Below are 144,179 nucleotides of genomic sequence, written 5' to 3'. Positions count from 1 at the left end.
GTGTCATGAAGTATCGCGCGCCCGACTTTCTGCGACCCGACCCGACGATTCGGGCGCCCGACAATCGGGCGGCCCGCACATCCCTATTTACGACTAAATGACCCTTTTTTACCTCGAGAACTATGGGTCATCCCTGTTGTAGTAATGTTTCGGCTTTTATTCAAATTTTAATATATGTAGTGTTTAGTGACCGAATCTCAAAGTATTTTTCGATCTCTTATAAATTGTTGATTTTACAGACATTTCAAAAAACGTGTCGCCCTTTTTCCATTAAATTCTAAGACTAGAACTCCCAAATCGACAATATGACCTTCCAATAACGAATAAAATTTTTTTTATCTTTTATTCGTTATTTGAAATTTTTATTTAAACATATATATTGCAGACAGTACCTTGCAGACTGCAAAGCCGACAACATAAAATTCTGGTTTTGAAGTATATTTTATGAAACCCTAATTGTCAAGTAAATAATCACCACGTTCTCGTGGTTTTCATTGAGAAATGACACCTTTCTTGTAGAACATATTCAAGTCACATACAAACTCACATCTATACATAATCAATCAGAATTCTCCATTCTTCTGAAGGGTTCATTTTGAAGGGGAAATTTCAGGGAATGTGACCACATTTTTTCCAACATGTGAATCACTGGCTCATCATCGAAAAAAAAACGTAAAAAAAATTTGTTTACACTTTCCTACACTATAAAGTTACTTGTCATGGTCGAAAACATTATTTTACAACAGCCGTATCCTTTCTAAATTAAACAAAAAGGAGTGTAGCTGAAGTGGAGAAACAGTTCCGGTGATAATAATTCGCAAGCGAAGCCCGTTCATCGACAATGTACGCAGAAATTGCAAACTTCGCCTGTAATTTCTAAAAATAGTCCTCAAGCTGCAAAAAAGAAATTATTGCTAAACCTCTTCTACTGTCACATGGACAACAACATATTTCATTCTAGTTAGTTACTGGAATATAACGGATATTTCGAAGCAACCTGGCGTTACGAGACGCGTAGCGACACGTACAAGGGTCAGAAACCTTTCCAAATTGCCGCTTCAATGTTGCAACGAGCAGTTCATAAATGATCAATTGTCTTTGCCAAACGTTCAATACATGTCTGTACAGAGCCCAAATTTCGAATTTCCACCTCATCGGGGACTAATTAACAATATTCGGCAGCATGCCGCCGGTCGCGAGGCGTACGAAACAAGCCTGACGTTACGAGCCGCGTGGCGGCAAGTGCAAGGGTCAGAAACCTTTTCATATTATCGCTTCAATATTGCAATGAGCAGTTTATAAATGGTCAATTATGATTCCCAAAGGTTCAATACATGTCTGTACAGAGCCCAAATTTCGAATTTCCACCTCATCGGGGAGTAATTAACAATATTCGGCAGCATGATGCCGGTCGCGAGGCGTACGAAACAAGCCTGACGTTACGAGCCGCGTAGCGGCAAGTGCAAGGGTCAGAAACCTTTTCAAACTATCGCTTCAATATTGCAATGAGCAGTTTATAAATGGTCGATTGTGATTCCCAAAGGTTCAATACATGTCTGTACAGAGCCCAAATTTCGAATTTCTACCTCATCGGGGAGTAATTAACAATATTCGGCAGCATGCCGCCGGTCGCGAGGCGTACGAAACAAGCCTGACGTTACGAGCCGCGTAGCGGCAAGTGCAAGGGTCAGAAACCTTTTCAAACTATCGCTTCAATATAGCAACGAGCAGTTTATAAATGGTCAATTGTGATTCCCAAAGGTTCAATACATGTCTGTACAGAGCCCAAATTTCGAATTTCCACCTCATCGGGGAGTAATTAACAATATTCGGCAGCATACATATCGTACATACGTAAACCTGTACTATCGATCTGCATTATCGACCGTATTCTATCGCAACGTACAGTGTTTGCCGCGGAGAGACCGTGGCGCTAGTAACCTGAACCGCAAAATTGTGCCTTTTTTTCTAGTCATTTTACGTCTTAAATAAGTAAGTAATCAATTAAAAATGCATACCACCGTGTTTGTACATGTCTTCGCTATGTCTGTATAGAGCCCTTTTTTCGATACGAACACTAAATCTCGCGAAATTAAGAGAATCTCTCAGCGGCAGCCATCTTGTGACGTCATACTTGCTTCAGAATTCGAATTTTCTGCCGAATATTGTTAATTACTCTGCGATGAGGTAGAAATTCGAAATTTGGGCTCTATACAGACATAAATTGGACTTTTAGGAAACACAAGTGACCACTTTTAAACTGCTCATTGCAATATTGAAGCGATAGTTTGAAAATGTTTTGACCCATGCATAAGCATATGGATTTCAAACCCTGCCGGCCCCCTTAAGACTCTATAACAATAAAAAGTGGGAACTTAGTAAACTCCACTCTAAACAGTTCTGTATTTATTTAATTTTATGTTTTGTAAAGGCTTTTTTATTGATAAGTACTTGTTTAGAAAGTATACAATAATTTTCTAGTCACAGAGGCTACATTTTTTACCATTTATTAGATAAACTCAAAGTGTCTTATGAAATACACTAATTTTACTGTGCACTAGTTTCTATTATGTGACATACGTAGTATGTCACAATAAAAAAATGGTTCAGGTAAATGTTATTCAGTTTGATGAGAGTTATCACAATAATGTAAATTGATACCGCTTTCCATTTAAAAAACTTTAAGAGTCAAAATAATTTGTTGTGTATTAAGAGATTAGCCTCTGTGGACTAATTAATTTAATAGAAAGATGCAACGAATACCACCATTAGATTCTCAGTAAACAACTTGTAACTCTTTATTTTGCAAACTCTGCATATTTAATTAATATTGGGTTATTCGGAAAGTAATTTCGTTTTTCGGGTAAATATTTGAGAAAACCCTATTTCGCAAACAAATAGTTATTGAGATACAAGCTGAAAAAGTTTTGCAGAATTTGACTTTGTGGTGTTATACGTATAGACAAAAATAATCAAGATAAAATGTTCCACATTCTTTTTCAGCGTATATCTCAATAACTACTTGTTTGCGACATATAATTCCTTTCAAACTTTTTCTCTTCTCGATGAGTAGGATATGTTGATGTAAACAAATTTTTAACAACAACGTTCTTTGTTATAACTAATTTTACGGCAAGTTTCTATATCATCGATAATATCATAAAGAAAAGAATAAACGAAACCAAACCAAAACCGAATATCATTCATTCATGTTCATGTTCTTTCATTTTTATGTTCTTCACAAGCATTTGTTTAGTCAGCGACCATCATTTGTTATTTTACATGGACGCAATTTTACGCACGCAACGCGTAGCTAACAAATATCACAATATACTGTTTGAATCAATTATTCAAGGTAATTATCGTATTTCTATATTCAATTCTATAAAATGTGTAATCTTAACTTTACCATGTCGTTAATGTTTTACCACTTTTTTTTACATTTGTTTAATTGTGGCTGTTCAAAATTCATTGTATAGACGATAATATTTTGTTTTCTGAAACTACGTATATTGTTAATAGATGGAAAAAATCGCAGGGAAAGCGAAAGGGACTTTTATTTATGTACACAACGATTATTCTTACAATAAAGATAATCGCAGTGAAAACATTTATCGGTGCAACACTCGACGAACTACACGATGTTGTGGGGCTGCAATGACTCTTAGCGATGGTTGTGTTACTTTATTAAAACCCCACAACCATTCTAAATTGTTTCATACAATCCAGCGGGAGAAAATGAAGAGTGATATGCTTCAACTATGTCGGGAGACATTAATCCCATTAAAAAAGATATTCGATGACATCTGTAGAGAGTAATTATTGTCCCATATTTTTGAAAGAAACTTTGAACAATATGAAATAGATTAAAAATATATTAACAAACTAAAAAAATTTTTTTGTCTAGGTATCCTATTGCTGCAAGCACATTATCGTATAACAGTATAAAAGCTGTACTTTTCCGAGAAAGACAAAAAAGCTACCCACAAGTTGCACCTAATTTAATCGCGATAAGTGACTGCATTGAGATTCATTCTTTCATGGATAACATTACTAAAATAGTAATAAAGGATGAAGAGGGTAAAGCAGCAATTTTATTCACTACTGGCACACTTTTGAAGGTTCTTGATACCTCCCACTGTATCTATGCTGATGGTACTTTTTCCGTAAGTAGTATGCAAGTTACAAAGTAAAGTAAAATATATAGGGTGTAACAGAACATATGAGAATGAACTCAGGAACTGTGATTATACTATACCTAAAAACAGTGAAAAATATTCATATAAATGAATGTTCTTTCTGTCTTTAGTTGTGAGATAAAACGAATTTTCTGTTTTAATTTTGTGATGCAAAAAATGTCTCTTTGAGAATGATCCACATAAGGATCGAAACATCGAGAAACATGTTTAATTAATTACACATTTGCTGTTTTTCTATAAATGATCGAACCTTGCGCCGAAATCATAAAATTTATTATATACTTATGAGATATATCGGTTTACTGCAGTGTACGGACAGAGTTTGCTCTTTTTACAAAATTCGTTACATCTCTTAAACAAAGATAGATCAAGCATATGTTTATATGAATTTTTTCATTGTTTAAGATGTACAATCAGCTTCTGAAGTGGATTGCACATATTCTGTTACACCTTGTACAATTTATGTGTGTATAGACACATAAGACAATACACACAACATTATATCAGCGTGTAAAGTGTGTATACATATTATTATTAATATATAAGGTATTTCTATGATTTTGTCCACTTTAATATCGTTGTTGTTTTTGCAAATTCAAAAAGTTTATTAGACTGAAGTAGCTTGGAAAAAGATTTGCAAAATTTGCAAAAGTTTGAAAATTCATGATAATTTAAAGGAGGCTATCAAGAAATACTTCATATGACTTCTATCACTCTCAAGACGAAGAAAATATTTCTATAGAGGTTTACTTTATTAATTATGTTCTAAGTCAAGAATTTTTCGAGCGACTGCTGACTATAGATGTAGTGTCCTCACTTCCAGCACGGTATTTCATTACCGTGAACTGTTGCCACTTGGACAGGCAAGGACCGTTTCTTGTAAAATAACAAAGACATTGGTAAGACAAGAAAATATTAAATTTATTAGTTTCGTTCAAATTATTATGAATTGTTTGGTCATTTCAAGATCAACATACGTGTTTAAAATCCATTTTTATTAGCTACAATAGTAAAAATGTGTCGCTGTTATAAAAAAATTGTCGATGAACTTTGAAACATGAAAAAAATTTTCTTGACAGAAAAACATGAAAATGAAAACAACTATTTTTTTCTACATTTTTTAATCTGTAAAAGTAATGAAGACATTAAAATGGATAAGATAAACGAAATACCTGGTATTCATTGTAATATGTAGTACAGACATAATACTGAATGTATACATTATGTATGAACGGATTATATAATAAGTGGACTGTTTTTAATTTCTCAGAAGGAACATAAAATGTTAAAAAAAATGTTCTTCCGAAAGGTGTTTGATATGAAGGGGGACATAATGTGATACATGTGATGTGTGTGTGTATTCTTTTACGTACATATATTATATCTCTTATATATATTATATTTTATTTCTATTCAATTTTATACAATTTGTATTTTATTTCCATTCAAGATTTTACCTTCTAAACCACCAATTGCACAACTTTATATTATTCACATTGTATACATGGATACTGTAAGTATAATATGCATTATTAAAGTATGTTATTTTAGTTTTTATACTATAATTGTATAATGTGTATAGGCAATATTAGGAAAATTGTATTTTGACTATAAAGGGTAACGAAAGAATTTATTCCTGAATCACGAGTAACGATATTATTTGAAGAAAAATTATTTATTAGTAACGAATAAATCTGTATCGTAATAAATAAATTCTATCTTTTGTCATTCGAAATTTTTACGTTTGTTTTAAATATCCCATTGTAACATTATTTATTTTGTTATTTTACTACAAGCATAAAAGTGAATACAATTTTTATTCGTTCCCTTTAATACATGTTAACTGCCCTATGATCAGGGTAAAAATGCACATCGTATTGATAGTAATACCAAATTTTAGAGCTTGTATTATACTTATTAAAGTTTTGCTTTCGAAGGGAGTGGGTACAATATTTATATTGTGCGAAACATTAACAAAAGCTATGTATATAGCAATATGGAGGAAGATAAAAGAATTAGCTCCAATGCTTCATAAGAATTTGAAGTTTACGATGACTGACTATGAAACTGCAGCAATGATTGCATTGGAGCAGCAGTTTCCATCGAGCAGTGTAAAAGGCTGCTGGTTCCACTATAATCAGGTTTATATAATTTTATAGGGAATAAAGTTTCTGTCCATAAAAAGATATAATTTTAAACTAATTGTACGTTTTATAGGCTTTATTACGAAAATGGCGCCATTTAGGTCTCACAGATGCACCAACTAAAGTATTGTCAATGGCAATGACTTTAGCTTTAGCTCCTGCAGACCTCTTTGAAAAAGGTTTCACTGAAATTGAAAGAGAAGCAGCTTTTTTTACCGCTGAGCATGCTGCAATTAAAATTTTTATCGAATACATACGATCCACGTGGTTGCCAAAAGCAGAAAAAGTTTCAGTATATGATTGTCCTATGAGAACAAACAATACCACCGAGTCTTACAATAATGTTGTTTCATTGAAGCTAGGAAGAGGAAAAAAAAACATATGGATATTTTTGGGTAATTCTTTCATTAATTTTATTTCGTTTATGCATTTTTATTTGTGTATAAAACAAAATTTTATAAAACGATTTCTCATCCAAGCTAAATTAACTGTAAACTTTACAGAAACTCTAAAGCAACTAATAATAGATGAAGAAATTAAAATAAGAAGACTCAATGAAGGACAATGTGTACGTCGTAAAAGCAACAAGAAAAGTGTAATAAGAGATAATAAGATTGGAACACTACAAAAACATCTTGCTAGTGGAAGGTTTGATTTTGTCCTAAATGTTATGCTTAGGTTCCTTAAACTATGTCTAATTGTTTTCTTTATAATGCTTTATAAAATACATAGATTAAAAAATACAATTACACATAAAAGATATTTACTTATTGTTTTTTAGATTAACTTTGAAAGAGTTTTTATTATCGTTTCATAAGGGTCATAAGATATTAATGTATGGAGATTATGAAGGTAAAGTATGAAAATTGGTGTAGAAAAAAATAGGGATTGTTCTAATCGCGCATTGTTTTCATCGCACATTAGTTTTTCCCAAAACCGCAATGACCTCAGTCAAAATAAGCTTCCATCCACCTTTACTTTGAACTGTTAACACATTGGGTTCCATGGAAATCACCGACACAGATTTTTCCGACACGGTTTTCACCGACAACATTTCACCGACTCCAGATTTGGCCGACAACGTCTTTAACCGACAACGATTTTGACCGACATCGAATTTGACCGACAACAACTTGAGACGACCACAGTACACGACCCTAACCCTAACCCTAACCCTTTTTTTTAGTGGGTAGTCTCCGAGGGTTCCGCCCTCGGGGAGAATCCCACATAACCCCGGCTTCCCCCAGGGAGTCGGGGTATGTATAAAACATTTCCTCACGATAAAAAAAAAAGGGTTAGGGTTAGGGTTAGGGTCGTGTACTGTGGTCGTCTCAAGTTGTTGTCGGTCAAATACGTTGTCGGCCAAATTCGATGTCGGTCAAAATCATTGTCGGTTAAAGACGTTGTCGGCCAAAGCTATTGTCGGTCAAATCTGGAGTCGGTGAAATGTTGTCGGTGAAAACCATGTCGGAAAAATCTGTGTCGATGATTTCCATGGGACCCTAACACATTCACGACTGGCGGTTATCGAGTGAGACTTTTAGCTGTGTACCGCCTATAGCTGAATACCGTAAGGTCGGCTGAACGTAGGTCTACGACTACGCTATCGGTATTTAGCTACAGAATTTGAAATGTCGTAGGACTACGTTACCTGTCTCGAATGTGTTAATAATTTAAGCACGCGGGACTGGTTAAAACGATGTGTAATGAGGATTCTCATAAAAAAATCATTTAATCTCTTTAAGAGATGTTTAAATCTCTGATGTTGATGTTTTAATCTCTTTTATTGATTTACTGAGGTTGCAAAATTTCAACATTTTACTTATACCTAGACATCATCTAATTAATAATGCATTAATATTAAATTAATAATCACTTTAATAAAATATATAAAATATTTTCCTTATTTATAGCGGATCATGTTTGCACTACTCCAGAACCGATTTCTGTTATAGAAAATGAAATTACTGATCAAAATCAAAGTAAGTTAATACTTAAGGCGGTAGACTCGTTTCCAGAATTGCAAGGGTGCAGGATGCGCGTTCTCATTTCTCGATAATACAAAGATGGGATTTTTCAGCAGTGAAAAGTGCTAGATAAAAGATTAATCAAGGCCGCGATCGCCCTCGATAGTCCTATTTTTACGTTTATGAGGCGTAATTTGCATTATTCGGCAAGCATGTACCTATGAAAATAGCTATATGCGCAGTTGTATGCTTCTGAATAATGCAAATTGTCTACTGAAAACAAATTTTTTGTATTGCAATCCTGGAAAAACGACTTTACTTGATTAGAGACATATTTAAGACGTCTCAGTGCTGTCTGGGTACAGTAGAGAGACAACATTTAACCAAACTATAATAACAACCGGTAAATCTACAATCTTAATAATTATTTAAATAATTCCAGGCGCATATAAAAAATGTACGAAGAAAAGAATCAACGAAGAATTGGAGGACAAAAGTAAAATTTATATGGACTACATTTAGTATTGCTAGAGAAGAACTCATTTCTTACTAAATTGTTTTTTACAGATAATCTGAACGTACGTGGACATACACAATTGCTGGGCAAAAAGGCTAAATTTACAAACTTAAATACGCCACTTGTAATATTGGAAAAACTCAATATTTGAGTTTTTAACACAATTTTTGGCGATTGGCCTTTTTGGGTGTACGGTACGGCTATCACTAGACAGCGGATGCGATAATTATTTACTAAGAGATCTTCAATATTTACAACGAGATTCTAATTGACTTTCACAGATGGGTCATACCACGCGAAAACGGACACATTTTGGAGTTTATAGATATTTGTACAGAAATTATATCTATAATACGGTTCCATTAACTGTTGTATATGTATCTCGTTACATTGTATCTCGCGGTGTCTTTAGGTATCGAATCAAAGACAGAGCCGCGCTTCTTTTTGGTCCGCCGACGTGTCCCATTCAGATGTTTTATTTTTCTCCAACGTATCGACGAGCTGCCGAAGTCGTTCAGTAAAAGCCTAGCCTTAGTAGAGGAAACATCGATCAAATATCGTTCATGATCATATCTGTGTTTTTTTTTTATTCTTTCTAAATAAGTAAATACCTTGCTTCCCAAAACCAACAGGTTATGGGCCCAGGCACATAGTTAAAGTAATTTTAAAGTTACTTTAAACTAATTTGAACTAATTTTAAAGTTATTTTAAGTTTTAAAGTGAACGGGAAAGAGACTTGTGATACTGTGAAAACAAGTGCAAAAGTATTGCATATAGAAACAAAAAGGGATAATGAGAGGATAAAGAGAGATAAAAAATTTAAGACAAGTTTTAAAAGAAATGAAAATAATCATCAACGTCGTTTTTTTAAAAATAAAGGATTTAACAAAAACTATTATAAAAAATGTGATTATTGTGGCAGAAGAAACCACGAAAAGAAAGACTGCTACTATTACAAAAGGAATTCTACGGCTGAAGAGCGGCCGCGAACAATTCAAACCGTTCAAGTGCAAGGAGAGCGTGAAAGCTTCGCGTTTATGACAGGAGTTCAAATAAAAAATAATAAAAGATCAAATGATTCTGCTGAAATAGATTTTATATTGGACTCAGGTGCTACAGATCACTTGGTTAATGAAATGGATTTTTTCGTGACTTTATCAACATTGAAGAAGCCCATTCATGTGTCAATTGCAAAGAAAGGAGAAGTTATCACGGCAACGAAGATTGGTTCGATTAAAATAACGACAAATCTAGGAGTTACCGGAGTTCTGGAGAATGTATTATACGTACCCGATGTCCCAAACAACCTACTTTCCGTTCGCCGAATCCAGGAAGCCGGAATGAGAGTCATTTTTAGCGAAACTGGCAAAGTTACAGTAACGAAAGGTGGTAAGACCATACTCACTGGTAAGTCAGCACAAAATTTAATATGTGTAACATTTACTATTGATAAAACTATGTGTGATAAAACATATGCAAATAATATCGTAGTACCAAACACATACAAATTGTGGCATGAACGTTTGGGTCATATTGAGAGTTCTAAATTCGTTAAAATGAAACAGAATGATTTAATCGTTGGTAAGAAATTAATAGACAGAATTAATCCTACACAGGATTTATGTGAAGCTTGTGTGTACGGAAAACAAGCGCGTCTGCCTTTCTCAAAAGGAAGGGACAGGAGTCACATAACTAGACCTCTGTTTACTGTCCACTCTGATGTATGTGGACCAATTAAACCAAAAACAATCGACGAAAAAAGTTATTTTGTTACATTCATTGACGAATTTACACATTACACGGTCGTTTATCTCATCGCGTTTAAATCTGAAGTGTTCAAAGTTTTTCAAGACTTTGTAGCCAAATCTGAATCACACTTCAGTTTACAAATCGCAAATTTGAATTGCGATAATGGGACAGAATACTTATCAAATGAATTCAAAGCTTTTTGTGTGCAAAAGGGTATTCAATATCAATTGACAGTTCCGTATACGCCTCAGCAAAATCCCATAGCAGAACGAATGAACAGAACTCTATTAGAAAAAGTTCGCGCCATGATTCATGGTGCTGTTTTATACAAAGAGCTATGGGGAGAGGCAATATTAACAGCAGCCCACTTAATTAATATTTCTCCAAGTAAAGCCATCGCGGAGAATAAAACTCCTTTTGAACTATGGCATAATAGGAAACCAAAATTAAATCGTTTAAGAATTTTTGGTAGCACCGTCTACGTGCACGACAAAAATAGAGAAAGTAAATTTGATAAGAAATCGTTTAAAGGGATATTTATAGGCTATGAGAAAAACGGGTATAAAATATTAAACGCGAATACAGGAAAATTCATGATAGCCCGTGATGTCATTTTTGATGAGATTAATTTTAAAAATTCAAGACCTTTTGTACACACAAATAACTTTGAAGAAGAAAGTATCGTAGCAATAAAATCACAAGAAGCTGATGAAGAAAAAGAAATCAGCAAAAGTCAAAGGAGCGAAACAATAGTGTCTGATAAAAGGAATATCGAAAACACTAATGCTCAAATTGACTCTAATGAAAGTGGTTCGCGAAGAAGTGCAAGAATTAAAGTCAAACCTCATATAAATTATAATGAGGAGCATGATTATCATGCTTATGCACTCGCAACAAATTGTGAAGTTCCCAAAGCGTATAGTGAGATAAAAGACCGTGATGATAAGATTCAGTGGGAGAAAGCGATAAAAGATGAAATCGACTCCCTAATATATAACAATACGTGGAACCTAGTTCCCCGTCCAAATAATAAAAATATAGTTGATTGCAAATGGGTTTTTAGCATTAAAATGGATGAAAACGGAAATCCATGCAAATTTAAAGCGAGATTGGTTGCAAGAGGTTTTAGTCAACAATATTTATTAGACTATAATGAGACCTTTGCGCCTGTAGCTCGCATTGCAACTTTTCGAATGCTTTTGGCCTTTGCAAATCAGTATAATTTATTAATTCACCAAATGGACGTTAAGACAGCCTTTTTGAATGGTCTACTGAAAGAGGAGATTTATATGCGTGTACCAGAAGGTATTCAAGCGCAAGAAAATCAAGTATGCAGGTTGAATAAAGCATTATATGGCTTAAAACAATCGGCCAGATGCTGGTTTCAACTTTTTGAAGTCACTCTCAAAAACCATGGCTTTCAAAACTCTTCTGTAGATCGCTGTTTATATTTCCTCGATAGGAATCATATTTGTAAAAATATATATGTCATTTTGTACGTTGACGATCTCTTAATAGTTACATACGATAGAAGCACATTAAAAAACTTTAAAGATTATTTAAAAAGAAAGTTTTCAATGACAGATATGAACGAAATGAGATTATTCCTAGGAATAAACGTTGAAAGAAAAGACGATATAATCACTCTAGATCAAAGCGTCTATTTACAGAATGTTTTGCAAAAGTACAAAATGAGTGGGTGTAATAGTGAACCTTATTGGCTGCTTAATGTATGCTATGCTATGCACGCGACTTGATTTATGTTTCGCTGTGAACTTGCTCAGCAGATATCAAAATAAAAATAATAAGGAACTCTGGCAGAATCTAAAAAGGGTCTTAAGATATGTGAAAGGATCGTTAAGATACCGTTTAATTTATAAAAGAAATGATTTCAAAACTATATTGACTGGTTATGTAGACTCTGATTGGGCAGGTGAACAACTAGGGGATATTTTCACAAAACCAATACCAACAGTGAAGTTCAATTATATGCGCAAGCAGATCGGACTGGAGGAGCCCGAGTGATAAGAAATTGTTAAACGATAATAATGGTTTGATTGAGTTTTTTTTGGGTTTTCCTCAATCCATTGCAACGAATGTTGAACCATTTGTATATTGTCCAAGAATAATAATAATAAAAGGGAAATGAACGATGTTCTCTCTATAAGTATTTAAAGATTAATTTCTGAGTGGGAGTATAGATATTTGTACAGAAATTATATCTATAATACGGTTCCATTAACTGTTGTATATGTATCTCGTTACATTGTATCTCGCGGTGTCTTTAGGTATCGAATCAAAGACAGAGCCGCGCTTCTTTTTGGTCCGCCGACGTGTCCCATTCAGATGTTTTATTTTTCTCCAACGTATCGACGAGCTGCCGAAGTCGTTCAGTAAAAGCCTAGCCTTAGTAGAGGAAACATCGATCAAATATCGTTCATGATCATATCTGTGTTTTTTTTTTATTCTTTCTAAATAAGTAAATACCTTGCTTCCCAAAACCAACAGAGTTAAATTTCGGATTTTGTTCAAATTTAAATATGGTGACTTTTTGATATATTAAAAATTGTTGATTATAGAGACATATAAGAAAACGTGTTACCCTTTTCTCATTGAATCATAAGTCTAGAATTATCATAGCGATGAAAATGAGTCTAAACATGACATCATTTGGACTATCTTCAATAAGCTTATAATTTTTATCGTAACATTACGTATCAATAAAAATTGTTCGATTACACTCGAGTTTGAACTCATTTTCATCAGGAAAAGTACCTCAATTCACTCGTAATAATTTTATGAAGGTATATTGAAAAATCTAAAAGTTTAAACTTTCAATCGTGCGTGATTCTCCATCTGCTTACATTGTATGTATGCCGTTTTTTCAGTCGCTGGCTCTTCGACTTTCAGAGTTCGACGCTCGGTAACGCGTTTATTGGAGTTAGCAAAAGTTCTGTGGTTGTCAGGAAAAACGTAGCATGTCAAAATTTCTAAAAATTTGGGTTTATGCTGAGCTTTAGAGTATAGGATTTACGTATTTATCAGAAAAAGGGTCATGAAAACAAATTCGAAAGGAATTAGTGATCAAAATTTTAATCGGCAATATCTCGAAAGTGAAAGTATGTGTAACTATGTGAAAGTATATTACACTATTCTTTTAGTCTCTTATCACAGACGAGGTATCTCGACGGCACGGCGCACAGTGGTGCCAAATGGCCAAAAAGCGGCAAAAAATCTGTAAAAACGAAACTATCCAACGAATTTGTTTGAAAATTTGTGGAGAGATTGTCACAGGTACAACGCTTATTTGGCAAAAAAATTTTTGTAAAAAGTTGTTAACATTAAGTAATATGGGCTTATCGAAAATCTCTGTTTTCTGCCCATTTTTTATTTATGGAAACATACAACAAATCCTTTAATAGATTTTGGTCTGAAATTAATTGTTTTGGCAAAGTGCAATATTGATCTAATTTTGTGCAAAAAATCATGAGATCCTTCGAGACTCTTTCGCCACAATTTAAGTTTAAATATCAACTTTCAGAATTTCCAAGAGTGAATCGTGCGGAAGTTACGATTGTTTGATGTTCCAGGTGAAATTTTTTAGGAATATTTCTAATTAATAAAGAAAAATGTGAAGTGCATATGATTTGTTAATTTTTTATGTATAAAAAAATATTTAATGTAGGATCTCGGGAAAAACGAGGGCACCGCCGCCGGGAATCGAACCCGCGACCTCACTGGTGGTAGCCGATCAACTAACGCGCTCACCCACGGAACCCTCCCGTTCTTCCCGATCTCCTACATACTTTTTGGTCTGGGGGTCCTGATCCCACACTCGGCCATCCTGCAACGACATTCGCCCTCGAATGTCCGTCACAGCGTCGTCTCATCGTCTTTTTTGTGCTGTGGCCATACACAGAGCCACCAAACACAACTCGTCGTAACAACTTAGAAACTCACAGCGCCACCTCGTGCGGCGATCGGTGTTCCAATTATGTAGGAATAAAGCCGGCTGACTGGTTATGCAGATATTTATTGGCAATATATTTCACAATCACGACTTAAATTCTAAAACTTTACCGATTCGACTATTATTTTTTCGACACAAAAGAAACCCGACTATACGATTTTCACCATCTATTTTCAATCGTTAACTAACTCCGATACCCGTCTGTCCCGTTTTTATATAGCGTTCGTCTTATTTATTTTATTTGTTTACTTCCCGGGGCAACGGCCGCTTGTCCTAGCGTTTTTCGAGCGAACGTCAAAACATCGCATCCCTTGCGCTGTTTTTCCGTTCGCTCAGGTGATTCGCGCCGCGAAGGTTGCGGGGCAACGCCTGATACCTTTAAACATTTGGCGGCTCTCGCGTCCCCGCCGCTCACCCTTCATTCATCCACACACACACATCCATTCATTCATCTCACATTAATAACAATTTTTTTTATCTTACATAAATTATTTTTATAGCGTTCATTGTAGCACTACCAAAAAACTTTGTTTATTTAACATAAAAAATTGTTATTAAATATTTTTTTATATGTATGAATGCCACATTTTTATTATTATCTGATATGTATCCCTTAAAAATTTCACCTGAAACATCAAATAGTCGTCCGTGCGATTCATTCTTGGAAATTCCGAAAGTAGATATTTAAACTTAAATTGCGGCGAAAGTATCTCGAAGTATCTCGTGATTTTTTGCACAAAATTAGATCAATATTGCACTTTGCCAAAACAATTAATTTCAGACCGAAATCTACTAAAGAATTTGTTGTATGCTTTCATAAATAAAAAATGGCCAGAAAATAGAGATTTTCGATTACCCCATATTACTTAATGTTAACAACTTTTTACAAAAATTTTTTTGCCAAATAACCGTTGTATCTGTGGCAATCACTCCACAAATTTTCAAACAAATTCGTTGGATAGTTTCGATTTTAGATTTTTTGCCGCTTTTTGGCCATTTGGCACCACTGTGCAGCGCGGTGCTCTTGTGAACCATATTTTTCAAGCTTCGCGCTATTTCCTTTAGTACATTTGTCCCGCGACACTCAGTTTACTTATTTTTGAGCTTATTTTTCGAATTTTACTTTGTGCATTAATTATAATATTCTTTTAAGTTTGTTTAGGATAGTGAGGTGCAGAGCAGTGCAGCAGCAAGTGTAACAAAACGTACAAAATAAGTGGATAAAGATATTATCATTATGTATTAGTTATATGTATGTATTATGTATTAGTTATAATTATCTGTTACATGTATAATTATGTATTATTATGTTTTTAAATAAAATATTGTTAAAATAATGTACTGTTGCAAAACATATTATATCCTTTTAGTATAAGTGTAATTCTAAATTTAAAGTAATCGTACTGAACAGTAGGTATCTGTGTATGCGTATGTGAGTAGAATCGTATAGCTATATATATAGGTTTTAGTTGAGGGAACGAGGGAACCAATCTAGATGACACTGCTAAAGTGCACATGTAGGTTTACGGTCTGGGGGATTTCCCGACTGCGGCCTACTACCGCCGGGAAACCGGAAACTGGATGGAAGGCACTGTTGCGTGTTGTAGTACAGAGAACTTTATTATGTCTTATCTCGACGAAGGTTATTACAAGAGAGAGATTGTGTAATCTCGGCGGCGGCAAATCCGCCTTGGGTCGTCGGACACGTAGAGTCGAGAGCGGCGACTCGCTCTTGCCGCTTGCACGCGGCTGATGCCGGCGATGCTAGCGCTGCGGCAAGGTACGGCGGCATACGTAGCCCCTACACACTCCCCCCCCCCCAAGGAAAAGCGGCAGCGAACAACAGATAAGAACTTTCGCTCTAAGGCTACATAGAATTACAAACGACTCTTATAAACTACGACTTACATGCTACGCGTATATTTACAAAACCTTAACCTAATGTACGGAGTCCGCAAAAGTGACTCTTTTACGCGAGTAGGTGCGCACAGGCACGCTCGGCAGCGACGGGGCACCGATCGATACTGGGACTGCAAGTCCCTCGCAAACGCTATGCGCGGGTTTCAACAGCTCTACGGAGACGTTGCGCGGTAAACCGTTGACCTCGATTGAATACACTTGTTCGGAAATACGCTGAAGCACCCGATGGGGTCCCGTGTAAGGCCGTTCCAACGGTCTACGCACGGATTTAACAAGCATAAATACATGCGAACATGATCCGAGATCTTTGTATACAAAGGTTTTAACGCTACGCTTGTGCGCTACGGGCACAGGCTTGACGGCACGCATATACTGTCGGAATTCCTCGAGGAATGGCTGCGGATCAGGGCTAAAATTATCTAATAGGAAAAATTCGCCCGGCAGACGCAACGAGGTTCCGTAAACGTAATCGGCAGGAGAAGCGTTAGTATCGAGACGGATATGGGTACGCAACCCTAACAGTACAATAGGTAAGACGCGCGACCATTGCTGATTGGCGTGACACATAATTGCTGCCTTCAAGACGCGGTGCCAGCGCTCAACCATGCCGTTAGACGCGGGGTGATACGCGGTGGTTCTCTTTCTCCGGCAGCCAACGAGCGCCAGGAGGGCTGAGAAAAGCTGTGACTCGAATTGCGGACCTTGATCACTCGTCAAAAATGCAGGAGCGCCGAAACGTGACACCCAATGCTCAAAAAAGGCGCGGCCGACCGTCTGAGCGGACGTCTCCTTCAGGGGAACGGCCTCAGCCCAGCGAGAGAATCTGTCGATCATGGTAAGGCAGTATTGAAAGCCTTCGCTGACCGGCAGCGGACCGACAAGGTCGATGTGTACGTGAGTAAAACGTCCGTCGGGCGCGACGAACTGGGACGGAGTCAGCTTGACGTGTCGAGAAATTTTGGATTGCTGGCAATCAACACACGCCTTACACTGGCGAGCTATGTCGCGGTGCATGTCGGGCCAGACATATCGCTGTCGTATGAGTCGGTCAGTGACTTTCGCGCTCGGATGTGCGGGAGAATGAAAGAGCTTGAACAACCGCTCGCGCATGGAGGCGGGGATATACGGACGGATGCACTCCTCGGATACGCTGCAATACACAGGAGAGTGATCTGTGCCCCACGTGAGCCTCTTAAGGGCGAGAGAGTGGTCTGGCGATGCAAGAATTTCCCTGAGCTCGGGGTCGTTTTCCTGCTCGCGAGAGAGCTCATTCAAATCGAATTGCGTCGGCAGACGGATTGCCTCGGTACGCGAGAGCGAATCGGCAACGACGTTTTCATTTCCGGGCAAGAAGAGAATCTTCGACGTAAATTGCGCTATATAGCACAACTGCCGAGTCTGCCGAGGAGACGCACGCTCAGAGTTCTGCGCAAAGGCGTAGATGAGCGGTTTGTGGTCGGTGTAGATAATGAATTCGCGACCTTCTAGGAAGTGGCGAAAGTGGCGCACAGCTTCGTAAGCTGCGGTAAGCTCACGGTCGTATGTGCTGTATTTGCACTGAGCCGGGGAAAACTTTCGCGAGAAAAAGGCGAGCGGTCTCCAACTATCGCCACACAGCTGCTCGAGAACTGCACCCATGGCCACGTCGGAAGCGTCTGAGACAAGGCGCACGGTGGCCGATTCGCAGGGGTGCGTTATAAGGGCAGCGTTCGCAAGATCATCCTTGCATTTAACGAAAGCCGCTTCGGCTTCGGGCGTCCATACGATGGGTCGCTTATCACGTTTACGCGCGTCCTGCATGTACGCGTTCAACGGAGCTTGAGTGGCGGCAGCGTGAGGAATACAGCGCCGGTAAAAATTTACCATTCCTAGAAAACGACGCAGGTCGTCGATCGTGCGCGGTTTGGGGAAACGACTAATAGCCTCGACCTTCTCTGGAGTGGGTTTAAACCCCTCAGAGTTAACTAGGTGTCCCAAAAAAACTAACTCGGATACGCCGAAACGGCATTTTCACGCGCAGATGAAAGTCACGTAAACGCTCTAGGACGATCGCCAGATGGGTCTCATGCTCTTCCGGAGAGGAAGAGGCGATGAGGATGTCATCGAGAAACGTGAAAACGAAATCGAGATCGCCGAGAGCACGGTTTATATATCTCTGAAAAGTTTGCCCCGCGTTGCGGAGGCCAAAGGTCATTGCACAGTATTCAAAAAGGCCGAAAGGAGTGATGACGGCAGTTTTTTGAATATCTTCGGCAGCTACGGGTATCTGATGATACGCTTTGTACAGGTCTAGCGCCGTGAAAATGGTCTTGCCGTGAAGGTTAGCCGGGAAGTCGTGCAGGTGAGGCACGGGGTAACGATCGGGTATCGTCACGCTATTCAAACGGCGGTAATCTCCGCATACCCGCCATTCACCGGACTTCTTTTTGACTAAGTGGATCGGACTAGCCCAAGGGCTGCTAGAAGGCCTGCAAATTCCTGCCTCGATCAGGTGTTTAAACTCGGCCTTCGCGGCCTTGAGTTTTTCAGGCGATAGACGCCGAGCACGCTCCGCGACGGGGGGACCGGTGGTGGAAATGTGATGATACACACCGCGCGACTCGAGAGGAGTCGGTTGCTCGAGTCCGATGACTTGCGGGAAACGAGCTAATATACTAGAGTACTTGAACGACGGTCCAAGGACGTTCACGCATGAAGAGGGAGAGCTCGCGATACCGGCCAAAACAAACAAACCGGTAGCAGAATCTATCAGGCGACGCCTCTTCAAATCTACCGTGAGACCATGATGCGTAAGCAGGTCGGCTCCTATGATGGGATACGGGACTGCTGCTACGCAAAAATTCCACTCGATCGGGCGACGCAATCCGAAATCGAGGGCAACGCGAATATCGCCATACGTATCGATACGGGTGTCGTTCGCGGCAAACAATTTAAACGCGCTGGGACGCGCACGCGACGCAGCTGAAACCGGCAGCAAAGACAAATCCGAACCTGTGTCTACGAGAAAGGTACGGCCTGACTTACGGTCGCGTATGTGGAGACGTTTCGAGGACGCATAACACTCTCCAACAGTCTCCGAGGAGGAGGGTGGCCTCAGTTTTCCGACGCTCTAGGAGGACTGGGCCACGCGCACGGCTTAATGCAACGAAACGCGCGTTCGCCAAAGGGTCTAGGGGGATAAGACAGGTCTAGCGGCCCCGGCGGGAATTTTATTGGTATTGTGTGGAAAACCATCATTTTAGGTTGAAAAACAATCCCCTAAAATTTTAAGTCGCTAACCCTTCATTTAAGGGTGATATGAGGGTAAACACCCTCAACTTTAACATTTTTTTCCTCGGTTGTTAATTAAGATATTGAGATGAAATAAAAACGAAAATATTCGAACTTACTTCCTTCATATCATATATTTTTTTCATAATTGTAATTAAATTATTAAGACTAGAAAAAAATTATTTAATTTTTAATTTTTTTTAGGCGTGGGGGTGGCAAGCAACCCTTCGAGTGACCACTTCCAAAAAATTCAAGAACAATGTTCTGTTACCTATCTAATACGTACAAAAGTTTCAAGATCGTCGGATTGGTGGAACATAGTTAAATATTGAAAAACAAATGAAATTACGCCATTATAATAGTATAATGTGTAGTGCACCGTTTCTTACGACTAATTATTAATTAATAATTCTTATCAGGAGATTATGTCCCTCCTTGATCAATTATTCGCATCGTATTATATTCTATTCCTGTCTTCCCGAATTTGCAATATAAATAGACATTATGTAGGTGTAAAAGAAAAGTTTAGGAATCATAATATAGATTTATTCAATCTTCGTCACTATTTTCCTCAATTACTGGTACAGTATGTGTCGTATCAAATATATTGGTTAATATCTCCGCTGGTTTTACAATTTTCGATTTAAATCGCCCATGAGATAAATAGTAAATAATGGTAGCGACATGGGGGCAGCAACCTACTGTTCTGTTGCCATTAGCACAGTCGCATGTATATCGTGTAATTCCGGTATAACTAATCGCATGTGGTACATATTCAATGTAGCATTGATAACTTTTGCGATTAATATGCTTCGAATGAACTTTCACCCTTATAATATTTTTAGTTTCCTTTAAATATTCCATATTTAAAATATCATCATTCCTCATTAACTCCGCTAGATAGCATACCGACTGGGTTAATTGAGGTACCTGTACATAATATTACATAAGTAGCATATAGTTTTATATGTGATAATGTTATACATATGCAAGAAAGTATGTTACCTGTGAATAAGATTTTCAAATCTTTCTCAGTCATTTCTGGAAAATCCATTACAACGTTGGCAGTCATTCGTGTAAATGGTTTTCTACGGCGATTTAATTTTTTTCCTTCTACTAGTTCCTGAAGCGTTTGTTTTTATCCGTTGATTCTTCATATAATCAATAATTAAATCTATTTCTGGATCTGTATCTAATCTTTTACCAAATTCATCGTGTAGAAAGGATGCTATTCGACACAATGATTTAAGACATGGTAGAAGTTTATTGTCTATTTTGTGGTGTAATAAACGATATTTCTGTGCAATATCGCCATGGACAGCTTCAACAATCCATCTTATTTTTGTTACGAAGCGTGATGAATTTGCTTCTGCTGTTATCAATTGTGCTCGATTTCCTTTACAAGCTGGCATTAAAACATTATATCCTCTATTTTTCATATGCTCGACAACATCTCGAAAACCACGGTCCACAACGCAAAAATCATTGGGTTGTAAAAGTGAACTTATTCCGTTAGGATCTACTAATAAGATTTTCATGATTGACGCATCATTCATGGTACCATTAAATGGTCCTGCCGTGTCAATAATATATCGATTTGTTGTGCAAATTGTAAACGGTTTACATAATGATGTTTTCTTCTGTCCAGAATATGATTTCCTTCGATATACATTATTTTTACTTTTCTCGTGTCTAACATATGTTCCATCAAAAATGACTACTAATTCAGAATCTTTTATTTCAAAAAGTTTCCTTGGTGCGTACGCTGTTTCATTTAAAATGAGATCGGCTCTGGATTTTGTATTTATTCCGAAGTGATTTCCCAAAACATCCTTTTCAAATGCGTTAATTATTTGATGGAAATATCCTGACACTTGTTGTTCATGTTGCAGACCGAATATATTTTTAATAATTACTTTAGAACTGCCACTTCTAAGTTTAAATAAAAATATAATTAATGCTTGTTTCACAGTCGAGCGCGATGCAGCGGGTGTTTGTGATTTTGGGTTCAAGACCGAGCGAGTGTTGGGGACTTTTAAGTGGAAGTCGCAGAGAAACCGAATGAGTGTAAGGCCTCGTACAGACCTGAACATTTCGACGAACATTGCGCCGAACAGCGAACGAAACAAAGTCGACATTCATTTCGACGCGATTTTGCGTTTCGGACGCTGTTCGGCGCGATGTTCGGCGCGATGTTCGGCGCAATGTTCGTCGAAATGTTCAGGTCTGTACAAGCCTTAAGAGTGCCACGCTGAGAATCGTAGCCAGAGTATCTTAGAATCAATAATAAATACATATTATCATTAATCAAATGTACCACCAATAGTACTATCCCTACTTTATAATACCGTAATTTCATTTGTTTTTCAATATTTAACTATGTTCCACCAATCCGACGATCTTGAAACTTTTGTACGTATTAGATAGGTAACAGAACATTGTTCTTGAATTTTTTGGAAGTGGTCACTCGAAGGGTTGCTTGCCACCCCCACGCCTAAAAAAAATTAAAAATTAAATAATTTTTTTCTAGTCTTAATAATTTAATTACAATTATGAAAAAAATATATGATATGAAGGAAGTAAGTTCGAATATTTTCGATTTTATTTCATCTCAATATCTTAATTAACAACCGAGAAAAAAAATGTTAAAGTTGAGGGTGTTTACCCTCATATCACCCTTAAATGAAGGGTTAGCGACTTAAAATTTTAGGGGATTGTTTTTCAACCTAAAATGATGGTTTTCCACAAAATACCAATAAAATTCCCGCCGGGGCCGCTAGACCTGTCTTATCCCCCTAGACCCTTTTGATACTTTAGACACATTCTGCATAGAAGGTATATAATCATAGACTATGTAATCACACAGCACAACACAAGATGATAAACAACAGTTTGAATTCATTCTGTGCGCAATCTATCGTGAGTACAATTTTACATGTGCGTAACTCAGCGTGTGCGTCTTAACCATGTGGGCAATCCTTGCGTGTGCGAAAACCCACTGTGTCCAATGTTACTGTGTCCAAAAAAACCGTGTGTCCAATAATACCGTGTCCAAAAGAACCGTGTGCCATGCCGTCGTGCGCAATCGTCTGTGCGCAAAAGAGCCATCCCCGACTTTATCGGGCCGCAACCAATCCATTCTCGAATGTGTGTGCGTCAGGCCCGCCGCAAGCTCGGTTAGTTTTACCCGAAGGTACGGACCTGGTGCCGGCTTCGGGCCTAACCAGCTGTTAGCAGGCGGTGTCCTCGGACTGGCCAAGCTTCGAATTACCGGTCAGCGACGCTACTGCTTTGGGTACTCTCAGGACCCGTCTTGAAACACGGACCAAGGAGTCTAACATGTGCGCGAGTCATTGGGACATGTAAACCTAAAGGCGCAATGAAAGTGAAGGTCGTACCTTTGCGTCGACCAAGGGAGGTTGGGCCGCGTTACGATGCGGCCTCGCACTCCCGGGGTGTCTCGTTCTCATTGCGAGGAGAGGCGCACCCAGAGCGTACACGTTGGGACCCGAAAGATGGTGAACTATGCCTGGTCAGGACGAAGTCAGGGGAAACCCTGATGGAGGTCCGTAGCGATTCTGACGTGCAAATCGATCGTCGGAACTGGGTATAGGGGCGAAAGACTAATCGAACCATCTAGTAGCTGGTTCCCTCCGAAGTTTCCCTCAGGATAGCTGGCACTCGCTCGTTCTCTTTGGTGAACGTGTGCGAGTCTCATCTGGTAAAGCGAATGATTAGAGGCCTTGGGGCCGAAACGACCTCAACCTATTCTCAAACCTTAAATGGGTGAGATCTCTGGCTTGCTTGGATCAATGAAGCCACGAGATATTATTTGGATCAGAGTGCCAAGTGGGCCAATTTTGGTAAGCAGAACTGGCGCTGTGGGATGAACCAAACGCAGAGTTAAGGCGCCTAAGTCGACGCTTATGGGATACCATGAAAGGCGTTGGTTGCTTAAGACAGCAGGACGGTGGCCATGGAAGTCGGAATCCGCTAAGGAGTGTGTAACAACTCACCTGCCGAAGCAACTAGCCCTGAAAATGGATGGCGCTGAAGCGTCGCGCCTATACTCCGCCGTCAGCGGCAAGTGGGGTTGGACGTTTGCGCTGTTGCGTAAACGTCCTCCATGAAGCTCTGACGAGTAGGAGGGTCGCGGCGGTGTGCGCAGAAGGGTCTGGGCGTGAGCCTGCCTGGAGCCGCCGTCGGTGCAGATCTTGGTGGTAGTAGCAAATACTCCAGCGAGGCCCTGGAGGACTGACGTGGAGAAGGGTTTCGTGTGAACAGCCGTTGCACACGAGTCAGTCGATCCTAAGCCCTAAGAGAAATCCTATGTAGATGAGGTGTCCTAAGAGCAAATGTACAAACATAAAACACACACCCATCGGCCGAAAGGGAATCCGGTTTCTATTCCGGAACCCGGCAGCGGAACCGCATACCATTCGGGCCCTCGTAAGAGTGTTCGTCGGGGTAACCCAAAATGACCTGGAGACGCCGTCGGGAGATCCGGGGAGAGTTTTCTTTTCTGTATAAGCGTTCGAGTTCCCTGGAAACCTCTAGCAGGGAGATAGGGTTTGGAACGCGAAGAGCACCGCAGTTGCGGCGGTGTCCGGATCTTCCCCTCGGACCTTGAAAATCCAGGAGAGGGCCACGTGGAGGTGTCGCGCCGGTTCGTACCCATATCCGCAGCAGGTCTCCAAGGTAAAGAGCCTCTAGTCGATAGATTAATGTAGGTAAGGGAAGTCGGCAAATTCGATCCGTAACTTCGGAATAAGGATTGGCTCTGAGGAGCGGGGCGTGTCGGGCTTGGTCGGGAAGCGGGTCTGGCTGACGTGCCGGGCCTGGGCGAGGTGAACACATTGATGGGAATCCGAGCTCGGTCCCGTGCCTTGGCCTCCCGCGGATCTTCCTTGCTGCGAGGCTTCCGTCTTGAACGGTCGTCCTCTTCGGCCGCCATTCAACGCTCAGCTCAGAACTGGCACGGACTAGGGGAATCCGACTGTCTAATTAAAACAAAGCATTGCGATGGCCCCCACGGGTGTTGACGCAATGTGATTTCTGCCCAGTGCTCTGAATGTCAACGTGAAGAAATTCAAAAAAGCGCGGGTAAACGGCGGGAGTAACTATGACTCTCTTAACTATGACTCTCTATGGCTCTCGCTTTTGAGAGCCATAGTTGCATGGGACGGTGATGCGCAAAATAGACCTCCTAGTAGGTCCATTAGCCTCTCCCGTTCAAGCCTTCCCCACCTCCTCGTGGTGCCCGCTGGTATTTAAGCTAACGGGGTTCAGGCGATTCAGGCACCTGGGCTGACCACCCGGGTGCTGAGGTGATACCGGCCAGCAATGACAGTGGAGAAGCCTCGGATGGGGGAACCGCATCTGGCTCCGCGCGTTCCCTCAGGCCAAGACGGCCTCGACAGGGAGCCACTGGTGACAACCTGGCTACATCCCCGGTTATGATTTTGGTTTTGACCCCCTTCCAAGCACGTTCCTGCAAAGTGTGCGCCCAAGGTGGAAGGGGAAATATATACTTCCTACGGCTAGCCGATGAGCTCCGTCACTATGAAGAGGCGCACCAGCGGAGCTCTCTAACATTCCGCTGTCGAGATTGCAACGAGGAATTTGACAGGCGACACGCCGCGGATTGCCATCGGCCCAGATGCCCAGGTGTTCCGCCTGCTGAAGAGGGTCAGCAGTGCGCGCACTGCAAACTAAGATTCTCCACACGAATAGGAATGAGTCAACACTTAAGGCATCGCCATCCAGCCGCGAGTAACGAAGCGCGAAGGCTCGCAGCTGAAGTCCCGACAAGCTCGTATAATGCTCGGTCAAATAAAATCGGGACGGCCGAAGAAGAGCACATGCTGGCTGAACTGGAGGAAAAATTCAAGCACAAAAGATTCATAGCCAAGGCCATATCGGAAGTTTTAACATCTAAAACTACAAAACAAATCCGGGACAAAAGGACCGACATTCGCCGCAAGATGGAAAGACAGCGGATCCGTCTTGCGACCCAGCACACTAGTCCAATACCAGCCGAAGACGTAGATGCTCAAGATGGCAGCGAATCAGACAATGAAGAGTGGGCTGACCCTGCTGACCGTCCCCCTACTCCATCACCCGCTAATGAGGCCTTGGCGGGCGAGCGGGACGACTCCCCTGCTACAGCGGAAGAAAATGGCGATTTTGATAGATGGACACAAAGTGTCATTGACGAGGCCTTAGCGGGTGAAATTGACGAGGGCTGCTCACAGGAAGATAGTGAATTCCGGACCCAGATAGACGATCTCCTGCGTGCTGCAAGGACAACACTTGCGAATATAACACAAGTCGATATCGATAAAACTTACGACCTTATGATCTCGTCCCTACCGGCAGGTAACCGGAAACGAGGACGTGCGAAGCGGCGAGGAAAAGGGAAGAGGGCTTACCGGCGATACCTCTTCGCTAAAACCCAGGATCTATACCATAAGAATCCAGGCCTTCTCGCAAAATTTGTGCGTAATGGTACTGACCACTGGGTTTAAGGGGAACTCCCCCTACAAGTCGAAGACATCAAACAGATGTACGAGAACTTTTGGAATACGAAGCCGGTCGTAGAGATGCCTGACCTGGGCTAGGCGGAAAGAAATCTATCCCTTAGTGACCTCATTGCGCCGATCTCGAACCGGGACGTGAGAGGCCGGATCGCCAAGACCAAGAAGGGCACTGCCCCTGGACTAGACGGGATTAAGAAAGATCAGCTGCTTTCCAGAAGGACAGTTGTATCTCTCCGGAAGCTCTTTAACCTATTATTGATAACGGGATTACAGCCTTCTTCCTGGAAGAAGAACCGTACCATATTGATCCCTAAGGAGGGCAAAGATAGCAGCCTTTGCGAGAACTATCGTCCCCTTACCATTAGCTCGCTACTAAGTCGAATATATTGGGGGATAATTGACACTAGACTTAGGACACAAATACGATGCACCCCTCGTCAGAAGGGATTTACATCAGAGATGGGATGCTACAACAATGTGCACATCTTGTCCGAATTACTTGCGCACAGCAAGGTGCAGGGAGGCCTGGTGGCAGTGCAATTGGATGTTGCGAAAGCGTTTGATACAATACCCCATGACATCCTGGGACCTGCACTACATCGGAAAGGGGCCACCCGAGCATGTGGTACGGCTCGTTTGCCAAGCCTATCAGGATGAGCACACCAGCATACACTACGGTGGGTCGACTATCCCAATTTGTCTCCAGCGGGGGGTCAAACAGGGAGACCCTTGTCCCCTCTGCTCTTTAATCTAGCCCTCGAGCCACTCCTCCTCACGCTGGAGAAACAGGTCGGATATATGATTAACGAGGAACAAAATATATCCTGTCTGGCCTTTGCTGACGACCTAATTTTAGTTGCTAGTGACGTGCCACAGGCCAGGAACCTTTTATCCTTAACGGAATCCTACTTAGCTGCCTTGGGAATGAGAATTTCGGCACCCAAATGTACAGCATTTCAAATGCTGTCGGAGCTGTCGGAAATGCCGAGCTGTCCCCGAGACGCTCGCGCACATCCTGGGCCACTGCACCATAACAAAGGCAGACCGTATCCGCCGCCATGATGAGATAATCGATCTTGTCATGTCTGAAATTCCCAAAAGGACCAGGATGCAGTGGTGCTAAAGGAGCCAAAAATTAAGCTAAACGGGGTAAATCTTAAACCGGATCTGGTAGTAAAGAGCCAGAGAAGGGTTTTTGGAAAGTTGGGCTGTTCGTTTTTTCAAAGAAATTATGCGCGCGTTTGTGTCGAATAGAGTTTATTTTAAACTTAACAAATGCCCTGTCACCGGCCGAACTAACTTTGGGTGACTAGTTACTTTGGATACAATGAATTGTAGCGGTGGTACGGTATGGCGCGATTACTGACTCGAATGGTCGTGGTCTGAGTCTGAAGTTGACTTTTTCGGATGCCGACTTTGCTGATTCTGCCGCTCTGCTCCGAGGCCCGCTTACTCGTCACCTCGGTGGTGACGCGATTTTTTGGCCATGGGCCCGTTTTCGGGGGAAGAAGCATCCCCATTCGTTGATTTGACTTGAGGGCGGAGGTTCTTCTGAAACAGCCCTCACCGGTGGAGGAGGAAGTCCCCACCTCAAGTCAATAAGGGAGAGTTCCCAAAATGCGCGATTTATGGGACCCCGGAGCAGCGCGACGAAGGCCTAAGTGGCCCATGTACGCCGTGCTAGCCAAGTGGCTAGCAGCTAATTTATTGCCCCTTGGCCGAGGTCCGGTGACGAAGACCAAGGGCTGGAAAAAATGTGCGTTTACTGTCTCTGGTTTTCGTCCGTTTGACGAAACCCAGAGACACGGTTATTGGGGTTGTAGCGCAACCCGAGCGTGCCTCGCGTCGTGCGGAAAAGGATTTACGACCCCTTGTCCGCCGCGTGTAGTGGGCCATAAGGCCCGCTGTGTCCGAATCCGGAACCCTCAAGTACCTCGCGGACGGTACACGGTATGAGGGTCGCACGGATTGACTTATGGCCACTTTTCCAATGCCATCAGCTCGAATCCTCAAGCGCCTCGCGTGCGGCAACTCAAGGATTAGCATTCTTCGTGATTAGTCGAAGGACGGACAAAAATCGGAAAAGGGCTTTGGTCACGCATGTGTATTTTTTGGGCGAAAGAGCATGCTCCGTGCAGCTGTAACATCCTCGCTTGCGTTACGGCCGGAAATGCGAGGATTCACGGTACTTTTGTCTGCGAGGGATCGAACAGTTTTCGTGGTCGATGTTACTGTCCGCCACGAGGACGGGGATTACCTTGAAAAGGGCAGACAAGAGAAAATTACGAAATATTCACCATTGCTGCCAACCCTGCAGGGTAGACTAGGTGCGCTGACCGGAGATGTACTCCCCATAGTCGTAGGTACAAGAGGTGCTATGCCGCCGAGAACAATCGTAGCGCTGCAGCAGTTGAATATAAGTAAGAGGAAAACCCTTCTAACAATGTCGCTGCTGGCCCTCCGGGCTTCGATTGAGATATACCACAAATTTATTGACTATGACGCACCTAGGCGGTCTCGCAGGATCCGCGAACCGCCATAGAAAGAACATAAATAGTGATTCAGGTGGCCGACACAGAAGCAATCATGCATAACTATAATTGCACATATATTTATCCTAAACGCTCTGCGGAATACTATCCTTATTCACTCACTATCTACCTATTTTACTATTATTATTACTATTACTGTTACTATTATTAATTGACTAATTGTATATATTTAACTATTTATTGACTTAATTGTACTAATTTATTCATCCGACTCAATTGCATTTATTTATTTGTCTGACTTAATTGTATATATTTATTTACCCGACTCAATTGTACATATATATTTATTTATCTATCGAATGGACGATGTATATTGACTCATTCGCTTTTAACAGAATTGTACATAGGTGAATTTAGTGACTCCATTGGTCGACCATGTTGCTATTTTATTTAGTGGCAATCTGACTCAACCATTTTTATACTTAAACTCGATTTTATACTTTATTTTATACTTTATTTTATATTTGAAACTCAAGTCGTAGATAGGATATATATTTCTTTAGATTATAAATATAATTTAATTTAACTGTCAGCGTTGATTGCTACCACCTGTGAACACGAATCACTCTATGGAAGAGCTGGACTTTTACATCCACTCTCCATATTTTAAACTGGGAACTCGAAATATTAGTACATACAAATTTGAAGCTATGTACATTAAGGTATAAGTGTAGCATTTAATTAATTAATTAGTTATTTGTTTAGAGGACGTGTGCAAAATACAGCCCAACGGTTAAGCTCAATAACATGAGTAGATGACGCTTTGCGACTCGCCCGTCCTCGGTTGTTAATGGTTGCCACCTTGCCATAAAGAGGTGTAAGTGTGCCATCGGCATTAAATAGCCAAATGCCTCGTCATCTAATTAGTGACGCGCATGAATGGATTAACGAGATTCCCTCTGTCCCTATCTACTGGGTCTTATAAGCGTCAGGGACTTATATCATGGTAAAACCCTGTCGCACCAACCCCTCCTCCACGTGGTAGGACCTGGACGCCATCCGGGTGACTAACGGGGCTCTGGTAAAGAGAGCTCATGCGTGAGTCTTCGCCCCGCGACAACCGCGGCTCTCGTAAAGAGAGTTCCTGCGGAGTTGTCGCACCGCGAAGACCGCAGCTCTCAGGGAGCTCTGCGTGAGTTGTCGCTCTGCGACAACCGCGGCTCTCTCATAAAGAGAGTTCTTGCGGAGTCATCGCTTTGCGATGACCGCGGCTCTCAGGGAGCCCATGCGTGTGTTATCGTTCGCGATAACCGCGGCTCTCACCCGGAAGACTCCCCTCTGCCGCGACGACCCACCGGATACATCCGGTGGTATGTTTCAGAACGGGAGAAACGGGGGGCTTACCTTAGCCGGTCGGCCCAACGGGGAGGCGAACCCCTTGAACAAACCCTTAACCTCTAAGCTGAGAACGCGGCGAGAGAGGTCCCGTGTTTTACACGGGCGGTCGGTGGGTCCATCGGCCATTAGCGCAAACCTCAGGACACCTGGCGAAATCTTGAGCGGAAAAAGCCTTCTCCCCGGAAAGGGCGTAACCCGGGGAGCGACCGTTCTTCGTCCCTACGAAAACGAAGAAGGAAGAAGGAAAGAAGGGAAGAAAAGGAGGAGGGAAGGAGATGGCAGAAAAGGAAAAGACCCAGTCACACAGGGATGATGCTAGTGCCTGGGAGGACATTACAGAATCAGGTGATTCTCACTCGGAACTAAGTTTCGATGAGATCGACCTGAAAACACTTCTGATGAAAATGAAGGGAAGGAAGAGGATTAAGGACCTGGCAACCTCGAGCGACTCGTGTGACGAGTTGCACAAGAAAAAGCATGCAAAAGAAATCAAACTAGAGGAAGAATTGGACAGTGACGATGAGATAGCACCTGTCCCGGCTCTGCCTCAGTTCGAGTTCGAAGGGGAAGAGATCGTAACCCCGTACGAAAAAATGAGAAGGTTCCTCAGATCCTTGGGATTAACCAAGGGTCAGTTGAGGAGCGGAGAAGAGATCCTCGACAGCATACTCGAGGCAGTGCAAAATGATGAAATGGAAGGAGTGAGATACCGTATAGAACTGGACAAGCAGAATAGAGAGCTCCAGGAAAAACTTAAGGCCCAAGAGGTACAGCTGACTTTGCAAAGCAAAGTCAACGAGATGTCAGCCAAGCTAGACACTCTCATGTCCGAGAGAAGTCGCGGCCAGGAGGTTCTATCCTCCAAACCGCTACTCTACTCGGACATAATCAAAACGAACAAAACGACAAGGCAAGTGGCAAAAAAGACCACCGTAAAGGAATCCAAGCCAGTGGCAGCCATCTACCCTGCAAAAGGTAGCAAGATTAAGAGCAGTGAAGAGACGAAGAAACTCCTGTCGGATTGCATGAATCCGACAGAGCAGAAGATAAGGATCCGGAATCTGAGGAAACTCGGAAACTCCGGAATCCTTATTGAGACAGACACGCCTGGGGACCTTGAGCTAGTCCTCAGAAACAAGGAACTACTTAATAAAGTAGACATTGGCCCTCTCCGCAAGAGGAAGCCAAAAATAATAATATTTGGAGTCCCCTCTGAGACATCAGAGGCGGATATCCAAAAAGCAATGAGAAACCAAAACCTCGAACTTAACCCAGAGGCAGAACTAGAAGAGGAGTTCAAACTCCTCTTCAAAACAGGGAGGAAAGACAGAGAAGCCACCAACTGGGTGGCCGAGGTCTCCCCAAGAACCCGGAAAATCCTGCTGAACAGGAACGGGGTGTTTATAGGGTTCCACGCCTACGGGCTCAAGGACTACATAACTGCAACACGTTGCTTCAAATGCCAGTCATTTGGGCACGTGGCTAAGCACTACGCCGCTGGTACTTTGAAAAATGCGTACGAACTTCAAAGCACTACGCCGCTGGTACTTTGAAGTATACTGTTCCTTTTATTTTTTTTTTCATTTTTTTTCAAAGCTCTACGCCGCTGGTACTTTGAAATATACTGAGTCTATTATTAATTTTTTTTTTTTTCAAAACACTACGCCGCTGGTACCCGTGAACCTGGTAGAACAGAATGTAGTATGGCCGGGTGTCACTCGGATCGCTAATAACTCGGTAAACACGCTTCCTAGTCGTTTGTCATCGCGATACATGCTATCGTAGAGAAAAAAAAGATAGGGACATTTAATGTAAATCCGGCCACCTCGAGGGTGACGTCGGATATGCGACCTCGCCGTAAAGGCATACGCAACAGTAAAGTTTATCTACTTCTTTCACTCCTCCACTGCCAAGAAGAAGGGGCGATGGAAAAATTAAGCTGTGCCACCGAGACGTATGCGGTGGACGACCCTTGAAATATGCAGCTGAAAGTGTAATTTTCTTATTAGTTGGGGGACCTATTGGGGTCCGACACGACAGTTACCAGCGAAGTGTTGTTGGGCTGTCGTGCCATGCCCGAGCGCTACGATACAGCTCGGGTGGACACTCCGAGAAGACTTAATCTTATTCTAAGGCACTCGCATGCCTTTCTGTCTGCTTTTTTAGCCTATATATCCCTTTAGCCAAAGGGCTTCGCGACAGTAGTCGGCGAGTACGGAGAATGCCTCTGGAGACGACACGAAGCGACGTGCCACCTCCGGCCATCTCCACTCGCCGGCAGGAATAATGTCCCGCAGAGCCTCTCTCTGCGGGTCGAACAGTGAGCACTCGAGAAGGAAATGGCTCACTGTGTCCTCCTCGTCTCCGCAGACGCAGTCGCTGCTGTCGGCGACTCTGTACGCGAAAAGACGTGCCCTAAAGTCGCCGTGACCAGTAAGCACCTGCTTCACGTGGTGATTCGGTCTCATCCACCTTGCAGCCATTCGCTCTTCGATGCTGCTAAAGAAGGCGTATGTTTTGCGGCCCAGGCGGGAAGACGTCCACCTGGCTTGCCACACATTGATTGCCTCGCTATCTAGCTGTGTTCTCGCGTCGTCGTCTCCCGCGCGAGCGACTATGTTCCCGAACCTGGCGTCCTCTCCTCTTCGCACGTCGATGAGGGCCCTACGCTGTCTCAGCAGGATGTCGATAGGGACTGCACCAGCTACTACACACACGCTATCCCACGATGCCCATCTATAGGCACCGGTCACTGCAACGAGTGCTCTGCGCTGTGTGTACCTGAGTCTCCTCAGGTCCTGCTCCGTACACCGGTCAGCCCATCCAGCGGCGGCGTAAGTCACCACCGGCAGGAAGACACCACGGTAGATCGCGAAGAGGGTGCCGAATCTCAATCCCCATCGCTTTCCCGCGAGTCTCCCGAACTTCTTGAAAAGCGACTCGACCTTGTCGCGTAAGTATTTGCAATGGGTTCGGACACCCATCTTCCTGTCGAAGTGGACGCCTAGGTACCGCACGACGGACTTGAATTTAATTCCCTGTTCGTTTTCTCCTATCCGGATGGTCGGTGGCCTACTTGCCAAGTTCGCCTTATGAGGTCGAATTTCTTTTCGCTTCCTGTCTGGGCTCGTGCCTCCTCGCCTTCCTACTCTTTGCAGCCCGACGTAGCTGCTCTTAAGCACTATGGCTTCTGTTTTGCGAGCCGAAAGTTCGAGTTTCGCCGCCCTACACCAGCCTAGGATCTGGTCAACGATGCGCTGACCTTCGATCTCTAGGTCTCTCCTACTGTCGCCGGTTACGAGTACGACTAAGTCGTCTGCGTACGCGATAAACTAATTCTCAACTGAGGTTTCGAGCAACCTCAGGAGACCGTCGAACATGAGGTTCCAGCACGCTGGTCCGAGGACAGAGCCCTGCGGGCATCCTCTAGTGGCGCGCTTGGAGATCCTCTCTGTTCCTATCGTGAGGCTTACTCTGCGGTCGTCGAAGTAACTTGCTATTACTTCGAAAACGTTCCGCGGGCAGCCTCGCTCTTTAAGACTATCTAATACTAGGGGCCACCAGACGTTGTCAAAGGCGCCAGAGATATCGAAGAGCAGCGCTACTGCGTAGCGATGCTCTGTTGCCTCTACCATGCGACGCAGCTCCACGATTGCGAGCTCCGTCGACTTCCCCTTCATAAACCCGTATTGCCTGTCTGAAATCCGCCCTGGCGCCATTGCGGTCTGGTCTAGTCTCCTTTTTAGGAGTTTTTCGAGTAGTTTTCCTACGACTGAGAGGACGCAGATGGGTCGGTATGACTTCGGGTCCTTCTCGTCTTTTCCTTCTCTCTTCAGCAGGACTCTAAGCGAGCCCTCCTTCCAAGCTGAAGGGAAGACGCCCCACTGAAGGCACCCGTTGAAGAGCCGTACCAGCTAATCGGGAATTGTAGTCACTGTGGCTTTGAGGGCACAGACTTCAATTAGGTCCGGCCCTGGTGCTTTCTTATTCTGGAAAGTGGCTGCTGCTTTCCTAACTTCCTCCTCGATGAATGGGGAGGAGAGTGCTGTGTTAGGTGTCAGTCTTGCACTATTTCTAATCTCACGCTGCTCGGGCGTGTCTTCGTCTTCCCGATCTTCGGGGACGTGTGCTTCCAGCAGTAGGCTGGCAGTCTCTGCTGCGCTTGTTGTGCACTTATTGCCTTGCCGGAGTGTGCTAAGCACGCTCTCAACTCGGAGTTTCTTCGCCTGGAGCTTATAGACGATGCCCCAGGGCTCCGAGTTCCCGTGCGACGTTACGAACTTTTGCCAGCTCTCGATCTTTGCCTTTTTCACCTCCTTGCTGTACTTACGCAAAGAGGAGCGGTAAGCCAGCATTTTGTGGAGCCGAGCTGGCTCGTATCTTTCCCGCTGGAAGGCACGTCTCTGCCGGTATACGGCCTTCTTGAGCTTTGTTAGCTCTCTTGTCCACCACGGGTTGGACTTTCTAAACTTTCGCTTGCGAGGCATCGACGCGGTGCAGGCATCAATGATGGTGCCTGTGAGCGTCTCTGCCATTCTCTCTACGTCTTCAGCGGACTCCAGTCTAAGATTGTCCAGCCTCGATCGAGAGAGATCGGCCAGGCTTTTGGCGAACCGTTCCCAATCGGCCCGACGAACATCGAATCGGTTGTTCGCGGCACTCCGTTCCGCCGCTAAGGCTTTTGGCAGTCTCAGTCTGATGTCCACAGCATTGTGGTCACTAGTTGTCCAGTCGCACCTGACATTCCATCCCCGGATGAATCGGGACATGTAAGGCGAAGCCAGAGTAACGTCAATGAATGACGAACCTCGTGGCGTCCAGAAAGTTTGTGGTTGGGCAACGTCGTTCACCACTTCCATGCCAAACGCTGCGACGAGGGATTCGAGTTTGGCTCCTCTGTCGTCGGTGCTCTGCGGGCCCCAGAGTGACGACCGCGCGTTGGCGTCTATCGATACTAATAGTCTCTGCCCCCTCAGGGAGCGGAACACCGTTTCGAGGTGCCTGAGGTGTTTCTCAATTCCTTCGCAGTGTTGGAAATAACACGACGCGTCGAAAAATGAGGAACCGGGAGCCAGTATTTCCGCACAAGCACAGTGGGAGTTACTAAGCTGCGAGACGAAGATTAAGTCGAGGCGGGGATTACATACGGCTACTGCAGCCCACAGCGTTTGCGAGTGCACTGCCGCTATCCTCACCCCGGTTCCTAAGCCACAAATGGTGCTGCTTGTGCCTTGCTTCCTCACGTATGTTTCCTGCAAGAGCAGGACGTCAAGTCGCTTCTCGGCTATTAGCTGACGCACCTCGCCAGTTACTGCAGCTGAACGTCGCATGTTCAGCTGCATCACCCTAAGCCCCGTGGTCGCAGTCGCGGGCGCGGGCTCCGAGAGCCTTTCTCCATTTTCTTCGTTCGTGTGGGTTTGGGGTTCGGTCGCTTGTGGAGACGGAACGCTTGCGGGCATGGAAGCCCTGGTCGACGCGGTTTCGCACGCGGTCTCTATTCTGTTCGCGGAGCTGTTCGCGGAGCTATCTTTTGCCTGTTTCCTTTCAGCTTTTGCCTGTTTCCCTGCTTTGATTTCGTCGCACCTCACTAGGCGGACTTGAACAGCACGAAGGCTGCAACCTTGTTGGGTCCGCACCACTGTCGGCGCGGATGGAGAGGGAACCCGCCCGGGAGCGGGTTCGCGGTGTCGAAGACTTGCGAGTGCAGCGGTCATCGAGCGCGTCACCAGGCGGTTCCGCGTCTCAACTGGTGGTGCGACCGTCTGCGTCCCACGTTGTCTTCGTATCTCTGGCTGGCGACGTAATACCAACCGAGATCTTCTCACCGCTTCCATGTTAGTCTCCCCCAGTCCAGCCCCCTCCCGGAGATCCGAATAGGGTGCTAGTTTACCTCCGCAATCTTTTGAACTTGAGGAGACCATCATGTTTGAAAATTTTGTGCGGCTGGATAAACCCCCAGTTCCCAGGGTTGGCTGGAAAAGAAAGGAGAGGAATTAGTACAGGGAGGGTCCCCCAATTCCGTCACCTCATCCACCATTCGAGAAATGGAGTTTTGGGTTTCAGAGGTGCCGGTCCCGGTGGGTTTTGCCTCGACGCTTGTCTCCTTCTTTCGTTCCGTTGGAGCGCCAGAGGGTGGCGGATGCGGTGCGTCGGCTTGGGGGTTTGGTCGGGATGGGGATATGGGTAGTGGGTAGGTCTCCCCCTGTCTGGAGCAGGTCATGGCCTCGGTCTTAGGCACGAGCGCTTCCCGCCGCTTGACTTTCGATGAGGCTCTCTTCCCGCGGTCTCGCGGTCTCTGTGCTGCTCCGTAGGCCACGGCTATGCATGCTCGGTGCCGGCCCCGCCCGTTGATGTCCCGCTAGACTCCCGATGGGGTTCGGAACCGCGGTCACGATGTGACTCCGCGGGGGTTTCGGACCTCGGTCCACGGGACCTGTGGTTGGGCCGTGCACTACGTGCTGCATAGCTCCCGATAGAGCTCTATGTTTCGGTAGCAGCTTGGTTCCGCGTTCCGCTTTAGATTCGATGGGATTCGGGCCTCGGCCGGCGGCGATCCGCTCGGTGTAGCCGTGGTTTCTGCTCGACTCTCGATGGAGCACGGAGCCGCGGTCACTTTGTGACTCCGCAGGAGTTCCGTGCCTCGGTCGGCATTGCTCCACTGACTCTCGATGGGGCTCGGGACCGCGGTCACAAAGTGACTCCGCAGGAGTTCCGAGTCTCGGTCAGCGGTGGTCTGCTTTCGACGGGGATTCTGGCGTGCTGGGTGGGATTCCCTGGCAGCCAGCGGGCAGTTTAGGTTTCCCGACCTTCGTTGAGCGGCTCCGCGGGGGCTCCGAACCTCGGTCAGCAGCGTTTTGCTTTTGACTCGCGATGGGGTTCGGGGCCGCGGCCGCTCTGCGGCTGGGTACTTCGGCTGCCCGTGAACCACGGTGCCGGTGTTCACGTCTTGTTGGGCGCTGTGGCATTGACGGCTCTCTCGCGAGGGCCTACCCTTCACCACTTGGGTGTTGGTGTTGGCCGCGGTGCCGTCGTCGTCGGCGCGCCCACGCATGACGCCATTACCCAAAAGATAGGGACATGTATTGTAAGTTGAGCTTAATAGGAGCCGGGGCTCGCTCTGCCGTTCCAGGCTATGCCTACTACAGCAGGTGTTGGGTACTAGCTTTTAGAAACAGCTGCAAAGGGTCCGTAAGTCCGTAGGTGTTGTGGACCAACTTGGAAAAACCCCTCGTTCACCATTTAAGTAATAATAACTCTTGCAGTTGATGCAAGAAGGTTTCTCTTCTTTTGACGGGCATTTGTCATAGGTATGCCCGTCCTTACCGCAGTGCCCGCAGGTGTCGGTTTTTGCTCTGCAATGCTTAGCCACGTGCCCAAATGACTGGCATTTGAAGCAACGTGTTGCAGTTATGTAGTCTTTAAGCCCGTAGGCGTGAAACCCTATAAATACCCGGTTCCTGCTCAGCAGGATTTTCCGGGTCTTTGGAGAGACCTCTGCCACCCAGTTGGTGACCTCTCTGTCCTTTTTTCCTGTTTTGAAGAGGAGTTTGAACTCCTCTTCTAATTCCTCCTCCGAGTTCAACTCGAGGTTCTGCCTGAGGATTGCCTGTTGGAGTTCCTCCTCTGATGTCTCAGAGGGGACTCCAAATATGATTACCTTTGGTCTCCTCTTTCGGAGGGGACCAATATCCATTTTCTCCCTTAGGTCTCTGTTGCTAAGGACTTGCTCAAGGTCCTTAGCTGATTCTGTTTCTATTAGAATACCGGAGTTCCCGAGTTTCCTCAGGTTCCGGATTCGTATCTTCTGTTCTGTCGGATTGATACAATCCGACAGTACTCTCTTTGTTTCCTCGCTGCTTTTGATTTGACTACCCTTTACAGGGTAGATGGCAGCTGCTGGTTTAGACTCCTTTACAGCAGTCTTCTTGGCCACTTGTCTTGTTGACTTATTCGCTTTGATAATGTCTGAATAGAGCAGCGGTTTGGAGGGTTGAACCTCTTGGCCGCGGCTTCTTTCAGACATGAGACTATCTAGCTTTGCCGATAGCTCGTTTAGTTTCATTTCGACGGATTGCTCTTCCTGTCGTTCCTGTTTTGCTTTAAGTGGTGCCTTGAGATCTTTGATCTCATTGATTTGTTCCATGCGGAACCTACATCCTTCCATTGATTCTTCCTCCTGCTCCTTGATCATGGTGTCAAGGAGCTCTTCACCTTCCTTTAATATGGATTGCTCAAGTCCTAGGGATCTGAGAAACCTTCTTAGTTTCTTTGAGGTGCTCAACACCTCAGTTAGCACTAGGCCCTCTGGTCTCGGAGGCAGCTCGACTTCGTCGTCGCTGTTCAAATAATCATCTTCGAGTTCTTTGGGATATTTTGCTTTGTGCGGTTCGTCACACGAGTCGCTGGGAGTTGCCAAGTCCTTAATTCTCTTCCTTCCCTTCATCTTCGTAAGAACTGTCTTCAGGTCGATCTCATCGGAGCTTAGTTCCGACTGAGAATCGCCTGAGTCTATAACGACCTCCCAGGCAGTAGCATTATCCCTGTGTGCCTGGGTCGTTTCTTTCTTCGCCTCCGTCTTCCTTTCTCCTGTCTTTCCATTTTTGTCTCCCTTCTTCTTCGTTTTGTATTTGTTTTTATAAGATTTATACATGTTTGTTCCCACGAGTTGGGACGAAAGACGGTCGCTCCCCGGGTTACGCCCTTTCCGGGGAGAAGGCTTTTACGCTCAGGTTTCGCCTGGTATCCTGAGGTTTGCGCTAATGGTCGATGGACCCACCGACCGCCCGTGTAAACACGGGACCTCTTTCGCCGCGTTCTCAGCTTAGAGGTTAAGGGTTTGTTCAAGGGGTTCGCCTCCCCGTTGGGCCGACCGGCTAAGGTAAGCCCCCCGTTTCTCCCGTTCTGCAACATACCACCGGATGTATCCGGTGGGTCGTCGCGGCAGAGGGGAGTCTTCCGGGTGAGAGCCGCGGTTATCGCGAACGATAACACACGCATGGGCTCCCTGAGAGCCGCGGTCATCGCAAAGCGATGACTCCGCCAGAACTCTCTTTATGAGAGAGCCGCGGTTGTCGCAGAGCGACAACTCACGCAGAGCTCTCTGAGAGCCGCTGTCCCCGCCATGCGACAACTCCGCAAGAGCTCTCTTCCCAGAGCTGCGGTTGTCGCATGGCGAGAACTCTCGCAGGAACTCTCTTACCAGAGCCCCGTTAGTCACCCGAAGGTGTCCAGGTCCTACCATGTGAAGGAGGGGTTGGTGCGTCAGGGTTATACCATGATATAAGTCCCTGACGCTTATAAGACCCGGAGATAGGGACATTTAATGTGAATCCGGCCACCTCGAGGGTAACGTCGGATATGCGACCTCGCCTTTAAGGCATACGCAACATAAATTTATATCTACCCAGCCTATCGAAACAGCTACGAAGGTGGACAGTCCGTAGATGTTGTGAACTCGGACTCGGAAAAACCCCTCGTTCACCATTTAAGGATCATCACAAGGGTAGACCGTCCCGTGCGGGAAGTAACTCGCTTAGCCGCTACCGAATCAGCTTGCGCCGACCCAGGAGCGTTACCAGCGGGGGCCACGAGGAGGCGGAGTTACCAGCTTAGCGCTCGGTCTCTAGCAGGTTGCGGCGACGGTATGGTAGCCGTACTTGCCTGTTAAAACCCTACGATCTCGAATACCTGGGTATTACCTGCGATGGATCGTCAGGGTTGGTTTTGCCTTCGTCTCTCATTAGAGCCTTATTTCTCGTTGCCGAAGTCCGTGCGACTAAGGCATTGCTCTATGGCGTGTTTATACGCCGGACAACTCTTGTCCCTAAGCCCATGGTTGGCTGGTTTGCCTGCTCGCCTGCAATTTATGCAGGTAGGTTTCTCTTGTATTTTTGGGCATACCTTAAACGTATGCCCATCCTTGCCACAGTGCCCGCACGTGTCAGTTAGGGCCTTACAATGTTTCGAGACGTGCCCAAATGCCTGGCATTTAAAGCATCGACTCGCTGCAATAAAATCCTTAATTCCATATGCTTGAAAACCAACGAAAACCCGGTTCCTGCTCAGCAGGATTTTCCGGGTTTCCGGAGATACCTCGGCCACCCAGTTGGTGGTCTCCCAGTCTTTCCTTCCTGTTTTGAAGAGGAGTTTGAACTCCTCTTCAAGTTTTTCCTTCGAATCCAGTTCGAGGTTTTGCATGTGTATTGCCTTTAGGAGTTCCTCCTCTGATGTTTCAGAGGGGACTCCGAATATTATCATTTTTGGTCTCCTCTTGGGGAGGGGACCAATTTCCACTTTTTCTCTGAGTTTCTTGTTGCTAAGGACTTGCTCAAGGTCCTTAGCCGATTCTGTTTCTATTAGGATTCCGTGGTTCCCGAGTTTCCTCAGGTTCCGAATCCTTATCTTTTGCTCTGTCGGATTTATACAATCCGACAGGACTTTCTTTGTCTCGTCGCTGCTCTTTATTTTACTACCCTTTGCAGGGTAGATGGTTGCCGTTGGTCGGGGTTGCTTAATGGTGGTCTTCTTGGCCACCATTCTCGTTGTTTTATTTGCTTTAATTATATCCGAGTAGAGCATTGGCTTGGAGGTCGGGACCTCTTTGCCGCAACTCTTCTCGGACATAAGGCTGTCTAGCTTGCTAGACAGCTCGTTCAATTTTTCCCTTACTGAGATTTCCTCACTTAGGGCTGTTAATTTGGCCTGGAGTTCCCTATTCTCCTTTGCCAGGTTCAGGCTATATTCTGATATTGCCTTGACTTCGTCGCTTTGCTCCTCGACAAGTATGTCGATGAGCTTTTTGCCGTCATTTAGTTGGGTCTCTGTCAGGCCCAGAGACCCGAGGAATTTTCTTAGTCTGCCGAGAGGCGACAAGACTTCTTCGACGACGAGGCCTGGAGGTCTGACCCACCCAGCCTCTCCGTCGTCCTTCTTTTCTTTCTTTTCTATCTTGTGCGACCCCGAGTCGCTGGAAGGGGCAAGCTTGTCCCGCTTCCTCTTTTCTATTTCCTGCCTTGCCTTCATATTTCTCTCCCTTATTCTTTTTTCCTGCTCATGCATGACCTTTGCCAGCACGACATCTACCTCGACTTCGTCCAAGTCCATATCAGAGTGCCAGTCACTCTAATCTGTTAAGTCTTCCCAGGCACTAGCTTCGTCCCTGTGTGTCTGGGTTTTATCTTTCTTCGCCTTCGTCTTCCTTCCTCCTTTCTTTCCTTTCTTTTCTCCTTCCGTCTTCGTTTTATGTTTATTGTGTTTGTCAGAATCCATGTTTGTTCCCACGAGTTGGGACGAAAGACGGTCGCTCCCCGGGTTACGCCCTTTCCGGGGAGAAGGCTTTTACGCTCAGGTTTCGCCTGGTATCCTGAGGTTTGCGCTAATGGTCGATGGACCCACCGACCGCCCGTGTAAACACAGGACCTCTTTCGCCGCGTTCTCAGCTTAGAGGTTAAGGGTTTGTTCAAGGGGTTCGCCTCCCCGTTAGGCCGACCGGTTAAGGTAAGCCCCCCGTTTCTCCCGTTCTGCAACATACCACCAGATGTATCCGGTGGGTCGTCGCGGCAGAGGGGAGTCTTCCGGGTGAGAGCCGCGGTTATCGCGAACGATAACACACGCATGGGCTCCCTGAGAGCCGCGGTCATTGCAAAGCGATGACTCCGCCAGAACTCTCTTAATGAGAGAGCCGCGGTTGTCGCAGAGCGACAACTCACGCAGAGCTCTCTGAGAGCCGCGGTCCCCGCCATGCGACAACTCCGCAAGAGCTCTCTTCCCAGAGCTGCGGTTGTCGCATGGCGAGAACTCTCGCAGGAACTCTCTTACCAGAGCCCCGTTAGTCACCCGAAGGTGTCCAGGTCCTACCACGTGAAGGAGGGGTTGGTGCGTCAGGGTTATACCATGATATAAGTCCCTGACGCTTATAAGACCCACTTCCGGGTGACAGAGGGAATCTCGACAATCCAACGCTGCGGTACGCATAGACCTTCAGGGATACACTACCTAACAATACGGAGCATCATTTACAACCGCCGTTTACCTTAGAAAAATTAACCTTAGACTTAGAAAAATTTCCAGAGTTTTGTCGACGGAGTAGTACATCCGTCCATTATTTTATAATAACTCGGTAAATAATAATTGTAGCGAGTTTGGTGTTATGATATATATTGTTAGAAACCGTCTATATTACAGTGATATCACATCGAAAATCGTCTAGGACCGATACGGAAAAAGTTTCCTTGTCACGTGCTAAGCCTTCCCTGTAGGAGAGCTTGTAACGAGGCCTGAGTAAGGGCGGATTTGTTCGTAATTTCGTCTGAGGAGGAACCAAAACGGAGCAACAAAGGTGAGGTTGATACTGAGGCTTCTTGACAACAACTGGTATTAACAATGTTTATTTGCGTGTAAATAACAATAGCTGACTCTTAAAAACTAACTTAAGATTAAAATCCTTAAACTATTATATACATTTAATTAACTATTTTAGAAGGGGGAACGGGGAACAACTTTCGCGCATAGAATTTAACGCGGGGATCCAATTTGACGGCTTTGCTAAAGTCTGGAACGCTCGCTACTGGGAGAAAAATGGAGTGGCTCGATGGGTGGCGTTGATTGTTCTTCTTCTTCGGTGATGACGTCTTCTTCTGCTCCTTCTCCGGGAGTGGTTTGGAAGAATCAGCTTTTTAAGCTGATTTAACTGGTATCGGCGTCCTCCGCGCCTCGTCTTCTTCATCTTTATTTCGCGAGAGATTATACGCCGGTCATTACAATATTATATTAACATACTTTAGAATGGGGGCAGCGTCTCAGTCTGCGGATAGGATAGAGGATTGGATAGTATAGAGGATAGGATAGGATAGATGATAGGATAGGATTGAGGATAGGATAGGATAGAGGATAGGATAGGATAGAGGATAGGATAGGATAGGATAGTGGATAGGATAGGATAGAGGATAGGATAGGATAGAGGATAGGATAGGATAGAGGATAGGATAGGATAGAGGATAGGATAGAGGATTGGTTAGTATAAAGGATAGGAGAGGATAGAGGATAGGATAGGATTGAGGATAGGATAGGATAGAGGATAGGATAGGGGATTGGATAGGATAGAGGATAGGAGACGATGGAGGATAGGATAGGATAGAGGATAGGATAGGATAGAGGATTGGATAGTATAAAGGATAGGTGAGGATAGAGAATAGGATAGCATTGAGGAGAGGATAGGATAGTGGATAGGATAGGATAGAGCTGACGATAGAGGATAGGATAGGATCGAGGAGAGGATAGGGGATTGGATAGGATAGAGGATAGGAGACGATGGAGGATAGGATAGGATAGAGGATAGGATAGGATAGAGGATAGGATAGGATAGAGGATAGGATAGAGGATTGGTTAGTATAAAGGATAGGAGAGGATAGATGATAGGATAGGATTGAGGATAGGATAGGATAGAGGATAGGATATCGTAACCTCTATCATATTCTATCCTCTATCCTATAATATCATCTATCCTATCCTATACTCTATCCTATCCTATCCTCTATCCTATCGATAGGGGATAGGATAGGGGATTGGATAGGATAGAGGACAGGACACGATAGAGGATAAGATAGGGGATTTGATAGAATAGAGGACAGGAGACGATAGAGAGTAGGATATGATAGAAGATAGGATAGGATAGAGGATAGGATAGGATAGAGGATAGGATAGGGGATTGGATAGGATAAAGGATAGGAGACGATGGGGGATAGGACAGGATGTAGGATTGGATAGGATAGAGGATATGATAGGATAGAGGATAGGGTAGGGGATTGGATAGGATAGAGGATAGGAGACGATGGAGGATAGGATAGGAGAGAGGATAGGATAGGATAGAGGATAGGATAGCAAAGCGGATAGGATAGGATAGGATAGAGGATAGGATAGCAAAGCGGATAGGATAGGATGTAGGATTGGATAGGATAGAGGATAGGATAGGATACAGGATGGGATAGGATAGAGGATAGGATAGGATAGAGGATAGGATAGAGGATAGGATAGGATAGAGGATAGGATAGAGGATAGGATAGAGGATAGGATAGAGGATTGGATAGGATAGAGGATATTATAGGATAGAGGATATGATAGGATAGCGGATAGGATATAATGGAGTATAGGATAGGAATGAGGATAGGATAGAGTTGAGGATAGGATAGGATAGAGGATAGGATAGGATAGAGGATAGGATAGAGGATAGGATAGAGGATAGGATAGGATAGAGGATAGGATAGAGGATAGGATAGAGGATAGGATAGAGGATTGGATAGGATAGAGGATATTATAGGATAGAGGATATGATAGGATAGCGGATAGGATATAATGGAGTATAGGATAGGAATGAGGATAGGATAGAGTTGAGGATAGGATAGGATAGAGGATAGGATAGGATAGAGGGTAGGTTAGGATAGAGTATAGGATAGGATAGAGGATAGGATAGGATAGAGGATAGGATAGAGGATAGGATAGAGGATAGGATAGGATAGAGGATAGGATAGAGGATAGGATAGAGGATAGGATAGAGGATTGGATAGGATAGAGGATATTATAGGATAGAGGATATGATAGGATAGCGGATAGGATATAATGGAGTATAGGATAGGAATGAGGATAGGATAGAGTTGAGGATAGGATAGGATAGCGGATAGGATAGGATAGAGGGTAGGTTAGGATAGAGTATAGGATAGGATAGAGGATAGGATAGGAAAGAGGATAGGATAGGATAGAGGATAGGTTAGGATAGAGGATTGGATAGTATAAAGGATAGGTGAGGATAGAGAATAGGATAGCATTGAGGATAGGATAGGATAGTGGATAGGATAGGATAGAGCAGACGATAGAGGATAGGATAGGATAGAGGATAGGGTAGGAGATTGGATAGGATAGAGGATACGATAGGGTAGATGATATCATAGGCAAGAGGATAGGATATGATAGAGGATACGATATTATAGAGGATAGGATAGGATAGAGAATAGGATAGGATAGAGGATAGGTTAGGATAGAGTATAGGATAGGATAGAGGATAGGATAGCATAGAGGATAGGATAGGATAGAGGATAGGATAGGATAGGATAGAGGATAGGATAGGATAGAGGATAGGATAGGATAGGATAGTGGATAGGATAGGATAGTGGATAGGATAGGATAGAGGGTAGGATAGGATAGAGGATAGGATAGGATAGAGGATAGGATAGGATAGAGGATAGGATAGAGGATTGGTTAGTATAAAGGATAGGAGAGGATTGAGGATAGGATAGGATAGAGGATAGGATAGGGGATTGGATAGGATAGAGGATAGGAGACGATGGAGGATAGGATAGGATAGAGGATAGGATAGGATAGAGGATTGGATAGTATAAAGGATAGGTGAGGATAGAGAATAGGATAGCATTGAGGAGAGGATAGGATAGTGGATAGGATAGGATAGAGCAGACGATAGAGGATAGGATAGGATCGAGGAGAGGATAGGGGATTGGATAGGATAGAGGATAGGAGACGATGGAGGATAGGATAGGATAGAGGATAGGATAGGATAGAGGATAGGATAGAGGATTGGTTAGTATAAAGGATAGGAGAGGATAGAGGATAGGATAGGATTGAGGATAGGATAGGATAGAGGATAGGATATCGTAACCTCTATCATATTCTATCCTCTATCCTATAATATCATCTATCCTATCCTATACTCTATCCTATCCTATCCTCTATCCTATCGATAGGGGATAGGATAGGGGATTGGATAGGATAGAGGACAGGACACGATAGAGGATAAGATAGGGGATTTGATAGAATAGAGGACAGGAGACGATAGAGAGTAGGATATGATAGAGGATAGGATAGGATAGAGGATAGGATAGGATAGAGGATAGGATAGGGGATTGGATAGGATAAAGGATAGGAGACGATGGGGGATAGGACAGGATGTAGGATTGGATAGGATAGAGGATATGATAGGATAGAGGATAGGGTAGGGGATTGGATAGGATAGAGGATAGGAGACGATGGAGGATAGGATAGGAGAGAGGATAGGATAGGATAGAGGATAGGATAGCAAAGCGGATAGGATAGGATAGGATAGAGGATAGGATAGCAAAGCGGATAGGATAGGATGTAGGATGGGGACCGAGGGGATATGGGCTTAGTAGTGGTGACTCGGATCCACTACTAGGTATACCACAGTGGTGGTGGTCATATCCCTAAAATCCTCTACGCTCCACCTCCTCGTGGTGGTCCCTGGGAACACACACAGTTGTGTGTTGCTAACGGAGCGAGGGGTATTCCGCGGGAAGTAGTCCTAATGATGTGTGAGGCGATGCCGGCGGGATCTTCGGATCCTGGCAGGGCCTCCCTTGCCGGTAAGGTTCACACGGAGGGATGAAAAACCGCGGAATGGGTCCTGCGATAACGACCGGGGAGGTCGCCGCAGGGCCCTTGCCGTAATCCGGTGGTCATGTTTTACCGGAACGGTGGTCTTGCCTTAACCGGCCGGGCCGCGAGGATGATAACCTCTATAAAAAATCCCCAACCCTAAGCTTGGTGCGCGGTGAGAGGGTACGCCCTTGTTACAGGGCGTGGCTGGTCGGGTACATCAGCCACTAGCGCACCAACGTCTGGATACCTGGCGAACTCCAGCGGAAATTAGCCTTACCCGGGCAAGGAGGCTCTGCCCGGGCGGACGTGTTTTTTCCTGCCAATCTCGTGGGACCAGAAATGGAAACAAATAATGAAAAAAATCTCGATGTTGTGGGGGAGGCTGCCGATACGGCAGCAGCGACGGTGGGGGAAGAGACGGCAGCGGTCACTGCCGGGGAGGGGATGGCAGCGGTTACTGCCGGGGAGGACGCGGTCGTGGTCATCGCGGACGAGGACTCGGATGGGGATGAAACAATCATCTCCATCTCGAGCTCCGTCGGCTCGATCGTGACGCGCGGAGGCGCGGAGAAGCGGGGCGCGACATCTGGGGTCTCTGACCCCAAGCGTGCCCGGTTAGAGGGGGGGCAGCACACCCGCGGCGGGTCGGTGTCGCGGACGGACCCCGGGGAGGGCTCGTCGGGGACGCCCATCATGGATCTGGCCCTCGGCGGCCGCGCCGAGAGGAGTCAGAAGAGGAGGGTCGGTGACCTCATCGAGCTGGGTGGGAGGATGCCGACAGCGCAGCTAGTAGGGGAGGTGGAGGAGGCGATGTTGAGGGTGGAGAGAGTCTCCACCGTCTCAAAGGGCCTCAAGGGGGACCTGGCTAAAGACTTGCGGGATTGTTCTGCAGTCGCCAGGGCCCACTGCACCACCTTGATGCAGCGGTGCTTTACCGGGATGGCGTGGCAGGGGAGCCAGGAGGTGGCCCGTCTCCGCGAGCAGAACGCGGCCCTCGCGAAGGAGGCGGGTGACCTCCGGTCGAGGCTCCGGTCAATGGAGGCCGGGCGGCGGGCGAACACCGACAGCGGTCGCCAGGCGGGACATGCGCCAATAGGGGAAGCGCCCCCCGCCACCTCGACAGCGGGGGTCCGTACGCGGGGGACGGAGGCGATGGGGTCGTCGGGGGAGGGAGTGGGAGTTTTGGACTCCGAAGCCCTGCTTCTCCGGGTCGGCGCGCTGATAACGGCCAGGAACCGGGAGCTAGAGGCCCGGATGGAGGAGCGGTTCCGGACGATTCTGGCCGGGTTGGCCCCGGCCCTCCGGGCGGAGGGTAAAGCGGCGCGCGAGGCGACACCGGTGGCTTCTCTGCCGGCGACGTCTGTCACCAAGGGGACTGGACCGGTGGTCGTGTCCAACGTGAGGGTGGTGCCCCCCGTTGTCATTCCGCCACCGGTCGTCCCGGCCTCGTGGATGGAGGTGACGAGCAAGGCGGCGAAGAGGGCCAAGAAGAAGATGGCCGCGGAGGAGGCTGCGGCGAGAGCAGTCGCGGCCGAGGCAGCTGCCGCCGCTTCACGGCTGCAGGCTGCGAGGGAGCCGAGGGCGGCGGGCGGCGCACGAGTGCAGGGCGGCGCGAGCGCGGCGAAGCCCGCCGCCGGGAGGGACGGTGGCCTGGGACGCACCCCCAGAACCGGAGCAGTGGCCATCACCATCCCCGAGAGCTGCAAGCTCACTTATTCGGAGGTGATGGCCAGGGCAAAAGAGAGGGTGGACCTCAAGGCTATCGGGATCGAGTCGGGGGTGCTTCCCAGGCGGTCGAAAACCGGCGGGATCCTCCTGGAGGTCAGGGGCACGGGGTGCCAGGAGAAGGCACGGGCCCTCTCCGGGAGGATCGCCGAGGCGCTTGGGGGGACCGGGGTTAAGGTCTCCCAGGCGGTCAAGCGCGGCGAGGTGCGCGTGGCGGGCCTGGACGACTCGGTGTCGTCCGGGGACGTAGCGGTGGCGCTGGCGGCGGCGGGGGGGTGCTCCGCGGCGGAGTTCCGGGTCGGCGAGATCCGCAGACCCGCCTCGGAGCAGGCGCTGGGCTTCTGTTGGGCCCAGGGCCCCCTCGCGGCCGTCAAGAAAGTGGTGGCGGGAGGCCGGCTGCTGGTCGGCTGGTCCTCGGCCCGCGTCGAGGCGCTGAGGGAGCGGCCCCTCCAATGCTTCCGTTGCTTGGAGACGGGGCACACGCGGGCGACATGCAAGAGCGCGGTCGACAGAGGCGCGTTGTGCTACCGCTGCGGGGCGGCGGAGCAACGGGCTTCGGCCTGCAAGGCCGCCCCCAGGTGTCCGCTCTGCGCGGACCTGGGGAGACCATCGGGCCATAGATTCGGGGCCAAAGCGTGTGCCCCGGCTCCCAAGAGGGGCCGCGCGGCGACGAAAGAGAAGGGCGCGTCTGGGGCTGCATCCGCGCAGCGGCCGCAGACGGCGCCGGGGGCCCGGCCCTCCCAGGGAGGGGACTCTGCAGAGCCCATGTTAGAGTAGGTACTTTTAATCCTACTCCGGTTCTGCAGGCGAACCTCAACCACTCGCGCGCGGCACAGGACCTGTTTGTCCAAGCCGTGCGCGAGTGGGGGGCTGGGCTGGCAGTTGCGGCGGAGCCGTACGCAATCCCCGAACACCCCTTCTGGGTGGGGGACGAGATCGGCTCCGTAGTAATAGTGGCGGGAAGCCGCCCCGGGTCCCCGTCGGTCTCCCTTCTGGAGCGGGGCGAGGGATTCGTGGCGGTGCAATGGGGGGACATCGCGGTTGTCGGGATCTACATCTCGCCGAGCTGTGGCCTCGATCAATTTCGGGGGTTCCTGGGTGGGCTGAACAGCTGCATCGCGCTGTGCAGCGCCCGCCCGGTTCTCGTTTTGGGAGACTTCAATGCCCACGCGGTATCGTGGGGGAGTCCCAGGACGACCACTAGGGGTAGCGAGGTGTTAACCTGGGCGGCCGGCCTGGATCTCCGGTTGATTAACCGGGGATCCACGCCGACGTGCGTGCGTCCGCAGGGGGTCTCGATTGTCGACCTGACATGGGGGACTCCCTCGGCCGTGCGCCGGGTGTCGGGATGGAGGGTGGCCGAGGAGATAGAGATTGCGTCAGACCATACGCCCATCGTCATGGACGTGTGGCCCACCCTCCACGCGCGGGATTCCCGGCCGGGCCGGGGGGACCGACGGCCGCGATGGGCCTTGAAGCGGCTGGACGCGGACGCGTTCGGGGCCGCGGTAGCCGCGGCGACATGGACGGGGCCGGCCCTGTCCGAGCTGGCGCCTGCGCAAGGGGCGAGGCGGCTGCGGGAGGTAATGACGGCGGTGTGCGACACCGCCATGCCCCGCAGCCGGTTCGCCCCCAGGAGGGCGGCGTACTGGTGGTCCGCCGGCATTGCGGAGCTCCGGCGTGCCTGCAATGCCGCGCGGCGTCGGTACGGCCAAGCGCGTAGGAGGCGCGACGACGAGGAGGCGAGGGCGAGGCTCGGCGGGGAGTACCGAGCCGCGCTCGGGGTTCTCCGCAGGGCTATCGCGCGGGCCAAGGCCGACGCGTGGTCGGAGCTCGTCGGCATGGTGGACTCCGATCCATGGGGGCGCCCGTACAAGCTTGTCATGAACAAGCTGCGCGCGTGGGCGCCTCCGGTGACGGAGTCGATGGACCTCCACCTGCTCGAGGGAGTGGTGGCGTCCCTCTTCCCGCGAGAGGGGGGACAACTGCGCCGCTCCCATTGGGAACAGGAGCCTCTCTCCTTGTCCGCAGAGTGGGAGGTGTCGGCCGGCGAGCTGGGTGAGGCGATGGCCAGGGCGCGGCGGGTGGGCCGCAAGGCCCCGGGCACGGACGGGTTGCCGGGCCGCGCGTTGGTCTTGGCCCTGGAGGGGGGACTCGCCGCCGAACTCCGGCAGCTGTATAACGGCTGTCTGAGGGAGGGGGTGTTCCCCACGGAGTGGAAGTCGGGCAGGTTGGTCCTCCTTCCGAAGGGGGGCAAGTCCCGGGACTCGCCCTCAGGGTACCGGCCAATTTGTCTGCTGGACGAGGCGGGGAAGTTGTTCGAGCGCGTACTCGTTGGACGCCTCGTCCGGCACCTGTCGGCGGGAGGGGTCCCCGATCTGAGCGGGGTTCAATTCGGCTTCCGGGAGGGTCTCTCCACCGTCGACGCTATTCGGCGGGTGAGGGCTCTCTCGGAGGCCTGTACGAGGGGGGGGCGGTGTTGCGTTGGCGATATCCTTGGATATCGCTAACGCGTTCAACACCGTCCCCTGGGATCGGATAATGGAGGCCCTGGTCTTCCACCGGGTGCCTCTGTATCTCAGAAGGGTGATCGGGAGCTATCTCTCCGACAGGGGTATAGAGTATCCCGGCCGGTACGGGATGGTGCGCAGGGGCGTCGTACGCGGGGTTCCGCAGGGCTCGGTGTTGGGCCCGTTGCTGTGGAATCTTGCGTACGATCGCGTCCTGCGGGAGGAGATGCCTCCCGGGGTCAGCCTGACGTGTTACGCCGACGACACGCTGGTATTGGCCACCGGGAGGTATGCGAAGGAGGCCATCTGCCTGGCGGAGCGCGGCGCGTGGCGCGCGGTGCGCGCGATCCGGTCGCTGGGCCTAGAGGTGTCCGTCGAGAAAACCAGGGCCATGTGGTTTCTCCGCTCGGCCCGGTTGGCGGCGCCTCCCCAGTGCTGGATCTGCGTGGGGGAGGGGATGGTCAAGGTCGGGTCCCAGATACGGTACCTGGGACTCGAGCTTGACGGCCGGTGGCGTTTTGACCGCCACCTTGAGTCGCTGGCGCCCCGGGCGGAGAGGGCGACCGCTGCGCTCGGTCGCCTTCTCCCGAATCTCGGGGGGCCCTGTGGACGGGTGCGTCGTCTGTTCGCGGTGGTGGTGCGAGTTTTGGTCCTGTACGGAGCCCCTGTATGGGCGCACGATGTCTTGGCTAGGGGGCGCAGTGGCGGCACACGGTCGCTGCTGCGTCGCATCGAGCGCAGGCTGGCCATAGGCATCGTGCGGGGGTACCGCACCATTTCATACGCGACGGCGATGGTGATGTCGGGGCTGATCCCCCTCGAGCTGGAGGCCCGCGTGTTGGCGGATGTGCATACGCACTCCAGGGAACTCCGGCTCCGGGGGGTGGCCCCGGACCAGGCGCGGCTCATGGTGGATGAGCTCAGGCGACATGCTCGGCGGCACGCAGCCCGGGAGTGGCGCGATAGCCTTCCCGGGACGAGGGAGGGCGAGAGGCGGGCCGTACGGGCCATCCTCCCGGTGTTCGATCAATGGAACAGGGGATGGATGGGGCATAGGGTCTCCTACCGTGTGACGCAGGTGATGAGCGGGCACGGGTGCTTCGGCGACTACCTGTGTCGCATCGGGAGGGAGACCGAGGAGGCGTGTCACCACTGCGGCGAGCCGCGGGACACGCCGCAACACACTCTGGAGGAGTGTCCGGCATGGGGGGGAGAGCGCCGTGCCCTGCGGCGCGCGGTGGGCCACGACCTCTCGCTCCCGGCTGTCGTCGCTGCGGCAGCCGGTGGCGAGGAGGCGTGTAGGGGGTTCGCTTCCTTCTGCGAGCGGGTTATGCTGCGGAAGGAGGCTGCGGAACGGGATCGGGAGCGTAATCACGATCCCGGCCGAAGGGGGGGGGGAGGCGGCGCAGGGTACGCCCCGGGGGCGTACCCCCGTTGTGACGCCTCTGACGCGAGCGGGGACGCCCTTGATGATCTCGAGGCGGGGGATCGGATATCCCCTTACACTCGGTCACCAGCGGCGTCCCCGGAGGCCGCCGGGCATCTCGGGCGGGGGCTCGGATGCTCATCGGGCGGCCTAACAGGGGGGGAGGGCGCCACGTCGTCCGTTGCGTGGTGCCTTCGGATAGAGTAGGTACGGGAGGGGGCCGCGTCACCCCCCCCGGGTGGTATGCTAAGGCGGGGGCACACCGGATTGACATGCGCGCGCAGAGCACGGGTGCCCCCAGGAGTCTAGGGACGGACGGGGAGGAGTTAGTGGGTATACTCGGCGTTGCACCAACCAGCCGAGGAGTCCCACATAACCCGGACCACCCCCCCACCCGGGGGGGTTCGGGTATCCGTAACGAGATTACCTCCTCGAAAAAAAAAAAAAAAAAAAAATAGGATAGGATAGCGGATAGGATAGGATGGAGTATCGTATAGGGGATTGGATAGGATAGAGGATAGGATAGGATAGAGCATAGGATAGGATGGAGTATAGGATAGGGGATTGGATAGGATAGAGGATAGGATAGGATAGCGGATAGGATAGGATGGAGTATAGGATAGGATTGAGGATAGGATAGAGTTGAGAATAGGTTAGGATAGAGGATATGATAGGATAGAGGATACGATAGAGGATTGGATAGTATAAAGGAGAGGATATTATTGAGGATAGGATAGGACAGAGGATAGGATAGGTTTGATGATAGGATAGTGGATAGGATAGGGGATTGGATAGGATAGAGGATAGGATAGGATAGAGGATAGGTTCGGATAGATGATAGGATAGGGGATTGAATAGAATAGAGGATAGGATAGGGTAGAGGATAGGATACGATAGAGGATAGTATAGGATAGAGGATAGGATAGGATAGAGAATAGTATAGGATAGATGATATTATAGGATAGAGGATAGGATAGGATAGAGGATAGGATCCGATAGAGAATAGTATAGGATAGATGATATTATAGGATAGAGGATAGGGTAGGGTAGAGGATAGGAACGGATAGAGGATAGGATAGGGGATTGGATAGGATAGAGGATAGGATAGGATAGAGGATAGGATAGGGAAGAGGATTGGATAGAGAATAGTATAGGATAGATGATATTATAGGATAGAGGATAGGATAGGATACAGGATAGGATAGGATAGTGGATAGGAGAGGATTCAGGATAGGATAGAGGATAGGATATAGGATACGATAGAGGATAGGATAGAAGATTGGATAGGATAGAGGATAGGATAGAAGATTGGATAGGATAGAGGATAGGATAGGATAGCGTATAGGATAGGATGGAGTATAGGATAGGATTGAGGATACGATAGGGTTCAGGATAGGTTAGGATAGAGGATAGGATACGATAGAGGATATTATAGGATAGAGGATAGGATACGATAGAGAATAGTATAGGATAGATGATATTATAGGATAGAGGATAGGATAGGATAGAGGATTGGATACGATAGAGGATAGTATAGGATAGAGGATAGGATAGGATAGAGAATAGTATAGGATAAATGATATTATAGGATAGAGGATAGGATAGGGTAGAGGATAGGATAGAGAATAGGATAGGATGGAGGATAGGATAGGATAGAGGATAGGATAGGATAGAGGATTGAATAGGATAGAGGATATTATAGGATATAGGATAGGATAGGATACTTGATAGGATAGGATAGAGGATAGGAGAGGATTCAGGATAGGATAGGATTGAGGATAGGATAGGATAGTGGATAGGATAGGATAGATGATATTATAGGATAGAGGATAGTATAGGATAGAGGATAGGTTCGGATAGATGATAGGATAGGGGATTGGATAGAATAGAGGATAGGATAGGATAGAGGATAGGATACGATAAAGGATAGTATAGGATAGAGGATAGGATAGGATAGAGAATAATATAGAATAGAAGATATTATTGGATAGAGGATAGGATAGGATAGAGGATAGGATAGAGGATAGGATAGAGGATAGGATAGAAGATTGGATAGGATAGAGGATAGGATAGAAGATTGGATAGGATAGAGGATAGGATAGGATAGCGGATAGGATAGGATGGAGTATAGGATAGGATTGAGGATACGATAGGGTTCAGGATAGGTTAGGATAGAGGATAGGATACGATAGAGGATATTATAGGATAGAGGATAGGATACGATAGAGAATAGTATAGGATAGATGATATTATAGGATAGAGGATAGGATAGGATAGAGGATAGGTTCGGATAGATGATAGAATAGGGGATTGGATAGAATAGAGGATAGGATAGGATAGAGGATAGGATACGATAGAGGATAATATAGGATAGAGGATAGGATAGGATAGAGAATAGTATAGGATAGATGATATTATAGGATAGAGGATATTATAGGATAGAGGATAGGATAGGATAGAGGATAGGATAGAGGATTGGGTAGTATAGAGGAGAGGATAGGATAGAGGATAGGATGGGGGATTGGATAGGATAGGATAGAGGATAGGATAGGGTAGAGGATAGGATAGGATAGTGGATAGGATAGGATAGAGCAGACGATAGAGAATAGGATAGAGAATAGGAAAGGATAGATGAGAGTATAGGATGGAGGATAGGATAGGGTAGAGGATAGGATAGACAATAGGATAGGATAGAGGATAGGATAGGATAGAGGATAGGATCGTATAAAGGGTAGGATGGGGGATTGGATAGGATAGAGTTTAGGATAGCATAGAGGATAGGATAGGGTAGAGGATAGGATAGGATAGGAGGATAGGATAGGATACAGGATAGGACAGGGTAGAGTATAGGATACAGAATAGGATAGGATAGAGGATAGGATAGGATAGAGGATAGGATCGGATAGAGGATAGGATACGATAGAGGATAGTATAGGATAGAGGATAGGATAGGATAGAGAATAGTATAGGATAGATGATATTATAGGATAGAGGATAGGATAGGATAGAGGATAGGATCGTATAGAGGATAGGATAGGATAGAGGATAGGATCGTATAGAGGATAGGATAGGTAATTGGATAGGATAGAGGATAGGATAGAATAGAGGATAGGATAGAGAATAGGATAGGATAGAGTATAGGATGTGATAGAGGATAGCATCGGATAGAGGATAGGATAGGGGATTGGATAGTATAGAGGATATAATAGGATAGAGGATAGGATAGGATAGAGGATCGGATAGGATAGAGGATAGGATAGGATAGAGGATAGGATAGAGGATAGGATAGAGGATAGGATAGAGGATGGGATAGAAGATTGGATAGGATAGGGGGTTGGATAGAATAGAGGATAGGATAGGATAGAGGATAGCATACGATACACGATAGTGTAGGATAGAGGATAGGATAGGATAGAGAATAGGATATGGCAGAGAATAGGATACAGAATAGGATAGGATAGAGGATAGGATAGGATAGAGGATAGGATCGTATAGAGGATAGGATGGGGGATTGGATAGGATAGAGGATAGGATAGGATAGAGGATAGGATAGGATAGAGGATAGGATAGGATAGAGGATAGGATAGGATAGAGGATAGGATAGGATAGAGGATAGGATAGGATAGAGTATAGGATAGGATAGAGCATAGGATAGGATAGAGTATAGAATAGGATAGAGTATAGAATAGGAAAGAACATAGGATAGGATAGGATTGAGGATAGGATAGGATAGAGGATAGGACAGGATAGGGGATTGGATAGGATAGAGGACAGGAGACGATAGAAGATAGGATAGGGGATTGGATAGGATAGAGGATAGGATAGGATAGAGGATAGGATAGGATAGAGGATAGGATAGGATAGAGTATAGGAGAGGATAGAGGATAGGATAGAGGATTGGTTAGTATAAAGGATAGGAGAGGATAGAGGATATGATAGGATTGAGGATAGGATAGGATAGAGGATAGGATATGATAGAGGATAGGATAGGATAGAGGATAGGATAGGATAGAGGATAGGATAGGATAGAGGATAGGATAGGATAGAGGATAGGATAGGATAGAGGATAGGATAGGATAGAGGATAGGATAGGATAGAGGATAGGATAGGATAGAGGATAGGATAGGATAGAGGATAGGATAGGATAGAGTATAGAATAGGAAAGAGCATAGGATAGGATAGGATTGAGGATAGGATAGGATAGAGGATAGGATAGGATAGAGGATATGCTAGGATAGAGGATAGGATAGGATAGAGGATAGGATAGGATAGAGGATAGGATAGGATAGAGGATAGGATAGGATAGAGGATAGGATAGGATAGAGGATAGGATAGGATAGAGGATAGGATAGGATAGAGGATAGGATAGGATAGAGGATAGGATAGGATAGAGGATAGGATAGGATAGAGGATAGGATAGGATAGAGTATAGAATAGGAAAGAGCATAGGATAGGATAGGATTGAGGATAGGATAGGATAGAGGATAGGATAGGATAGAGGATAGGTTGGGGATTGGATAGGATAGAGGACAGGAGACGATAGAAGATACGATAGGGGATTGGATAGGATAGAGGGCAGGTGACGATAGAGGATAAGTTAGGGGATTTGCTAGGATAGAGGACAGGGGACGAAAGAGATTGGATAGGATAGATGATATTATAGGATAGAGGATAGGATGGGAGGGTTCCGTGGGTGAGCGCGTTAGTCGATCGGCTACCACCAGTGAGGTCGCGGGTTCGATTCCCGGCGGCGGTGCCCTCGTTTTTCCCGAGATCCTACAATTGGTGTCAGAAGTGGGATTGGGGGAACACCGATCGCCGCACGATGGCGCTGTGAGTTTCTAAGTTGTTACGACGAGTTGTGTTTGGTGGCTCTGTGTATGGCCACAGCACAAAAAAGACGATGAGACGACGCTGTGACGGACATTCGAGGGCGAATGTCGTCGCAGGATGGCCGAGTGTGGGATCAGGACCCCCAGAACAAAAAGTATGTGGGAGATCGGGAAGAACGGGAGGGTTCCGTGGGTGAGCGCGTTAGTCGATCGGCTACCACCAGTGAGGTCGCGGGTTCGATTCCCGGCGGCGGTGCCCTCGTTTTTGGCCCGGACGGGGTGCCGGGCCGCGCGTTGGTCTTGGCCCTGGAGGGGGGACTCGCCGCCGAACTCCGGCAGCTGTATAACGGCTGTCTGAGGGAGGGGGTGTTCCCCACGGAGTGGAAGTCGGGCAGGTTGGTCCTCCTTCCGAAGGGGGGCAAGTCCCGGGACTCGCCCTCAGGGTACCGGCCAATTTGTCTGCTGGACGAGGCGGGGAAGTTGTTCGAGCGCGTACTCGTTGGACGCCTCGTCCGGCACCTGTCGGCGGGAGGGGTCCCCGATCTGAGCGGGGTTCAATTCGGCTTCCGGGAGGGTCTCTCCACCGTCGACGCTATTCGGCGGGTGAGGGCTCTCTCGGAGGCCTGTACGAGGGGGGGCGGTGTTGCGTTGGCGATATCCTTGGATATCGCTAACGCGTTCAACACCGTCCCCTGGGATCGGATAATGGAGGCCCTGGTCTTCCACCGGGTGCCTCTGTATCTCAGAAGGGTGATCGGGAGCTATCTCTCCGACAGGGGTATAGAGTATCCCGGCCGGTACGGGATGGTGCGCAGGGGCGTCGTGCGCGGGGTTCCGCAGGGCTCGGTGTTGGGCCCGTTGCTGTGGAATCTTGCGTACGATCGCGTCCTGCGGGAGGAGATGCCTCCCGGGGTCAGCCTGACGTGTTACGCCGACGACACGCTGGTATTGGCCACCGGGAGGTATGCGAAGGAGGCCATCTGCCTGGCGGAGCGCGGCGCGTGGCGCGCGGTGCGCGCGATCCGGTCGCTGGGCCTAGAGGTGTCCGTCGAGAAAACCAGGGCCATGTGGTTTCTCCGCTCGGCCCGGTTGGCGGCGCCTCCCCAGTGCTGGATCTGCGTGGGGGAGGGGATGGTCAAGGTCGGGTCCCAGATGCGGTACCTGGGACTCGAGCTTGACGGCCGGTGGCGTTTTGACCGCCACCTTGAGTCGCTGGCGCCCCGGGCGGAGAGGGCGACCGCTGCGCTCGGTCGCCTTCTCCCGAATCTCGGGGGACCCTGTGGACGGGTGCGTCGTCTGTTCGCGGTGGTGGTGCGAGTTTTGGTCCTGTACGGAGCCCCTGTATGGGCGCGCGATGTCTTGGCTAGGGGGCGCAGTGGCGGCACACGGTCGCTGCTGCGTCGCATCGAGCGCAGGCTGGCCATAGGCATCGTGCGGGGGTACCGCACCATTTCATACGCGACGGCGATGGTGATGTCGGGGCTGATCCCCCTCGAGCTGGAGGCCCGCGTGTTGGCGGATGTGCATACGCACTCCAGGGAACTCCGGCTCCGGGGGGTGGCCCCGGATCAGGCGCGGCTCATGGTGGATGAGCTCAGGCGACATGCTCGGCGGCACGCAGCCCGGGAGTGGCGCGGTAGCCTTCCCGGGACGAGGGAGGGCGAGAGGCGGGCCGTTCGGGCCATCCTCCCGGTGTTCGATCAATGGAACAGGGGATGGATGGGGCATAGGGTCTCCTACCGTGTGACGCAGGTGATGAGCGGGCACGGGTGCTTCGGCGACTACCTGTGTCGCATCGGGAGGGAGACCGAGGAGGCGTGTCACCACTGCGGCGAGCCGCGGGACACGGCGCAACACACTCTGGAGGAGTGTCCGGCATGGGGGGGAGAGCGCCGTGCCCTGCGGCGCGCGGTGGGCCACGACCTCTCGCTCCCGGCTGTCGTCGCTGCGGCAGCCGGTGGCGAGGAGGCGTGGAGGGGGTTCGCTTCCTTCTGCGAGCGGGTTATGCTGCGGAAGGAGGCTGCGGAACGGGATCGGGAGCGTAATCACGATCCCGGCCGAAGGGGGTGGAGGCGGCGCAGGGTACGCCCCTGGGGCGTACCCCCGTTGCGACGCCTCTGACGCGAGCGGGGACGCCCTTGATGATCTCGAGGCGGGGGATCGGATATCCCCTTACACTCGGTCACCAACGGCGTCCCCGGAGGCCGCCGGGCATCTCGGGCGGGGGCCCGGATGCTCATCGGGCGGCCTAACAGGGGGGGAAGGCGCCACGTCGTCCGTTGCGTGGTGCCTTCGGATAGAGTAGGTACGGGAGGGGGCCGCGTCGCCCCCCCCCGGGTGGTATGCTAAGGCGGGGGCACACCGGATTGACATGCGCGCGCAGAGCACGGGTGCCCCCAGGAGTCTAGGGACGGACGGGGAGGAGTTAGTGGGTATACTCGGCGTTGCACCAACCAGCCGAAGAGTCCCACATAACCCGGACCATCCCCCCCCGGGGGGGTTCGGGTATCCGTAACGAGATTACCTCCTCGAAAAAAAAAAAATAGGATAGAGGATAGGATAGGATAGAGAATAGGTTGGGGATTGTATAGGATAGAGGACAGGAGACGATAGAAGATAAGATAGGGGATTGGATAGGATAGAGGGCAGGTGACGATAGAGGATAAGATAGGGGATTTGCTAGGATAGAGGACAGGGGACGATAGAGATTGGATAGGATAGAGGATAGGATAGGATAGATGATATTATAGGATAGAGGATAGAATATGATAGAGGTTACGATATTATAGAGGATACGATAGGATAGAGGATAGGATAGGGTATGGGATAGGATAGAGGACAGGACACGATAGAGGATAAGATAGGGGATTTGATAGAATAGAGGACAGGAGACGATAGAGAATAGGATATGATAGAGGATAGGATAGGATAGAGGATAGGATAGGATAGAGGATAGGATAGGATAGAGGATAGGATAGGATAGAGGATAGGAGAGGATAGAGGATAGGATAGGGTAGAGCAGACGATAGAGGATAGGATAGGATAGAGGATAGGATAGGATAGAGGATAGGTTAGGATAGTGTATAGGATAGGATAGAGGATAGGATAGCATAGAGGATAGGATAGCGTTGAGGATATGATAGGATAGAGGATAGGATAGGATAGAGGATAGGTTAGGATAGAGGATAGGATAGGATAGAGGATAGGATAGGATAGAGGATAGGATAGGATAGAGGATAGGATAGGATAGAGGATAGGATAGGATAGAGGACAGGATAGGATAGAGGATTGGATAGGATAGAGGATAGGAGACGATAGAGGATAGGATAGGATAGAGGATAGGATAGGATAGAGGATAGGATAGGATAGAGGATAGGATAGAGGATAGGATAGAGGATATGATAGGATAGCGGATAGGATATAATGGAGTATAGGATAGGAATGAGGATAGGATAGGGTTCAGGATAGGATAGGATAGAGGATAGGATAAGATAGAGGATAGGTTAGGATAGAGGATAGGATAGGATAGGATAGAGGATAGGATAGGATAGAGGATAGGAGAGGATAGAGGATAGGATAGGATAGAGGATAGGATAGAGGATAGGATAGGATAGAGGATAGGATAGGATAGAGGAAAGGATAGGATAGAGGATAGGATAGAGGATTGGTTAGTATAAAGGATAGGAGAGGATAGAGGATAGGATAGGATAGAGGATAGGATAGGATAGAGGATAGGATAGGATAGAGGAAAGGATAGGATAGAGGATAGGATAGAGGATTGGTTAGTATTAAGGATAGGATAGAGGATTGGTTAGTATTAAGGATAGGATAGAATAGAGGATAGGATAGGATAGAGGATAGGATAGGATAGAGGATAGGATAGGATAGAGGATAGGATAGGATAGAGGATAGGATAGGATAGAAGATAGGATAGGATAGGATAGAGGATGGGATAGGGTAGAGGATAGGATAGGATAGAGGATAGGATAGGATAGAGGATAGGATAGGATAGAGGATAGGATAGGATAGAGGATAGGATAGGATAGAGGATAGGATAGGATAGAGGATAGGATAGGATAGAGGATAGGATAGGATAAAGGATAGGATAGAGGATTGGTTAGTATAAAGGATAGGAGAGGATAGAGGATAGGATAGGATTGAGGGTAGGATAGAGGATAGGATAGGATAGAGGATAGGATAGTATAAAGGATAGGTGAGGATAGAGAATAGGATAGCATTGAGGATAGGATAGGATAGTGGATAGGATAGGATAGAGCAGACGATAGAGGATAGGATAGGATAGAGGATAGGGTAGGAGATTGGATAGGATAGAGGATACGATAGGGTAGATGATATCATAGGCAAGAGGATATTATATGATAGAGGATACGATATTATAGAGGATAGGATAGGATAGAGGATAGAGGATAGGATAGGATAGGATAGGATAGAGGATAGGATAGGATAGAGGATAGGATAGGATAGAGGATAGGATAGGATAGAGGATAGGATAGGATAGAGGACAGGATAGGATAGAGGATAGGATAGGATAGCGGATAGTATAGGATAGAGGATAGGATAGGATAGAGGATAGGATAGGATAGAGAATAGAATAGGATAGAGGATAGGAGAGGATAGAGGATAGGATAGGATAGAGGATATGATAGGATAGCGGATAGGATATAATGGAGTATAGGTTAGGAATGAGGATAGGATAGGGTTCAGGATAGGATAGGATAGAGAATAGGATAGGATAGAGGATAGGTTAGGATAGAGTATAGGATAGGATAGAGGATAGGATAGGATAGAGGATAGGATAGGATAGAGGATAGGATAGGATACAGGATAGGATAGCATAGAGGACAGGATAGGATAGAGGATAGGATAGGATAGCGGATAGTATAGGATAGAGGATAGGATAGGATAGAGGATAGGATAGGATAGAGAATAGAATAGGATAGAGGATAGGAGAGGATAGAGGATAGGATAGGATAGAGGATATGATAGGATAGCGGATAGGATATAATGGAGTATAGGTTAGGAATGAGGATAGGATAGGGTTCAGGATAGGATAGGATAGAGAATAGGATAGGATAGAGGATAGGTTAGGATAGAGTATAGGATAGGATAGAGGATAGGATAGGATAGCGGATAGTATAGGATAGAGGATAGGATAGGATAGAGGATAGGATAGGATGGAGAATAGAATAGGATAGAGGATAGGAGAGGATAGAGGATAGGATAGGATAGAGGATAGGATAGGATAGAGGATAGGATAGGATAGAGGATAGGATAGACGATAGGATAGAGGATATGATAGGATAGCGGATAGGATATAATGGAGTATAGGATACGAATGAGGATAGGATAGAATAGAGGATAGGATAGGATAGAGGATAGGATAGGATAGAGGATAGGATAGGATAGAGGATAGGATAGGATAGAGGATAGGATAGGATAGAAGATAGGATAGGATAGGATAGAGGATAGGATAGGATAGAGGATAGGATAGGATAGAGGATAGGATAGGATAGAGGATAGGATAGGATAGAGGATAGGATAGGATAGAGGATAGGATAGGATAGAGGATAGGATAGGATAGAGGATAGGATAGGATAGAGGATAGGATAGGATAGAGGATAGGATAGGATAGAGGATAGGATAGGATAGAGGATAGGATAGGATAGAAGATAGGATAGGATAGAGGATAGGATAGGATAGAGGACAGGATAGGATAGAGGATAGGATAGGATAGCGGATAGTATAGGATAGAGGATAGGATAGGATAGAGGATAGGATAGGATAGAGAATAGGATAGGATAGAGGATAGGATAGGATAGAGGATAGGATAGGATAGAAGATAGGATAGGATAGGATAGAGGATAGGATAGGATAGAGGATAGGATAGGATAGAGGATAGGATAGGATAGAGGATAGGATAGGATAGAGGATAGGATAGGATAGAGGATAGGATAGGATAGAGGATAGGATAGGATAGAGGATAGGATAGGATAGAGGATAGGATAGGATAGAGGATAGGATAGGATAGAGGATAGGATAGGATAGAGGATAGGATAGGATAGAGGATAGGATAGGATAGAGGATAGGATAGGATAGAGGATAGGATAGGATAAAGGATAGGATAGAGGATTGGTTAGTATAAAGGATAGGAGAGGATAGAGGATAGGATAGGATTGAGGGTAGGATAGAGGATAGGATAGGATAGAGGATAGGATAGTATAAAGGATAGGTGAGGATAGAGAATAGGATAGCATTGAGGATAGGATAGGATAGTGGATAGGATAGGATAGAGCAGACGATAGAGGATAGGATAGGATAGAGGATAGGGTAGGATAGAGGATAGGATAGGATAGAGGACAGGATAGGATAGAGGATAGGATAGGATAGCGGATAGTATAGGATAGAGGATAGGATAGGATAGAGGATACGATAGGGTAGATGATATCATAGGCAAGAGGATAGGATATGATAGAGGATACGATATTATAGAGGATAGGATAGGATAGAGGATAGAGGATAGGATAGGATAGGATAGGATAGAGGATAGGATAGGATAGAGGATAGGATAGGATAGAGGATAGGATAGGATAGAGGACAGGATAGGATAGAGGATAGGATAGGATAGCGGATAGTATAGGATAGAGGATAGGATAGGATAGAGGATAGGATAGGATAGAGAATAGAATAGGATAGAGGATAGGAGAGGATAGAGGATAGGATAGGATAGAGGATATGATACGATAGCGGATAGGATATAATGGAGTATAGGATAGTAATGAGGATAGGATAGCGTTGAGGATATGATAGGATAGAGGATAGGATAGGATAGAGGACAGGTTAGGATAGAGGATAGGATAGGATAGAGGATAGGATAGGATAGAGGATAGGATAGGATAGAGGATAGGATAGGATAGAGGATAGGATAGGATAGAGGATAGGATAGAGGATTGGATAGGATAGAGGATATGATAGGATAGCGGATAGGATATAATGGAGTATAGGTTAGGAATGAGGATAGGATAGGGTTCAGGATAGGATAGGATAGAGAATAGGATAGGATAGAGGATAGGTTAGGATAGAGTATAGGATAAGATAGAGGATAGGATAGCATAGCGGATAGTATAGGATAGAGGATAGGATAGGATAGAGGATAGGATAGGATGGAGAATAGAATAGGATAGAGGATAGGAGAGGATAGAGGATAGGATAGGATAGAGGATAGGATAGGATAGAGGATAGGATAGGATAGAGGATAGGATAGACGATAGGATAGAGGATATGATAGGATAGCGGATAGGATATAATGGAGTATAGGATAGGAATGAGGATAGGATAGAATAGAGTATAGGATAGGATAGAGGATAGGATAGGATAGAGGATAGGATAGGATAGAGGATAGGATAGGATAGAGGATAGGATAGGATACAAGATAGGATAGGATAGGATAGAGGATAGGATAGGATAGAGGATAGGATAGGATAGAGGATAGGATAGGATAGAGGATAGGATAGGATAGAGGATAGGATAGGATAGAGGATAGGATAGGATAGAGGATAGGATAGGATAGAGGATAGGATAGGATAGAGGATAGGATAGGATAGAGGATAGGATAGGATAGAGGATAGGATAGGATAGAGGATAGGATAGGATAAAGGATAGGATAGAGGATTGGTTAGTATAAAGGATAGGAGAGGATAGAGGATAGGATAGGATTGAGGGTAGGATAGAGGATAGGATAGGATAGAGGATAGGATAGTATAAAGGATAGGTGAGGATAGAGAATAGGATAGCATTGAGGATAGGATAGGATAGTGGATAGGATAGGATAGAGCAGACGATAGAGGATAGGATAGGATAGAGGATAGGGTAGGAGATTGGATAGGATAGAGGATACGATAGGGTAGATGATATCATAGGCAAGAGGATAGGATATGATAGAGGATACGATATTATAGAGGATAGGATAGGATAGAGGATAGAGGATAGGATAGGATAGGATAGGATAGAGGATAGGATAGGATAGAGGATAGGATAGGATAGAGGATAGGATAGGATAGAGGATAGGATAGGATAGAGGACAGGATAGGATAGAGGATAGGATAGGATAGCGGATAGTATAGGATAGAGGATAGGATAGGATAGAGGATAGGATAGGATAGAGAATAGAATAGGATAGAGGATAGGAGAGGATAGAGGATAGGATAGGATAGAGGATATGATACGATAGCGGATAGGATATAATGGAGTATAGGATAGTAATGAGGATAGGATAGCGTTGAGGATATGATAGGATAGAGGATAGGATAGGATAGAGGACAGGTTAGGATAGAGGATAGGATAGGATAGAGGATAGGATAGGATAGAGGATAGGATAGGATAGAGGATAGGATAGGATAGAGGATAGGATAGGATAGAGGATAGGATAGAGGATTGGATAGGATAGAGGATATGATAGGATAGCGGATAGGATATAATGGAGTATAGGTTAGGAATGAGGATAGGATAGGGTTCAGGATAGGATAGGATAGAGAATAGGATAGGATAGAGGATAGGTTAGGATAGAGTATAGGATAAGATAGAGGATAGGATAGCATAGCGGATAGTATAGGATAGAGGATAGGATAGGATAGAGGATAGGATAGGATGGAGAATAGAATAGGATAGAGGATAGGAGAGGATAGAGGATAGGATAGGATAGAGGATAGGATAGGATAGAGGATAGGATAGGATAGAGGATAGGATAGACGATAGGATAGAGGATATGATAGGATAGCGGATAGGATATAATGGAGTATAGGATAGGAATGAGGATAGGATAGAATAGAGTATAGGATAGGATAGAGGATAGGATAGGATAGAGGATAGGATAGGATAGAGGATAGGATAGGATAGAGGATAGGATAGGATACAAGATAGGATAGGATAGGATAGAGGATAGGATAGGATAGAGGATAGGATAGGATAGAGGATAGGATAGGATAGAGGATAGGATAGGATAGAGGATAGGATAGGATAGAGGATAGGATAGGATAGAGGATAGGATAGGATAGAGGATAGGATAGGATAGAGGATAGGATAGGATAGAGGATAGGATAGGATAGAGGATAGGATAGGATAAAGGATAGGATAGAGGATTGGTTAGTATAAAGGATAGGAGAGGATAGAGGATAGGATAGGATTGAGGGTAGGATAGAGGATAGGATAGGATAGAGGATAGGATAGTATAAAGGATAGGTGAGGATAGAGAATAGGATAGCATTGAGGATAGGATAGGATAGTGGATAGGATAGGATAGAGCAGACGATAGAGGATAGGATAGGATAGAGGATAGGGTAGGAGATTGGATAGGATAGAGGATACGATAGGGTAGATGATATCATAGGCAAGAGGATAGGATATGATAGAGGATACGATATTATAGAGGATAGGATAGGATAGAGGATAGAGGATAGGATAGGATAGGATAGGATAGAGGATAGGATAGGATAGAGGATAGGATAGGATAGAGGATAGGATAGGATAGAGGATAGGATAGGATAGAGGACAGGATAGGATAGAGGATAGGATAGGATAGCGGATAGTATAGGATAGAGGATAGGATAGGATAGAGGATAGGATAGGATAGAGAATAGAATAGGATAGAGGATAGGAGAGGATAGAGGATAGGATAGGATAGAGGATATGATACGATAGCGGATAGGATATAATGGAGTATAGGATAGTAATGAGGATAGGATAGCGTTGAGGATATGATAGGATAGAGGATAGGATAGGATAGAGGACAGGTTAGGATAGAGGATAGGATAGGATAGAGGATAGGATAGGATAGAGGATAGGATAGGATAGAGGATAGGATAGGATAGAGGATAGGATAGGATAGAGGATAGGATAGAGGATAGGATAGAGGATAGGATAGAGGATTGGATAGGATAGAGGATATGATAGGATAGCGGATAGGATATAATGGAGTATAGGTCAGGAATGAGGATAGGAGAGGGTTCAGGATAGGATAGGATAGAGAATAGGATAGGATAGAGGATAGGTTAGGATAGAGTATAGGATAGGATAGAGGATAGGATAGGATAGCGGATAGTATAGGATAGAGGATAGGATAGGATAGAGGATAGGATAGGATGGAGAATAGAATAGGATAGAGGATAGGAGAGGATAGAGGATAGGATAGGATAGAGGATAGGATAGGATAGAGGACAGGATAGGATAGAGGATAGGATAGGATAGAGGATAGGATAGTATAAAGGATAGGTGAGGATAGAGAATAGGATAGCATTGAGGATAGGATAGGATAGTGGATAGGATAGGATAGAGCAGACGATAGAGGATAGGATAGGATAGAGGATAGGGTAGGAGATTGGATAGGATAGAGGATACGATAGGGTAGATGATATCATAGGCAAGAGGATATTATATGATAGAGGATACGATATTATAGAGGATAGGATAGGATAGAGGATAGAGGATAGGATAGGATAGGATAGGATAGAGGATAGGATAGGATAGAGGATAGGATAGGATAGAGGATATGATAGGATAGAGGATAGGATAGGATAGAGGACAGGATAGGATAGAGGATAGGATAGGATAGCGGATAGTATAGGATAGAGGATAGGATAGGATAGAGGATAGGATAGGATAGAGAATAGAATAGGATAGAGGATAGGAGAGGATAGAGGATAGGATAGGATAGAGGATATGATAGGATAGCGGATAGGATAAAATGGAGTATAGGTGAGGAATGAGGATAGGATAGGGTTCAGGATAGGATAGGATAGAGAATAGGATAGGATAGAGGATAGGTTAGGATAGAGTATAGGATAGGATAGAGGATAGGATAGGATAGCGGATAGTATAGGATAGAGGATAGGATAGGATAGAGGATAGGATAGGATGGAGAATAGAATAGGATAGAGGATAGGAGAGGATAGAGGATAGGATAGGATAGAGGATAGGATAGGATAGAGGATAGGATAGGATAGGATAGAGGATAGGATAGACGATAGGATAGAGGATATGATAGGATAGCGGATAGGATATAATGGAGTATAGGATAGGAATGAGGATAGGATAGAATAGAGGATAGGATAGGATAGAGGATAGGATAGGATAGAGGATAGGATAGGATAGAGGATAGGATAGGATAGAGGATAGGATAGGATAGAAGATAGGATAGGATAGGATAGAGGATAGGATAGGATAGAGGATAGAATAGGATAGAGGATAGGATAGGATAGAGGATAGGATAGGATAGAGGATAGGATAGGATAGAGGATAGGATAGAGGATAGGATAGAGGATAGGATAGAGGATATGATAGGATAGCGGATAGGATATAATGGAGTATAGGATAGGAATGAGGATAGGATAGGATAGATGATATTATAGGAAAGAGGATAGAATATGATATAGGATACGATATTATAGAGGATAGGATAGGATAGAGGATAGGAACGGATAGATGATAGGATAGGGGATTGGATAGGATAGAGGATAGGAGACGATGGAGGATAGGATAGGATAGAGGATAGGATAGGATAGAGGATAGGATAGGATAGAGGATAGGATAGGGTAGAGGATAGGATAGGATAGAGGATAGGATAGAGGATAGGATAGAGGATATGATAGGATAGCGGATAGGATATAATGGAGTATAGGATAGGAATGAGGATAGGATAGGGTTCAGGATAGGATAGGATAGAGGATAGGATAAGATAGAGGATAGGTTAGGATAGAGGATATGATAGAGGATAGGATAGCGGATTGGATAGGATAGAGGATATTATAGGATAGAGGATATGATACGATAGCGGATAGGATATAATGGAGTATAGGATAGTAATGAGGATAGGATAGCGTTGAGGATAGGATAGGATAGAGGATAGGATAGGATAGAGGATAGGTTAGGATAGAGGATAGGATAGGATAGAGGATAGGATAGGATAGAGGATAGGATAGGATAGAGGATAGGATAGGATAGAGGATAGGATAGGATAGAGGATAGGATAGAGGATAGGATAGAGGATAGGATAGGATAGAGGGTAGGATAGAGGATAGGATAGAGGATAGGATAGAGGATTGGATAGGATAGAGGATATTATAGGATAGAGGATATGATAGGATAGCGGATAGGATATAATGGATTATAGGATAGGAATGAGGATAGGATAGAGTTGAGGATAGGATAGGATAGAGGATAGGATAGGATAGAGGGTAGGTTAGGATAGAGTATAGGATAGGATAGAGGATAGGATAGGAAAGAGGATAGGATAGGATAGAGGATAGGTTAGGATAGAGGATTGGATAGTATAAAGGATAGGTGAGGATAGAGAATAGGATAGCATTGAGGATAGGATAGGATAGTGGATAGGATAGGATAGAGCAGACGATAGAGGATAGGTTAGGAGATTGGATAGGATAGAGGATACGATAGGGTAGATGATATCATAGGCAAGAGGATAGGATATGATAGAGGATACGATATTATAGAGGATAGGATAGGATAGAGAATAGGATAGGATAGAGGATAGGTTAGGATAGAATATAGGATAGGATAGAGGATAGGATAGCATAGAGGATAGGATAGGATAGAGGATAGGATAGGATAGAGGATAGGATAGGATAGAGGATAGGATAGGATAGGATAGTGGATAGGATAGGATAGAGGATAGGATAGGATAGAGGATAGGATAGGATAGAGGATAGGATAGGATAGAGGATAGGATAGAGGATAGGATAGGATAGAGGATAGGATAGGATAGAGGATAGGATAGAGGATTGGTTAGTATAAAGGATAGGAGAGGATAGAGGATAGGATAGGATTGAGGATAGGATAGGATAGAGGATAGGATAGGGGATTGGATAGGATAGAGGATAGGAGACGATGGAGGATAGGATAGGATAGAGGATAGGATAGGATAGAGGATTGGATAGTATAAAGGATAGGTGAGGATAGAGAATAGGATAGCATTGAGGAGAGGATAGGATAGTGGATAGGATAGGATAGAGCAGACGATAGAGGATAGGATAGGATCGAGGAGAGGATAGGGGATTGGATAGGATAGAGGATAGGAGACGATGGAGGATAGGATAGGATAGAGGATAGGATAGGATAGAGGATAGGATAGGATAGAGGATAGGATAGAGGATTGGTTAGTATAAAGGATAGGAGAGGATAGAGGATAGGATAGGATTGAGGATAGGATAGGATAGAGGATAGGATATCGTAACCTCTATCATATTCTATCCTCTATCCTATAATATCATCTATCCTATCCTATACTCTATCCTATCCTATCCTCTATCCTATCGATAGGGGATAGGATAGGGGATTGGATAGGATAGAGGACAGGACACGATAGAGGATAAGATAGGGGATTTGATAGAATAGAGGACAGGAGACGATAGAGAGTAGGATATGATAGAGGATAGGATAGGATAGAGGATAGGATAGGATAGAGGATAGGATAGGGGATTGGATAGGATAAAGGATAGGAGACGATGGGGGATAGGACAGGATGTAGGATTGGATAGGATAGAGGATATGATAGGATAGAGGATAGGGTAGGGGATTGGATAGGATAGAGGATAGGAGACGATGGAGGATAGGATAGGAGAGAGGATAGGATAGGATAGAGGATAGGATAGCAAAGCGGATAGGATAGGATAGGATAGAGGATAGGATAGCAAAGCGGATAGGATAGGATGTAGGATTGGATAGGATAGAGGATAGGATAGGATACAGGATGGGATAGGATAGAGGATAGGATAGGATAGAGGATAGGATAGAGGATAGGATAGGATAGAGGATAGGATAGAGGATAGGATAGAGGATAGGATAGAGGATTGGATAGGATAGAGGATATTATAGGATAGAGGATATGATAGGATAGCGGATAGGATATAATGGAGTATAGGATAGGAATGAGGATAGGATAGAGTTGAGGATAGGATAGGATAGAGGATAGGATAGGATAGAGGATAGGATAGAGGATAGGATAGAGGATAGGATAGGATAGAGGATAGGATAGGATAGAGGATAGGATAGAGGATAGGATAGAGGATAGGATAGGATAGAGGATAGGATAGAGGATAGGATAGGATAGAGGATAGGATAGAGGATAGGATAGAGGATAGGATAGAGGATTGGATAGGATAGAGGATATTATAGGATAGAGGATATGATAGGATAGCGGATAGGATATAATGGAGTATAGGATAGGAATGAGGATAGGATAGAGTTGAGGATAGGATAGGATAGAGGATAGGATAGGATAGAGGGTAGGTTAGGATAGAGTATAGGATAGGATAGAGGATAGGATAGGATAGAGGATAGGATAGAGGATAGGATAGAGGATAGGATAGAGGATAGGATAGGATAGAGGATAGGATAGAGGATAGGATAGAGGATAGGATAGAGGATTGGATAGGATAGAGGATATTATAGGATAGAGGATATGATAGGATAGCGGATAGGATATAATGGAGTATAGGATAGGAATGAGGATAGGATAGAGTTGAGGATAGGATAGGATAGAGGATAGGATAGGATAGAGGGTAGGTTAGGATAGAGTATAGGATAGGATAGAGGATAGGATAGGAAAGAGGATAGGATAGGATACAGGATAGGTTAGGATAGAGGATTGGATAGTATAAAGGATAGGTGAGGATAGAGAATAGGATAGCATTGAGGATAGGATAGGATAGTGGATAGGATAGGATAGAGCAGACGATAGAGGATAGGATAGGATAGAGGATAGGGTAGGAGATTGGATAGGATAGAGGATACGATAGGGTAGATGATATCATAGGCAAGAGGATAGGATATGATAGAGGATACGATATTATAGAGGATAGGATAGGATAGAGAATAGGATAGGATAGAGGATAGGTTAGGATAGAGTATAGGATAGGATAGAGGATAGGATAGCATAGAGGATAGGATAGGATAGAGGATAGGATAGGATACAGGATGGGATAGGATAGAGGATAGGATAGGATAGAGGATAGGATAGAGGATAGGATAGGATAGAGGATAGGATAGAGGATAGGATAGAGGATAGGATAGAGGATTGGATAGGATAGAGGATATTATAGGATAGAGGATATGATAGGATAGCGGATAGGATATAATGGAGTATAGGATAGGAATGAGGATAGGATAGAGTTGAGGATAGGATAGGATAGAGGATAGGATAGGATAGAGGATAGGATAGAGGATAGGATAGAGGATAGGATAGGATAGAGGATAGGATAGGATAGAGGATAGGATAGAGGATAGGATAGAGGATAGGATAGGATAGAGGATAGGATAGAGGATAGGATAGGATAGAGGATAGGATAGAGGATAGGATAGAGGATAGGATAGAGGATTGGATAGGATAGAGGATATTATAGGATAGAGGATATGATAGGATAGCGGATAGGATATAATGGAGTATAGGATAGGAATGAGGATAGGATAGAGTTGAGGATAGGATAGGATAGAGGATAGGATAGGATAGAGGATAGGATAGGATAGAGGATAGGATAGAGGATAGGATAGAGGATAGGATAGAGGATAGGATAGGATAGAGGATAGGATAGAGGATAGGATAGAGGATAGGATAGAGGATTGGATAGGATAGAGGATATTATAGGATAGAGGATATGATAGGATAGCGGATAGGATATAATGGAGTATAGGATAGGAATGAGGATAGGATAGAGTTGAGGATAGGATAGGATAGAGGATAGGATAGGATAGAGGGTAGGTTAGGATAGAGTATAGGATAGGATAGAGGATAGGATAGGAAAGAGGATAGGATAGGATACAGGATAGGTTAGGATAGAGGATTGGATAGTATAAAGGATAGGTGAGGATAGAGAATAGGATAGCATTGAGGATAGGATAGGATAGTGGATAGGATAGGATAGAGCAGACGATAGAGGATAGGATAGGATAGAGGATAGGGTAGGAGATTGGATAGGATAGAGGATACGATAGGGTAGATGATATCATAGGCAAGAGGATAGGATATGATAGAGGATACGATATTATAGAGGATAGGATAGGATAGAGAATAGGATAGGATAGAGGATAGGTTAGGATAGAGTATAGGATAGGATAGAGGATAGGATAGCATAGAGGATAGGATAGGATAGAGGATAGGATAGGATAGAGGATAGGATAGGATAGAGGATAGGATAGGATAGGATAGTGGATAGGATAGGATAGAGGATAGGATAGGATAGAGGATAGGATAGGATAGAGGATAGGATAGGATAGAGGATAGGATAGAGGATTGGTTAGTATAAAGGATAGGAGAGGATAGAGGATAGGATAGGATTGAGGATAGGATAGGATAGAGGATAGGATAGGGGATTGGATAGGATAGAGGATAGGAGACGATGGAGGATAGGATAGGATAGAGGATAGGATAGGATAGAGGATTGGATAGTATAAAGGATAGGTGAGGATAGAGAATAGGATAGCATTGAGGAGAGGATAGGATAGTGGATACGATAGGATAGAGCAGACGATAGAGGATAGGATAGGATCGAGGAGAGGATAGGGGATTGGATAGGATAGAGGATAGGAGACGATGGAGGATAGGATAGGATAGAGGATAGGATAGGATAGAGGATAGCATAGGATAGAGGATAGGATAGGATAGAGGATAGGATAGAGGATAGGATAGGATAGAGGATAGAATAGAGGATAGGATAGAGGATTGGATAGGATAGAGGATATTATAGGATAGAGGATATGATAGGATAGCGGATAGGATATAATGGAGTATAGGATAGGAATGAGGATAGGATAGGATAGAGGATAGGATAGGATAGAGCATAGGATAGGATAGGACAGAGGATAGGATAGGGGATTGGATAGGATAGAGGACAGGAGACGATAGAGGATAGTATAGGATAGAGGATAGGATAGGATAGATGATATTATAGGAAAGAGGATAGAATATGATATAGGATACGATATTATAGAGGATAGGATAGGATAGAGGATAGGATCGGATAGATGATAGGATAGGGGATTGGATAGGATAGAGGATAGGAGACGATGGAGGATAGGGTAGGATAGAGGATAGGATAGGATAGAGGATAGGATAGGATAGAGGATAGGATAGGATAGAGGATAGGATAGGATAGAGGATAGGTTAGGATAGAGGATAGGATAGGATAGAGGATAGGATAGGAAAGAGAATAGGATAGGATAGAGGATAGGTTAGGATAGAGGATTGGATAGTATAAAGGATAGGTGAGGATAGAGAATAGGATAGCATTGAGGATAGGATAGGATAGTGGATAGGATAGGATAGAGCAGACGATAGAGGATAGGATAGGATAGAGGATAGGGTAGGAGATTGGATAGGATAGAGGATACGATAGGGTAGATGATATCATAGGCAAGAGGATAGGATATGATAGAGGATACGATATTATAGAGGATAGGATAGGATAGAGAATAGGATAGGATAGAGGATAGGTTAGGATAGAGTATAGGATAGGATAGAGGATAGGATAGCATAGAGGATAGGATAGGATAGAGGATAGGATAGGATAGAGGATAGGATAGGATAGAGGATAGGATAGGATAGGATAGTGGATAGGATAGGATAGAGGATAGGATAGGATAGAGGATAGGATAGGATAGAGGATAGGATAGGATAGAGGATAGGATAGAGGATTGGTTAGTATAAAGGATAGGAGAGGATAGAGGATAGGATAGGATTGAGGATAGGATAGGATAGAGGATAGGATAGGGGATTGGATAGGATAGAGGATAGGAGACGATGGAGGATAGGATAGGATAGAGGATAGGATAGGATAGAGGATTGGATAGTATAAAGGATAGGTGAGGATAGAGAATAGGATAGCATTGAGGAGAGGATAGGATAGTGGATAGGATAGGATAGAGCAGACGATAGAGGATAGGATAGGATCGAGGAGAGGATAGGGGATTGGATAGGATAGAGGATAGGAGACGATGGAGGATAGGATAGGATAGAGGATAGGATAGGATAGAGGATAGGATAGGATAGAGGATAGGATAGGATAGAGGATAGGATATCGTAACCTCTATCATATTCTATCCTCTATCCTATAACATCATCTATCCTATCCTATACTCTATCCTATCCTATCCTCTATCCTATCGATAGAGGATAGGATAGGGGATTGGATAGGATAGAGGACAGGACACGATAGAGGATAAGATAGGGGATTTGATAGAATAGAGGACAGGAGACGATAGAGAGTAGGATATGATAGAGGATAGGATAGGATAGAGGATAGGATAGGATAGAGGATAGGATAGGATAGAGGATAGGATAGGGGATTGGATAGGATAAAGGATAGGAGACGATGGGGGATAGGACAGGATGTAGGATTGGATAGGATAGAGGATATGATAGGATAGAGGATAGGGTAGGGGATTGGATAGGATAGAGGATAGGAGACGATGGAGGATAGGATAGGAGAGAGGATAGGATAGGATAGAGGATAGGATAGCAAAGCGGATAGGATAGGATAGGATAGAGGATAGGATAGCAAAGCGGATAGGATAGGATGTAGGATTTGATAGGATAGAGGATAGGATAGGATACAGGATAGGATAGGATAGATGATATTATAGGATAGAGGATAGAATATGATAGAGGATACGATATTATACAGGATACGATAGGATAGAGGATTGGATAGGGTATTGGATGGGATAGAGGATAGGAGACGATAGAGGATAGGATAGGATAGAGGATAGGATAGGATAGAGGATAGGATAGGATAGAGGATGGGATAGGATAGAGGATAGGATAGGATAGAGGATAGGATAGGATAGAGGATAGGATAGGATAGGACAGAGGATAGGATAGGGGATTGGATAGGATAGAGGACAGGAGACGATAGAGGATAGTATAGGATAGAGGATAGGATAGGATAGATGATATTATAGGAAAGAGGATAGAATATGATATAGGATACGATATTATAGAGGATAGGATAGGATAGAGGATAGGATCGGATAGATGATAGGATAGGGGATTGGATAGGATAGAGGATAGGAGGCGATGGAGGATAGGATAGGATAGAGGATAGGATAGGATAGAGGATAGGATAGGATAGAGGATAGGATAGAGGATTGGTTAGTATAAAGGATAGGAGAGGATAGAGGATATGATAGGATTGAGGATAGGATAGGATAGAGGATAGGATATGATAGAGGATAGGATAGGGGATTGGATAGGATAGAGGATTGGAGACGATGGAGGATAGGACAGGATGTAGGATTGGATAGGATAGAGGATAGGATAGGATAGAGGATAGGGTAGGGGATTGGATAGGATAGAGGATAGGAGACGATGGACGATAGGATAGGATAGAGGATAGGATAGAGGATTGCTTAGTATATAGGATAGGAGAGGATACAGGACAGGATAGGATTGAGGATAGGATAGGATAGAGGATAGGATAGGATAGAGGATATGCTAGGATAGAGGATAGGATAGGATAGAGGATAGGATAGGATAGAGGATAGGATAGGATAGAGGATAGGATAGGATAGAGGATAGGATAGAGGATTGGTTAGTATAAAGGATAGGAGAGGATAGAGGATAGGATAGGATTGAGGATAGGATAGGATAGAGGATAGGATAGGGGATTGGATAGGATAGAGGATAGGAGACGATGGAGGATAGGATAGGATAGAGGATAGGATAGGATAGAGGATTGGATAGTATAAAGGATAGGTGAGGATAGAGAATAGGATAGCATTGAGGAGAGGATAGGATAGTGGATAGGATAGGATAGAGCAGACGATAGAGGATAGGATAGGATCGAGGAGAGGATAGGGGATTGGATAGGATAGAGGATAGGAGACGATGGAGGATAGGATAGGATAGAGGATAGGATAGGATAGAGGATAGGATAGGATAGAGGATAGGATAGACGATTGGTTAGTATAAAGGATAGGAGAGGATAGAGGATAGGATAGGATTGAGGATAGGATAGGATAGAGGATAGGATATCGTAACCTCTATCATATTCTATCCTCTATCCTATAATATCATCTATCCTATCCTATACTCTATCCTATCCTATCCTCTATCCTATCGATAGAGGATAGGATAGGGGATTGGATAGGATAGAGGACAGGACACGATAGAGGATAAGATAGGGGATTTGATAGAATAGAGGACAGGAGACGATAGAGAGTAGGATATGATAGAGGATAGGATAGGATAGAGGATAGGATAGGATAGAGGATAGGATAGGATAGAGGATAGGATAGGGGATTGGATAGGATAAAGGATAGGAGACGATGGGGGATAGGACAGGATGTAGGATTGGATAGGATAGAGGATATGATAGGATAGAGGATAGGGTAGGGGATTGGATAGGATAGAGGATAGGAGACGATGGAGGATAGGATAGGAGAGAGGATAGGATAGGATAGAGGATAGGATAGCAAAGCGGATAGGATAGGATAGGATAGAGGATAGGATAGCAAAGCGGATAGGATAGGATTTAGGATTGGATAGGATAGAGGATAGGATAGGATACAGGATAGGATAGGATAGATGATATTATAGGATAGAGGATAGAATATGATAGAGGATACGATATTATACAGGATACGATAGGATAGAGGATTGGATAGGGGATTGGATAGGATAGAGGATAGGAGACGATAGAGGATAGGATAGGATAGAGGATAGGATAGGATAGAGGATATTATAGGATAGAGGATGGGATAGGATAGAGGATAGGATAGGATAGAGGATAGGATAGGATAGAGGATAGGATAGGATAGGACAGAGGATAGGATAGGGGATTGGATAGGATAGAGGACAGGAGACGATAGAGGATAGTATAGGATAGAGGATAGGATAGGATAGATGATATTATAGGAAAGAGGATAGAATATGATATAGGATAGGATAGGATAGAGGATAGGATCGGATAGATGATAGGATAGGGGATTGGATAGGATAGAGGATAGGAGACGATGGAGGATAGGATAGGATAGAGGATAGGATAGGATAGAGGATAGGATAGGATAGAGGATAGGATAGAGGATTGGTTAGTATAAAGGATAGGAGAGGATAGAGGATATGATAGGATTGAGGATAGGATAGGATAGAGGATAGGATATGATAGAGGATAGGATAGGGGATTGGATAGGATAGAGGATTGGAGACGATGGAGGATAGGACAGGATGTAGGATTGGATAGGATAGAGGATAGGATAAGATAGAGGATAGGGTAGGGGATTGGATAGGATAGAGGATAGGAGACGATGGACGATAGGATAGGATAGAGGATAGGATAGAGGATTGGTTAGTATATAGGATAGGAGAGGATACAGGACAGGATAGGATTGAGGATAGGATAGGATAGAGGATAGGATAGGATAGATGATATGCTAGGATAGAGGATAGGATAGGATAGAGGATAGGATAGGATAGAGGATAGGATAGGATAGAGGATAGGATAGGATAGAGGATAGGATAGGATAGAGGATAGGATAGGATAGAGGATAGGATAGGATAGAGGATAGGATAGGATAGAGTATAGAATAGGAAAGAGCATAGGATAGGATATGATTGAGGATAGGATAGGATAGAGGATAGGATAGGATAGAGGATAGGTTGGGGATTGGATAGGATAGAGGACAGGAGACGATAGAAGATAAGATAGGGGATTGGATAGGATAGAGGGCAGGTGACGATAGAGGATAAGATAGGGGATTTGCTAGGATAGAGGACAGGGGACGATAGAGATTGGATAGGATAGATGATATTATAGGATACAGGATAGGATAGGATAGAGAATAGGATAGGGGATTGGATAGGATAGAGGATAGGAGACGATGGAAGATAGGATAGGATGTAGGATTGGATAGGATAGAGGATAGGATACGATAGAGGATAGGATAGGATAGAGGATAGGATAGGCTAGAGGATAGGATAGGATAGAGAATAGGATAGGGTAGAGGATAGGATAGGATAGGGGATAGGATAGGATAGAGGATAGGATAGCATAGCGGATAGGATAGGATGTAGGATTGGATAGGATAGAGGATAGGATAGGATAGAGGATAGGATAGGGGATTGGATAGGATAGAGGATAGGAGACGATGGAGGATAGGATAGGATAGAGGATAGGATAGGATAGAGGATTGGATAGGATAGAGGATTGGATAGTATAAAGGATAGGTGAGGATAGAGAATAGGATAGCATTGAGGATAGAATAGGATAGTGGATAGGATAGGATAGAGCAGACAATAGAGGATAGGATAGGATAGAGGATAGGATAGGATAGGATAGAGGATAGGATAGGATAGAGCAGACAATAGAGGATAGGATAGGATAGAGGATAGGATAGGATAGGATAGAGGATAGGATAGGATAGAGGATAGGATAGGATAGAGGATAGGATAGGATAGAGGATAGGATAGGATAGAGGATAGGATAGGATAGAGGATAGGATAGCATAGAGGATAGGATAGGATAGAGGATAGGATAGGATAGAGGATAGGATAGGATAGAAGATTGGATAGGATGGAGGATAGGATAGGATAGAGGATAGGATAGGATAGAGGATAGGATAGGATAGAGGATTGGATAGTATAAAGGATAGGTGAGGATAGAGAATAGGATAGCATTGAGGATAGGATAGGATAGGATAGAGCAGACGATAGAGGATAGGATAGGATAGAGCAGACGATAGAGGATAGGATAGGATAGAGGATAGGGTAGGAGATTGGATAGGATAGAGGATACGATAGGGTAGACGATATCATAGGCAAGAGGATAGGATATGATAGAGGAAACGATATTATAGAGGATAGGATAGGATAGAGAATAGGATAGGATAGAGGATAGGTTAGGATAGAGTATAGGATAGGATAGAGGATAGGATAGCATAGAGGATAGGATAGGATAGAGGATAGGATAGTATAGAGGATAGGATAGGATAGAGGATAGGATAGGATAGGATAGTGGATAGGAAAGGATAGAGGATAGGATAGGATAGAGGATAGGATAGGATAGAGGATAGGATAGGATAGGATAGAGGATAGGATAGGATAGAGGATAGGATAGGATAGAGGATAGGATAGGATAGAGGATAGGATAGAGGATTGGTTAGTATAAAGGATAGGAGAGGATAGAGGATAGGATAGGATTGAGGATAGGATAGGATAGAGGATAGGATAGGGGATTGGATAGGATAGAGGATAGGAGACGATGGAGGATAGGATAGGATAGAGGATAGGATAGGATAGAGGATTGGATAGTATAAAGGATAGGTGAGGATAGAGAATAGGATAGCATTGAGGATAGAATAGGATAGTGGATAGGATAGGATAGAGCAGACAATAGAGGATAGGATAGGATAGAGGATAGGATAGGATAGGATAGGATAGAGGATAGGATAGGATAGAGGATAGGATAGGATAGAGGATATGATAGGATAGAAGATAGGATAGGATAGAGGATAGGATAGGATAGAGGATAAGATAGCATAGAGGATAGGATAGGATAAAGGATAGGATAGGATAGAGGATAGGATAGGATAGAAGATTGGATAGGATGGAGGATAGGATAGGATAGAGGATAGGATAGGATAGAGGATAGGTTAGGATAGAGGATAGGATAGGAGAGAGGATAGGATATAATAGAGGATAGGATAGGATAGAGGATAGCATAGGATAGAGGATAGGATAGGATAGAGGATAGGATAGAGGATAGGATAGGATAGAGGATAGAATAGAGGATAGGATAGAGGATTGGATAGGATAGAGGATATTATAGGATAGAGGATATGATAGGATAGCGGATAGGATGTAATGGAGTATAGGATAGGAATGAGGATAGGATAGCGTTGAGGATAGGATAGGATAGAGGATAGGATAGGATAGAGGGTAGGTTAGGATAGAGGATAGGATAGGATAGAGGATAGGATAGGAAAGAGGATAGGATAGAGGATAGGATAGGATAGAGGATAGGATAGGATAGAGGATAGAGGATAGGATAGGATAGGATAGAGGATAGGAAAGGATAGAGGATAGGATAGGATAGAGGATAGGATAGGATAGGATAGAGGATAGGATAGGATAGAGGATAGGATAGGATAGAGGATAGGATAGGATAGAGGATAGGATAGGATAGAGGATAGGATAGGATAGAGGATAGGATAGGATAGAAGATTGGATAGGATGGAGGATAGGATAGGATAGAGGATAGGATAGGATAGAGGATAGGATAGGATAGAGGATAGGATAGGATAGAGGATAGGATAGGATAGAGGATAGGATAGGATAGAGGATAGGATAGAGGATAGGATAGAGGATAGGATAGAGGATATGAAAGGATAGCGGATAGGATATAATGGAGTATAGGATAGGAATGAGGATAGGATAGGGTTCAGGATAGGATAGGATAGAGGATAGGATAAGATAGAGGATAGGTTAGGATAGAGGATAGGATAGGATAGGATAGAGGATAGGATAGGATAGAGGATAGGAGAGGATAGAGGATAGGATAGGATAGAGGATAGGATAGGATAGAGGATATTATAGGATAGAGGATATGATACGATAGCGGATAGGATATAATGGAGTATAGGATAGTAATGAGGATAGGATAGCGTTGAGGATAGGATAGGATAGAGGATAGGATAGGATAGAGGATAGGTTAGGATAGAGGATAGGATAGGATAGAGGATAGGATAGGATAGAGGATAGGATAGGATAGAGGATACGATAGGGTAGATGATATCATAGGCAAGAGGATAGGATATGATAGAGGATACGATATTATAGAGGATAGGATAGGATTGAGGATAGGATAGGATAGAGGATAGGATAGGGGATTGGATAGGATAGAGGATAGGAGACGATGGAGGATAGGATATGATAGAGGATAGGATAGGATAGAGGATTGGATAGTATAAAGGATAGGTGAGGATAGAGAATAGGATAGCATTGAGGAGAGGATAGGATAGTGGATAGGATAGGATAGAGCAGACGATAGAGAATAGGATAGGATCGAGGATAGGATAGGGGATTGGATAGGATAGAGGATAGGAGACGATGGAGGATAGGATAGTATAGAGGATAGGATAGGATAGAGGATTGGATAGTATAAAGGATAGGTGAGGATAGAGAATAGGATAGCATTGAGGATAGAATAGGATAGTGGATAGGATAGGATAGAGCAGACAATAGAGGATAGGATAGGATAGAGGATAGGATAGGATAGGATAGAGGATAGGATAGGATAGGATAGAGGATAGGATAGGATAGAGGATAGGATAGGATAGAAGATAGGATAGGATAGAGGATAGGATAGGATGGAGGATAGGATAGCATAGAGGATAGGATAGGATAGAGGATAGGATAGGATAGAGGATAGGATAGGATAGAGGGTAGGATAGGATAGAGGATAGGATTGAGGATTGGTTAGTATAAAGGATAGGAGAGGATAGAGGATAGGATAGGATTGAGGATAGGATAGGATAGAGGATAGGATAGGATAGAGGATAGGATAGGATAGAGGATAGGATATCATAGAGGATAGGATAGGATAGAGGATAGGATAGGATAGGAGAGAGGATAGGATAGGATAGAGGATAGGATAGAGGATAGGATAGGATAGAGGATAGGATAGGATAGAGGATAGGATAGGATAGAGGATAGGATAGGATAGAGGATAGGATAGGATAGAGGATAGGATAGAGGATAGGATAGAGGATAGGATAGAGGATATGATAGGATAGCGGATAGGATATAATGGAGTATAGGATAGGAATGAGGATAGGATAGGGTTCAGGATAGGATAGGATAGAGGATAGGATAAGATAGAGGATAGGTTAGGATAGAGGATAGGATAGGATAGGATAGAGGATGGGGACCGAGGGGATATGGGCTTAGTAGTGGTGACTCGGATCCACTACTAGGTATGCCACAGTGGTGGCGGTCATATCCCTAAAATCCTCTACGCTCCACCTCCTCGTGGTGGTCCCTGGGAACACACATAGTTGTGTGTTGCTAACGGAGCGAGGGGTATTCCGCGGGAAGTAGTCCTAATGATGTGTGAGGCGATGCCGGCGGGATCTTCGGATCCTGGCAGGGCCTCCCTTGCCGGTAAGGCTCACACGGAGGGATGAAAAACCGCGGAATGGGTCCTGCGATAACGACCGGGGAGGTCGCCGCAGGGCCCTTGCCGTAAACCGGTGGTCATGTTTTACCGGAACGGTGGACTTGCCTTAACCGGCCGGGCCGCGAGGATGATAACCTCTATAAAAAATCCCCCACCCTAAGCTTGGTGCGCGGTGAGAGGGTACGCCCTTGTTACAGGGCGTGGCTGGTGGGGTACATCAGCCACTAGCGCACCAACGTCTGTATACCTGGCGAACTCCAGCGGAAATTAGCCTTACCCGGGCAAGGAGGCTCTGCCCGGGCGGACGTGTTTTTTCCTGCCAATCTCGTGGGACCAGAAATGGAAACAAATAACGAAAAAAATCTCGATGTTGTGGGGGAGGCTGCCGATACGGCAGCAGCGTCGGTGGGGGAAGAGACGGCAGCGGTCACTGCCGGGGAGGGGATGGCAGCGGTTACTGCCGGGGAGGACGCGGTCGTGGTCATCGCGGACGAGGACTCGGATGGGGATGAAACAATCATCTCCATCTCGAGCTCCGTCGGCTCGATCGTGACGCGCGGGGGCGCGGAGAAGCGGGGCGCGACATCTGGGGTCTCTGACCCCAAGCGTGCCCGGTTAGAGGGGGGGGGGGGGCAGCACACCCGCGGCGGGTCGGTGTCGTGGACGGACCCCGGGGAGGGCTCGTCGGGGACGCCCATCATGGATCTGGCCCTCGGCGGCCGCGCCGAGAGGAGTCAGAAGAGGAGGGTCGGTGACCTCATCGAGCTGGGTGGGAGGATGCCGACAGCGCAGCTAGTAGGGGAGGTGGAGGAGGCGATGTTGAGGGTGGAGAGAGTCTCCACCGTCTCAAAGGGCCTCAAGGGGGACCTGGCTAAAGACTTGCGGGATTGTTCTGCAGTCGCCAGGGCCCACTGCACCACCTTGATGCAGCGGTGCTTTACCGGGATGGCGTGGCAGGGGAGCCAGGAGGTGGCCCGTCTCCGCGAGCAGAACGCGGCCCTTGCGAAGGAGGCGGGTGACCTCCGGTCGAGGCTCCGGTCAATGGAGGCCGGGCGGCGGGCGAACACCGACAGCGGTCGCCGGGCGGGACATGCGCCAATAGGGGAAGCGCCCCCCGCCTCCTCGACAGCGGGGGTCCGTACGCGGGGGACGGAGGCGATGGGGTCGTCGGGGGAGGGAGTGGGAGTTTTGGACTCCGAAGCCCTGCTTCTCCGGGTCGGCGCGCTGATAACGGCCAGGAACCGGGAGCTAGAGGCCCGGATGGAGGAGCGGTTCCGGACGATTCTGGCCGGGTTGGCCCCGGCCCTCCGGGCGGAGGGTAAATCGGCGCGCGAGGCGACGCCGGTGGCTTCTCTGCCGGCGACGTCTGTCACCAAGGGGACTGGACCGGTGGTCGTGTCCAACGTGAGGGTGGTGCCCCCCGTTGTCATTCCGCCACCGGTCGTCCCGGCCTCGTGGATGGAGGTGACGAGCAAGGCGGCGAAGAGGGCCAAGAAGAAGATGGCCGCGGAGGAGGCTGCGGCGAGAGCAGTCGCGGCCGAGGCAGCTGCCGCCGCTTCACGGCTGCAGGCTGCGAGGGAGCCGAGGGCGGCGGGCGGCGCACGAGTGCAGGGCGGCGCGAGCGCGGCGAAGCCCGCCGCCGGGAGGGACGGTGGCCTGGGACGCACCCCCAGAACCGGAGCAGTGGCCATCACCATCCCCGAGAGCTGCAAGCTCACTTATTCGGAGGTGATGGCCAGGGCAAAAGAGAGGGTGGACCTCAAGGCTATCGGGATCGAGTCGGGGGTGCTTCCCAGGCGGTCGAAAACCGGCGGGATCCTCCTGGAGGTCAGGGGCACGGGGTGCCAGGAGAAGGCACGGGCCCTCTCCGGGAGGATCGCCGAGGCGCTTGGGGGGACCGGGGTTAAGGTCTCCCAGGCGGTCAAGCGCGGCGAGGTGCGCGTGGCGGGTGTGACGTAAACTGGGTGAAAATACTTGAAAGAAGGAGAGTGGGAGTTACCCAGCTCTTTATCCCGTTCTTTACTGACAAAAAGTATAAGTTTATTTAAGACAAAGTTACAAAACGGAGGTTCAGCCAAGATTGACTGCCCTGGGAATGTTCCCATACTTATAGCTTGACCTTATTGATTAGTAATGCATTTTTTTGGGGGCTTTCGAAATCAGGCGGATGTGATTTGACTAATGCTGTTGCGTACGCGTGTATCGAGAAATGCTGTGGTGTCGAGGTGAATGCTCGGGGAATGCTGACTTGTGCAAATGACTCGGGAAATGCTGTGGTGTCGAATGGAATATGATCTGGTATAGCTCGGGGATTTTTAGGACGTTACATACCCCCCTTCTTAGATTGATTTTGGTCCTCCAAAATTTTACTTCCTCTTGAGGATGGACTTGTGGAATCTTGCTCTTCCGGATTCAAAGGTAACACGCCCGTCTCCTGTATCGGAAGAGAACTCTATTGTTGGTACCTCTGTACAAATGTTTCGCGATGCTGAAGGTACAGGTGCCGGTGTTACATTGTTAATGGTTTGCGCATTGTTCCTAGTTTTATAACATAATAAATGGATGCAAAGTTTCTTAGGTAAACAATTAAAGATTCCTATCTTATTTAATACATATACGCCTAATAGTCCAAGGGAAACATAGCCTGCTATTTGTAATGTTGTGAGTCCCCAATGTTTAATGCTTTCGATTCTATGTGAATAAGTCAACTGGTTTGTCCTGTCAGTTATCTGGTCTCGTTAATTATTAATGGTACTGAGATTTTGAAGTATATTTTGTTATTTAGTGTAAATACTTTGAGTGCAGCTATGTCTAGAATAAATTGAAAATTTTCTTTCTTAGATTCTATAGCGGAATTGAGTGCCTTATGTGCCAAAGCTTTGCCAAAATTGTTTATGAAAATTTCGTGGTTATATGAAAATTATCTGTGGACTAATTATCCCTTGTTTAGCCATTAATATCACGTTAAGCGTCTCGTCAAGTTGAAATTGTAAGTCATATATAGCGCTTTCTGTTCTGATAAACAGTTCTGTGATCAATTCCTCTCGATTGGTTGCTTGTTCTAAATCCTTAAATGCTAAACTCAAATTCTCTATGCGTTTGATTCCGTCCGAGCTTATGATTTTTCTAATTAAAGCGGTCTGATTGCTTACAATGGTTTTCAGTTCGTTTCCTTCGTTGAACAGTTTGTCGATATTCGCGTTTATTAATTCTAAATCGTTATTGTCTAATGTACCGAATAGGCTCTTGGATACTGATCCTATAATATTTAATAGCCTTCTCTTATATCTACTATGTGTGATTAATTTTAGGTGTAGCGCTAAGCTATCCAATTTTTCTATTCGTTCGTTTAGTGAATCAATCTCGTTCTTTAGTCTGCAAGCTTCTTTACATTGTATCTGAATACCTTTAGTATACATCTTAACTTGATTAAACCTTATAAATACATCGTCTATGTTCAATCCTATGTAAATATCTACTTCTGAGTTATACAAGTATGCTTTATTGATTTCCTCGTGGAATATCGAGCTGTCCTCTAAGGGTACTATATCTAATCCGTATACGAGGTTCCCGGTAAAGGTGATGGTGACCGTCCTGCAAAGTAAGGTTTTAATCGGTTACCGTGTATCTTTTTAACTTGGTTGTCGACAAAAATTTCATAGTACGGTGTGTTGACTCTTTGTATCCTATATGGTCCTAACCATTCAACATCTAACTTGTCTTTTTTATGATCGTTGTGTACTAACACAAAATCTCCTTCTTTAAATATTGCCTGAGTCCTGACAATCTTTCTTCTTTGGTCCCTTTGATACCTCTTTTTACTCTTCAACAGAGTTTCTCTAGCCAGTGTCAAATATCTATTCAATTGTTTTTGCCAAAGTGAAAACATTTCATCGTAGGTGAAACCTGTGGTTCTCGCGATGGATGAGGGTAGGTTAGCTTTTCTACCGAAGGTGAGTTCGAAAGGTGTAAAGCCAGTTGCTTCATGAATAGAAGTATTGTATCCTAGACAAATAAAGTTCAGAACATCGTCCCATTCCTTGTCACTGTCATGTAAGCTAGTTCGTATTAAATCTTTTACTGTAGCATGAGTTCTTTCTAAGGATCCGTTGGATTGGGGATGGAAGGATGTAGTCTTTACGTGTTTGATTTTAAATGCTTCCTCGAATTTCGTCATTAGTTCGCTAACAAAGTTTTGTCCCTGGTCGGTGAGTATTGTTTTAGGTGCTGAAAATATGTATATGTAGTGGTCCAGTAATGCATTAAGTATCGACTCTGTCTGTTGTGTTTTTAGGGGTACTAGTATGAGGTATTTCGTTAGGTCATCGTGTATAGAGAGTATAAATTGATTTCCTTTTTTGGTCTTTGTCATTGGGCCTATGATGTCCATAGCTATTTTATCGTTCGGTTGCATTGGCGTGTCTGATATTATTGGCATTTCTTTAGGTCTAATTCTTGTTAATTTTTCCTTTTGGCAGGCGTCGCACCTCTTCACATAATCTTCTATCTTCTCCATCAGGTGTGGTATTTTGAATTTGTCCTTTATTCTCTGATAGGTCTTCTGTATTCCGAAGTGTCCGGTGGCGTCATTGTGGTTTTCTTTCAGTATCGTCTCTATTTCTTCTTCCGTCAGTTCTCGTATCGGTTCCCATGCGAAGTAGATCGTTTTATACCGGTCGTTGAAGTACATTAGTATGATCTTGATCCTATTTTTCTCCATTTCGGTTAGTGCCTTGTCTCCGATTCCAATCTTCGTACTTTTCTGCAGTATTTGGTATATTTTCTTCAGCCAGTTTATTCTGTCGTAATTGCCTAGTTCTGTTTTGGTTAACTGATAGAACGTATGGTCATTTGGTACGATCTTTAAACGCGCTGGTATTGTTTCATCCTTTTCCCATTCGTCGAAAATCTTTAAGTGGTTTTGAATTTCAGGATCTTCTTCGTCTTGTTGCCTGGTGATTGCATGTACTCTTGACAACGCGTCCGCGGCTGTGTTATCCTTTCCTTTTGTATATTCGATCTCGTATTCGTACTCTTCCAATTTCAGTCTCCATCTCATTAATCTTGAAGAAGGATCTTTACAGTTGTTTAACCATTTGAGTGCTTGGTGGTCGGTGCGTATGACGAACTTCCGCCCTAACAGGTATTGTCTCAGTCTCTTTACTGCCCATACGATGGCCAATAGTTCTTTTTCTGTTGTCGTGTAGTTTCGTTCAGGTGCGTTAAGTGTTCGCGATATATAACAACATGGGTGTCCGTCTTGTGATAGTACTGCTCCTATACCTTCGTTACTGGCGTCTGTCGTTAGTGTAAATTGTCTGTTAAAGTCTGGGTATGTCAATACGGGTGCTTCACATAGCTTTTGCTTTAAGGTTTCGAAACTGTTTTGTTGTTTGTCTGTCCAGTGGAATGGTACGTCTTTTTGGGTCAAGTCTGTCAATGGTTTAGCGATCTTTGAAAAGTTCCGTATGAATTTTCGATAGTATCCGGATAATCCTAAAAATGATTTGATTTCTGTCGGTGTTGTAGGTACTTTAAAACGTTCTACAGCTAGTATCTTTTTAGGGTTTGGTTTGACTCCTTCCGCGGTTACTAGGTGTCCAAGGTATTCTAGTTCAGGTTTTAAAAATTCGCATTTGTCTGGCTGTATCTTTAGTCCAAGTTCCCTGAGTCTCTGAAGTACCATAGCTAAGTTTTCGTTGTGTTTCCCTATTGTGTCTCCGAAAATTATTATGTCATCTAAGTAAACGAAGCAGTGTTTATTAACTAGTCCTCTAAGTGCTGTGTCCATCATTCGTTGAAAGGTAGCTGGTGCATTCTTAAGTCCAAAAGGCATTCTGTTATAGTGAAAGTGTCCCTGAGGTGTACTAAAGGCTGTGTATTTTTTTGAGTCAGGATCCATAGGAATTTGGTGGAAACCAGAGGATAGGTCTAAGGCCGAAAAGAATTTATCGTTTCCTAATTGACTAAGTATGTCGTCGATGTCTGGTAAAGGGTAAGCGTCTTGGTCTGTCAATTCGTTCAATTTCCTAAAATCGATAACTATTCTCCATTTCTGTTTTCCTGAAGCATCTGCCTTTTTAGGTACCACCCATACAGGAGAGTTGTATGGCGAATCCGATTCTTCGATAGTTTTCTTATTGAGCATGTCATTCATTTGCTTCTCGATTTCGAGCTTGTGACATTCCGGAGGTCTATACGATTTAGTGTTAATGATTTTATTTTCTTTCAAAGTTATAGTGTGTTTAGCAAGGTTAGTACAGGGTAGGGTATCGGTTTCTAAGTTGAACACGTCTAAGTAATGGATTAAAATTTTCTCAATAGGTTCGCGAAGGTTTTTCTCTATATGACTTGTTCTCACTATGGCTTTGAATTTCCCAATTTGGTCTATGTCGTTTATGTTATAAATTTGGTTAGAGATATCTTTGTTTGTCTCACCAAAGTTGAAGAAGCATACTCGCGTTGGTCTGCCTTCGAGATAGATTGTCTGAACTTTGACTTCTCCTGGTTGTACTGTAGCTGGTTTCTGAAAATATAGCACATTGTCGTTAAGCTTGATTTTATCATTAGAGATTTCATATTGGTACTTTTCTAAGCAAGGTAGCCCTATGATTCCGTCTTCTATTAAAGGAAAGTCGTCTGGTATAACAAAGAATTTATGTGATTGGTCAAAGATTCGAATTTTAACGTATCTGTCTATAGTGTAACGGTCTTGTCCCATAAAAAATGTTCGCGGTTCTGTTTTGTTCATAACGCTATTAATTTTTGATTCTTTAATTAAATTTATTCCTGCTCCTGTGTCGATGAGGTGTATCCGTCTTCCTCCTGATGTATTGAATGTGGTGGTAAGAAGTCTTCCTGTTGTTGTATTGACTCGAATTCTTGGCCGTTCTCGATCTCTACTCTGTTTACCCGTGGTGGTAGGTTTCGCTGGCTGGCTGGTGGAAAATTTCCATTCGGACACTGGTTGGCTATGTGTCCCGAGCGATTGCACTTGAAGCATTTTATTGCTGCGCGTTCAGCTAATGGTGTTCGTTCGAGGCGCCTGAAGCTGTTTGCTGCTGCTGACTGCGCGATTGTTCGTACCGTAGGTCGTCGCTCGTCGTAGCGTCTTGGTTGTTGTTGATTAGCGAAGCGGTTGGTGTTCACTGCTCGTTCCGATCGTGATGCTGCTGGTCGCTTCCATTCGTTTTGCTCTTCTCGTAGATAGCGTTCGATTTCCGCTGCTTTCTTCTCGGTTTCGGCTAAAGATTGAGGTTCGTTTGCCAAAAGCGTTCGTCCTATTTCTCTTCTGAGTCCTTTCAGATAGATTCTATTCACTTTCTTCATTGTTGCTTCCATCATTATGCGCCTGGTTATTAGTTGCGGATATTCGTTGGTAATGGCATATGTTAGCTTGTTCAATACGCGTCTGAATCGGATGTTAAAGTTCTGTACACTTTCTTCTTTTCCTTCCTTGATTTCCCGCAGTTGCTCGCTGTATTCGTCTGTGGTTACCTGAGTTGCCACGTTTGATCGTAACGCTTCGTATAGTTCACCAAAAGATTCTATTTGTAAATTTCGTATCCCTTGGGCCGCTTTCCCAATGATTTTCTCTACTTTAATGGCTTTTAATAGCAATTCTTTTTCGGTGCACATGTTGCGCATGGAACGTACTTCTTTAATAAAATCTTCTACCCCAATATCGTCATCTCCGTTTAGCGTTGGAATATACCGTATAGCATCCTTGGCTCGTAGCGTTGGAGTACAGTCTGTTGTTCGTTCAGAAGCTTCATCGTTCACATCATTATTGATTGTGACTATCGGTGGTGCTGTTCGAGTTGTGGTGGTTTGTTCAGCTCGTTCTTGTTGTATGGCTGTACTTGCACCATCGTCGCCCGTTATTAGGGATCCGAACTCGTCAGTTGTCACTGTTCTAATACTTACGCCCATCCGTAGATCAGCGAGGTTCTTGCCGAGGATCTCTATTTCCCTAATACGTTTTTTATTTTCTTCGTCAGCTTGTTTCGTTAGTAGCGCGAATTGCCTTTGAACTTCCGACATTTCTTTTTCATGTCGTTCGTTTTGCTTTTGCATAGCATCTAGGATTGCTCTTAGATTGGGGTCTACACCTGTAGAGGTTGAAGCTTGTTCTCCGTTCTTTGTCATTATTGTAACCTTTTCGTCGTCTTGAATCTTGACTGCTGATGCTACTACCTCTTACGCGGTAATAAATAAATGAAGCCAGAGTTTTACCTTAGTGATTGCCGTAGCACGGGGCGGTTCCGTAGAAAGCTCCAAATCGACTGGTTCACTGGATTCGTTATAGTGCAGTTGTCTTCAGAGTTGACCGTAGTCCCAAGGAGTGGCTCTTCCGTAGTAGAGTTGTCGTTGGTTTACTTGAAGATCGATTTGCACTATCCTGGCAGGATCGCCAAAATGTGACGTAAACTGGGTGAAAATACTTGAAAGAAGGAGAGTGGGAGTTACCCAGCTCTTTATCCCGTTCTTTACTGACAAAAAGTATAAGTTTATTTAAGACAAAGTTACAAAACGGAGGTTCAGCCAAGATTGACTGCCCTGGGAATGTTCCCATACTTATAGCTTGACCTTATTGATTAGTAATGCATTTTTTTGGGGGCTTTCGAAATCAGGCGGATGTGATTTGACTAATGCTGTTGCGTACGCGTGTATCGAGAAATGCTGTGGTGTCGAGGTGAATGCTCGGGGAATGCTGACTTGTGCAAATGACTCGGGAAATGCTGTGGTGTCGAATGGAATATGATCTGGTATAGCTCGGGGATTTTTAGGACGTTACACGGGCCTGGACGACTCGGTGTCGTCCGGGGACGTAGCGGTGGCGCTGGCGGCGGCGGGGGGGTGTTCCGCGGCGGAGTTCCGGGTCGGCGAGATCCGCAGACCCGCCTCGGAGCAGGCGCTGGGCTCCTGTTGGGCCCAGGGCCCCCTCGCGGCCGTCAAGAAAGTGGTGGCGGGAGGCCGGCTGCTGGTCGGCTGGTCCTCGGCCCGCGTCGAGGCGCTGAGGGAGCGGCCCCTCCAATGCTTCCGTTGCTTGGAGACGGGGCACACGCGGGCGACATGCAAGAGCGCGGTCGACAGAGGCGCGTTGTGCTACCGCTGCGGGGCGGCGGAGCACCGGGCTTCGGCCTGCAAGGCCGCCCCCAGGTGTCCGCTCTGCGCGGACCTGGGGAGACCATCGGGCCATAGATTCGGGGCCAAAGCGTGTGCCCCGGCTCCCAAGAGGGGCCGCGCGGCGACGAAAGAGAAGGGCGCGTCTGGGGCTGCATCCGCGCAGCGGCCGCAGACGGCGCCGGGGGCCCGGCCCTCCCAGGGAGGGGACTCTGCAGAGCCCATGTTAGAGTAGGTACTTTTAATCCTACTCCGGTTCTGCAGGCGAACCTCAACCACTCGCGCGCGGCACAGGACCTGTTTGTCCAAGCCGTGCGCGAGTGGGGGGCTGGGCTGGCAGTTGCGGCGGAGCCGTACGCAATCCCCGAACACCCCTTCTGGGTGGGGGACGAGATCGGCTCCGTAGTAATAGTGGCGGGAAGCCGCCCCGGGTCCCCGTCGGTCTCCCTTCTGGAGCGGGGCGAGGGATTCGTGGCGGTGCAATGGGGGGACATCGCGGTTGTCGGGATCTACATCTCGCCGAGCTGTGGCCTCGATCAATTTCGGGGGTTCCTGGGTGGGCTGAACAGCTGCATCGCGCTGTGCAGCGCCCGCCCGGTTCTCGTTTTGGGAGACTTCAATGCCCACGCGGTATCGTGGGGGAGTCCCAGGACGACCACTAGGGGTAGCGAGGTGTTAACCTGGGCGGCCGGCCTGGATCTCCGGTTGATTAACCGGGGATCCACGCCGACGTGCGTGCGTCCGCAGGGGGTCTCGATTGTCGACCTGACATGGGGGACTCCCTCGGCCGTGCGCCGGGTGTCGGGATGGAGGGTGGCCGAGGAGATAGAGATTGCGTCAGACCATACGCCCATCGTCATGGACGTGTGGCCCACCCTCCACGCGCGGGATTCCCGGCCGGGCCGGGGGGACCGACGGCCGCGATGGGCCTTGAAGCGGCTGGACGCGGACGCGTTCGGGGCCGCGGTAGCCGCGGCGACATGGACGGGGCCGGCCCTGTCCGAGCTGGCGCCTGCGCAAGGGGCGAGGCGGCTGCGGGAGGTAATGACGGCGGTGTGCGACACCGCCATGCCCCGCAGCCGGTTCGCCCCCAGGAGGGCGGCGTACTGGTGGTCCGCCGGCATTGCGGAGCTCCGGCGTGCCTGCAATGCCGCGCGGCGTCGGTACGGCCAAGCGCGTAGGAGGCGCGACGACGAGGAGGCGAGGGCGAGGCTCGGCGGGGAGTACCGAGCCGCGCTCGGGGTTCTCCGCAGGGCTATCGCGCGGGCCAAGGCCGACGCGTGGTCGGAGCTCGTCGGCATGGTGGACTCCGATCCATGGGGGCGCCCGTACAAGCTTGTCATGAACAAGCTGCGCGCGTGGGCGCCTCCGGTGACGGAGTCGATGGACCCCCACCTGCTCGAGGGAGTGGTGGCGTCCCTCTTCCCGCGAGAGGGGGGACAACTGCGCCGCTCCCATTGGGAACAGGAGCCTCTCTCCTTGTCCGCAGAGTGGGAGGTGTCGGCCGGCGAGCTGGGTGAGGCGATGGCCAGGGCGCGGCGGGTGGGCCGCAAGGCCCCGGGCCCGGACGGGTTGCCGGGCCGCGCGTTGGTCTTGGCCCTGGAGGGGGGACTCGCCGCCGAACTCCGGCAGCTGTATAACGGCTGTCTGAGTGAGGGGGTGTTCCCCACGGAGTGGAAGTCGGGCAGGTTGGTCCTCCTTCCGAAGGGGGGCAAGTCCCGGGACTCGCCCTCAGGGTACCGGCCAATTTGTCTGCTGGACGAGGCGGGGAAGTTGTTCGAGCGCGTACTCGTTGGACGCCTCGTCCGGCACCTGTCGGCGGGAGGGGTCCCCGATCTGAGCGGGGTTCAATTCGGCTTCCGGGAGGGTCTCTCCACCGTCGACGCTATTCGGCGGGTGAGGGCTCTCTCGGAGGCCTGTACGAGGGGGGGCGGTGTTGCGTTGGCGATATCCTTGGATATCGCTAACGCGTTCAACACCGTCCCCTGGGATCGGATAATGGAGGCCCTGGTCTTCCACCGGGTGCCTCTGTATCTCAGAAGGGTGATCGGGAGCTATCTCTCCGACAGGGGTATAGAGTATCCCGGCCGGTACGGGATGGTGCGCAGGGGCGTCGTGCGCGGGGTTCCGCAGGGCTCGGTGTTGGGCCCGTTGCTGTGGAATCTTGCGTACGATCGCGTCCTGCGGGAGGAGATGCCTCCCGGGGTCAGCCTGACGTGTTACGCCGACGACACGCTGGTATTGGCCACCGGGAGGTATGCGAAGGAGGCCATCTGCCTGGCGGAGCGCGGCGCGTGGCGCGCGGTGCGCGCGATCCGGTCGCTGGGCCTAGAGGTGTCCGTCGAGAAAACCAGGGCCATGTGGTTTCTCCGCTCGGCCCGGTTGGCGGCGCCTCCCCAGTGCTGGATCTGCGTGGGGGAGGGGATGGTCAAGGTCGGGTCCCAGATACGGTACCTGGGACTCGAGCTTGACGGCCGGTGGCGTTTTGACCGCCACCTTGAGTCGCTGGCGCCCCGGGCGGAGAGGGCGACCGCTGCGCTCGGTCGCCTTCTCCCGAATCTCGGGGGGCCCTGTGGACGGGTGCGTCGTCTGTTCGCGGTGGTGGTGCGAGTTTTGGTCCTGTACGGAGCCCCTGTATGGGCGCACGATGTCTTGGCTAGGGGGCGCAGTGGCGGCACACGGTCGCTGCTGCGTCGCATCGAGCGCAGGCTGGCCATAGGCATCGTGCGGGGGTACCGCACCATTTCATACGCGACGGCGATGGTGATGTCGGGGCTGATCCCCCTCGAGCTGGAGGCCCGCGTGTTGGCGGATGTGCATACGCACTCCAGGGAACTCCGGCTCCGGGGGGTGGCCCCGGACCAGGCGCGGCTCATGGTGGATGAGCTCAGGCGACATGCTCGGCGGCACGCAGCCCGGGAGTGGCGCGATAGCCTTCCCGGGACGAGGGAGGGCGAGAGGCGGGCCGTTCGGGCCATCCTCCCGGTGTTCGATCAATGGAACAGGGGATGGATGGGACATAGGGTCTCCTACCGTGTGACGCAGGTGATGAGCGGGCACGGGTGCTTCGGCGACTACCTGTGTCGCATCGGGAGGGAGACCGAGGAGGCGTGTCACCACTGCGGCGAGCCGCGGGACACGGCGCAACACACTCTGGAGGAGTGTCCGGCATGGGGGGGAGAGCGCCGTGCCCTGCGGCGCGCGGTGGGCCACGACCTCTCGCTCCCGGCTGTCGTCGCTGCGGCAGCCGGTGGCGAGGAGGCGTGGAGGGGGTTCGCTTCCTTCTGCGAGCGGGTTATGCTGCGGAAGGAGGCTGCGGAACGGGATCGGGAGCGTAATCACGATCCCGGCCGAAGGGGGGGGGGGGAGGCGGCGCAGGGTACGCCCCGGGGGCGTACCCCCGTTGTGACGCCTCTGACGCGAGCGGGGACGCCCTTGATGATCTCGAGGCGGGGGATCGGATATCCCCTTACACTCGGTCACCAGCGGCGTCCCCGGAGGCCGCCGGGCATCTCGGGCGGGGGCTCGGATGCTCATCGGGCGGCCTAACAGGGGGGGAGGGCGCCACGTCGTCCGTTGCGTGGTGCCTTCGGATAGAGTAGGTACGGGAGGGGGCCGCGTCACCCCCCCCCCCCCCGGGTGGTATGCTAAGGCGGGGGCACACCGGATTGACATGCGCGCGCAGAGCACGGGTGCCCCCAGGAGTCTAGGGACGGACGGGGAGGAGTTAGTGGGTATACTCGGCGTTGCACCAACCAGCCGAGGAGTCCCACATAACCCGGACCACCCCCCCACCAGGGGGGGTTCGGGTATCCGTAACGAGATTACCTCCTCGAAAAAAAAAAAAAAAAAAAAAATAGGATAGGATAGCGGATAGGATAGGATGGAGTATCGTATAGGGGATTGGATAGGATAGAGGATAGGATAGGATAGAGCATAGGATAGGGTGGAGTATAGGATAGGGGATTGGATAGGATAGAGGATAGGATAGGATAGCGGATAGGATAGGATGGAGTATAGGATAGGATTGAGGATAGGATAGAGTTGAGAATAGGTTAGGATAGAGGATATGATAGGATAGAGGATACGATAGAGGATTGGATAGTATAAAGGAGAGGATATTATTGAGGATAGGATAGGACAGAGGATAGGATAGGTTTGATGATAGGATAGTGGATAGGATAGGGGATTGGATAGGATAGAGGATAGGATAGGATAGAGGATAGGTTCGGATAGATGATAGGATAGGGGATTGAATAGAATAGAGGATAGGATAGGGTAGAGGATAGGATACGATAGAGGATAGTATAGGATAGAGGATAGGATAGGATAGAGAATAGTATAGGATAGATGATATTATAGGATAGAGGATAGGATAGGATAGAGGATAGGATCCGATAGAGAATAGTATAGGATAGATGATATTATAGGATAGAGGATAGGGTAGGGTAGAGGATAGGAACGGATAGAGGATAGGATAGGGGATTGGATAGGATACAGGATAGGATAGGATAGTGGATAGGAGAGGATTCAGGATAGGATAGAGGATAGGATATAGGATACGATAGAGGATATGATAGAAGATTGGATAGGATAGAGGATAGGATAGAAGATTGGATAGGATAGAGGATAGGATAGGATAGCGCATAGGATAGGATGGAGTATAGGATAGGATTGAGGATACGATAGGGTTCAGGATAGGTTAGGATAGAGGATAGGATACGATAGAGGATATTATAGGATAGAGGATAGGATACGATAGAGAATAGTATAGGATAGATGATATTATAGGATAGAGGATAGGATAGGATAGAGGATTGGATACGATAGAGGATAGTATAGGATAGAGGATAGGATAGGATAGAGAATAGTATAGGATAAATGATATTATAGGATAGAGGATAGGATAGGGTAGAGGATAGGATAGAGAATAGGATAGGATGGAGGATAGGATAGGATAGAGGATAGGATAGGATAGAGGATTGAATAGGATAGAGGATATTATAGGATATAGGATAGGATAGGATACTTGATAGGATAGGATAGAGGATAGGAGAGGATTCAGGATAGGATAGGATTGAGGATAGGATAGGATAGTGGATAGGATAGGATGGAGTATAGGATAGGATTGAGGATACGATAGGGTTCAGGATAGGTTAGGATAGAGGATAGGATACGATAGAGGATATTATAGGATAGAGGATAGGATACGATAGAGAATAGTATAGGATAGATGATATTATAGGATAGAGGATAGGATAGGATAGAGGATAGGTTCGGATAGATGATAGAATAGGGGATTGGATAGAATAGAGGATAGGATAGGATAGAGGATAGGATACGATAGAGGATAATATAGGATAGAGGATAGGATAGGATAGAGAATAGTATAGGATAGATGATATTATAGGATAGAGGATATTATAGGATAGAGGATAGGATAGGATAGAGGATAGGATAGTGGATAGGATAGGATAGAGCAGACGATAGAGAATAGGATAGAGAATAGGAAAGGATAGATGAGAGTATAGGATGGAGGATAGGATAGGGTAGAGGATAGGATAGACAATAGGATAGGATAGAGGATAGGATAGGATAGAGGATAGGATCGTATAGAGGATAGGATGGGGGATTGGATAGGATAGAGTTTAGGATAGCATAGAGGATAGGATAGGGTAGAGGATAGGATAGGATAGGAGGATAGGATAGGATACAGGATAGGATAGGGTAGAGTATAGGATACAGAATAGGATAGGATAGAGGATAGGATAGGATAGAGGATAGGATCGGATAGAGGATAGGATACGATAGAGGATAGTATAGGATAGAGGATAGGATAGGATAGAGAATAGTATAGGATAGATGATATTATAGGATAGAGGATAGGATAGGATAGAGGATAGGATAGGTAATTGGATAGGATAGAGGATAGGATAGAATAGAGGATAGGATAGAGAATAGGATAGGATAGAGTATAGGATGTGATAGAGGATAGCATCGGATAGAGGATAGGATAGGGGATTGGATAGTATAGAGGATATAATAGGATAGAGGATAGGATAGGATAGAGGATCGGATAGGATAGAAGATAGGATAGGATAGAGGATAGGATAGAGGATAGGATAGAGGATAGGATAGAGGATAGGATAGAAGATTGGATAGGATAGGGGGTTGGATAGAATAGAGGATAGGATAGGATAGAGGATAGCATACGATACACGATAGTGTAGGATAGAGGATAGGATAGGATAGAGAATAGGATAGGGCAGAGAATAGGATACAGAATAGGATAGGATAGAGGATAGGATAGGATAGAGGATAGGATCGTATAGAGGATAGGATGGGGGATTGGATAGGATAGAGGATAGGATAGGGTAGAGGATAGGATAGGATAGAGGATAGGATAGGATAGAGGATAGGATAGGATACAGGATAGGATAGGGTAGAGTATAGGATACAGAATAGGATAGGATAGAGGATAGGATAGGATAGAGGATAGGATAGAGGATAGGATAGAAGATTGGATAGGATAGGGGGTTGGATAGAATAGAGGATAGGATAGGATAGAGGGTAGGATACGATACAGGATAGTGTAGGATAGAGGATAGGATAGGATAGAGAATAGGATAGGGCAGAGAATAGGATACAGAATAGGATAGGATAGAGGATAGGATAGGATAGAGGATAGAATCGTATAGAGGATAGGAGGGGGATTGGATAGGATAGAGGATAGGATAGGATACAGGATAGGATAGGGTAGAGTATAGGATACAGAACAGGATAGGATAGAGGATAGGATAGGATACGATAGAGGATAGTATAGGATAGAGGATAGGATAGGATAGAGAATAGTATAGGATATATGATATTATAGGATAGAGGATAGGATAGGGCAGAGAATAGGATACAGAATAGGATAGGATAGAGGATAGGATAGGATAGAGGATAGGATCGTATAGAGGATAGGAGGGGGATTGGATAGGATAGAGGATAGGATAGGATACAGGATAGGATAGGGTAGAGTATAGGATACAGAACAGGATAGGATAGAGGATAGGATAGGATACGATAGAGGATAGTATAGGATAGAGGATAGGATAGGATAGAGAATAGTATAGGATATATGATATTATAGGATAGAGGATAGGATAGGATAGACAATAGTATCGTATAGAGGATAGGATAGGTGATTGGATAGGATAGAGGATAGGATAGGGAATAGGATAGGATAGAGGATAGGATGTGATAGAGGATAGGATCGGATAGAGGATAGGATAGGGGATTGGATAGTATAGAGGATATAATAGGATAGAGGATAGGATAGAATAGAGGATCGGATAGGATAGAGGATAGGATAGAGGATAGGATAGAGGATAGGATAGAAGATTGGATAGGATAGGGGAATGGATAGAATAGAGGATAGGATAGGATAGAGGATAGGATACGATACAGGATAGTATAGGATAGAGGATAGGATAGGATAGAGAATAGGATAGGGCAGAGAATAGGATACAGAATAGGATAGGATAGAGGATAGGATAGGATAGAGGATAGGATCGGATAGAGGATAGGATCGTATAGAGGATAGGATAGGTGATTGGATAGGATAGAGGATAGGATAGGGTAGAGGATAGGATAGAGAATAGGATAGGACAGAGGATAGGATGTGATAGAGGATAGGATCGGATAGAGGATAGGATAGGGGATTCGATAGTATAGAGGATATAATAGGATAGAGGATAGGATAGAATAGAGGATCGGATAGGATAGAGGATAGGATAGGATAGAGGATAGGATAGAGGATAGGATAGAGGATAGGATAGAAGATTGGATAGGATAGGGGATTGGATAGAATAGAGGATAGGATAGGATAGAGGATAGGATACGATACAGGATAGTATAGGATGGAGGATAGGATAGGATAGAGAATAGGATAGGGCAGAGAATAGGATACAGAATAGGATAGGGTAGAGGATAGGATAGGATAGAGGATAGGATCGGATAGAGGATAGGATAGGATAGAGGATAGGATAGAGGATAGGATAGAGGATAGGATAGAGGATAGGATAGAAGATTGGATAGGATAGGGGATTGGATAGAATAGAGGATAGGATAGGATAGAGGATAGGATACGATACAGGATAGTATAGGATAGAGGATAGGATAGGATAGAGAATAGGATAGGGCAGAGAATAGGATACAGAATAGGATAGGATAGAGGATAGGATAGGATAGAGGATAGGATCGGATAGAGGATAGGATAGGTGATTGGATAGGATACAGGATAGGATAGGATAGAGGATAGGATAGGATAGGATAGAGGATAGGATAGGGTTGAGGATAGGATAGGATTGAGGATAGGATAGGATAGTGGATAGGATAGGGGATTGGATAGGATAGAGGATAGGATAGGATAGACGATAGGATAGGATAGAGGATAGGATAGGGTAGAGGATAGGATAGGATAGGATAGAGGATAGGATAGGGTAGAGGATAGGATCGGATACAGGATAGGATAGGGTAGAGTATAGGATACAGAATAGGATAGGATAGAGGACAGGATAGGATAGAGGATAGGATCGGATAGAGGATAGGATGCGATAGAGGATAGGATCGGATAGAGGATAGGATAGGGGATTGGATAGTATAGAGGATATAATAGGATAGAGGATAGGATAGGATAGAGGATAGGATAGAGGATAGGATAGAGGATAGGATAGAGGATAGGATAGAAGATTGGATAGGATAGGGGGTTGGATAGATTAGAGGATAGGATAGGATAGAGGATAGGATACGATACAGGATAGTGTAGGATAGAGGATAGGATAGGATAGAGAATAGGATAGTGCAGAGAATAGGATACAGAATAGGATAGGACAGAGGATAGGATAGGATAGAGGATAGGATCGTATAGAGGATAGGATGGGGGATTGGATAGGATAGAGGATAGGATAGGGTAGAGGATAGGATAGGATAGAGGATAGGATAGGATACAGGATAGGATAGGGTAGAGTATAGGATACTGTTTCGGCATGCACGAGACTTCGAGCTGCCTGAGGCCGGGACCGCTCAGAATTGAACGCTGAGGAAGGTGGTGTAGACAGGAGGCGATAAACGGGAACTCCGATTGTTGTTTCAACACACTTTATTTGGCTCACGAGGCCAAACCGTCGAAAATGTATAAAGAGCTGGACATTATGCAATGAACGCGATATAAAATAAGCGACGACGCCGCGAGAAAACACTATGAGTTTCGAGTATGTGACGAAGTCACGAGATAGACAACTAATAATTTGATATTAAGTGAAGAGAGAAAGCAAGCGAGCGCTGCGAAGTTAGAACGACGTCTGATCGTGCGTTCGCGCACGGTAACGCACGAGACGTCGGGAGAACCGTTGATCGTAGGGTTTTCCATAGGTGAATTCGGTTCACCTTTGATCGTGAGGTGAAATTCAAACAAAGGTGTTTGTCGCCGGTGACACGGCTGTTTACGCGACCGAGACAACGGCTGCTCGGTTTCGCGCTCACAACACGAAAACAAGTACGAACCGGCCACCAACGGTCGAAACCCCCTTCGTTTGAATCTCACAATTTTAGGCTAATCCTGAACATACCGCCCGCCTTGAAACGATAGTTTCGAAACGCACGCACACTGCTCTGTGGACGGAAGATGCCGAATCGGAAGACGCGAGAATCTCGAGCCGCCCGCCATGATGAGACGGGGGAATGAATTTAACGCAAGCACACGCAACCTTAATTTTAAACAAGAGAAAGCTTAGTCTAACGATCGCATAATTAATCTAACGCACGCAACTTACATCTAGGGAGCGCGACTTCCATCTATAACGCACGGAGGAAGTACCTTATTATTCCGCTGGGTTTTGACAAGAAACCGGCAGCGGGCACAGTTTAACGATGGGCCGCTTGAGCTCGGCGGTGCTTGTTTTAACGGTCACCACGCGCGTAGATCCGTCTTCGCCCGGATGTAGTTGCGTTACTCGACCGAGCTCCCACTTACAGGGAGGAAGATTCGGAAGGCGCAGAAGGACGAGCTGCCCGATCGCTAGTGAAGGTCGTTCGCGACGCCATTTACTGCGCTGCTGGAGAGTGTTGACGTAATCGTCTCTCCAGAGTTTCCAGAATCGCTCGGTCATGTGCCGAATAAGTTGCCAGCGCGAGAGGCGATTTTCGGCAAGGGTTAGCGTCGATGGCTGAGGGGGCACCGTGAGCGCCGAACCGATTAAAAGGTGGCCGGGAGTCAATGACTCGAAATCATCGTAGGAGTCGGATAGCGGAGATATCGGACGAGAATTGAGACAGGCTTCGATTGCACAGAGAAGGGTGGTAAACTCTTCAAATGTGAGAGTGCGATCTTTTAAAACACGACGCATATGATGCTTCATGCTTTTCACGCCGGCCTCCCATAGGCCTCCGAAGTGCGGGGCCGAAGGGGGTATGAAGTGCCATGAAACACCGTCGGTGGCAGTTTTATTTAAAAACTCGGGATCGTTAAGAGTTGCGCGATGCGCGAGATGGAGTTCGCGATTAGCTCCGATGAACGTGGTACCGTTATCTGAATACATTGCTTCTGGAATTCCTCGGCGAGAGCAAAATCGACAGTAGGCGTTGAGAAACGCGGGTGTTGAATAATCCGCAACCAGCTCGAGATGGATCGCCTTGGTTGCTAGGCATATGAACAACGCGATGTAAGCTTTGCGAGAGGTGATGCCCCGACCTGCGGATGCTCGAATCTGGACGGGGCCAGCGTAATCAAGACCGCAGTGAGCAAAGCATTTCGCGGGAGGAGAGACCCGAGGTTCCGGAAGCTGGCCCATGATTTGTGCGGGAATTGCAGCTCGCTCTCGAACGCAGGTGACGCAGGTGTGAATCACCGATTTCGCAAGAGTTCGCGCTCGTAAAATCCAGAAATTCTGGCGGAGGGTGCTCAAGGTGAGCTGGAGCCCACCGTGCAGCGAACGAAGATGCGCGTGTTCGATGATTAGTCGAACGAGGGGATGCGACGCGAGAATGATCGGATGTTTCGAATGATACGGTAAGGGAGCACGGTGTAGCCGACCTCCCACGCGTAGGATCCCTTGGTTATCGAGGAAAGGATTAAGAGCACTCAGAGGGTTCTTCGACGGCAGCGGTTGGTTCTGTAGGAGAGTCTTGCGTTCCGACGTAAATAGAGTGGATTGGATCCGGCGGATCCACCAGAACTTCGCGTTACTGCATTCGTCAGCCGAAAGCGCGAGACCATAACCGCGAGACGGAGCTCGACCTGTCTCCGGGTTACTGCGTCGACACGCGTACACGAAACGGAAGAGGTACGCTGTGACGCGAATGAGTTTTGGCCATGAAGAGAACCTTGTTTCCAGTTCCCAAGGTTGAGATAGGACGGCGGAATTAGCCGGTATGACCTTTGCCTCTAACGGATTGGTGTCGTCGATCCGAATCTGAAGCGGTGGCCATTCGGAGCGATCGCGGGTCAACCAGGCGGGACCTTGCCACCAGAGGGATGACCGAAGAAGGTCGTCGCTTAGGAGACCGCGAGAGGCGCAATCGGCAGGATTGTCTTCTGTACAGACGTGTCGCCATTCCGCGAGCGGGAGCCGGGCTTGAATCTTGGAAACCCGGTTGGCCACAAACGTCTTCCAGCGCGAGGGATGCTGTTGGACCCAATTCAGGACCACGGTCGAATCGGTCCAGCACACGCAGGAGAGATTTCGCGTGCCGAGGGTCGACTGGACAAATTCCATGAGACGCGAGAGAAGAAGGGCCCCTTGCAATTCCAGTCGAGGAATTGTCAAGGGATTCAGAGGTGCTACTTTCGATTTTCCAGCGAGGAGAGAAATCGTGACCTCGCCGGAGGGCGAGGTGCATTTGGCATACACGACGGCGGCGTAAGCGACTGTCGAGGCATCGGCGAAGCCGTGAAGTTCGATGCTAGGAGACCGTATAGAGGAGCCGATCCACCTAGGAAGGGTGACCGAGTCGAGGAGAGATAGGCGCTCGCAGATCGGTCGCCATTTGTCGAGAAGTGCCTCCGGTAGTTTTCCGTCCCAACTAATGCGGATTCGCCAGAGATCCTGAAGGAAGATCTTCGCAAGCACGGTTGCTGGAGTGACCCAGCCTAACGGGTCGTAGAGTTTGGCTATCGTGGAAAGAATCGACCTCTTCGTCGACGGCAATGGGTCAGCCACGATGGTTCGAAGTTGAAAGGCGTCAAGGGTTGGACTCCAGCTGACTCCAAGGACCTTGAGCTGGTCGTCAGGGGCGAGAAGCTTCGTGCACGCGAGACCGTGATCCGCTGGATCGAGATCGGTCAGCAACTCGGACGAATTGCTTGCCCACTTCCGGAGCCTAAAGTTCCCGCAGTCGAGGAGCGCGGTCAGCTGATTACGAGACTGGCGAAGGGATTCGAGGTCATCGTCCCCGAACAATACGTCGTCCACATAGATGTGGTGTTGAAGAATGTGCTGCGCGAGAGGGAAACGATGCCCGTCGTCCTCATTAAGCCGTTGAAGGACGCGAAGGGCAAGATATGGAGCGCACGTCATCCCGTATGTGACGGTGAGAAGCTGATATTCTCGGCACGAGGCGGAAAGTGCTGGCTGCCACAGAATTCTCTGGTAATCGACGTCCCGTTCGTCAATGAGAATTTGGCGATACATTTTCGCGATATCGGCTGTATAGACGAACCGGAATTTTCGCCATCGGAGAATAACTGCGGCGAGATCATTTTGCAGTTTCGGACCGGCGAAAAGGTGGTCGTTTAAGGAAGAGCCGTTGGTTGTGAGGCTGGAGGCGTTGAACACGACGCGAAGGTGGGTCGTAGCGCTGTCAGCTCGAAAGACAGGATGATGCGGGATGAAAACGCATTGCCGAGACGATGCAGTCGAATTTTGAGCTAGCCGCATGTGACCTAGACGCTCGTATTCGTCCAGAAACTCGCTATACTCTTTTGAGATCGCGGAACTCGTCTTTAGACGGCGCGATAGAGAGTGCATCATTTTCTCTGCGACCCGACGCGATTGCCCGATCTCTATCGGGGGTCCTGATCGGAACGGCAGACGAACGATGTACCGTCCGTCGGGAGCGCGAGACGTGTTGTCGCAGAAGTGACGCTCGCACGCTTCTTCGTCCGGTGTAAGGAGAGACTGGAGAGGGATTTCTTCTACTTCCCAAAATCGTTGCATTTCTGAAGTCAACTGTTGGTCAGCGAGACAGTGATGCGTGACAACGAAAGTCGACGGATCGCTCGGGCGCGACGAATTCGCGACCACGGGGCCCGAGATTATCCATCCGAAAATGGAATTTTGGGCAATAGGTTTCCCCGGCTCGCCCCTTCGTATTCCGTCAAGGATTATATGCGGATAGATGTCTGCTCCTAGAATCATTTGAATTGAGTCGGGACTCGAAGGATCCGCGTCAGCCCAGTTCAAATCCGAGAGATGCTCGAAATTACATGAATCCGTTACGCGCCGCGGTGTGTACGTGGACAGAGACGGTAACACGAGCGCGGTTGTTGTGACCGTTGGAGAGCGAGAAGAGCGCGGGGAGAGACGCAAACGTATCGCATGCCGAGCGGTGCCTGTGCGTACCCCACCAACTCCCGAAATCGTCGTCGCGACACGTTGACGCTTCGCCTGTAACAGCTGAGCAACAGCCTCGGTTACGAAGCTTGTTTCCGATCCTTGGTCGATTAACGCACGAACTGTTATGTTGCGGCCGGATTCGACGCTTGCATGCACCCATGCAGTGGCTAGTAAAATTGTCTTAGACGAGGTAGATTTCGCGGACGCGAGATGCGACTGTACTTCGGCGGTCGGGCACGTGCTATCGATTGATTCGGCCGAAGTTGTCGAATCGGGAGCGTGTCTCTCGTCATGCAACAACGTATGATGCCGCTGATGGCATACGCGACACGAATATTTACTCGTGCAATCTTGAGCGGCGTGCGATTGGCTCAAGCAATTTGAGCACCGAGATAATCGCTTAACGATTTCGCTACGACGGGCAGCGCTTTTCGCTAGAAACGATGGGCACGCGTTCATATAGTGACGCGAGCGACAGATCGGACACGCTACCGGAGATGACCCTTTTACCGCCGCGGTATGAACACGAGTGGACTCGTGTTGGAATTTACTCGCCGGAATTCCGCCTTTGAGACGTGCGGGAGATTTCGGACGCGAAACGGGAGGACTCGCACAACCTCCCTTGAAGTCCTCGAGAGCTCGGACACGGGAATCGATAAACGCTCGCAAAGTATCGAACGACGGCGGCGTCACGTCATCGCTGGTTTTTATGTTCCACGCTTTCCTCGTGGTGGAATCGAGCTTCTGCGATATTAAATGAACGAGAATATCGTTCCAGAGTTCGTCGGAACTTCGACCCAGGTTTTTGAGCGACGAAACGGCCATGCATACCCGATCGCGTAGGTCCTGCAGGTCCGACGCAGACTCGCGATTTAGTGCGGGCAACTGTAGTAACGCTGAGAGATGAACGGTCAGGAGGCGGCGCGGATTATCGTAACGTGCCTTAAGCGCATCCCACGCAATTTTGAAATTCGCCGCGGTGACCGGGATATTGCTCACACAATCAAGAGCGCGGCCTTTTAGCGATGAGACTAAATAATGCATGCGCGCAACATCCGTGAGGGACCGGTTGGAAATTATGAGCGCGTTGAATCGGTCGCGAAACGCCTCCCAGGTCTCGCAATGACCTTCGAATTGTGGGAGGTTGATTCGCGGGAGCTGCGCGGGTGGTTCCATCGAGAGATGGGAATCGGCCGAAACGGAATTAGCAGCACTTACATCCTCCTGTTTCTGCTGCTCGAGGACGTCCGTCATGAAGGCGAGGCTGTCCAAGTAAACCTCCTCCGTGGCTGCAAACTGGTCCTCGGTGAAGTACGGGTGGTTCATCTGCTCCTTCGATGAAAGGGCAGCTGCGACCTTTCCATGACCAGCCTCGTACTTCCTCCACTGATCCTTGATGTGGACGATCCGGGTCTGGACCACGCTCTTCGTCCACTTCTCCTTTCCCAGTTTTTTAAAATTCGATACAGCTCGTTCGATGGCCCGTTGTAGATTGAGCTGGTGCTCCAGATGTTCGGCCATGGTCGTATGTTGAACCGTGAAAGTCTACTTCCTCAGATCCGGCTCGAAGGACCAAAATGTTTCGGCATGCACGAGACTTCGAGCTGCCTGAGGCCGGGACCGCTCAGAATTGAACGCTGAGGAAGGTGGTGTAGACAGGAGGCGATAAACGGGAACTCCGATTGTTGTTTCAACACACTTTATTTGGCTCACGAGGCCAAACCGTCGAAAATGTATAAAGAGCTGGACATTATGCAATGAACGCGATATAAAATAAGCGACGACGCCGCGAGAAAACACTATGAGTTTCGAGTATGTGACGAAGTCACGAGATAGACAACTAATAATTTGATATTAAGTGAAGAGAGAAAGCAAGCGAGCGCTGCGAAGTTAGAACGACGTCTGATCGTGCGTTCGCGCACGGTAACGCACGAGACGTCGGGAGAACCGTTGATCGTAGGGTTTTCCATAGGTGAATTCGGTTCACCTTTGATCGTGAGGTGAAATTCAAACAAAGGTGTTTGTCGCCGGTGACACGGCTGTTTACGCGACCGAGACAACGGCTGCTCGGTTTCGCGCTCACAACACGAAAACAAGTACGAACCGGCCACCAACGGTCGAAACCCCCTTCGTTTGAATCTCACAATTTTAGGCTAATCCTGAACAGATACAGAACAGGATAGGATAGAGGATAGGATAGGATACGATAGTATAGAGGATATAATAGGATAGAGGATAGGATAGAATAGAGGATCGGATAGGATAGAGGATAGGATAGGATAGATGATATTATAGGATAGAGGATAGGATAGGATAGAGGATAGGTTCGGATAGATGATAGGATAGGGGATTGGGTAGAATAGAGGATAGGATAGGATAGAGGATAGGATACGATAGAGGATAATATAGGATAGAGGATAGGATAGGATAGAGGATAGGATAGAGAATAGGATAGGATGGAGGATAGGATAGGATAGAGGATAGGATCGGATAGAGGATAGGATACGATAGAGGATTGGATAGGATAGAGGATATTATAGGATAGAGGATAGGATAGGATACAGGATAGGATAGGATAGAGGATAGGAGAGGATTCAGGATAGGATAGGATTGAGGATAAGATAGGATAGTGGATAGGATAGGATAGATGATATTATAGGATAGAGGATAGGATAGGATAGAGGATAGGTTCGGATAGATGATAGGATAGGGGATTGGATAGAATAGAGGATAGGATAGGATAGAGGATAAGATAGGATAGTGGATAGGATAGGATAGATGATATTATAGGATAGAGGATAGGATAGGATAGAGGATAGGTTCGGATAGATGATAGGATAGGGGATTGGATAGAATAGAGGATAGGATAGGATAGAGGATAGGATAGGATAGAGGATAGGATAGGATAGGATAGAGGATAGGATAGGGTTGAGGATAGGATAGGATTGAGGATAAGATAGGATAGTGGATAGGATAGGGGATTGGATAGGATAGAGGATAGGATAGGATAGAGGATAGGATAGGATAGAGGATAGGATAGGGTAGAGGATAGGATAGGATAGGATAGAGGATAGGATAGGGTAGAGGATAGGATAGGATAGGATAGAGGATAGGATAGGGTAGAGGATAGGATAGGGTAGAGGATAGGATCGGATACAGGATAGGATAGGGTAGAGTATAGGATACAGAATAGGATAGGATAGAGGATAGGATAGGATAGAGGATAGGATAGGATACAGGATAGGATAGGATAGAGGATAGGAGAGGATTCAGGATAGGATAGGATTGAGGATAGGATAGGATAGTGGATAGGATAGGATAGATGATATTATAGGATAGAGGATCGGATAGGATAGAGGATAGGATAGGATAGAGGATAGGATCGGATAGAGGAAAGGATAGAGGATAGGATACGATAGAGGATAGGATAGAGGATAGGATAGGATAGAGGATAGGTTCGGATAGATGATAGGATAGGGGATTGGATAGAATAGAGGATAGGATAGGATAGAGGATAAGATAGGATAGTGGATAGGATAGGATAGATGATATTATAGGATAGAGGATAGGATAGGATAGAGGATAGGTTCGGATAGATGATAGGATAGGGGATTGGATAGAATAGAGGATAGGATAGGATAGAGGATAGGATAGGATAGAGGATAGGATAGGATAGGATAGAGGATAGGATAGGGTTGAGGATAGGATAGGATTGAGGATAAGATAGGATAGTGGATAGGATAGGGGATTGGATAGGATAGAGGATAGGATAGGATAGAGGATAGGATAGGATAGAGGATAGGATAGGGTAGAGGATAGGATAGGATAGGATAGAGGATAGGATAGGGTAGAGGATAGGATAGGATAGGATAGAGGATAGGATAGGGTAGAGGATAGGATAGGGTAGAGGATAGGATCGGATACAGGATAGGATAGGGTAGAGTATAGGATACAGAATAGGATAGGATAGAGGATAGGATAGGATAGAGGATAGGATAGGATACAGGATAGGATAGGATAGAGTATAGGATACAGAATAGGATAGGATAGAGGATAGGATAGGATAGAGGATAGGATAGGATACAGGATAGGATAGGATAGAGGATAGGAGAGGATTCAGGATAGGATAGGATTGAGGATAGGATAGGATAGTGGATAGGATAGGATAGATGATATTATAGGATAGAGGATCGGATAGGATAGAGGATAGGATAGGATAGAGGATAGGATCGGATAGAGGAAAGGATAGAGGATAGGATACGATAGAGGATAGGATAGAGGATAGGATAGGATAGAGGATAGGTTCGGATAGATGATAGGATAGGGGATTGGATAGAATAGAGGATAGGATAGGATAGAGGATAGGTTCGGATAGATGATAGGATAGGGGATTGGATAGAATAGAGGATAGGATAGGATAGAGGATAGGATAGGATAGAGGATAGGATAGGATAGGATAGAGGATAGGATAGGGTTGAGGATAGGATAGGATTGAGGATAAGATAGGATAGTGGATAGGATAGGGGATTGGATAGGATAGAGGATAGGATAGGATAGAGGATAGGATAGGATAGAGGATAGGATAGGGTAGAGGATAGGATAGGATAGGATAGAGGATAGGATAGGGTAGAGGATAGGATAGGATAGGATAGAGGATAGGATAGGGTAGAGGATAGGATAGGGTAGAGGATAGGATCGGATACAGGATAGGATAGGGTAGAGTATAGGATACAGAATAGGATAGGATAGAGGATAGGATAGGATAGAGGATAGGATAGGATACAGGATAGGATAGGATAGAGGATAGGAGAGGATTCAGGATAGGATAGGATTGAGGATAGGATAGGATAGTGGATAGGATAGGATAGATGATATTATAGGATAGAGGATCGGATAGGATAGAGGATAGGATAGGATAGAGGATAGGATCGGATAGAGGAAAGGATAGAGGATAGGATACGATAGAGGATAGGATAGAGGATTGGATAGGATAGAGGATATTATAGGATAGAGGATAGGATAGGATACAGGATAGGATAAGATAGAGGGTAGGAGAGGATTCAGGATAGGATAGGATTGAGGATAGGATAGTGCATAGGATAGGATAGATGATATTATAGGATAGAGGATAGGTTCGGATAGATGATAGGATAGGGGATTGGATAGAATAGAGGATAGGATAGGATAGAGGGTAGGATAGGATAGAGGATAGGATCGGATAGAGGATTGGATACGATATAGGATAGTATAGGATAGAGGATAGGATAGGATAGAGAATAGTATAGGATAAATGATATTATAGGATAGAGGATAGGATAGAGAATAGGATAGGATGGAGGATAGGATAGGATAGAGGATAGGATCGGATAGAGGATCTGATACGATAGAGGATTGGATAGGATAGAGGATATTATAGGATAGAGGATAGGATAGGATACAGGATAGGATAGGATATAGGATAGGAGAGGATTCAGGATAGGATAGGATTGAGGATAGGATAGGATAGTAGATAGGATAGGATAGATGATATTATAGGTTAGAGGATAGGATAGGATAGAGGATAGGTTCGGATAGATGATAGGATAGGGGATTGGATAGAATAGAGGATAGGATAGGATAGAGGATAGGATACGATAGAGGATAGTATAGGATAGAGGAGAGGATAGCATAGAGAATAGTATAGGATAGATGATATTATATGATAGAGGATAGGATAGGGTAGAGTATAGGATACAGAATAGGATAGGATAGAGGATAGGATAGGATAGAGTATAGGATCGGATAGAGGATTGGCTACGATAGAGGATATTATAGGATAGAGGATAGGATAGAATACAGGATAGGATAGGATAGAGGATAGGAGAGGATTCAGGATAGGATAGGATTGAGGATAGGATAGGATAGTGGATAGGATAGGATAGATGGTTTTATAGGATAGAGGATCGGATAGGATAGAGGATAGGATAGGATAGAGGATAGGATCGGATAGAGGATAGGATACGATAGAGGATAGTATAGGATAGAGGATAGGATAGGATAGAGTATAGGATACAGAAGAGGATAGGATAGAGGATAGGATAGGATCGGATAGAGGATAGGATAGGGGATTGGATAGGACAGAGGATAGGATAGGATAGAGGATAGGATAGGATAGACGATAGGATAGGGTAGAGGATAGGATAGGGTAGAGGATAGGATAGAGAATAGGATTGGATGGAGGAGAGGATAGGATAGAGGATAGGATAGGATAGAGGATTGAATAGGATAGAGGATATTATAGGATAGAGGATAGGATAGGATACAGGATAGGATAGGATAGATGATATTATAGGATAGAGGATCGGATAGGATAGAGGATAGGATAGGATAGAGGATAGGATCGGATAGAGGATAGGATAGAGGATAGGATACGATAGAGGATAGGATAGAGGATTGGATAGGATAGAGGATATTATAGGATAGAGGATAGGATAGGATACAGGATAGGATAAGATAGAGGGTAGGAGAGGATTCAGGATAGGATAGGATTGAGGATAGGATAGTGCATAGGATAGGATAGATGATATTATAGGATAGAGGATAGGATAGGATAGAGGATAGGTTCGGATAGATGATAGGATAGGGGATTGGATAGAATAGAGGATAGGATAGGGCAGAGTATAGGATACAGAATAGGATAGGATAGAGGATAGGATAGGATAGAGGATAGGATCGGATAGAGGATAGGATAGGTGATTGGATAGGATAGAGGATAGGATAGGATAGAGGATAGGATAGGATAGAGGATAGGATAGGATAGAGAATAGGAATAGGATAGAGGATAGGATAGGATAGGATAGAGGATAGGATAGGGTTGAGGATAGTATAGGATTGAGGATAGGATAGGATAGTGGATAGGATAGGGGATTGGATAGGATAGAGGATAGGATAGGATAGAGGATAGGATAGGATAGAGGATAGGATAGGGTAGAGGAAAGGATAGGATAGGATAGAGGATAGGATAGGGTAGAGGATAGGATCGGATACAGGATAGGATAGGGTAGAGTATAGGATACAGAATAGGATAGGATAGAGGATAGGATAGGATAGAGGATAGGATCGGATAGAGGATAGGATCGGATAGAGGATAGGATAGGGGATTGGATAGGACAGAGGATAGGATAGGATAGAGGATAGGATAGGATAGACGATAGGATAGGGTAGAGGATAGGATAGGATAGAGAATAGTATAGGATAGATGATATTATAGGATAGAGGATAGGATAGGATAGAGGATAGGATAGGGTAGAGTATAGGATACAGAATAGGATAGGATAGATGATATTATAGGATAGAGGATAGGATAGGTTAGAGGATAGGAACGGATAGAGGATAGGATAGGGGATTGTATAGGATAGAGAATAGGATAGGATGGAGGATAGGATAGGATAGAGGATAGGATCGGATAGAGGATTGGATACGATAGAGGATAGTATACGATAGAGGATAGGATAGGATAGAGAATAGTATAGGATAAATGATATTATAGGATAGAGGATAGGATAGGGTAGAGGATAGGATAGAGAATAGGATAGAGGATAGGATAGTATAGAGGATTGAATAGGATAGAGGATATTATATGATAGAGGATAGGATAGGATACATGATAGGATGGGATAGAGGATAGGAGAGGATTCAGGATAGGATAGGATTGAGGATAGGATAGGATAGTGGATAGGATAGGATAGATGATATTATAGGATAGAGGATCGGATAGGATAGAGGATAGGATAGGATAGAGGATAGGATCGGATAGAGGATAGGATACGATAGAGGATAGTATAGGATAGAGGATAGGATAGGATAGAGTATAGGATACAGAAGAGGATAGGATAGAGGATAGGATAGGATAGTGGATAGGATACGATAGAGGATAGGATAGAGGATTGGATAGGATAGAGGATATTATAGGATAGAGGATAGGATAGGATACAGGATAGGATAAGATAGAGGGTAGGAGAGGATTCAGGATAGGATAGGATTGAGGATAGGATAGTGCATAGGATAGGATAGATGATATTATAGGATAGAGGATAGGATAGGATAGAGGATAGATTCGGATAGATGATAGGATAGGGGATTGGATAGTATAGAGGATAGGATAGGATAGAGGATAGGATAGGGTAGAGGATAGGATAGGATAGAGGATAGGATAGGATAGAGGATAGAATAGGGTAGAGTATAGGATACAGAATAGGATAGGATAGAGGATAGGATCGGATAGAGAATAGTATAGGATAGATGATATTATAGGATAGAGGATAGGATAGGGTAGAGAATAGGAACCGATAGAGGATAGGATAGGGGATTGTATAGGACAGAGGATAGGGTAGGATAGAGGATAGGATAGGATAGACGATAGGATAGGGTAGAGGATAGGATAGGATAGGATAGAGGATAGGATAGGGTAGAGGATAGGATCGGATACAGGATAGGATAGGGTAGAGTATAGGATACAGACTAGGATAGGATAGAGGATAGGATAGGATAGAGAATAGTATAGGATAAATGATATTATAGGATAGAGGATAGGATAGAGAATAGGATAGGATGGAGGATAGGATAGGATAGAGGATAGGATCGGATAGAGGATAGGATACGATAGAGGATTGGATAGGATAGAGGATATTATAGGATAGAGGATAGGATAGGATACAGGATAGGATAGGATAGAGAATAGGAGAGGATTCAGGATAGGATAGGATTGAGGATAGGATAGGATAGTGGATAGGATAGGATAGATGATATTATAGGATAGAGGATAGGTTCGGATAGATGATAGGATAGGGGATTGGATAGAATAGAGGATAGGATAGGATAGAGGATAGGATACGATAGAGGATAGTATAGGATAGAGGATAGGATAGGATAGAGAATGGTATAGGATAGATGATATTATAGGATAGAGGATAGGATAGGATAGAGGATAGGATAGGGTAGAGTATAGGATACAGAATAGGATAGGATAGAGGATAGGATAGGATAGAGTATAGGATCGGATAGAGGATTGGATACGATAGAGGATAGTATACGATAGAGGATAGGATAGGATAGAGAATAGTATAGGATAAATGATATTATAGGATAGAGGATAGGATAGGGTAGAGGATAGGATAGAGAATAGGATAGAGGATAGGATAGGATAGAGGATTGAATAGGATAGAGGATATTATATGATAGAGGATAGGATAGGATACAGGATAGGATGGGATAGAGGATAGGAGAGGATTCAGGATAGGATAGGAGTGAGGATAGGATAGGATAGAGGATAGGATAGGACAGAGGATAGGATAGGTTTGATGATAGGATAGTGGATAGGATAGGGGATTGGATAGGATAGAGGATAGGATAGGATAGAGGATAGGTTCGGATAGATGATAGGATAGGGGATTGAATAGAATAGAGGATAGGATAGGGTAGAGGATAGGATACGATAGAGGATAGTATAGGATAGAGGATAGGATAGGATAGAGATTAGTATAGGATAGATGATATTATAGGATAGAGGATAGGATAGGATAGAGGATAGGATCCGATAGAGAATAGTATAGGATAGATGATATTATAGGATAGAGGATAGGGTAGGGTAGAGGATAGGAACGGATAGAGGATAGGATAGGGGATTGGATAGGATAGAGGATAGGATAGGATAGAGGATAGGATAGGGTAGAGGATAGGATAGGATAGGATAGAGGATAGGATAGGGTAGAGGATAGGATCGGATACAGGATAGGATAGGGTAGAGTATAGGATACAGAATAGGATAGGATAGAGGACAGGATAGGATAGAGGATAGGATCGGATAGAGGATAGGATACGATAGAGAATAGTATAGGATAGATGATATTATAGGATAGAGGATAGGATAGGATAGAGGATTGGATACGATAGAGGATAGTATAGGATAGAGGATAGGATAGGATAGAGAATAGTATAGGATAAATGATATTATAGGATAGAGGATAGGATAGGGTAGAGGATAGGATAGAGAATAGGATAGGATGGAGGATAGGATAGGATAGAGGATAGGATAGGATAGAGGATTGAATAGGATAGAGGATATTATAGGATATAGGATAGGATAGGATACTTGATAGGATAGGATAGAGGATAGGAGAGGATTCAGGATAGGATAGGATTGAGGATAGGATAGGATAGTGGATAGGATAGGATGGAGTATAGGATAGGATTGAGGATACGATAGGGTTCAGGATAGGTTAGGATAGAGGATAGGATACGATAGAGGATATTATAGGATAGAGGATAGGATACGATAGAGAATAGTATAGGATAGATGATATTATAGGATAGAGGATAGGATAGGATAGAGGATAGGTTCGGATAGATGATAGAATAGGGGATTGGATAGAATAGAGGATAGGATAGGATAGAGGATAGGATACGATAGAGGATAATATAGGATAGAGGATAGGATAGGATAGAGAATAGTATAGGATAGATGATATTATAGGATAGAGGATATTATAGGATAGAGGATAGGATAGGATAGAGGATAGGATAGTGGATAGGATAGGATAGAGCAGACGATAGAGAATAGGATAGAGAATAGGAAAGGATAGATGAGAGTATAGGATGGAGGATAGGATAGGGTAGAGGATAGGATAGACAATAGGATAGGATAGAGGATAGGATAGGATAGAGGATAGGATCGTATAGAGGATAGGATGGGGGATTGGATAGGATAGAGTTTAGGATAGCATAGAGGATAGGATAGGGTAGAGGATAGGATAGGATAGGAGGATAGGATAGGATACAGGATAGGATAGGGTAGAGTATAGGATACAGAATAGGATAGGATAGAGGATAGGATAGGATAGAGGATAGGATCGGATAGAGGATAGGATACGATAGAGGATAGTATAGGATAGAGGATAGGATAGGATAGAGAATAGTATAGGATAGATGATATTATAGGATAGAGGATAGGATAGGATAGAGGATAGGATAGGTAATTGGATAGGATAGAGGATAGGATAGAATAGAGGATAGGATAGAGAATAGGATAGGATAGAGTATAGGATGTGATAGAGGATAGCATCGGATAGAGGATAGGATAGGGGATTGGATAGTATAGAGGATATAATAGGATAGAGGATAGGATAGGATAGAGGATCGGATAGGATAGAGGATAGGATAGGATAGAGGATAGGATAGAGGATAGGATAGAGGATAGGATAGAGGATAGGATAGAAGATTGGATAGGATAGGGGGTTGGATAGAATAGAGGATAGGATAGGATAGAGGATAGCATACGATACACGATAGTGTAGGATAGAGGATAGGATAGGATAGAGAATAGGATAGGGCAGAGAATAGGATACAGAATAGGATAGGATAGAGGATAGGATAGGATAGAGGATAGGATCGTATAGAGGATAGGATGGGGGATTGGATAGGATAGAGGATAGGATAGGGTAGAGGATAGGATAGGATAGAGGATAGGATAGGATAGAGGATAGGATAGGATACAGGATAGGATAGGGTAGAGTATAGGATACAGAATAGGATAGGATAGAGGATAGGATAGGATAGAGGATAGGATAGAGGATAGGATAGAAGATTGGATAGGATAGGGGGTTGGATAGAATAGAGGATAGGATAGGATAGAGGGTAGGATACGATACAGGATAGTGTAGGATAGAGGATAGGATAGGATAGAGAATAGGATAGGGCAGAGAATAGGATACAGAATAGGATAGGATAGAGGATAGGATAGGATAGAGGATAGGATCGTATAGAGGATAGGAGGGGGATTGGATAGGATAGAGGATAGGATAGGATACAGGATAGGATAGGGTAGAGTATAGGATACAGAACAGGATAGGATAGAGGATAGGATAGGATACGATAGAGGATAGTATAGGATAGAGGATAGGATAGGATAGAGAATAGTATAGGATATATGATATTATAGGATAGAGGATAGGATAGGATACAGGATAGGATAGGATAGTGGATAGGAGAGGATTCAGGATAGGATAGAGGATAGGATATAGGATACGATAGAGGATAGGATAGAAGATTGGATAGGATAGAGGATAGGATAGAAGATTGGATAGGATAGAGGATAGGATAGGATAGCGTATAGGATAGGATGGAGTATAGGATAGGATTGAGGATACGATAGGGTTCAGGATAGGTTAGGATAGAGGATAGGATACGATAGAGGATATTATAGGATAGAGGATAGGATACGATAGAGAATAGTATAGGATAGATGATATTATAGGATAGAGGATAGGATAGGATAGAGGATTGGATACGATAGAGGATAGTATAGGATAGAGGATAGGATAGGATAGAGAATAGTATAGGATAAATGATATTATAGGATAGAGGATAGGATAGGGTAGAGGATAGGATAGAGAATAGGATAGGATGGAGGATAGGATAGGATAGAGGATAGGATAGGATAGAGGATTGAACAGGATAGAGGATACTATAGGATATAGGATAGGATAGGATACTTGATAGGATAGGATAGAGGATAGGAGAGGATTCAGGATAGGATAGGATTGAGGATAGGATAGGATAGTGGATAGGATAGGATAGATGATATTATAGGATAGAGGATAGTATAGGATAGAGGACAGGTTCGGATAGATGATAGGATAGGGGATTGGATAGAATAGAGGATAGGATAGGATAGAGGATAGGATACGATAGAGGATAGTATAGGATAGAGGATAGGATAGGATAGAGAATAATATAGAATAGAAGATATTATTGGATAGAGGATAGGATAGGATAGAGGATAGGATAGAGGATAGGATAGAGGATAGGATAGAAGATTGGATAGGATAGGGGGTTGGATAGAATAGAGGATAGGATAGGATAGAGGGTAGGATACGATACAGGATAGTGTAGGATAGAGGATAGGATAGGATAGAGAATAGGATAGGGCAGAGAATAGGATACAGAATAGGATAGGATAGAGGATAGGATAGGATAGAGGATAGGATCGTATAGAGGATAGGAGGGGGATTGGATAGGATAGAGGATAGGATAGGATACAGGATAGGATAGGGTAGAGTATAGGATACAGAACAGGATAGGATAGAGGATAGGATAGGATACGATAGAGGATAGTATAGGATAGAGGATAGGATAGGATAGAGAATAGTATAGGATATATGATATTATAGGATAGAGGATAGGATAGGATAGACAATAGTATCGTATAGAGGATAGGATAGGTGATTGGATAGGATAGAGGATAGGATAGGGTAGAGGATAGGATAGGGAATAGGATAGGATAGAGGATAGGATGTGATAGAGGATAGGATCGGATAGAGGATAGGATAGGGGATTGGATAGTATAGAGGATATAATAGGATAGAGGATAGGATAGAATAGAGGATCGGATAGGATAGAGGATAGGATAGAGGATAGGATAGAGGATAGGATAGAAGATTGGATAGGATAGGGGAATGGATAGAATAGAGGATAGGATAGGATAGAGGATAGGATACGATACAGGATAGTATAGGATAGAGGATAGGATAGGATAGAGAATAGGATAGGGCAGAGAATAGGATACAGAATAGGATAGGATAGAGGATAGGATAGGATAGAGGATAGGATCGGATAGAGGATAGGATCGTATAGAGGATAGGATAGGTGATTGGATAGGATAGAGGATAGGATAGGGTAGAGGATAGGATAGAGAATAGGATAGGACAGAGGATAGGATGTGATAGAGGATAGGATCGGATAGAGGATAGGATAGGGGATTCGATAGTATAGAGGATATAATAGGATAGAGGATAGGATAGAATAGAGGATCGGATAGGATAGAGGATAGGATAGGATAGAGGATAGGATAGAGGATAGGATAGAGGATAGGATAGAAGATTGGATAGGATAGGGGATTGGATAGAATAGAGGATAGGATAGGATAGAGGATAGGATACGATACAGGATAGTATAGGATGGAGGATAGGATAGGATAGAGAATAGGATAGGGCAGAGAATAGGATACAGAATAGGATAGGGTAGAGGATAGGATAGGATAGAGGATAGGATCGGATAGAGGATAGGATAGGATAGAGGATAGGATAGAGGATAGGATAGAGGATAGGATAGAGGATAGGATAGAAGATTGGATAGGATAGGGGATTGGATAGAATAGAGGATAGGATAGGATAGAGGATAGGATACGATACAGGATAGTATAGGATAGAGGATAGGATAGGATAGAGAATAGGATAGGGCAGAGAATAGGATACAGAATAGGATAGGATAGAGGATAGGATAGGATAGAGGATAGGATCGGATAGAGGATAGGATAGGTGATTGGATAGGATACAGGATAGGATAGGATAGAGGATAGGATAGGATAGGATAGAGGATAGGATAGGGTTGAGGATAGGATAGGATTGAGGATAGGATAGGATAGTGGATAGGATAGGGGATTGGATAGGATAGAGGATAGGATAGGATAGACGATAGGATAGGATAGAGGATAGGATAGGGTAGAGGATAGGATAGGATAGGATAGAGGATAGGATAGGGTAGAGGATAGGATCGGATACAGGATAGGATAGGGTAGAGTATAGGATACAGAATAGGATAGGATAGAGGACAGGATAGGATAGAGGATAGGATCGGATAGAGGATAGGATGCGATAGAGGATAGGATCGGATAGAGGATAGGATAGGGGATTGGATAGTATAGAGGATATAATAGGATAGAGGATAGGATAGGATAGAGGATAGGATAGAGGATAGGATAGAGGATAGGATAGAGGATAGGATAGAAGATTGGATAGGATAGGGGGTTGGATAGATTAGAGGATAGGATAGGATAGAGGATAGGATACGATACAGGATAGTGTAGGATAGAGGATAGGATAGGATAGAGAATAGGATAGTGCAGAGAATAGGATACAGAATAGGATAGGACAGAGGATAGGATAGGATAGAGGATAGGATCGTATAGAGGATAGGATGGGGGATTGGATAGGATAGAGGATAGGATAGGGTAGAGGATAGGATAGGATAGAGGATAGGATAGGATACAGGATAGGATAGGGTAGAGTATAGGATACAGAACAGGATAGGATAGAGGATAGGATAGGATACGATAGTATAGAGGATATAATAGGATAGAGGATAGGATAGAATAGAGGATCGGATAGGATAGAGGATAGGATAGGATAGATGATATTATAGGATAGAGGATAGGATAGGATAGAGGATAGGTTCGGATAGATGATAGGATAGGGGATTGGGTAGAATAGAGGATAGGATAGGATAGAGGATAGGATACGATAGAGGATAATATAGGATAGAGGATAGGATAGGATAGAGGATAGGATAGAGAATAGGATAGGATGGAGGATAGGATAGGATAGAGGATAGGATCGGATAGAGGATAGGATACGATAGAGGATTGGATAGGATAGAGGATATTATAGGATAGAGGATAGGATAGGATACAGGATAGGATAGGATAGAGGATAGGAGAGGATTCAGGATAGGATAGGATTGAGGATAAGATAGGATAGTGGATAGGATAGGATAGATGATATTATAGGATAGAGGATAGGATAGGATAGAGGATAGGTTCGGATAGATGATAGGATAGGGGATTGGATAGAATAGAGGATAGGATAGGATAGAGGATAAGATAGGATAGTGGATAGGATAGGATAGATGATATTATAGGATAGAGGATAGGATAGGATAGAGGATAGGTTCGGATAGATGATAGGATAGGGGATTGGATAGAATAGAGGATAGGATAGGATAGAGGATAGGATAGGATAGAGGATAGGATAGGATAGGATAGAGGATAGGATAGGGTTGAGGATAGGATAGGATTGAGGATAAGATAGGATAGTGGATAGGATAGGGGATTGGATAGGATAGAGGATAGGATAGGATAGAGGATAGGATAGGATAGAGGATAGGATAGGGTAGAGGATAGGATAGGATAGGATAGAGGATAGGATAGGGTAGAGGATAGGATAGGATAGGATAGAGGATAGGATAGGGTAGAGGATAGGATAGGGTAGAGGATAGGATCGGATACAGGATAGGATAGGGTAGAGTATAGGATACAGAATAGGATAGGATAGAGGATAGGATAGGATAGAGGATAGGATAGGATACAGGATAGGATAGGATAGAGGATAGGAGAGGATTCAGGATAGGATAGGATTGAGGATAGGATAGGATAGTGGATAGGATAGGATAGATGATATTATAGGATAGAGGATCGGATAGGATAGAGGATAGGATAGGATAGAGGATAGGATCGGATAGAGGAAAGGATAGAGGATAGGATACGATAGAGGATAGGATAGAGGATTGGATAGGATAGAGGATATTATAGGATAGAGGATAGGATAGGATACAGGATAGGATAGGATATAGGATAGGAGAGGATTCAGGATAGGATAGGATTGAGGATAGGATAGGATAGTAGATAGGATAGGATAGATGATATTATAGGTTAGAGGATAGGATAGGATAGAGGATAGGTTCGGATAGATGATAGGATAGGGGATTGGATAGAATAGAGGATAGGATAGGATAGAGGATAGGATACGATAGAGGATAGTATAGGATAGAGGAGAGGATAGCATAGAGAATAGTATAGGATAGATGATATTATATGATAGAGGATAGGATAGGGTAGAGTATAGGATACAGAATAGGATAGGATAGAGGATAGGATAGGATAGAGTATAGGATCGGATAGAGGATTGGCTACGATAGAGGATATTATAGGATAGAGGATAGGATAGAATACAGGATAGGATAGGATAGAGGATAGGAGAGGATTCAGGATAGGATAGGATTGAGGATAGGATAGGATAGTGGATAGGATAGGATAGATGGTTTTATAGGATAGAGGATCGGATAGGATAGAGGATAGGATAGGATAGAGGATAGGATCGGATAGAGGATAGGATACGATAGAGGATAGTATAGGATAGAGGATAGGATAGGATAGAGTATAGGATACAGAAGAGGATAGGATAGAGGATAGGATAGGATAGAGGATAGGATCGGATAGAGGATAGGATCGGAAAGAGGATAGGATAGGGGATTGGATAGGACAGAGGATAGGATAGGATAGAGGATAGGATAGGATAGACGATAGGATAGGGTAGAGGATAGGATAGGGTAGAGGATAGGATAGAGAATAGGATTGGATGGAGGAGAGGATAGGATAGAGGATAGGATAGGATAGAGGATTGAATAGGATAGAGGATATTATAGGATAGAGGATAGGATAGGATACAGGATAGGATAGGATAGATGATATTATAGGATAGAGGATCGGATAGGATAGAGGATAGGATAGGATAGAGGATAGGATCGGATAGAGGATAGGATAGAGGATAGGATACGATAGAGGATAGGATAGAGGATTGGATAGGATAGAGGATATTATAGGATAGAGGATAGGATAGGATACAGGATAGGATAAGATAGAGGGTAGGAGAGGATTCAGGATAGGATAGGATTGAGGATAGGATAGTGCATAGGATAGGATAGATGATATTATAGGATAGAGGATAGGATAGGATAGAAGATAGGTTCGGATAGATGATAGGATAGGGGATTGGATAGAATAGAGGATAGGATAGGGCAGAGTATAGGATACAGAATAGGATAGGATAGAGGATAGGATAGGATAGAGGATAGGATCGGATAGAGGATAGGATAGGTGATTGGATAGGATAGAGGATAGGATAGGATAGAGGATAGGATAGGATAGAGGATAGGATAGGATAGAGAATAGGAATAGGATAGAGGATAGGATAGGATAGGATAGAGAATAGGAATAGGATAGAGGATAGGATAGGATAGGATAGAGGATAGGATAGGGTTGAGGATAGTATAGGATTGAGGATAGGATAGGATAGTGGATAGGATAGGGGATTGGATAGGATAGAGGATAGGATAGGATAGAGGATAGGATAGGATAGAGGATAGGATAGGGTAGAGGAAAGGATAGGATAGGATAGAGGATAGGATAGGGTAGAGGATAGGATCGGATACAGGATAGGATAGGGTAGAGTATAGGATACAGAATAGGATAGGATAGAGGATAGGATAGGATAGAGGATAGGATCGGATAGAGGATAGGATCGGATAGAGGATAGGATAGGGGATTGGATAGGACAGAGGATAGGATAGGATAGAGGATAGGATAGGATAGACGATAGGATAGGGTAGAGGATAGGATAGGATAGAGAATAGTATAGGATAGATGATATTATACGATAGAGGATAGGATAGGATAGAGGATAGGATAGGGTAGAGTATAGGATACAGAATAGGATAGGATAGATGATATTATAGGATAGAGGATAGGATAGGTTAGAGGATAGGAACGGATAGAGGATAGGATAGGGGATTGTATAGGATAGAGAATAGGATAGGATGGAGGATAGGATAGGATAGAGGATAGGATCGGATAGAGGATTGGATACGATAGAGGATAGTATACGATAGAGGATAGGATAGGATAGAGAATAGTATAGGATAAATGATATTATAGGATAGAGGATAGGATAGGGTAGAGGATAGGATAGAGAATAGGATAGAGGATAGGATAGGATAGAGAATAGTATAGGATAAATGATATTATAGGATAGATGATATTATAGGATAGAGGATAGGATAGGATAGTGGATAGGATAGGATAGAGGATAGGATAGGGTAGAGTATAGGATACAGAATAGGATAGGATAGAGGATAGGATAGGATAGAGGATAGGATCGGATAGAGGATAGGATAGGATAGAGGATAGGATCGTATAGAGGATAGGATAGGTGATTGGATAGGATAGAGGATAGGATAGGATAGAGGATAGGATCGGATAGAGGATAGGATAGGATAGAGGATAGGATAGGGTAGAGTATAGGTTACAGAATAGGATAGGATAGGATAGAGAATAGTATACGATAGATGATATTATAGGATGGAGGATAGGATAGGGTAGAGGATAGGATAGAGAATAGGATAGGATAGAGGATAGGATAGGATAGAGGATACGATCGGATAGGAGGATAGCATACGATAGAGGATAGGATAGGATAGAGGATAGGTTCGGATAGAGGATAGGATGGTTGATTGGATAGAATAGAGGATCGGATAGGATAGAGGATATGATAGGGTAGAGGATAGGATAGGATAGAGGATAGGATAGGATAGAGGATAGGGTAGGGTACAGTATAGGATACAGAATAGGATAGGATAGGATAGAGGATAGGATCGGATAGAGGATAGGATAGGGGATTGGATAGGATAGAGGATAGGATAGGATAGAGGATAGGATCGGATAGGATAGGATAGAGGATATTATAGGATAGAGGATAGGATAGGATAGAGGATAGAATAGGATAGGATAGAGGATAAGATAGGGTTGAAGATAGGATAGGATTGAGGATAGGATAGGATAGTGGATAGGATACTGGATTGGATAGGATAGATGATAGGATAGGATTGAGGATAGGTTGGGATAGTGGATAGGATAGGATAGAGCAGACGATAGGGGATAGGATAGAGAATAGGATAGGATAGGGTAGAGGATAGGATAGAGAATAGGATAGGATAGAGGATATTATAGGATAGAGGATAGGATAGGATACAGGATAGGATAGGATATAGGATAGGAGAGGATTCAGGATAGGATAGGATTGAGGATAGGATAGGATAGTAGATAGGATAGGATAGATGATATTATAGGTTAGAGGATAGGATAGGATAGAGGATAGGTTCGGATAGATGATAGGATAGGGGATTGGATAGAATAGAGGATAGGATAGGATAGAGGATAGGATACGATAGAGGATAGTATAGGATAGAGGAGAGGATAGCATAGAGAATAGTATAGGATAGATGATATTATATGATAGAGGATAGGATAGGGTAGAGTATAGGATACAGAATAGGATAGGATAGAGGATAGGATAGGATAGAGTATAGGATCGGATAGAGGATTGGCTACGATAGAGGATATTATAGGATAGAGGATAGGATAGAATACAGGATAGGATAGGATAGAGGATAGGAGAGGATTCAGGATAGGATAGGATTGAGGATAGGATAGGATAGTGGATAGGATAGGATAGATGGTTTTATAGGATAGAGGATCGGATAGGATAGAGGATAGGATAGGATAGAGGATAGGATCGGATAGAGGATAGGATACGATAGAGGATAGTATAGGATAGAGGATAGGATAGGATAGAGTATAGGATACAGAAGAGGATAGGATAGAGGATAGGATAGGATAGAGGATAGGATCGGATAGAGGATAGGATCGGAAAGAGGATAGGATAGGGGATTGGATAGGACAGAGGATAGGATAGGATAGAGGATAGGATAGGATAGACGATAGGATAGGGTAGAGGATAGGATAGGGTAGAGGATAGGATAGAGAATAGGATTGGATGGAGGAGAGGATAGGATAGAGGATAGGATAGGATAGAGGATTGAATAGGATAGAGGATATTATAGGATAGAGGATAGGATAGGATACAGGATAGGATAGGATAGATGATATTATAGGATAGAGGATCGGATAGGATAGAGGATAGGATAGGATAGAGGATAGGATCGGATAGAGGATAGGATAGAGGATAGGATACGATAGAGGATAGGATAGAGGATTGGATAGGATAGAGGATATTATAGGATAGAGGATAGGATAGGATACAGGATAGGATAAGATAGAGGGTAGGAGAGGATTCAGGATAGGATAGGATTGAGGATAGGATAGTGCATAGGATAGGATAGATGATATTATAGGATAGAGGATAGGATAGGATAGAAGATAGGTTCGGATAGATGATAGGATAGGGGATTGGATAGAATAGAGGATAGGATAGGGCAGAGTATAGGATACAGAATAGGATAGGATAGAGGATAGGATAGGATAGAGGATAGGATCGGATAGAGGATAGGATAGGTGATTGGATAGGATAGAGGATAGGATAGGATAGAGGATAGGATAGGATAGAGGATAGGATAGGATAGAGAATAGGAATAGGATAGAGGATAGGATAGGATAGGATAGAGGATAGGATAGGGTTGAGGATAGTATAGGATTGAGGATAGGATAGGATAGTGGATAGGATAGGGGATTGGATAGGATAGAGGATAGGATAGGATAGAGGATAGGATAGGATAGAGGATAGGATAGGGTAGAGGAAAGGATAGGATAGGATAGAGGATAGGATAGGGTAGAGGATAGGATCGGATACAGGATAGGATAGGGTAGAGTATAGGATACAGAATAGGATAGGATAGAGGATAGGATAGGATAGAGGATAGGATCGGATAGAGGATAGGATCGGATAGAGGATAGGATAGGGGATTGGATAGGACAGAGGATAGGATAGGATAGAGGATAGGATAGGATAGACGATAGGATAGGGTAGAGGATAGGATAGGATAGAGAATAGTATAGGATAGATGATATTATACGATAGAGGATAGGATAGGATAGAGGATAGGATAGGGTAGAGTATAGGATACAGAATAGGATAGGATAGATGATATTATAGGATAGAGGATAGGATAGGTTAGAGGATAGGAACGGATAGAGGATAGGATAGGGGATTGTATAGGATAGAGAATAGGATAGGATGGAGGATAGGATAGGATAGAGGATAGGATCGGATAGAGGATTGGATACGATAGAGGATAGTATACGATAGAGGATAGGATAGGATAGAGAATAGTATAGGATAAATGATATTATAGGATAGAGGATAGGATAGGGTAGAGGATAGGATAGAGAATAGGATAGAGGATAGGATAGGATAGAGAATAGTATAGGATAAATGATATTATAGGATAGATGATATTATAGGATAGAGGATAGGATAGGATAGTGGATAGGATAGGATAGAGGATAGGATAGGGTAGAGTATAGGATACAGAATAGGATAGGATAGAGGATAGGATAGGATAGAGGATAGGATCGGATAGAGGATAGGATAGGATAGAGGATAGGATCGTATAGAGGATAGGATAGGTGATTGGATAGGATAGAGGATAGGATAGGATAGAGGATAGGATCGGATAGAGGATAGGATAGGATAGAGGATAGGATAGGGTAGAGTATAGGTTACAGAATAGGATAGGATAGGATAGAGAATAGTATACGATAGATGATATTATAGGATGGAGGATAGGATAGGGTAGAGGATAGGATAGAGAATAGGATAGGATAGAGGATAGGATAGGATAGAGGATACGATCGGATAGGAGGATAGCATACGATAGAGGATAGGATAGGATAGAGGATAGGTTCGGATAGAGGATAGGATGGTTGATTGGATAGAATAGAGGATCGGATAGGATAGAGGATATGATAGGGTAGAGGATAGGATAGGATAGAGGATAGGATAGGATAGAGGATAGGGTAGGGTACAGTATAGGATACAGAATAGGATAGGATAGGATAGAGGATAGGATCGGATAGAGGATAGGATAGGGGATTGGATAGGATAGAGGATAGGATAGGATAGAGGATAGGATCGGATAGGATAGGATAGAGGATATTATAGGATAGAGGATAGGATAGGATAGAGGATAGAATAGGATAGGATAGAGGATAAGATAGGGTTGAAGATAGGATAGGATTGAGGATAGGATAGGATAGTGGATAGGATACTGGATTGGATAGGATAGATGATAGGATAGGATTGAGGATAGGTTGGGATAGTGGATAGGATAGGATAGAGCAGACGATAGGGGATAGGATAGAGAATAGGATAGGATAGGGTAGAGGATAGGATAGAGAATAGGATAGGATAGAGGATAAGATAGGATAGAGGATAGGATAGGATAGAGAATAGTATAGGATAAATGATATTATAGGATAGAGGATAGGATAGGGTAGAGGATAGGATAGAGAATAGGATAGGATAGAGAATAGTATAGGATAGAGAATAGTATAGGATAGAGAATAGTATAGGATAGATGATATTATAGGATAGAGGATAGGATAGGATAGAGGATAGGATAGGATAGAGGATAGGATAGGGTAGAGGATAGGATAGAGAATAGGATAGGATAGAGGATAGGATAGTATAGAGGATAGGATCGGATAGAGGATAGGATACGATAGAGGATAGGATAGAGAATAGGATAGGTTAGATGATAGTGTAGGATAGAGGATAGGATAGAGGACATGATATTATAGAGGATAGGATAGGATAGAGGATTGGATAGGGGATTGAATAGGATAGAGGATAGGATAGGATAGGATAGATGATAATATAGGATAGAGGATAGGATAGGATTGAGGATAGGATAGGATAGGACAGAGCAGACGATAGAGGATAGGATAGAGAAGAGGATACGATAGATGATAGTATAGGATGGAGGATAGGATAGGATAGAGGATAGGATAGAGAATAGGATAGGATAGAGGATAGGATAGGATAGAGAATAGGCTCGAATAGAGGATAGGATAGGGGATTGGATAGGATAGAGGATACGATAGGATAGAGGATAGGATAGGGTAGAGGATAGGATAGAGAATAGGATAGGATAGAGAATACGATATTATGGAGGATAGGATAGCATAGCGGATTATATAGAGGATTGGATAGGAGAGACGATAGGAGACGATAGAGGATAGTATAGGATAGAGGATATCATAGGGTAGAGAATAGTATAGGATAGATGATATTATAGGATAGAGGATAAAATCGGATAGAGGATAGGATGTGGGATTGGATATTATATAGCATACGATAGGATAGAGGATAGGATAGGGAAGATGATAGGATAGAGAATAGGATAGGATAGAGGATAGGAGAGGATAGAGGATAGGATCGGATAGAGGATTGGATAGAGAATACTATAGGTTCGATGATAGTATAGGATAGAGGATAGGATAGAGGAAACGATATTATAGAGGATAGGATTGGGCAGAGGATAGGATAGAGGATTGGATAGGATAGAGGATAGGATCGGATAGAGGATAGGATAGGATAGAGGATAGGATCGTATAGAGGATAGGATAGGTGATTGGATAGGATAGAGGATAGGATAGGATAGAGGATAGGATCGGATAGAGGATAGGATAGGGGATTGGGTAGAATAGAGGATAGGATAGGGTAGAGGATAGGATAGGATAGAGGATAGGATAGGGTAGAGTATAGGTTACAGAATAGGATAGGATAGGATAGAGAATAGTATACGATAGATGATATTATAGGATGGAGGATAGGATAGGGTAGAGGATAGGATAGAGAATAGGATAGGATAGAGGATAGGATAGGATAGAGGATACGATCGGATAGGAGGATAGCATACGATAGAGGATAGGATAGGATAGAGGATAGGTTCGGATAGAGGATAGGATAGTTGATTGGATAGAATAGAGGATCGGATAGGATAGAGGATATGATAGGGTAGAGGATAGGATAGGATAGAGGATAGGATAGGGTACAGTATAGGATACAGAATAGGATAGGCTAGGGTAGAGGATAGGATAGGATAGTGGATAGGATAGGATAGAGGATAGGATAGGGTAGAGTATAGGATACAGAATAGGATAGGATAGAGGATAGGATAGGATAGAGGATAGGATCGGATAGAGGATAGGATAGGATAGAGGATAGGATCGTATAGAGGATAGGATAGGTGATTGGATAGGATAGAGGATAGGATAGGATAGAGGATAGGATCGGATAGAGGATAGGATAGGGGATTGGGTAGAATAGAGGATAGGATAGGGTAGAGGATAGGATAGGATAGAGGATAGGATAGGGTAGAGTATAGGTTACAGAATAGGATAGGATAGGATAGAGAATAGTATACGATAGATGATATTATAGGATGGAGGATAGGATAGGGTAGAGGATAGGATAGAGAATAGGATAGGATAGAGGATAGGATAGGATAGAGGATACGATCGGATAGGAGGATAGCATACGATAGAGGATAGGATAGGATAGAGGATAGGTTCGGATAGAGGATAGGATGGTTGATTGGATAGAATAGAGGATCGGATAGGATAGAGGATATGATAGGGTAGAGGATAGGATAGGATAGAGGATAGGATAGGATAGAGGATAGGATAGGGTACAGTATAGGATACAGAATAGGATAGGATAGGATAGAGGATAGGATCGGATAGAGGATAGGATAGGGGATTGGATAGGATAGAGGATAGGATAGGATAGAGGATAGGATCGGATAGGATAGGATAGAGGATATTATAGGATAGAGGATAGGATAGGATAGAGGATAGAATAGGATAGAGAATAGTATAGGATAAATGATATTATAGGATAGAGGATAGGATAGGGTAGAGGATAGGATAGAGAATAGGATAGGATAGAGAATAGTATAGGATAGAGAATAGTATAGGATAGATGATATTATAGGTTAGAGGATAGGATAGGATAGAGGATAGGATAGGATAGAGGATAGGATAGGGTAGAGGATAGGATAGAGAATAGGATAGGATAGAGGATAGGATAGTATAGAGGATAGGATCGGATAGAGGATAGGATACGATAGAGGATAGGATAGAGAATAGGATAGGTTAGATGATAGTGTAGGATAGAGGATAGGATAGAGGACATGATATTATAGAGGATAGGATAGGATAGAGGATTGGATAGGGGATTGGATAGGATAGAGGATAGGATAGGATAGGATAGATGATAATATAGGATAGAGGATAGGATAGGATTGAGGATAGGATAGGATAGGAAAGAGCAGACGATAGAGGATAGGATAGAGAATAGGATACGATAGATGATAGTATAGGATGGAGGATAGGATAGGATAGAGGATAGGATAGAGAATTGGATAGGATAGAGGATAGGATAGGATAGAGAATAGGCTCGAATAGAGGATAGGATAGGGGATTGGATAGGATAGAGGATACGATAGGATAGAGGATAGGATAGGGTAGAGGATAGGATAGAGAATAGGATAGGATAGAGAATACGATATTATGGAGGATAGGATAGCATAGCGGATTATATAGAGGATTGGATAGGAGAGACGATAGGAGACGATAGAGGATAGTATAGGATAGAGGATATCATAGGGTAGAGAATAGTATAGGATAGATGATATTATAGGATAGAGGATAAGATCGGATAGAGGATAGGATGTGGGATTGGATATTATAGAGCATAGGATAGGATAGAGGATAGGATAGGGAAGATGATAGGATAGATAATAGGATATGATAGAGGATAGGAGAGGATAGAGGATAGGATCGGATAGAGGATTGGATAGAGAATACGATAGGTTCGATGATAGTATAGGATAGAGGATAGGATAGAGGAAACGATATTATAGAGGATAGGATTGGGCAGAGGATAGGATAGAGGATTGGATAGGATAGAGGATAGGATCGGATAGAGGATAGGATAGGATAGAGGATAGGATCGTATAGAGGATAGGATAGGTGATTGGATAGGATAGAGGATAGGATAGGATAGAGGATAGGATCGGATAGAGGATAGGATAGGGGATTGGGTAGAATAGAGGATAGGATAGGGTAGAGGATAGGATAGGATAGAGGATAGGATAGGGTAGAGTATAGGTTACAGAATAGGATAGGATAGGATAGAGAATAGTATACGATAGATGATATTATAGGATGGAGGATAGGATAGGGTAGAGGATAGGATAGAGAATAGGATAGGATAGAGGATAGGATAGGATAGAGGATACGATCGGATAGGAGGATAGCATACGATAGAGGATAGGATAGGATAGAGGATAGGTTCGGATAGAGGATAGGATAGTTGATTGGATAGAATAGAGGATCGGATAGGATAGAGGATATGATAGGGTAGAGGATAGGATAGGATAGAGGATAGGATAGGGTACAGTATAGGATACAGAATAGGATAGGATAGGATAGAGGATAGGATCGGATAGATGATAGGATTGGATAGAGGATAGGATCGTATAGAGGATAGGATAGGTGATTGGATAGGATACTGGATAGGATAGGATTGAGGATAGGATAGTAGAGTGGATAGGATAGGATAGAGCAGACGATAGAGGATAGGATAGAGAATAGGATAGGATAGATGATAGTATAGGGTAGAGGATAGGACATAGAATAGGATAGGATAGAGGATAGGATAGGATAGGATAGAGGATTGGATCGGATAGAGGATAGGATAGGGGATTGGATAGGATAGAGGATAGGATTGGATAGAGGATAGGATCGTATAGAGGATAGGATAGGTGATTGGATAGGATACAGGATAGGATAGGATTGAGGATAGGATAGTAGAGTGGATAGGATAGGATAGAGCAGACGATAGAGGATAGGATAGAGAATAGGATAGGATAGAGGATTGGATCGGATAGAGGATAGGATAGGGGATTGGATAGGATAGAGGATAGGATAGGATAGAGGATAGGATCCGATAGAGGATAGGATAGGGGATTGGGTAGGATAGAGGATAGGATAGGGTAGAGGATAGGATAGGATAGAGGATAGGTTAGGGTAGGGTATAGGATACAGAATAGGATAGGATAGGATAGAGAATAGTATACGATAGATGATATTATAGGATAGAGGATAGGATAGGGTAGAGGATAGGATAGAGAATAGGATAGGATAGAGGATAGGATAGGATAGATGATACGATCGGATAGGAGGATAGCATACGATAGAGGATAGGATGGGATAGAGGATAGGTTCGGATAGAGCATAGGATAGTTGATTGGATAGAATAGAGGATCGGATAGGATAGAGGATAGGATAGGGTAGAGGATAGGATAGGATAGAGGATAGGATACAGAATAGGATAGGATATGATAGAGAATAGTATACGATAGATGATATTATAGGATAGAGGATAGGATAGGGTAGAGGATAGGATAGAGAATAGGATAGGATAGAGGATAGGATAGGATAGAGGATACGATCGGATAGGAGGATAGCATACGATAGAGGATAGGATGGGATAGAGGATAGGTTCGGATAGAGGATAGGATAGTTGATTGGATAGAATAGAGGATCGGATAGGATAGAGGATAGGATAGGGTAGAGGATAGGATAGGATAGAGGATAGGATAGTATAGTGGATAGGATAGGATAGAGCAGACGATAGAGGATAGGATAGAGAATAGGATAGGATAGAGAATAGTATAGGATAGAGGATAGGATAGGATAGAGGATACTATATTATAGAGGATAGGATAGGATAGAGGATAGGATCGGATAGTGGATAGTATAGGGTAGAGGATAGGATAGAGAATAGGATAAGATAGAGGATAGGATAGGATAGAGGATAGGATAGGATAGAGGATAGGATAGGATAGAGGTTAGGATAGAGAATAGAATAGGATAGAGGATAGGTTAGGATATAGGATAGGATAGGATAGAGGATAGGATCGGATAGAGGATAGGGTAGGATAGAGGATAGGATCGGATACAGGATAGGATACGATAGAGGATAGGATAGGATTGAGGATAGGATAGGGTAGAGTATAGGATACAGAATAGGATAGGATAGAGGATAGGATAGGATTGAGGATAGGATGGGATAGTGGATAGGATAGGATAGAGCAGACGATAGAGGATAGGATAGAGAATAGGATAGGATAGGGTAGAGGATAGGATAGAGAATAGGATAGGATAGAGGATAAGATAGGATAGAGAATACGATATTATAGAGGATAGGATAGGATAGAGGATAGGATTGGACAGAGTACAGGATAGGGGATTGGATAGGATAGAGGATAGGATAGGATACAGGATAGGATAGGATAGAGGATAAGATAGGGTTGAAGATAGGATAGGATTGAGGATAGGATAGGATAGTGGATAGGATACTGGATTGGATAGGATAGATGATAGGATAGGATTGAGGATAGGTTGGGATAGTGGATAGGATAGGATAGAGCAGACGATAGGGGATAGGATAGAGAATAGGATAGGATAGGGTAGAGGATAGGATAGAGAATAGGATAGGATAGAGGATAAGATAGGATAGAGGATAGGATAGGATAGAGAATAGTATAGGATAAATGATATTATAGGATAGAGGATAGGATAGGGTAGAGGATAGGATAGAGAATAGGATAGGATAGAGAATAGTATAGGATAGATGATATTATAGGATAGAGGATAGGATAGGATAGAGGATAGGATAGGGTAGAGGATAGGATAGAGAATAGGACAGGATAGAGGATAGGATAGTATAGAGGATAGGATCGGATAGAGGATAGGATACGATAGAGGATAGGATAGAGAATAGGATAGGTTAGATGATAGTGTAGGATAGAGGATAGGATAGAGGATACGATATTATAGAGGATAGGATAGAGGATTGGATAGAGGATAGGATAGGATAGAGGATATGATCGGATAGAGGATAGGATACGATAGAGGATAGAATAGGATAGAGAATAGGATAGAGAATAGGATAGGATAGAGGATAGGATCGTATAGACGATAGGATAGGTGATTGGATAGGATAGAGGATAGGATAGGGTTGAGAATAGGATAGAGAATAGGATAGGATAGAGGATAGGATGTGATAGAGGATAGGATCGGATAGAGGATAGGATAGGGGATTGGATAGTATAGAGGATATAATAGGATAGAGGATAGGATAGGATAGAGGATCGGATAGGATAGAGGATAGGATAGGATAGAGGATAGGATAGAGGATAGGATAGAGGATAGGATAGAAGATTGGATAGGATAGGGGGTTGGATAGAATAGAGGATAGGATAGGATAGAGGATAGGATACGATACAGGATAGTGTAGGATATAGGATAGGATAGGATAGAGAATAGGATAGGGCAGAGAATAGGATAGTGAATAGGATAGGATAGAGGATAGGATAGGATAGAGGATAGGATCGTATAGAGAATAGGATGGGGGATTGGATAGGATAGAGGATAGGATAGGATACAGGATAGGATAGGGTAGAGTATAGGATACAGAATAGGATAGGATAGAGGATAGGATAGGATACGATAGAGGATAGTATAGGATAGAGGATAGGATAGGATAGAGAATAGTATAGGATAGATGATATTATAGGATAGAGGATAGGACAGGATAGAGGATAAGATCGTATAGAGGATAGGATAGGTGATTGGATAGGATAGAGGATAGGATAGGGTAGAGGATAGGATAGAGAATAGGATACTATAGAGGATAGGATGTGATAGAGGATAGGATCGGATAGAGGATAGGATAGGGGATTGGATAGTATAGAGGATATAATAGGATAGAGGATAGGATAGAATAGAGGATCGGATAGGATAGAGGATAGGATAGGATAGAGGATAGGATAGAGGATAGGATAGATGATAGAATAGAAGATTGGATAGGATAGGGGAGTGGATAGAATAGAGGATAGGATAGGATAGAGGATAGGATACGATACAGGATAGTATAGGATAGAGGATAGGATAGGATAGAGAATAGGATAGGGCAGAGAATAGGATACAGAATAGGATAGGATAGAGGATAGGATAGGATAGAGGATAGGATCGGATAGAGGATAGGATAGGTGATTGGATAGGATAGAGGATAGGATAGGATAGAGGATAGGATAGGATAGGATAGAGGATAGGATAGGGTTGAGGATAGGATAGGATTGAGGATAGGATAGGATAGTGGATAGGATAGGGGATTGGATACTATAGAGGATAGGATAGGATAGACGATAGGATAGGATAGAGGATAGGATAGGGTAGAGGATAGGATAGGATAGCATAGAGGATAGGATAGGGTAGAGGATAGGATCGGATACAGGATGGGATAGGGTAGAGTATAGGATACAGAATAGGATAGGATAGAGGATAGGATAGGATAGAGGATAGGATCGGATAGAGGATAGGATAGGTGATTGGATAGGATAGAGGATAGGATAGGATAGGGGATTGGATAGTATAGAGGATATAATAAGGTAGAGGATAGGATAGGATAGAGGATTCGATAGGATAGAGGATACGATAGGATAGAGGATAGGATAGAGGAGAGGATAGAGGATAGGATAGAAGATTGGATAGGATAGGGGGTTGGATAGAATAGAGGATAGGATAGGATAGAGGATAGGATACGATACAGGATAGTGTAGGATAGAGGATAGGATAGGATAGAGAATAGGATAGGGCAGAGAATAGGATACAGAATAGGATAGGATAGAGGATAGGATAGGATAGAGGATAGGATAGGACAGAGGATAGGATCGTATAGAGGATAGGATGGGGGATTGGATAGGATAGAGGATAGGATAGGGTAGAGGATAGGATAGGATAGAGGATAGGATAGTATACAGGATAGGATAGGGTAGAGTATAGGATACAGAATAGGATAGGATAGAGGATAGGATAGGATACGATAGAGGATAGTATAGGATAGAGGATAGGATAGGATAGAGAATAGTATAGGATAGATGATATTATAGGATAGAGGATAGGGTAGGATAGAGGATAGGATCGTATAGAGGATAGGATAGGTGATTGGATAGGATAGAGGATAGGATAGGGTAGAGGATAGGATAGAGAATAGGATAGGATAGAGGATAGGATGTGATAGAGGATAGGATCGGATAGAGGATAGGATAGGTGATTGGATAGGATAGAGGATAGGATAGGATAGAGGATAGGATAGAGAATAGGATACTATAGAGGATAGGATGTGATAGAGGATAGGATCGGATAGAGGATAGGATAGGGGATTGGATAGTATAGAGGATAGGATAGAATAGAGGATCGGATAGGATAGAGGATAGGATAGGATAGAGGATAGGATAGAGGATAGGATAGAGGATAGGATAGAAGATTGGATAGGATAGGGGATTGGATAGAATAGAGGATAGGATAGGATAGAGGATAGGATACGATACAGGATAGTATAGGATAGAGGATAGGATAGGATAGAGAATAGGATAGGGCAGAGAATAGGATACAGAATAGGATAGGATAGAGAATAGAATAGGATAGAGGATAGGATAGGATAGTGGATAGGATAGGATAGAGCAGACGATAGAGGATAGGATAGAGAATAGGATACGATAGATGATAGTATAGGATGGAGGATAGGATAGGGTACAGGGTAGGATAGAGAATAGGATAGGATAGAGGATAGGATGGGATAGAGGATAGGATCGGATAGAGGATAGGATAGGATAGAGGATAGGATCGGATAGAGGATAGGATAGGTGATTGGATAGGATAGAGGATAGGATAGGATAGGGGATTGGATAGTATAGAGGATATAATAGGGTAGAGGATAGGATAGGATAGAGGATTCGATAGGATAGAGGATAGGATAGGATAGAGGATAGGATAGAGGAGAGGATAGAGGATAGGATAGAAGATTGGATAGGATAGGGGGTTGGATAGAATAGAGGATAGGATAGTATAGAGGATAGGATACGATACAGGATAGTGTAGGATAGAGGATAGGATAGGATAGAGAATAGGATAGGGCAGAGAATAGGATACAGAATAGGATAGGATAGAGGATAGGATAGGAGAGAGGATAGGATAGGATACAGGATAGGATAGGGTAGAGTATAGGATACAGAATAGGATAGGATAGAGGATAGGATATGATACGATAGAGGATAGTATAGGATAGAGGATAGGATAGGATAGAGAATAGTATAGGATAGATGATATTATAGGATAGAGGATAGGATAGGATAGAGGATAGGATCGTATAGAGGATAGGATAGGTGATTGGATAGGATAGAGGATAGGATAGGGTAGAGGATAGGATAGAGAATAGGATAGGATAGAGGATAGGATGTGATAGAGGATAGGATCGGATAGAGGATAGGATAGGTGATTGGATAGGATAGAGGATAGGATAGGATGGAGGATAGGATAGGATAGGATAGAGGATAGGATAGGGTTGAGGATAGGATAGGATTGAGGATAGGATAGGATAGTGGATAGGATAGGGGATTGGATAGGATAGAGGATAGGATAGGATAGACGATAGGATAGGATAGAGGATAGGATAGGATAGAGGATAGGTTCGGATAGATGATAGGATAGGGGATTGGATAGAATAGAGGATAGGATAGGATAGAGGATAGGATACGATAGAGGATAGTATAGGATACAGGATAGGATAGGATAGAGAATAGTATAGAACACAAGATATTATTGGATAGAGGATAGGATAGAGGATAGGATAGAGGATAGGATAGAGGATAGGATAGGGGATTGGATAGTATAGAGGATAGGATAGAATAGAGGATCGGATAGGATAGAGGATAGGATACGATAGAGGATAGTATAGGATAGAGGATAGTATAGGATAGAGAATAGTATAGGATAGATGATATTATAGGATAGAGGATAGGATAGGATAGAGGATAGGATCGTATAGAGGATAGGATAGGTGATTGGATAGGATAGAGGATAGGATAGGGTAGAGGATAGGATAGAGAATAGGATAGGATAGAGGATAGGATGTGATAGAGGATAGGATCGGATAGAGGATAGGATAGGGGATTGGATAGTATAGAGGATAGGATAGAATAGAGGATCGGATAGGATAGAGGATAGGATAGGATAGAGGATAGGATAGAGGATAGGATAGAGGATAGGATAGAAGATTGGATAGGATAGGGGATTGGATAGAATAGAGGATAGGATAGGATAGAGGATAGGATACGATACAGGATAGTATAGGATAGAGGATAGGATAGAATAGGATAGAGAATAGGATAGGGCAGAGAATAGGATACAGAATAGGATAGGATAGAGAATAGAATAGGATAGAGGATAGGATAGGATAGTGGATAGGATAGGATAGAGCAGACGATAGAGGATAGGATAGAGAATAGGATACGATAGATGATAGTATAGGATGGAGGATAGGATAGGGTACAGGGTAGGATAGAGAATAGGATAGGATAGAGGATAGGATGGGATAGAGGATAGGATCGGATAGAGGATAGGATAGGATAGAGGATAGGATCGGATAGAGGATAGGATAGGTGATTGGATAGGATAGAGGATAGGATAGGATAGGGGATTGGATAGTATAGAGGATATAATAGGGTAGAGGATAGGATAGGATAGAGGATTCGATAGGATAGAGGATAGGATAGGATAGAGGATAGGATAGAGGAGAGGATAGAGGATAGGATAGAAGATTGGATAGGATAGGGGGTTGGATAGAATAGAGGATAGGATAGTATAGAGGGTAGGATACGATACAGGAGAGTGTAGGATAGAGGATAGGATAGGATAGAGAATAGGATAGGGCAGAGAATAGGATACAGAATAGGATAGGATAGAGGATAGGATAGGATAGAGGATAGGATAGGATACAGGATAGGATAGGGTAGAGTATAGGATACAGAATAGGATAGGATAGAGGATAGGATATGATACGATAGAGGATAGTATAGGATAGAGGATAGGATAGGATAGAGAATAGTATAGGATAGATGATATTATAGGATAGAGGATAGGATAGGATAGAGGATAGGATCGTATAGAGGATAGGATAGGTGATTGGATAGGATAGAGGATAGGATAGGGTAGAGGATAGGATAGAGAATAGGATAGGATAGAGGATAGGATGTGATAGAGGATAGGATCGGATAGAGGATAGGATAGGTGATTGGATAGGATAGAGGATAGGATAGGATAGGATAGAGGATAGGATAGGGTTGAGGATAGGATAGGATTGAGGATAGGATAGGATAGTGGATAGGATAGGGGATTGGATAGGATAGAGGATAGGATAGGATAGACGATAGGATAGGATAGAGGATAGGATAGGATAGAGGATAGGTTCGGATAGATGATAGGATAGGGGATTGGATAGAATAGAGGATAGGATAGGATAGAGGATAGGATACGATAGAGGATAGTATAGGATACAGGATAGGATAGGATAGAGAATAGTATAGAACACAAGATATTATTGGATAGAGGATAGGATAGAGGATAGGATAGAGGATAGGATAGAGGATAGGATAGGGGATTGGATAGTATAGAGGATAGGATAGAATAGAGGATCGGATAGGATAGAGGATAGGATACGATAGAGGATAGTATAGGATAGAGGATAGTATAGGATAGAGAATAGTATAGGATAGATGATATTATAGGATAGAGGATAGGATAGGATAGAGGATAGGATCGTATAGAGGATAGGATAGGTGATTGGATAGGATAGAGGATAGGATAGGGTAGAGGATAGGATAGAGAATAGGATAGGATAGAGGATAGGATGTGATAGAGGATAGGATCGGGTAGAGGATAGGATAGGGGATTGGATAGTATAGAGGATAGGATAGAATAGAGGATCGGATAGGATAGAGGATAGGATAGGATAGAGGATAGGATAGAGGATAGGATAGAGGATAGGATAGAAGATTGGATAGGATAGGGGATTGGATAGAATAGAGGATAGGATAGGATAGAGGATAGGATACGATACAGGATAGTATAGGATGGAGGATAGGATAGGATAGGATAGAGAATAGGATAGGGCAGAGAATAGGATACAGAATAGGATAGGATAGAGAATAGAATAGGATAGAGGATAGGATAGGATAGTGGATAGGATAGGATAGAGCAGACGATAGAGGATGGGATAGAGAATAGGATACGATAGATGATAGTATAGGATGGAGGATAGGATAGGGTACAGGGTAGGATAGAGAATAGGATAGGATAGAGGATAGGATGGGATAGAGGATAGGATCGGATAGAGGATAGGATACGATAGAGGATAGTATAGAGGATTGGATAGGATAGAGGATATTATAGGATAAAGGATAGGATAGGATACAGGATAGGATAGGATAGAGGATAGGAGAGGATTGAGGACAGGATAGGATTGAGGATAGGATAGATGATATTATAGGATAGAGGATAGGATAGGATAGAGGATAGGTTCGGATAGATGATAGGATAGGGGATTGTATAGAATAGAGGATAGGATAGGATAGAGGATAGGATACGATAGAGGATAGTATAGGATAGAGGATAGGATAGTATAGAGAATAGTATAGAATAGAAGATATTATAGGATAGAGAATAGGATAGGATAGAGGATAGGATAGAGGATAGGATAGAGGATAGGATAGAAGATTGGATAGGATAGAGGATAGGATAGGATAGCAGATAGGATAGGATGGAGTATATTATAGGATTGAGGATAGGATAGGGTTCAGGATAGGATAGGATAGAGGATAGGATACGATAGACGATAGTATAGGATAGAGGATAGGATACGATAGAGAATAGTATAGGATAGATGATATTATAGGATAGAGGATAGGATAGGATAGAGGATAGGTTCGGATAGACGATAGGATAGGGAATTGGATAGAATAGAGGATAGGATAGAATAGAGGATAGGATACGATAGACGATAGTATAGGATAGAGGATAGGATACGATAGAGGATAGTATAGGATAGAGGACAGGATAGGATAGAGAATAGTATAGGATAGATGATATTATAGGATAGAGGATATTATAGGATAGAGGATAGGATAGAGGATAGGATCGGATAGAGAATAGTATAGGATAGATGATATTATAGGATAGAGGATAGGATAGGGTAGAGGATAGAAACTTATAGAGGATAGGATAGGGGATTGGATAGTATAGAGGATATAATAGGATAGAGGATAGGATAGGATGGAGGATCGGATAGGATAGAGGATAGGATACGATAGAGAATAGTATAGGATAGATGATATTATAGGATAGAGGATAGGATAGGATAGAGGATAGGATCGGATAGAGGATAGGATAGGGGATTGGGTAGTATAGAGGAGAGGATAGGATAGCCGATAGGATAGGATGGAGTATAGGATAGGATTGAGGATACGATAGGGTTCAGGATAGAATAGGATAGAGGATAGGATACGATAGAGGATAGTATAGGATAGAGGATAGGATACGATAGAGAATAGTATAGGATAGATGATATTATTGGATAGAGGATAGGATAGGATAGAGGATAGGATCGTATAGAGGATAGGATAGGTGATTGGATAGGATAGAGGATAGGATAGGATAGAGGATAGGATAGAGGATAGGATAGGATAGAGGATAGGATGTGATAGAGGATAGGATTTGATAGAGGATAGGATAGGGGATTGGATAGTATAGAGGATATAATAGGATAGAGGATAGGATAGGATAGAGAATAGGATAGGGCAGAGAATAGGATACAGAATAGGATAGGATAGAGGATAGGATAGGATAGATGATAGGATAGGTGATTGGATAGGATAGACGATAGGATAGGATAGAGGATAGGATAGGATAGGATAGGATAGAGGATAGGATAGGGTTGAGGATAGGATAGGATTGAGGATAGGATAGGATAGTGGATAGGATAGGGGATTGGATAGGATAGAGGATAGGATACGATAGACGATAGGATAGGATAGAGGATAGGATAGATTAGAGGATAGGATAGGATAGCATAGAGGATAGGATAGGGTAGAGGATAGGATCGGATACAGGATAGGATAGGGTAGAGTATAGGATACAGAATAGGATAGGATAGAGGATAGGATAGGATAGAGGATAGGATAGGATAGAGGATAGGATAGGATAGAGGATAGGATCGTATAGAGGATAGGATGGGGGATTGGATAGGATAGAGGATAGGATAGGGTAGAGGATAGGATAGGATAGAGGATAGGATAGGATACAGGATAGGATAGGGTAGAGTATAGGATACAGAATAGGATAGGATAGAGGATAGGATAGGATACGATAGAGGATAGTATAGGATAGAGGATAGGATAGGATAGAGAATAGGATAGGGCAGAGAATAGGATACAGAATAGGATAGGATAGAGGATAGGATAGGATAGAGGATAGGATAGGATAGAGGATAGGATCGTATAGAGGATAGGATGGGGGATTGGATAGGATAGAGGATAGGATAGGGTAGAGGATAGGATAGGATAGAGGATAGGATAGGATACAGGATAGGATAGGGTAGAGTATAGGATACAGAATAGGATAGGATAGAGGATAGGATAGGATACGATAGAGGATAGTATAGGATAGAGGATAGGATAGGATAGAGAATAGTATAGGATAGATGATATTATAGGATAGAGGATAGGATAGGATAGAGGATAGGATAGGATAGAGGATAGGATAGAGAATAGGATACTATAGAGGATAGGATGTGATA

General features: G+C 45.0%; 1 protein-coding gene and 1 long non-coding RNA gene across 2 annotated transcripts; both read left to right on the top strand.

The window, feature by feature from the left end:
• The first annotated feature begins 5,820 nt into the window (after positions 1–5,820).
• Positions 5,821–7,206, top strand: LOC143364211 (uncharacterized). The gene is made up of 4 exons (XM_076804670.1): positions 5,821–6,340; positions 6,417–6,738; positions 6,847–6,991; positions 7,125–7,206. The coding sequence occupies exons 1-4, from the start codon at positions 6,050–6,052 to the stop codon at positions 7,204–7,206; spliced, it is 840 nt and encodes a 279-aa protein (XP_076660785.1). The 5' UTR covers positions 5,821–6,049.
• Positions 7,207–7,757: 551 nt separating this feature from the next.
• LOC143364216 (uncharacterized) lies at positions 7,758–9,128 on the top strand. The gene is made up of 4 exons (XR_013084039.1): positions 7,758–7,874; positions 8,257–8,325; positions 8,753–8,806; positions 8,878–9,128. It is a non-coding gene; the product is annotated as an uncharacterized LOC143364216 (long non-coding RNA).
• Positions 9,129–144,179: the final 135,051 nt, after the last annotated feature.

This window comes from Halictus rubicundus, unplaced genomic scaffold (genome assembly GCF_050948215.1).
Source record: "Halictus rubicundus isolate RS-2024b unplaced genomic scaffold, iyHalRubi1_principal scaffold0338, whole genome shotgun sequence".
Taxonomy (NCBI): domain Eukaryota; kingdom Metazoa; phylum Arthropoda; class Insecta; order Hymenoptera; family Halictidae; genus Halictus; species Halictus rubicundus.
The sequence above is the reverse complement of the archived record's forward strand: the minus strand, read 5'-3'. Positions and strand labels throughout refer to the sequence as shown.

Bases quoted from the DNA above. Each gene is read 5' to 3' on its own strand.
- LOC143364211 (XM_076804670.1), top strand. From the start codon at position 6,050: ATGATCAGGGTAAAAATGCACATCGTATTGATAGTAATACCAAATTTT. The intron at 6,341-6,416 runs GTTTATATAATT...TACGTTTTATAG, and splicing joins GCTGGTTCCACTATAATCAG to GCTTTATTACGAAAATGGCG. The intron at 6,739-6,846 runs GTAATTCTTTCA...TAAACTTTACAG, and splicing joins AAACATATGGATATTTTTGG to AAACTCTAAAGCAACTAATA.